General features: G+C 45.8%; 4 protein-coding genes across 4 annotated transcripts; 3 read left to right on the forward strand and 1 right to left on the reverse strand.

The window, feature by feature from the left end:
- Positions 1-10,667: 10,667 nt before the first annotated feature.
- On the forward strand, positions 10,668-14,948 carry LOC124661087 (protein PIN-LIKES 6-like). The gene is made up of 12 exons (XM_047198944.1): positions 10,668-10,778; positions 11,427-11,656; positions 11,863-11,942; positions 12,570-12,694; positions 12,783-12,904; positions 13,046-13,273; positions 13,376-13,450; positions 13,545-13,645; positions 13,776-13,828; positions 13,954-14,148; positions 14,317-14,438; positions 14,551-14,948. Exons 2-11 carry the CDS (start codon positions 11,459-11,461, stop codon positions 14,436-14,438), a joined length of 1,299 nt encoding a protein of 432 aa, XP_047054900.1. The 5' UTR covers positions 10,668-10,778; positions 11,427-11,458; the 3' UTR covers positions 14,551-14,948.
- Positions 14,949-19,213: 4,265 nt separating this feature from the next.
- Positions 19,214-21,109, forward strand: LOC124667192 (forkhead box protein B2). Its single transcript, XM_047204507.1, has 2 exons — positions 19,214-19,730; positions 20,525-21,109. Exons 1-2 carry the CDS (start codon positions 19,277-19,279, stop codon positions 21,007-21,009), a joined length of 939 nt encoding a protein of 312 aa, XP_047060463.1. The 5' UTR covers positions 19,214-19,276; the 3' UTR covers positions 21,010-21,109.
- Positions 21,110-47,099: 25,990 nt separating this feature from the next.
- Positions 47,100-51,197, forward strand: LOC124661830 (WUSCHEL-related homeobox 8-like). Its single transcript, XM_047199717.1, has 3 exons — positions 47,100-48,075; positions 50,079-50,597; positions 50,771-51,197. Exons 1-3 carry the CDS (start codon positions 47,871-47,873, stop codon positions 50,854-50,856), a joined length of 810 nt encoding a protein of 269 aa, XP_047055673.1. The 5' UTR covers positions 47,100-47,870; the 3' UTR covers positions 50,857-51,197.
- A 6,839-nt stretch (positions 51,198-58,036) lies between these two features.
- Positions 58,037-99,744, reverse strand: LOC124666237 (probable LRR receptor-like serine/threonine-protein kinase At1g06840). Its single transcript, XM_047203584.1, has 19 exons — positions 99,645-99,744; positions 86,996-87,019; positions 86,233-86,308; positions 85,788-85,859; positions 84,889-85,032; positions 84,734-84,805; positions 84,550-84,621; positions 84,121-84,195; positions 63,057-63,125; positions 62,768-62,836; positions 62,630-62,701; positions 61,703-61,771; positions 60,931-61,412; positions 60,185-60,337; positions 59,660-59,946; positions 59,409-59,460; positions 58,928-59,178; positions 58,676-58,810; positions 58,037-58,494 (listed from the first exon to the last, which is right to left on the reverse strand). The coding sequence occupies exons 1-19, from the start codon at positions 99,742-99,744 to the stop codon at positions 58,135-58,137; spliced, it is 2,634 nt and encodes an 877-aa protein (XP_047059540.1). The 3' UTR covers positions 58,037-58,134.
- Positions 99,745-109,924: the final 10,180 nt, after the last annotated feature.

Raw genomic sequence — 109,924 nt, forward strand, 5'->3', positions numbered from 1 at the left:
AATTTCACTCATGGTCAAACTTCCATGTGAGTCACCCATCCTCACACTACTCCACCCCTAGCACGCTTAACTTCTCGGTTCCATTTAGACTAGATTCCATGAAAGAAATGACACCTTGTTGACAATAATACCATATCAATACTATTAACCCTTATTACTTGATGTTGCACATCATTATTTTTTGAATTCCAAACAATTACCTACATAAACTACAAGAATAAGTATATTAATCTTGAATTCAAATGGACAATAAAATGATTTTTTTCTTTTTTATTTAATATGGAATAATTAATATCTTTAAATCACGTAAATCAAAATTTGACAAATAATATGTCTAAATCTATTAGAAAAATGAGAGGAATCCAAATATGACATCTATATCATATTTTGAATCTAAAAATAATTTTTCCAAAAATTCATGAGCATTAGATCATGTACCAGTAGTTCAAATCTGTCGGCCTCCTACCGATTCGGCAGGAATTTGTCTTTTTCATGAGAGATGGACGGAAAAGTTCCAGATATACCGGTTGGAAAATTTTCCATCTTAGGTGGTCTACTATTTTTTAAAAATGTGTTGGTACCAATGTGAAACTTTAATTTGGTGGTTGCTTCACAAAACATCGCGTTTTCGGCACCTCAAATATGGAAAATGGTTTTTTCGCGCGATGAAAAAGAAAATTTCATCCTGCAACATCGTAAGACATCTCAAGATACACATGTATGCATAATATAGGCACATTATGACAAACTATGCCGCGATTCTATCCATAACATTGATCGTTTGACCTAAATGTCATGAAACCTCCAACATGATAGCTCATTTTGTGAAGGATTTTTTGTGATGTTCGTAATTTTCCAACTTTAATATTTTTCCTTGCAACTATGACGTATAATATGACAACACGCGAAGGTTTCACATTGTTTGGATCATTTTTGAATTTTTTATGCCTGTTTCAAACTATATTCAAAACGGCGGGCATGAAGATCCTTGCCCGGGGCTGAGGCTCGCTAAACTTGCACTGGATCTCTAATGAAATAGCATGTTGTGAATCTAAAAATAATTTTTACAAAAAATCTTGAGCAATATATCATGTACCTGTAGTTCAAATTTGGTCGGCCTCCTACCGATTCGGCGAGAATTTGTCTTTTTCATGAGGGGTGGACGGAAAGATTCCAGATACACCGGTTGAGAAATTTTCCATCTTAGTTGGTCTAGTATTTTTGAAAAATGTGTTGGTACCTATGTGAATCTTTAATTTGGTGGTTGCTTCACAAAATACCCCGTTTTCGACACCTCAAAAATGGAAAATGGTTTTTTCGTGCGATGAAATGGAAAACTTCCTCCTGCAATATCGTAAGACATACCAATATGCATATGTATGCACAATATGGGCACATTATCACAAACTATGCCACGATTTTATCCATAACATTGGTCATTTGACCTAAATGTCATGAAACCTCGAACATGATAGCTCATTTTGTGAAGGATTTTTTGTGATGTTCTCAATTTACCAACTTTAATATTTTTCCTTGCAACGATGACACATAATATGACACCACGCGAAGGTTTCGCATTGTTTGGATCGTTTTCGAAATTTTTATGCCCGTTTCAAACTATATTCAAAACGGCGTGCATGAAAATCCTTTGCCCGGGGCTGAGGCTCGCCAAACTTGCACTGGATCTCTGATGAAATGGTATGTTTTGAATCTAAAAATGATTTTTACAAAAAAATCTTGAGCATTATATCATGTACCTGTAGTTCAAATCTGGTCGGCCTCCTACCGATACGGCAGGAATTTGGCTTTTTCATGAGGGGTGGACGGAAAGGTTCAAGATACACCGGTTAATAAATTGTCCATCTTATGTGGTCTAGTATTTTTGAAAAATGTGTTGCTACCAATGTGAAACTTTAATTTGGTGGTTGCTTCACAAAACACCCCGTTTTCGACACCACAAAAATGGAAAATGGTTTTCCGTGCGATGAAATGGAAAATTTCCTCCTGCAACATCGTAAGACATCCCAAGATGCACATGTGTGCACAATATGAGCATATTATCACAAACTATGCCGCAATTCTATCCATAACATTGGTTGTTCTGTGTGAAAGCCATAAAACATCGGATATGAAGCTCATTTTTTAGAAGGTTCTTTGAGATATTTTAAATATTGCAAGTTTGATATTTTTCCAAGATAGACCTTATTTTTCTGAAAATTTTGATATATTATTTGTATTTTTCTGAATTATAATGATTTAGTTATGATTTTTTGAAGATTAATGTGGTAAAATGGAAAATAGCTATGCTGACGGCTTTGCCGTCGGCACAGGGCTGAAAATATTTGCCGTCGGCACAGGCCTAACGCTGTTAGCTCGCCGTCAGGGCGGAGAGGCTGTGCCGACGGTCAAAACTGTGCCGACGGTTGCCGTCGGCACAGACCTTCATGTGCTCGACGCGGTATACCTGTGCCGACGGCTGACCTGCTGGCCTGGCCGGATCGAGTCCTGTGCCGACGGCCCCGATATTTTGCCGTCGGCACAGGATCTGGCCGTCGGCACCTTGACTGGTTCCCGTAGTGTGTGCAGCTGTGCTGCTGCACTTCTCCCGACCTGTCCAGTTCTACCTCCTATCGTCTTACGCATACTAGAATTGGAGCACTAGTTTAGTTACTGATTAGTGCTAGATTGATCGCATTGGGAAATCTAGCGAATGTTCGACAAGATTGTCATGGAATATAGAACAGGAAAAGGCGGCAAGCAGAGCGCCGCCCCCGGAAGCAACCGCGGTGAATCGTCCCACACCACCGGCCAGAGTCTGTCGTGCGACGACGGCGACGTCGTGTTGGACGTTTGCCATCCATTTCTGAAGAAAAGTCCTAACCGGCTTTTCACTTGCTTAACCGGGATGTTAATTAGCGGCACGCGTCCCGTCTCGTAGCAGCTAGAGTTCCATCGATGTAAGCTTAATTACCCCATCTGTATCTTCACCAGACACTACGCCCGATCTGTGTATAATAGTGTTTACTTGTTCTGGCACTCTCTGTCTGAACTTGACTAAATAAGTGTGGCACTCTTTGTCTGAACTTGGCTAAGTGTGGCACTTACTAGTTGACGGAGGATAAAAAAATTGCCACTTTGCTGGAAGCAGGTATAGGTTACTTTAGTTAGGACAGTTACATGCCCCGGCCTACCCCAGGCGACGTCTCCCCTGTTTATGCTCGAATCTTTTGTTCTACTCGTTCCTACTTGTATTAGCACCAAAGCATATAAAGGTAACTTGTTCACGAAATTCTGTACTGATCGTCAGCACGTAGAAAACGACTCTCTTTGCTTCCCATTGTTCTAAGCGTAAAGTGGGCATAAAGCCCTAGATAAACATTTTAAGCCTAGAAGATGCAGCTTGGATTGCATCATCATGGCGGAAATTAAGCAATTTATCAATTCCCGCATTTTAGGAATGTGATCTCCCGTAGATTCTACGGTATTTTCCCGTTATGGCACTACTCATGTGGTTCCTGAAAACTGGCGTTATGACCGTGAAATGATTTTGGCAACTAGTTGACGTGTTCCACATGCTTTCTCCCCCCTTTTGTTTTTCCTGCGGGTTTAGTGTGAAATAATAATCCGTAAATGTGAATTGTGCCATAATTGTTTTCTCCCCCCTTTTGTTTTTCCGTAAATGTGAATTCGTTCTGAAATTTCGACTTTAACCTAAGCACCTCAGAAAATGAATATAGTAATTGTTCGGAGTTTTGGCCTTTAGTTTTTGTGCAAAACGCTCTACTTTTGAAGAAAAAATGCAGCGGTACTCGGAGAAGAAAAAAGGAAACAACAGATGACTAAATATCTATCATCGTTCTCACTTTTATAGTGCCAAAGATGGAAGAAGGAAAGAGTAATTGCCTCAACAACTATCTCGGTCAGACGTCACCGGGAATCCGGCCAGACCACTCCGATGTTTTCAAATTGTGATGGATCCATCCATGAAAAAAGTATAAAATAATTGAGATGGCTGCTGCAGCCTGCAGAATCCATATATATGGAGACAGAGACGCCTACTATTATGTCACACGTAAGCAAAGGATTAGCAGGAAGAAAAATTGCGCTTTGGCCACTGGTGTACCACGTTTCCTCATGTCATCATGTGCACAGGTTCTGAAATCGTAAACCAGAGGCTCTTTTATTGTCGAAAGGTGTTTCAGTTGGCAGCATCGCAGCTGGCCGGTTGGGAAGCATCATGCGAAACTTCCTCATAATTTTGAGCTTGACCTTCTCGACATGAACCAAAGGGAACTAATTACTACTATTTTTTCATGATACTATATATTTACAGAGGAGTACATAAAAAAGTTTACCAAAAATAGCTTTGAAAATTTAAAGCAAGAAATATTTTGAGAAGAGTTTGAGAGGCTAAATGAATATTAGTGTTCAAAAAGATAGTTAGTTTGTTCGAACAATATAGCTGATCCTAGCCAATCTGGTTTTCTATTATGTGATGGACGTGGAATTACCAAGCAGAATATGGACGGAGTTGAAAGCCCTCGACAAGACCTTGCCCAACAAATTATTTTTAAAATAAGAGCTTTACGGTCTAGAGGTACAAGGGAGGGCACACCTTATTGAGTACCGCAATGCCTTCAACCACATGGTCTCACACGTAGCATGTATTGAGGTTAAGGTGGCGGAAGCTAACATGGCTTTACTTATGCTTACTTCGTCGTCTAAATCCGACAATGGTTTGGTTGTTACTCCGACATATGACAAGACTAGCATTACTTCAAGCGAGGTTCAAACAACACTATTACCTTATGACGGAAGAGAGAAGAAAACTCTTAAGAAAGGTGCTTCTGATGGTGCAAGCGACGGTCCAGGGTAGATAGTTAGAAGTCGTTTGGTATCCATCATTTGGACCTGGAATCCTGGAACTCATTTTGGAATTTCATAGGTGGGCTGTTTGGTTGCCACAGAATTGAGTCATCATTTTATTTAGAAAATCCAGCAAAATGATGCCATGGGTAAACACAATTCCAAGCTGAGACCTGTCATTTGCGTTTCTCTATGGAAGCCATTTACAAATTCAATATTGAATTTTGCTGTCATTTGCAATTCCTGTGGCAACCAAACAAGTGTCCATTTCTGAAATTACAATGTAAATGAAATGAATACATGTATTCATTTTAAAATGCTACAAACGAAATGAAATCCTGGCTACCAAACGACCTCTTAGAAACAATCATGATAGAAAATATGGCAAGTCAAAGAGAAAGGGAAAGAAATAGTCGCATTTTCATTCTTATGAATGTGGTCATATCAGAAAACATGGTCCGACGTGCAAGAAGACTGATGGAGCCGCAAAAATTGTTGTGAACTCTACAACCAATTCTAATGGTAAACTTTGGCTTTAACAAATGAATTGTTCGATAGAGTAATGTGGGTATTGGACTCATGGACTCTTTATCATGTGACCTCAAATAAGAAGCGGTGCTTTACCTACATGCATGATGATTTGGAGCAATCTATCAATGTTGTTGTGCGCCTTAGTGCATTATGGGCATTAGGGATAGTAAGATCAAGACTTAAAATGATGATTTAACTTGTGCTCCATGATGTTATATTTGTGAAAGGGTTCAAAGGAATCCATATTCACTTGGGAACCCTATGGTAAAGGTATGTATGTCTTCCAAGTTACAAGGACAAATTGACCGAGGGAGTCAAGGAGGAGAAGAAGTTGGTGTTGAAAGGCAATCGAGTAGGTGAAGAAGATCATTCATGTACAAGGTGCATGCGAGCATCGTTCCAAGTGCAGCTGAAGAGGAGTAAGACACGGCGACATGTTTAGTTGGGGCACCAAAGTTCGATGGAGACTCGTACACCGGCTCATGCAAGTGAGAAACAGTAAAACCAAGTTCAATAGTCTTGACAAAAAATCAACCTACAAATCTAAACAAATTTCATAGAATTAAGGTCTAATTTAAAAATGGCGTCCCATGCAGTAGCACCTTAACATTCTATTGAGAAGAATGATGATGCAAAGTCATCAAATTTACGAGCAAGGGGACTCGAGTTCAATTAGTAAGAAGAAGTCAACATCTCCTCATCATTGGGTTGTGCCTTAGCCTAAATCCCGTTCTAACTTAATGCTAGAGGTGAATTTCGAAAAGAAACACAAACTTCATCGTTCTAGGCGCACAAAGACGCCCATTCATATCATCTGCATACAATTTTTAATCGGATCACCTCTATCACCAGATGCATGAGGGATCATGATCTCTATCTCTAAGAAAACTTGTATAAACGTATAGTCATTAAACCTTCAGCGAAGATTTTTGGCTCCCAAGCACTAGTGAACCTGTTATTAAAAAATCATTTTTTTGATTTTTTAAAAATATGAATTTACTCTAGATATACCCAATGATGTAGGAGTATCTCACAGATGTATGCAACTTTGATTTCAAAAAAATATTTTAAGCTAAGTAATAATGACAAAAATGTGGATCTAAATATAGTGAACAATGAACATATTCTGCAGGATGGCGCGATCTAAAAATACTTAAAAGGCCCTTTTATCCACTTCGCCCAAGGGCCCCGAAAAACATAGGGTCGACCCCTTCTGCATGTCGGGGTCAACAAGTGGCTCACTTTTCTTGAAGCCAAAGTGCAACCAAGAATTAACCTTCTTTGTGGCAAATAATTCGAGAGCCTTGCCTTGTAATTCGGTCTCCGTCTCCTTTTATTTAACCCAACGTTGCTACAATTTGAGTGGCATTGTATTCCAACGAATATGCATTCCAAAACCAACATTATGTGTTCCCTCCAACTCACCTAAATCACTTGGGTCCATCCAACTTAATCTGTTCTTCATTTTTCACCTAAATCATCACTTGGGTCCGTTGGCTCATAGGGTGTCTTGTCTCTTTTGATTTATTATATATTTATTTGTTCACAAGTCAACAACAACAAATCGCTTTCATCTCTCATTGCTTTGGATCAATAATAACTTGCAGGTACATCTAAGTGAAGATGGCAAGAGTCAATTAAACCTCTTTACCGAATATCTCCACAGTGATTGGATACTCTTACTTTTCAAACTAGCTACAAACCTCTTGTGCATTTATAGACATCAATACACAACTTGATATGTGCCATTAGGTCCCTACTTTCCATGAACTTACACACACAATCCATGGAATACAACCACCTCACATTTAACCGTGCAGTGCTTCTTGGCATTCGAGTGACCGTTGTGTACGGTCCAAAATACTTAACCTCATACTCCTTGATCCATGTATTAAATTCCAACAAGGTCCCGAACTTCATTGAGTCACAAATCACATACTTCTTGTGATTCATATCCTGATAAAAAGTTGTCCTTGGTCCAAGAACTATCCCCTTGCCACAGACCACCATGGCTTCATCCACGATACTAAGATCACTGCACAATGGTATCCTATGATCCCCGCCCACTGCCTTGTCGAAAGCTTCGGGTTCTTTAGCCGTGAACCCTTGTTCATCAACATCTTCGTCGTGACCATCGTCATTTGAGTCCTATACTTAGCATCAGTTATAAATGTTCTTACACATTTGGGCCATGGTGTCATTATTCATTCCTCTTACACATAATATACCTCCACATCACCAACATTATTGTCATGCATATCAACCTCCAACTCATCGCCCTTGTAGTCATCATTGTCCTCTTCCGATGCTTCATGGTGGGTCATCGGAGGTTGTCTCATTTTCATCTTGGGTCATGGGAGGGGGCCCATTGTTGTGTTCTCCACATCGGGGTCAACAAGTGTCTCACTTTGGTTCATGCCAAAGTGCAACCAAGAATCAACCTTGTTTGTGGCAAATAACTCGAGAGCCTTGCCTTGTGATTCGACCGTCGTCTCCTTGTATACAACCCAACGTTGCTTCGACTTGAGTGTCATTAATTGTCTTCCAACGAATATGCATTCCAAAACTAACATTATGTCTTCCCTCCAACTCAATTAAATCACTTGGGTCCATCCAACTTAAATCGTTCCTCATTTCCCCCAAACCTCATCACAACCTCCAACTTAACATAGTTGGGGCTACCTTCAAACACCATCACAACCTCCTTCGTTCAACCTTGGCACTGCCTTTGAAAAAGGCCTCCTTGACCACATGATGAACACTAACAATTCATGCCATCTAGAAATAGAATTACAACAACCAGATGCATCAAGGATAAGTATATTAATCAAGCTATGGATTTGAAATATGCAATACCAAGATCCACCTACATATGCCAAGATTAACACCAAATCATAACGACATACCTTAAGCATAGCTAGGTCGCACATGTACAAGTATAATACCCAACCCCACAGAAATGCTAAAAGACCACACATAATAGCAATTGTCCACACAAATTTGAAATTTGGGATGAACTAGGGTTCCACCTATAACTAGCAAAAATATGGCTAATTAATTTGACAATTTTTCGGATGAAACCAAGGGGATCGGGGGAGAATACCTAAGGTGAAGGATGGAGAGCGAAATCCACCAAATATTTCTTTATTTTTGGCCGACTTTTAAGAAGCATCTGAAAGGGGAGAGAGAGGAGCCACCGGCCCTATACCATCTCTTGTGTGTTTGTGGTCAGGTTTTACTTGTGAGGGAGGTAGTTGGGGGATGTGGCGTTAACTCGATTTAAAGGATAATGCCACTCTGAAGGACCGTTGTGGGCCACACCTTGCCATGCTGGCAGGGTGGTGATGGCGACAAAAGCCTTACTCAAAATGTGCAATTTCGAAAATAGTTTTGGCCGATGCGGTTTAACCTGATCAAAAGGGTAGCGTCCCTCTGAAGGGTAGTTGTGGGCCCCACCTTGCCACGCTAGCGGGCTGTTGCGGCGACGGTGACATACGGTTACTCGAAACGGCCAATTTTGGAAATATTTTTGGGAGAATTCATTCTGAGAAACCATTAACCGACGGCGTCCACCTGGCCATCACCGACAACACCACCGTATCACGCCGTACGTAGTGTCAGTCCTTGTGTCGTAGACCCTCCGTTACGGAATCCAAAAGAGGATATAAACAAGCCTGTGCGTGCATACGACACCGTGTCATCCGAAGAGGAGAGACCAACATCGCCCCTACGCCCCCACGCGACCCCGTTCTGTCTCGTCCTTTTCCTCAGCCGTCAGCTAGATTCATCCTTCACTCCATCCCTCGCACCTTCCCCTCAAACCAAACCTCCTTCCTCCCCGCTGAAACCCCGCTCGCCATAACCACACTCCTAATCAGCTCCACTTCAGCGACCAGCGCGATTTAGCCTTGAGAGCCTTTATCGAAAAATAATAACTTGAGAACCTTTATCGAAGAAAAAAATAACTTGAGAGCCTTGCCTTGTGATTTAGCCTCCGTCTCCTGGTATGCAACCCAACCTTGCTCCAAATTGAGTGGCGTTGTATTCCAACGAACATGCCTTCCAAAACCAACATTAAGTCTTCCCTCCAATTCACCTAAATCACTTGGGTCCATCCAACTTAATTCGTTCCTCGTTTTTCCCGCAAACCTCGACATAGTTAGGACTACCGTCAAACACCATCACAACCTCCTCCGGTTCAACCTTGACACTGCTGCCTTTGAAAAAAAAGCCTCCTTGACCACATGATGAACACTAACAATCCTTGCCATCTAGAAATAAAATTACAACAACCAGATGCATCAAGGTTAAGTATAGTAGTCAAGCTATGGATCGAAAATATGCAATACCAAGATCTACCTACACATGCCAAGATTAACACCAAATCATAACGACATACCTTAAGCATAACTAGGCCTGACATGTATGATACTAAACCCAGAGGCCAACAAAATTCTCAACCCCACACAAATGCTAAAACACCAGACATAATAGCAATTATCCATACAATTTTCAGAATTTGGGATGAACTAGGGTTCCACATATACTAGCAAAGGTAGGGCCAACATGACAATTTTTAGGGATGAAATCAAGGGGATCGGGGGAGAATACGTAAGGAGATGGGATGGAGAGCGAAATCCACCACCGATTTCTTGAGATCTGGGTGATTTTGGAGAAGGATTTGAAGGTGGGGGAGGGGGGAAGAGAGAGAGAGAGAGAGAGCGGAGCCGCAGACACCCTAGGTCACCCCTTCCGTGTTTGTTGTCGGGTTTGATTTGTGAGGGAGGTAGGTGGGGTGCTCGTGCGGCCGGCGCAGTTTAACCCGATCTAAAGGGTAGCGTCAGTATGAAGGGAAGTTGTCGGCCCCACCTTGCCGCACGGTCGGGGTGTTGCGGCGGCGGCGACATACCGTTACTCGAAACGGCCAATTTTGGAAATAGTTTTGAGAGGGTTCTTTTTAAGAAACCATTAATCGACGGGCGGGCGTCCACCTGGCCGCCGTATCACGCCGTACGGAGCGTCACTCCTCGCGGTGCTCGCCTTGTGCCGTAGACCCTCCGTTACGGAATCCAAAAGAGGATATAAACAAGCACCGTGTCATCTGAACAGGAGAGACCATCACTCCTACGCGACCCCGTTCTCGTCCTTTTCCCTCAGCCGTCACCCAGATTCATCCCTCTTTCCCTCGCACCTTCCTCTCAAACCAAACCTCCTTCCTCCCCGTTGAAACCACGCTCGCCAAGTCGCCATAACCACACTCCTAATCACCTCCGCTCCAGCCAGCGCTACCTGCTTCATCAAGCGGAGCTCCAACCCTCAAGAACAGGAGGGCTTCTGCCCCACCCCCCGCAGCAGGACCGGATCCCATCCTAGATTCCGCGGTTGGTTCTCTCGCTCTCCTTCGGATCATTACCTCCCGTTTCTTTGTTTTAGTTTTTGGCATTGGAAGGCGCAAGCTTTTGGGGCGGTCGGCCGGCCGCCGGCGTGGACCGTCGTCTCGCGCATTGGACTACCTGCGCAGCGGCTGATTCGGGATTCTCAGTTGCGTCCGACCTCCGAGCTCCCCGCGGAGCGGTTTCCGTGAGCAGCAGCAGTTTGTTGGGCGAGGCGTGACGAATCGGCCTGGACGCCGACGTCTCTCTCTCGCCCTCGCGGAACCGGATCCCCCACCGGCCCGAATCCGGTGGCGGCAGCCGCCGACGCGCTCGGAATCCGGTGCCGTCATTTGCGGCCGTCGGCCTCGTTTGGAATCTAGTTCAGCATACTTTTCCTTCTGCCCCCCTCCAGCTGTTTTTCCCCAATTCGATTCGAGGCTCTTCCCCGCACGCATCGGCCGCCGTGTCGTACTGCACGGACCGGAAGACAGTTAGCTAGTACCGACACTTGGTTAATCCGGCACGCTGGCCTGTGCGTGCGTGTTCCTTCCGGTTGGGCTAATCCTGGCGCAACCGAACGTCAAAAGCAGTCCTCGGATTTGCCTTCTGCTGCCCCTATATCTGGCACCCCTAAAGCAGCGTTCTTGATTGCAGAATTCTTCTTCTGTGGGTCCTGCTTCTGAGCCATGATGGAGAGGAGGTCGCTCATGGAGGCGCTGGCCACGGCGGCGCAGGGAGGCTCCACCAACACCTCCGTGCTCTCCATGCTCAAGTACGCCGTGCTGCCCATCGCCAAGGTATTCACCGTCTGCTTCATGGGATTCCTCATGGCCACCAAGTACGTCAACATACTCCAGCCCAACGGACGCAAGCTTCTCAACGGGGTGAGCAGCTTCAGCTCTTTCCTTCATTCATTCTCCTTTGTCAGTAAATGCTTAGTACTACCTAGCTAATTGATGTGTAGTCACGCTCGGAGCCAAAGAATAGTGGTTGGGTGCTCTCTGCCGTAGGACGATAGCCAGCTGACAGTGCTCGCTTGAATTATTGATCTTTCGTCGTCGTCGGCTTACGTTCTGACTTTTTCGTGCAGCTTGTGTTCTCGCTTCTGCTTCCTTGCCTTATATTTTCCCAACTGGGTAGCGCCATCACGCTCGAGAAGTTGCTGCTGTGGTAAGTGTTGCTCCCCATGTACATGTTACTTTCTTTGTCCAATTATTTAGTAACTCCCTTTTGTGCTAGTATGCCTTGTTGATTGTGATGTATGTATTTCTTTGATTTCGTCATGCAAGCTACTGGGTGATACTATTATTACTCAAATTATCATTGTGGGATTTACTCTTGCTGAATACCTTGAGAATGTAAGTCAGGAACCCCTGGATAAAAACAAGTTGCTCCCACACTTCCAAGTTTCTACAAAAGAAGACAAAAACGGGTACCATCCAAGAGGGAAAGGAATGATTTTTTGGGGGGTTAATTGGGTCCGGTTGAATTTTAAGGGTCGGAATTGAATTCAACTAATTCAATAGAAGTTCTTCGCTAACAATATACTGAAGTAACGCAATCACTTGAGGAACTATTCCAATCCATTTAACTAGTCTATCTGAATTACCATATTGTTTGTTACCGTCAATGTCCATCTCCTTAGAATTGGTCAAGCTACATCTTTGAAACTAGCCGATCCTGTCTTACATGTTTGTCCATGATGGCATACTACCTTTTTGCCTCGGGCAGTAACTTTTGCTTTTATTGTGTTCTTCTTTTCCTACTTTTAACATTCTCCCTTCTTGCACTTTGTAGGTGGTATATTCCAGTAAATATTGTTGTAGGCGCCGTTTCCGGTTCTTTGATTGGCTTTGTGGTGGCGTCCATCATCCGACCTCCTTATCCGTACTTCAAGTTTACTGTTATCCACATCGGGATAGGTGCTTCTTTTTTTCTTGAGCAAATTTGCATTTTCATTTTTTTGTTCTTCTATCAGTTACTGATATGACCCCTTATCTTTTGACACAGGAAATATCGGAAATATACCTCTTGTTCTTATTGCAGCACTATGCGGGGATCCATCAAATCCCTTTGGTGACTCTGATAAATGCAGCCAAGATGGAAATGCGTATATCTCTTTTGGTCAATGGGTATGTGTTTTTCTTTTCTCATGTGTTTTTTGATTTTCTCTAAGACAGATGACTAGCACACAACACAAAGATAACAGCTTGACATTTGGATTAGGAATATGAGTAACCATTGTGATCATTTGCTGAATGAATTTTTGACAGGTTGGTGCAATTATTGTTTACACATATGTGTTCAAGATGCTTTCTCCGCCACCAGGAGAGACCTTTGATGGTGATGAGGTGAAACTCCCAGTTATAGCATCTGGAGAGAATGTGACTCCTGAAGTAGGCAAATATCCAATAAGCACTCGTACTGGTACTCTACCTGAGGATGAGCCTTTGCTATCTGTCGAGGGGAATCAAAAGGGTGATACTTCTCTAGGATCAAAGGTAAGGAAGGGTAGCAGCGATTCATGCACTTAACATTTTCTTATTCAATTTGAAGCAATTACATTCTAATGGGAAATAAATAACTGTGCTCTACTGATGCAGATAATGAGCTATGTTGGATGTGTGGTGAAATTCCTAAAGGACAAGCAGCTTCTTCAGCCACCAATTATAGCCTCCGTATGTGTTGATGCAAATGTTTCTACTACAACTATTCAGAAAAAATATCTCTGCATTATGTGCCTTGAAAACTCTATCTTATGCTATGGAACAGGTTTTTGCAATTGGCATTGGTGTTGTTCCTGTCTTGAAGAATTTGATATTCACGGATGATGCGCCTCTTTTCTTCTTCACAGACAGCTGCCTGATTCTTGGGTAATTACCTTTATTCCGCCCAAATTCCCTTTCCAAAAAACATAGACCTTGTACCAATAAAGTGATAGAAGTAACAGAACTGAAATTTAGGCATGATGACTGCTACTGTCTAATTCTATCACATTTCCAGGGAAGCCATGATCCCTTGCATTTTGCTTGCTGTGGGGGGTAATCTTGTTGATGGTAAGCATCTATTTCCTTTCAAACGGTTGCAAAAATGTAGCGTATCAGTATAATAATCCCTCCATTGTTTGTGGTGTTGAGATGATTTCTCCAGATTTGAACACTATCTCCTGTTTATTCATCAGGTCCTGGCGAAGGAAGTCAAAGACTCGGTATGCGAACCACCGTTGCTATTATCTTTGCACGGTTGATCTTGGTTCCAATGGCTGGGGTTGGCATCGTCATGCTAGTTGATAAACTCGGTTTCATTCCCAAAGATGACAAAATGTTCAAGTTTGTCCTACTACTGCAGCATTCGATGCCCACATCAGTGTTGTCAGGTATGAGAAAATAAGCTTATCACTTACCACCATGTGCTCATGTTTAAAGATTCATCTGATAACATTTGTTTGTTGAGATCTGTAAACAGTGGTCGTGGGGCACCATGTGCTGCATGTTAGCAAGCCACATTATGGAATCTGATAATAAGTGTGTTTTTTTTCTTGCAGGTGCTGTTGCAAACCTTAGAGGGTGTGGAAAAGAATCAGCCGCGATCTTGTTCTGGGTGCACATTTTTGCTATATTCTCCATGGCAGGCTGGATTATTTTCTATTTGACATTGCTCTTCTAAGTACGCCGCTCCCTTGTGTGCCAATTATTTTCCTTTTTGTGCTCACTGTCTGCAGCATTAGTAGATTAACAGCGATTTGTTGACGCTAATATTACTCTCATTTGATTTACAGATACTGTACTGAACGACAGTAATCTGCTAATACTAGCTACCATCAAAACATCTTGAAGAATTGTCATGACTTGTACAAAAGCTACTAAGTCGTGGTGGCAGCTCCGAAGGTACGAGTTGTATCGGTACAGATGGTTTCTCGTGCCTGCTTGCGTACATGCTACTGCTATGTTAGTTTTGGCCCCGTCTCGCTGCTGCTAGCAGTGGTCGATGAGAACAGCACCAGCTTGTGCCCTGCTTATATCATCAGGTTACCCTGAACCTTTTAGACCGGTTCGGTGCCTTTGTCATCACCTCATATATTTCCTCTGCATTTCAAATATTATGTAGCACCCCATGATCTTCATTCAGTGGTGTTCTCGTTAAAGGGTATTTTGTATGGTACACGTACCTTTCTGATGCTTGCTGCTTGAGTTCAAAAATGAAAGATAGCAGTCAAAAGAACATCGGATGCAACCTATGACGCAGGATGTGTATCATTGAAATGTCGTGAAAATATTTTGTATGTTACCCTGAATATTTCATTTCTTCTCCATGAAAAAACCCGTGGCGCAGGACGTATCTATCGATACATGGATCTGATTATCAAGGCAATAATGTTACATCCTCATGCCAGCGATGGCAAGGCTGACATGTTGCCGGTGTCGCCAAACTGACAGCAACACATCGTAGAGAAGTTATGAGGTGCATTGCCGTGTGTGATCTCTCCATGTGCTTATACATAGATCTGCGGTCCTAGAGATCTGAGCCAATAATTTCGATTTCGATGATAGGAGTACTTTTGGATCTCTGGTCAGCATCTCACCTCGGGTCGGGATGTGTCGATTTCGATAGAACTGGTCCTAGCAAACTGTTGCACAAAATGAATTTTGCTGAAACTATGGATCTGTCTAGGGCTCAGTTAACTCAGAGTACGTAGACCTCTTCTCCACATCTGGCCTTCCAGCAGCCACCGCCGGCCAGACCGCCTGTAGAATTATAATGAAACTAAACTTGTGAAGTCTGAACTAATGGAACTCTATCTATACATATCAACACCATTTCTCACGTGTGATCGGGAGAATAGAAGATCAACACGTGAAAATAAAAATAGCACACGTATGAATGATCGTATACGCGGTGGATATAGAGGTGAGCAAATATTGCGAAAGCCAAAATTCGAACTCGAGACCCTAGACTCTGGTACCATGTAAAATTATAATGAAACTCAACTTGCATTACTTTGGAGATTACAAGAAGTATATATAGGCTTAATCCCAACCAACTTAGCCTAAAAACTCTAGCCGATATGCAACCTGTATTACAACTGTAAATATAATCTAACACCGTCCACCCCGCCCGCAACCAGCGTGCTGCCTTGCACCTCACCTCCCCACCATGACCTGCCCCAAGCTCCCCACTCCACTGGTCCACCACCGCCCCGGCCATCCCTCTAAGCCAGGCCACCTTCTTCTCCGACGCCGGCACCCCGCACCCTAAACCCTAAGGTCCATCCTCGCCATCGTCGGCTCCGGCTCGGCAGACATTCCCCCGCCCCTCCCTCTCGATGTGCTCAAGGTAGAATACGACGCACGAATCTTGGCGCGATTCAACGGCTGCAGATTCTATTGAGCTCTAACCTAAATCTCACTGAGAATTAGCAAAACCGAAAACTATTTCACAAAACTTAGCGTCTTTCTCTGGGATGCCACCATCCTCAGCATAGCGCCGTGCACAATAACGCTACATGCTTGTCAGACTGGCACACCTGGGCTCAACGCTCCATATAGCGCCGTAGACAAGGGAGCTACCCCATGTAGCGTAGCGCTGTAGACAAGGGAGCCACCCTCTCGATTTTTACTAAGCCTGAGCCAACCCAGCCCGCACGTATCCTTCGCCGTTTCCTGGAGAAAAATGACGGTAGTGCAAGTGTGGGGGCGTTGCCCACTAAATTCAGAAGAAAGGCTTAGGTTTTGAAATAGTAATTCGTCTGATGCTCAAACTGATGGTGGAGAAACCGTGTGGCTGCATATCAGATCGGATGTGGAGAAGCAGGACGACTTCATCCGGTACCTGATCAGGTATATGGAGGCTACGTCATTCTCCGGCATCCAGGACATGGTCACCTTCGTTAAGTGGCTCGACGACATGCAATCCCACTTGGTACACCTTAATTAACCCTGGGGCGCTTGTTCGATTCGATTGATCGGCCAACGATAATAAGGTACCAATCGATTTGGGTTGCACGTGGGCAAGCAAGCGGTTCTAAAGCACTTTGAACGACCGGAGCATAAGGCAGACGCGTTCCGGGAGGCAGCGTTCGGGTACCGCGACCTAAAGAAGTAGTAGGATGGGGAGGTGTCCTCATTCCTCGACGATGCCCGTTGGCGCTGCACCACCGTGCTCAAGAAGATGCAGCAGGCTCTCTTCGAGAAGTAATCAGCCCTGCGATTTTGCCGACGTCGATCAATTTGGCGCCCCCCCTACGCATTTTTTCATGTGGCAAACCACAACGGTGCCGTGCAGGTTGGAGCACGACTGTACAGCCTCGCTCGCGTCCACGACGACATCGCTGGCAGGCACGCGGTCCGAGATCCCCTCGGAGTGGATGCAGCTTGCAGGACGCCGGAATCGTCAGCTATGTACCACTGTTAATTCCACTTCGGTGGTCGACCTGAGCTTTCTGGTGCACCGGACGCGCACTATTTGCAAATTTGCAACTTGCAAGTATTCTAGCTTGAAGATTCACCTAACATGACACGACGCGACTTTCTTGTGCACGTGCAGAACATGTACGTAGGCACACAGCGTGGTACTAATAGTCTAGTACGCGAGTAGGCAACAAAAAAATTAGTATGAGCAAGGAGGTTGTGTGTCACACCGATGTATAATGAATTTAGAAGATCGCGCCCTCACCCCCTGGCTACCCTCTTCATGAAATATAACAAAGGGTACGTGAGCTCTCCCTTGTTGCTCACTTGTCTACAACGCTAAGCTACATGGGTAGCTCTCTTATTTACGGGGCTATCCTATCGAGCGTTGGATCCGGACGTACCACACTAGCAAGTATGTAACGTCTGTTGTGCACATCGCTATGTCGCATATGCTACTCAAAATGGTTAGTTTTATGAAATAGTTTCGGCCAAAGTTTATTTTGTGCAATACTTTGCCATAGGATCAGTTTTATCGTTTTCATCTCGCGATGTCCGGTATTCTCCCTAGTTCATTGTATGACATTATCTTCAAGAATCAATTTTGCCTCAGCAATAAAAATTACATTGATAAAAGATGAAATGGAGCACTCGCCAAGTTGAACCGAATATAATAAGAAGATTACTGTATTAGTACAAACTAATGTCAAGTGATCACGCAAGAGGCGGCTACATGCCTATATCACGACGGCACGAACACACGGTGCTGATGAGTGATGAGCACAAGCAAGTCAAAACAAAGGTAAGGGTGCCCGTGCCCTGACACAGATTCAGTTGGTCAACTCTGATCTCCAAGGCCCAATGCAGCAATGCGTGTAATGACCGACACCATCCAGTTCACGCGTATAAAAAAAGCCTGCGCAGATACGGCGTGAAACACACTGAAAAGATACGCTGTTCGTTATTACCATGCCGCTACTTTCTCAAAATTACTGCCAGGCCAAAGAAATCAGCCGTGGAACCCAAAATAGAAACGATTTGCTGATAAATATAACCCTCAGGATTGGTCCAAACAATGCTCATCTTTCGGCTGAGAATTCGGCAATCTTGATGACCTCTACCACCGAAGGCATATAAGATTGCTGTAGCGCCTTTTTCACTGAGGATCCCTACATGTACCAACGATTACTGGGTAACAGTACAAGTCGTCAAGAAGGAGGGAAAATAAATACTGCCTGCCCATAAAATATGTCGCAAATTGTCTAAATTTAAATATATCTAGATACTCTTAGTGTATAGATATATCTAAATTTAGACAAACATCCAACATCCTTTCATGGACATAGAGAATACTATCAAAAGTCAGTTTGCCCGGAAAGTGTCTTTCGCACATGAGCAGTAGTGCTCCTGAGTTTTGAAATCATATTTATCAAATTCCAAAAATAATTGAAATTAAATACGCACATACATATAAACATTCCAAAGGTATGGTAAAAAATTTGGAGAAAAATATGTTGTATTTTGAGCTATACGAAAAAGAGAAATTTCTGACAAATATATGTCCCTATACAGCCACAAATTTGTTCTTTTCCCTGTGCTCAAAATACAAGGTAATTTGTACCGAAAATTTGCATGGGTATTCAGGACCAAATTACTTTTGTGTATGTATTCACAGAATAAATTTTATAATTTTTTGAAACACAAAAGTATAATTTTTAAATATTTTGAAAAGCGCGAGCACTGATGCTCATGTGCACCAAATTTGCTTCCCAGATTGCTCCGCTAATTACAGCCCCATAATAGCTCGTTCGAATAAACCACTAACACAGACAACACCTGTCCAGATGACAAATGATTCCCTTCCATTGCCACCACATTTCAACTTTGCTTTTCCATGTCCTAATGCCACATCTTTAGAATTGATTCCATTGCCACAGGGAAGCAACAAAGTAAACACGAAACATGTCCTTGTTATCGTCTTGGAATAACTTTGCAGCAGGGTGAAGGATGCCTACGAGATGAGAAACGTTCACATCATATGTCCTCCCCTGGTCTGCATCACATCCTGCTAGCTCCTCACCGTCCCTTTTCATACAAATGGGAAAAGTATCAGTGGAGTTCTGCATAATCTCCGCACGCGGTCTAGGCCGCAAATCATCGCTCCTGAAGCCACAGTGGTTCTCAGTCGGATGGGTTGATCCCAGCAGCAAGTACTGCACCAAGATTGATGCGTCTGGAAACTCAAATGCAAGTTGGGGCACCAAGTTCTCGGTGTCCGCCGATGAACATGATCTGGCCACGAAGCGGATGGAACTGACAGTTGAAGTATACAGAAGAGACCCCATCTTCCTGAGGGAGCATCTCCATGGAGCTGCAGTTCTCCAAATGAAGGAGTACCTTGACAAATTTGCACACAGTCAGGAGAATTCTGGGGTCATTGAGGAGACTGGGAGTTTTCAGCTTAGGAGGAAGAAGTCAGACAAATCTCACGGCTTTGTGGATATATCCATCCAGATCTGCAAGGAAGAAGATCATCATGGTCAAGTTTCAGGTAAACAGAAATTTCTGGTTTGCAAGAGTGAAATAATCTGATTTTGGCATCTGCATCTGAGATGCCAATCAAAACACTTGAGGGCAGGGGTTTTCTTAAAACAGATCATTTTCCAAAACTTTTGCACGGAACACTAGAATGATTCTCAGAACTAAAATGACAATAATAGTTGGAAATCAATACTATTTTTGGTTACTTATCTACATATGCTGCAAAAATATTCTGTATGATCCATTTTCCCGTAGAAACACTCAACAGAAGTATATGGTGTACCCCTACATTGGCACATTTGTCCTCAGTTGTAAGGAAATGACCAACACCTACTCTTGGATGAATAAGCACGACATGCTTGATCCATCCATAGGTTTTGAATGTATACAGAATGACCAACACTTTTGCTGCTTTTAGATAACAGCATTAGAAGAACAAATAAATCGGAAGACTGCAGGAATAGCAGAGTATGGTAGCACCCTATAGTTAAAGGATCTACAATCTCGTTCTTACTATCAAAAGTGTAATACTTAGGAATGGTAGAGCATGGTAGCAAGCTATAAAAAAAGGAGCTACGATCTAGTTCTTACTACATATCAAAAGTTAAATAAGACAAGCTTCAGAAGTATATAGTCCCTCCGTCTGAAAATAGATGTCTCAATTTTATCTAGATACGGATGTATCTCTAACTAAAATGAATCTAGATACATCCACCTATTTTTAGACGGAGGAAGTATCATATTTCTTTTATTACGGTCCACATACAGTATTATTTACCTATATCCTCTTCTGTTGATTTGCAGGATCACCTGACGGATTGAAGCACCCAGGTCAGGTTGGCATCACATTAGCTATAGAAGATGGCCCGGTCTATAATTATCCACCACCTCCTTACAACCATTATAGGGGCTACAGCGAAGATACTGATCACTACAGTCATTCCATGCCGCCAATCCCTGGAACTCGTCCATATCCACCACCATCAGGAAGTAGCTACAGCTACCATCCCCCAATGGTTCCACCAACTCTGCCACCACCAGCAACTTCAAACCCCAGCTTCTTTCCACCACAGTATCCCAGTAGAGGGCAAGTGCCGCAGAACTACATAAATCTGCCACCAAGAAAATCCGCAGGCCAGAACAGCGCACCAAACTTTGGAATGGGGATTGGAGCTGGAGCACTGGCAGCTGGAACTGCGATATTTGGCGAAACCCTCTTGCCAGGTCCAAGTTTCAGTGCTGGTCTTAGTGGTGCAAGCCTATCTGTATCCAGTAATGCACCATTCTAATATCTGAGCAATAGTCTGTCGATGAAACTCAATAGCATGTCAATGCTAACTTGTAACAACATATGAAAGTTACGAGCATTCAACTGAATAAAATGGGGTTCTGACACTCAAATCGCTGCAATCCCTCATCCAACTTATCAAGGTATGCAGCATTTCGTAGATCATGTCAGCCTCAGGATGTGCCTTATCCCCGCTAACAAAAGCATGCACCACTGTTCCACTCCTGCCGTTACCTCCACCCACTTCAACCCAGCTGCAGCCCGGTGCAGCCTTCTGCACACCTCGCTGTCTCATCTCCCGCCTTACCTCCTGCAGCTCCACAAAGTTTCCATCCCAACCATGTGTGTTTGCTAGCAGCACCCATCCACCGCTCCCAGACTCCTCTGTCGTCATCAGCATCCTAGCTGCCTCTTGGGCCCTCTCTTTATCACCATGCATCCGGCATGCTGCAAGGTATGTTCTCCATACACCAGCCCCTACATCCCCTGCTTCTTCTACAACCTTTCTCGCCTCGTCCAGCCTCCCAGCACGCCCAAGCATGTCAGCCACACATGCGTAGTGCTCCAGCTGCGGTTCCAAACCGAACTCCTCTTTCATCCCCTTAAGAAAACGCCTCCCTTCGTCAACAAGCCCAGAGTGGCTGCAAGCCGACAATGCCGCTAGGAGCGTTACCTCATCCGGTACAAGCCCTTCGACCTCTGTTATCTGGCGGAACAGCTCCAGCGCTTCCTGCCCACGCCCATGGGAAGCATACCCATCGATCATAATATTCCACGATGCCACGTCATGCTGGCGCATCCAAGCAAACACATGGCACGCCTCGTCCAGCGCCCCGCTCTTGGCATACATGTCAAGAAGCGCGTTACAGGCAAACACACTCAGCACACCGTCACAAGCCAGCCCGCTCGACACGATGTACCCATGCACCTCCCTCCCAACCTTCAGCGCCGCAGTCTGCGCACACGCGGGGAGAACAGCCGCAACGGTCACCGCGTCGGGCCATACCGTGGCACGCCTCATCCTCGCAAACAGCCTCATTGCCCCCACATGGTCAGCCGAGTAGTGCAGTGCCGAGAGCATCGAGTTCCAGCTGAACAGGTCCCTGTCCTGCTCTGCCATCCCCTCGAACACCATCGCTGCATCGGCCACCTTGTGGGACTTCCCGTAAAGATCTACTAAGGAGTTACCCACCGAGACATCGTGGTCAAATCCAGACTTGATCACCATCCCGTGAACTGCGGTACCGCGCTGGAAATCCGCCGTCGCGGTGCAGACCGACAGGATCCCGGTGACGGTGAAGCTGCTGATCTCCGCCGTGCCGTCCGCTCTCATTCGCAGGAAGCACTCCAGGGCGCGGTGGAAGCAGCCGAGCTTTGCGAAGCCGTTGACCATGGCGTTCCAGACCACGACGTCCCGGTGCGGCAATTCGTCGAACAGGCGGTGCGCGTGGTCGGCGAGGCCGAAGCTGAGGTAGGAGCGGAGCAGGGCGCTGGCGCAGAAGAGGCCGTGGGCGAGGCCGCAGCGGAGCGCGAGCGCGTGGATCGCGAGGAGGTGGGGCGGGGACGGGGCGGAGGCGGCGAGCGGGGGGAAGGAGAACGGGTCCGGGGAGTGGGCGAGGCGGAGGCGGCGGAAGACGGTGAGCGCGAGCGGGTGGGGCAGGGAGAGCGCGGCGTTGAAGCAGGGCAGCGGGGAGGCCGGGGTGAGGAGGAGCGGGAGGACGGGGTGGAGGGCCGGGACGCGCGCGTAGAGGGAGACGAGCGACGTGAGGGCGGCGGCGGCGAGGCGGCCGGAGACGAGGAGGTGGGCGTGCAGCGGCAGCAGCAGGCGCCGGGTGGGAGGATGCGGGTTGGAGACGATGGCGCGGAGCGGGAGGTGCAGGGCCGCCATTTGTCTGGCCGGCGGCGGTGGCGGTGGCGTGGCCGTGAACTCGCGGCGGCGGTGGCACGGGGAGAATTTAAGCGTATTGAAGCTTCAGAGATCCGCGCCGTCCTGCTGGTTCGCGCCATTGGAGTAACCAACGCCGTTCGTCTGACGCGAATGAAATCCATGAGCGCGTGAAGCCCACTGGCACTGGCCTACCAAGGAAGCGCGAATGCCGGCCGGTCGGCCACCGGACCTAAAGAAACCTGTTTTCAAAATGGACGCAAGAAATTATTGGGCCAACGAGGATGTACTGGACCAAGAAGAAAGCAATCACTGGAAAAACATGAACCTCTATAAAAAAAACATGCGGCTGAGAGGCCACTGTGCAAAAAAAAAAAATCCATCCGAAAATTATGTAAAAAAACTTATAAATATGGACTCTAGCATCAAATATATCGAGAAATGTAGTTTTAAGAACATTTCGTAATTTAGACCCTCACCGTGTAAGTTATTGCATATTTCTTTCATTTTTTGAAGACAAAAAAACCCGTGCTTTGTTCACTCTCTTTACATACAAAGAATTATATGAATTTAGTAGATAGTATAATTGATACAACCACCAGCATCAAATTCCCTAGACAGGAATCAAGGTCTTCTGAAGCAGGTCGAGTAGCCTTCTATATTAGCTTTCCTCTATACACGGGGCATAAATATTTCATAAGATAAAACCCGCAAAAGCAAGATCTTCATGAGCTGTACGTGACAAGATAATAAGACCCAAAACCATTAGCACATTGTTATCTAAGAAACATCCCTAATTAACTAACAACCAAAGGAGAAAATGAGGAGAACAAAGTGTAAGTTGGAGAACCTGAAACTCAATGGTGGCAAGACATGCCAAGGTACCTAACAACCACAACAACCATGGAGTTCAAGTGCACAAACACCACCGGTCCATAGAGTCGATCGTGATGAATATGAGGATGGCGCGGTAAGCTTCTATTCCACATGAAGTCGCTTCCACATCTAAACTGTCGATAGTAAGGTGATGACCCACAAGTATAGGGGGTGTATCGTAGTACTTTCGATAAATAAGAGTGTCGAACCCAACGAGGAGTAGAAGGTGTTGACAAGCAGTTTCGATGAAGGATTCACTGCTCACAGACAAGTTTTCAGGAGGTTTTGATATAGCAGATAAATAAATTACAAGTAAGTAAAATGCGAGAATAATAATTGCAGCGAGTGGCCCAATCCTTTTTAGCACAAAGGACAAGCCGGTTTGTTTACTTATGATGACCAAACGTTCTTGAGGACACACGAGAATTTAGTCTAGTGCTTTCGCTTCATATAGTTGATTAATCTTCATTGTTTTGATAAGTGTTGTGTGGGTGAACCTATGCTAATGCACCGCCCTTCCTAGGACTAATACATACTTGTGATTAAACCCCATGCAAGCATCCGCAAATACAAGAAAGTAATTAAGATAAATCTAACCACGGCCTTAAACTACGAGATCCTCGCTATCCCTCATGCATCGATATACCAACGGGGGTTCAGAGTTCTTGTCACTCCGGCAACCCCACAATTAGCAAACGAATACAAGATGCATTCCCCTAGGCCCATAAAGGTGAAGTATCATGTAGTCGACGTTCACATAACACCACTAGAAGAATAACACCAAAACTTAAATATCAAACCATTAAATATTACTCAACATAGTTCACTACTAACATTTAGACTTCACCCATGTCCTCAAGAACTAAACGAACTACTCACAAGACATCATATGGAACATGATCAAAGGTGATATGATGATGGATAACAATCTGAACATAAATCTTAATTCAACGGTTTCACTCAATTGCATCAATAACAAGGAGTAATCAACACCGGGAGAGTTTCCCCTATGAAATAATCAAGATTCAACCCTAGATGTTACAGCGGAGACGAGGTGCAGCGGTGGAGATACCGGTGTCGGTGGTGGAGATGACGATGATGATGATGATCCCAATGAAGTCCAGCTCGATGACGGTGACGATGGCGACGATTTCCCCCTCCGGGAGGGAATTTCCCCGGCAGATTTCTGCCTGCCGGAGAGCTCTTTTCTTTCTCTGGTGTTTTCCGCCCCGAGGAGGCGGCTATGAGTATCCTCGATGTTCTGTCGCACCTTAGGGTTTCTGGGAGACGAAGTACGCAAAAGGGCGATGGACGAGGGGGTCATAGGCCCCCTCCCCACATGGCGGCGCGCCAGCCCTGGTGGCCGCGCCGGCCTATGGGGAGGGCCCATGGCGGCCCTCCTCGGCCTCCCCTTTTGGCGCTCCGTCTTCTGGAAAAAATAGGAGCTTCGGTATATTTTCCGTCAATTGTTGATCTTCGGAAATATTGTATCGTGACGGTGCTTTTTCCAGCAGAATCCTGACTCCGGTGAGTAATTCTCCAATAATCATGAAACATGCAAAATAGGTGAAATAACATAAGTATCATCTCTAAATATGAAATATATCAATGAATAACAGTAAATTATGATATAAAATAGTGATGCAAAATGGACGTATCATAAGGACACACAAACTTGACATAAAAATATCCTAGACTGCATGCCAAATGTCAACCCAAGACCCATGTTCGGCCTTCCGACCATTGTATCCACAATGCGAGGGGGCCAACGAGGAAAACATGAAGATGCAAGGGAAAATTATTCTCTCTCTCTCTCTCTCATAGGTATCTTGCTTACGGCTCTAGTAGGCCTAACCTTTCCAAAGAACATCAAAAAAATTATACTAATTTTCGAAAAAAGATTTCTTCTTAAAAGACTAGAATTTTCCCTTGCCTCATGGCAGCATAAGCAACAACTAGAATTTTGAGCGCACCGAGACAAGGATGGATTCAAGAGGATTTTATTCCACAAGACGCCGACTCCACCTCTAGAATGTCGGTGGTAGTGACATGTAAACTTGACATCCTCTCAACCCTCTCCAGTATTTGTGAGACGAGGGGAACTAGCAAGGGCAACATGACGGGAAAAGGGAAAAAAAATGCTCTCTCTCTCTCTCCCTCTGCCTCGCCCCACTTGAGTCATGTCGAGTTCATAATGACTCGATGAGATTGAGTCATATCATTTTGAAGATACCTGCTATCCAATGTAGACTAACCTCGGGAGAGGGTAATCTTTTCCCAATGATTTGCAAAAGGAAAATCGCCCTTTTGAAAGATTTGGGGAGAACGTCTCCCCGCTCGTTCTGTGGCAATGTAAGCATCGATCGAGCCGAAGCTGGAGCGGACCAAGTAGATTTTTCACAGAGATCTCGCATCAGATTTTATTTTGTAGAAGAAAAGTTTAGTCTGAAATATCATTTGAAGTGGATATCTCAATCACTGCTTTCGTACCTATGTTTTTCACGGGTATCTTTAAAATGATATTCATTTGTTATGTTCTTTTCAACTTTTATCCATTTATAATGTTTTGATTGAGGTATGTAGTAGTACCTCCGTTCTAAAATAAGTATATCGCTTTTGTCTAGATACAGATATATGCTAATGTATTTTAGTTGTAGATCATCTAGAAAAAAGTTAGGACACTTATTTTAGCACGGATTAAGTATGCTTTTTCTGGAAAAAAAGAATGGTGTCGGCAATCGGCGTAGCCGGTAAGGAGCGCCAGCCGACGTCGGTGAGCGCCACCGCGCATCAGCCCGCGCGGCGCGGGGTTCTCGTCCACGGCAGCACACCGGCCGCCGCCAGCCAGCCAGCCAGGGGACAGGACAGGAACCTGCCGACGTCGTCGTCCTCCTGGCACCTTCCGGAGCGTGCGGGGAGTATGTTCAAATCAATTTCCCTCTCTGGCCAAACTCAGGGAGAAAGTTGAGGCCGGTGCATGAGCTGATTCCACGTAGCCTTTGTTTAGGAGAAACTGCGCGCAAAGGACAAAATCAGGTACGACGAGCCGAAGAACTGAAGAAGAGAAGAGAAGAGAGAGAGAGGCGGGACTCTCTTTAATTTGGAGCTAGTAGTGAAGTGGGTTAGGGGTCGTGCTCCAGGCGCGCGCGCGGCGCGGGTGATGACAAAATTTGGTGTTAATGCTTTTAGACGAGAGGCGGTATTAGAGAATGGAGGTTACCATATGTCCATGTGCATGCACGCGCCCAGACCGGACGGCTCCCAACGGGCTAGTTGTCCGGAGCTTAAACAAGTCGCTATCTAATAGTATAATAATATCACCTTATTTTCAGACAACAGCCGATTTAAACTTGAAAGCTTTTGGATGATGTGATAACTTTAAAATATTACTCCTTCTAAATAGATGTCCAAGATTTATCTAAATCTAGATGTATCTAGATAGACAAAGGTAGTAATTGTTTACAAAGCGTTAAAAGCAAGGTTTAAAATAGCGCGCTATTTCTCCGCTAATACCATGCAATAGCATATTTAGAGGGTCAATGCTAAATTTTAGTATTTTTGCTCGCTATGACGCTATTTGTGAAATAGTATGATATATCGTGCTAAAACTTCATAGCGTTAGCGCGCTATTTTTTCAAGCTAAGTTGCTTTCACTTTTTGGTGGTAATGAAGTACAATATGTTGATTTCTCTTCTAGATTAGAACTTAATATCGCTAATGCTGATGATTCTTAATAAAGAATTTATACTATGTTATTGTCTTGTGGAATACTGATGTTAGCCTTCTGAAAAATTGGAGATCTATTTGTTGTATGTGGTTATATATATGTATGGTTCAGTTATTTTTGGACTAAATATCCAACCTTTTTAGGGAAATCCTTTATTTTTAGACTATATTTGATATTTTTTTCAAAACGCTATTTGAAATATAGCACGCAATTAACACGATATAGCGTCCATAGCGTTTGAAGGAGACCGACGCTATTTCATTTAGCACGCTATTTTAAACCTTGGTTAAAAGTGACTAAGTGAGGGCAACTCCGACAGTCCTGTTGGCCCGCTTAGACAAGACAAGCGACAAGGCCCAATGAGGCGACATAAACAGACATGAGGCCATAGAAGGCCATCTTCGTGTCATCTTGTGTCCATCATTGCCCACGGTTAACCGAGCCACCATCCCCTGGTCTTTTATTGTGGACTGCCATGTCCCTATTTCCATCCCGGTCACCAAACCCTAGCCACTTCCCTTTCCCCGTTCGTAAACCCCAGAGCCGACCATGAGGTCGATGACGAAGAGGTGGTGGAAGCCGGTGAACCACGACCACGAGGCCGGCTCGTCGTCGGCCTACCGACGCCGCTGTGTAGCCCAGCCACCCACATTCCACCTATCTCCATAGGCGGGGTTGCGTCAACATATCGGTGAAGGTGGCATGATCACACTAAGAGGCCGCCGCTTTAACCCCGAGGCCCGACATGCTAGCACCTAAACCACAACAGGGTTCCAGTGCCGACCATTTGAACTTCTGGGCAACGTGTCATATCAATATTTGCCTTCGTTGGACATTTCTCTTGCCCGATATTTTGCGATTACCCCGCCCATGCCGTCAATTTCGAGCTATGAAATATATGGTTCGAGACCGAACAAGACCTCCATTGGTAGTTGTACTTCGCAGCCGAGCCACTAGAGCCGAAGGACAACAACACCGACGAGTCCTCCGACCGAAGTTGGGCGGAGCAGCATGACGCCGGGCAAAGGGGGATAACATGCACCACTAGAGGTGCCCACACTGGTGGTGGTCGCGTCGGTGGTAGTAAGGAGGAGGAGGACGACGAGGTCGACCTCAAGGCCTTTGAGATGGAGGAGCTCGGGCAATGACCAGATCTGGCTGCGGTGTGCCCGCATGGCAGCATCAATGCCACCTTTCCCAGGTTCTCATCAAGATCGGGGATGACAACGACGTATAGGCCAATGGTAGTGAACCTCAGCAATCCAGGGTTTTATCTATGTTTTATATGTTATTTTTTCTAGTCAATATTTTTTCTTAATGTCTATGTATAATTATTCTAGTTCACTAATTTTTTAAAGATACTTTTTTATTCAAAATGGGTCAGCCCATTGCAACAATGCTACACCTACGGAAGAATATTACGGGATAGGTCTATGGACTGGTCGTGGCATCACTCAATTTGCCCAGGCTGAAACAGTTGCTTCGCAGATTCAGGACACGATTAAGCAGAATCAGCCACGTCTGCCCGTAAGCAAGTTTCCGTAACAAGTTGTCCGTAAACATAGCATTATTGTGCCCATTGGGTGCATGACCAACACTAAACAGACAAGGGGAGTACCAGAAACTTAAAATTGATCTCGAGTGCATATGCACCCGGTATGTAAAAAACATATTTTAAGAAAGTTAAGAATTTAGGAAAAAAATCGCATGTCGAGAAACATGTTGTATGTACGCACGCAAAGTTTCAAATAAAACCAATATTTCTTATGCCCTGTGTAAACATAAAACATGTCGTTTTTGGCTAAAACAACTTTGTAACTTGTAAGCATGTAGATAAGGCACTTTCTTTTGTATTTATTTGATATTTTAAAATATGTTTAAAATGCATTTTAAATAAAGGGTGCATAGTGTAGAAACACCCTGTCCGGGGAGCACCACCTATTCATTCATGTACTCACGCGTCTCAAACGGATAAAATCGGACAATTTCACCAGCTGAAGTTGCTGCGATTAGAATGTCTGAACCATTGCTATGTACCCGCCGCAAATGAAGCAAGCAAGGTCGGCGCGCCGCAAGTGAGATACACTCGACCTCCATCCATGATTATATCTTGAGCCTTCAGACGCGCGCAGGGAGCGGCACCGAGAGCTACCCGCGGGCGCGCGGCCGAATTCCCGGCGAATGGAGATGGTGCCGGATCAGTGCATGCATGCGATTTGGTCCAAAAGCAGCACCGCATCACATCGCATCCATCCATCCATCGCACGTCTCTCTTTCGGCTCATGCGTTGCCGGACGGCCGGGGGTTAAAATGGCACGCGTCGCGTGTCTTTTTCCACACGCCTTTCACTTTTCTCCGGACGTGCTAGTGCGGCTCGGTTTCGTAGCCATCGATTGCCTATCGATTCAACCGCGCACGCACTTTAGTTCTTTCGGAATCTAGCTCCCCTCTCGCCACGGCCACGCACTTCACTGGTTGGTGCTGGTGCAGGTGGGTATGTTGGTGTTGCGGGTACGTAGGGCTGGTCGAGTGCTACTCCATGTCCATGTACATGCATGATGTTCCGTTCGTGTGGATGCTGGTGGTACAGCTTCTTTCGCACCTGCAGAGTGAGGGATCGATGGAAGATGCCACGATGGTGGCAATGTACCATATCCCACCACGCATCCCATACCACCATATACATCCTCCTTCATGGGTGTAAGCTGTCAGCAATAGCTGAATCAACCCACACAACCAAGAACACCACCCAGCTAGAGATCTAGGTCCCCACATTATGTCGTCGTGGTGAACGGACAGATGCCATATGATGGCTTAAGTTGGGGCCGAATGGACGCAAGAGGATTCGGGGGAGGGTTTGTGACTAGATGGGATGAACTTCCGGATGGTTTCCTCAAGAACTTAGCCAAGGCTAGAGGTTGAAGAAGAAAGACATAAGGAAGAACTCGCTCTAGATCATTATCTTTATTGATCTCAACAGGCTACAAGTTTCTCAGTACAAGTTCTTCTGCGTTCATGCGCGCCTCTGTAAGAAGGGCTGCCCCCTCTCCTTATATAGGGGAGAGGTGGCTTACAGGGCAAGAAACCCTAATGGCATCTTTGACTAGACAAACTACTTTACAAAGCTACTTTAATCATAGAAGACACCGGAGTCCTCTTTAATCAGGGATGCTGACGTCCTCCGGCTTCTTTGACCGTCATCCTTCTCTTTATCGTCAGCCCTTCGTCTAAAGTTACTTTGCTTAGCTCATCTTTGTCTTATAGCTCTGGAGAGAATCTTTGACCAGTCCTGCCGACCTGCTCGTTCTTCCGGTAGCCCGGTATCTTCTTTCCCGGTTCCGGCATACCCCTCTTGGGGATACCGGCTTAGCTCCACTTAGCTAAGTTCTTATCTTTAAGTTCCGGTACGAACATTAAACCGGTATCTTGATGGCTCAAACCATCCGGTTTGGCATGCCTTTGGCATATCGGGGGTCATCCCCCCAACATTAGTCCCCGAAGTTGGTATAGTCTGGCGGATCCTACCCAACAGACCATGCCAGGTTCTTTCTTTTTAAGATACCGGTTTAATCTATCCGGCCTTAGGCTTGGATCCGGCATCTTTGCCCAGATTATTGCTATCTCTTCTCCTTAAGGCACTATCCGGTGTCTTACCCTCCGGCATCTTAGTCATTAAACGCCTCCTCGGTGACGTCGAGAATATCTCGGGCCCCGCGTCTGTCAGTGACATGCGCATCGTAGACTGACATGCCAGTGTCAGGGGTCACTTCGCTTCGACTCCCGCGCGTCCATTTAATGCACCGCTGCGGATCCCACTAGCCGTTTTGGATCCCGTGTGCGCCTCCGTGTGGCCTCCCTTTTTTCGCGTGTACCTCTTGGCCACGTGGCGGCCCGTGGCGCAAACCGTCGCGGGCCGCGAGGCGAACCGCTGCGGCCCAGCGGTTTTCAGGCCCACCTTCTCTCTCCTTTATAAGCACAACTGCCCGTTCTTCTTCCTCTTCTCCGCATTCCCCTACCTTCGCGCATAGTGCTCCTCGCCTCTGCGCCTTCGCCGCTGCGTTTCGCCGCCTGAGCTCCGCCGCCCAGCGAACCTTCGATACTGCTTCGCCGGACGCCGCCAGACTTCATTGCGCAAAGGACTTCTGCAGCGCCTCTGCCCCTGCCGCGACATTGGTGCTTCCTCGAGCTTCTTCTCGCCTCGCCGCCGACGGACTACCTCGCCGGCCTTTGGCTCGTCGCTCCTCCGGCGAACGTCTTCCTCATCTACTCCGCCGCCTCAGGTTAGGCCTAATTTGGATTCACTCCTCTTTTGCTTGCTTTCTAGATCTCAACTCGGTAGTGTATTTACTTCTTCTTTTTCTTGCTTTTTCTCTCCTTCGTAGATCTTCACGCGGGGGTATATTGTGGGATTCTTGTTTCTCCTTGCCGAACTCCATGTCTAGTACGGAGTCCTCTACTTCTTCTTCTGCTTCTTCCTCTGCCAGCCGGTGTAGCAGATCTTCCGACGGGCTCACCGCTGATCTTGCTCAGATGGATGCTGAGTCCGGTAGCAATCGCGCCTCCGGTAGCAACCCTGCCTCCGGTAGCTACCCTGCCTCCGGTAGCAATCGCGCAACCGGTAGCTCTAGCGAAGGTTCCGGTATGGATTCTTCCGGTATCACCCGTGGGGCCTGGATGGGCTCCAACGTCACTAAGTTCGAGATTGACTGGTTATACCGGTCCAGGAGGATTCCGGAAGGAGTGTCCTCGCCGGCTTCCTCGCGACGAAATCAAACCGGTGCCCGAACCCGGTGAACGAGTTGTCTTCCTCGCTCACTTTGAGCGCGGCTTCGGCCTTCCTGCCTCCGATTTCTTTCGACGTTTCCTTGATTTCTACGAACTTCAACCTCATCACCTTCCTGGCAATGCCATTTTCTACCTGTCTTGCTATGCCACCTTCATGGAGGCTTACATCGGCATTCGTCCCACTCGTGAGACGTTCGCCCGCTTCTTTGCTCTTCGGATCAATTCCGTTCAGGACAAGGATATTCCCAAACCCAAACCCCCCGTTCAATGCGGGTCTTGCATTATTGGCTCCCGTCAAGGGAGCCCCTTTTTTAAGTTCTCCGGTCTCGAGTCGTGCCGGCTATGGCAAGGGACCTTTTTCTATGTGAAGAACAAGGGCGCCCCGGACCTCATCAACTTGCCGCCCTTCAATCCGGCGCCGCCTTCGAGGGCCAACTGGAGCTACAATCCGAAGGACTCTCATATCGAGACCAACCGGATTATACGCTTTATGAAACAACTGATGAAGGATACCAACATCTGCTCTGATGATATCATCCGCGCCTTTATCTCGCGCCGGGTGCTTCCGCTCAAGCGCCGTATGCACAAGATGAGCGAGATGTATGGTCCCGGTGATCCTACAAAGATCACCGGAATTTCTCTTAGCAAGAAGGACGTTGTCCTCAAGGCCGGCCAGATCTGTCAGACCGCCATGCCGGAGGATTGGGAGTGGGGACTTCGGCCTCTTAGTTCCACTAACCCCCCGACCCAAGAAGTAAGAAATTACACAACTCGGGTCGGCGTTCCGGTAACCTTTTCATTGTGATTAACCTTTTTCTATCTTTCATGTTCTTTCAGGCCAAGGACCGTTTCCCCGGCATCTTATCTGACCGACGAGGCCCTGCCCAGAAGCGAGGTTTGGACAAGTTCGACCCCGACCCCGTCATCTCCTGGAAAGATCTGAAGATGGGCAAGACCGCCGCCTCGCGCCTTGGCAGGTCCCCGCCGGAGCCCGCTGGTTCGTCCGACGACCTGACTATGTTTGAGGTAGCTTCTTTGTTTGATCTCTCATATTTTACCGTTCTTGATCCTCTGTAGATCCCTCCTCAACCGGTACCAATCCGCAGATTCACGAGCACGTGGCCCCGCTGGATGCCGAGGCCGGCAATGAGTTTGTGGACAAACTCATGGCCCACGGCCAGAAGAACAAAGCTCCGGCTTCAGACGCCGGCTCCAGCCATGCTCCTCACCGCCAAACGCCTCCGGACGGAAGTCGTTGGGGGAAAGCAAGTAGGCACGAGGCGTTACAAGGGCAAACAGATGCCTACTTCCTCCGGGTAAGACCTGTTTCTTTGCTTTTCTCGTTTCGTTGTGCCTAGTTCTTTTCCGGTTACTTTTTCCAATTCTCTCTTTTTTCTCTTTTTCAGCCCTGCGCTCAAGCTTGGGCCCAGGTCTGATGATTCTGCCGGCTCCGCTGGGGCCTCAACTCCTCCTCCTCGCTCAAGCCCGACACCACCTGGTGCCGGCAACATCTCTGCCTCCCCTCCGGGGGGCACTACAAGTTCGGGGCGCGCGGCCCCCAAGTCTCCTGACCACCGCGCGGAGGAGGACCTTACCTCCCCTCCAGAGACCCAAGATACCGGCGCCAGCAACATCGGCGCCGATGAAGAAGCTGCCGGGCGGTCGGAACCTTTGGTTCCTTCCGTCCAAAAAGAAAAGAAGAAGAAGAAGAAGAGTTCGCGCTCTTCCCCCTCCAAGGCCGTGCCGGAAACTTCCGCGCCGGCATCCTCCACCTACCACCGGAAGCTGCGGCGCCGACGCCACGCCAAATCCTCCGCCGGAAACTCCTCGTCCCCGAGGCGACGCCAACACCTCCGCCGAGCCGGGGACCCCTCGCAACCACGCCGATGCCGCCGCCGGCAGCCCCAAGACCATCAAGCGCCTCAAGCCGGGGGAGTCGCGCGGGAAGGCCGTGGAGGCGCTCGGCGGCTCGCGGTCCTTGGTGCTGCATGTCGGGCTGCCGCCGCCGCGGTCTCGGAGAAACCTACCGGCCTGCTTGGCCGGATTACTTCGTTCAAGCGCAACGGCCGAGAGCCGGGGCACCTGCTGCCTTATGCGGAGCGATGGAACGCCGCGGACATGTCCAAGGCGACCCGCGGCTTGGGCAAGGACCGGCTGCCAATGCCAGACCCTGCCGGTGAGCGAAGCTCGGAGGAGCATTTCATGCGGCTACGCCGGGCCGTCAAGGAGCTGGACAGTGCGTGGTTTGACGCCACGAACAACTTGATGGTAAGTTCTTCAAGGACTGTTTCATGTCTTTGACTTACGTTGATTTCTCTTCTTCTGGTTTTCTCATATCTTTTCTTGAAGTTTCAATGTTATGCCGGTTTCTCCCTTGCTTGAATCATATCCATTCTCCCGGTCCCCGAGTTTGGGGTTAAGAACTCGTTCTTAGCGCTAAACTTTACTTAGAAACGCGCAAACCGGCATTGCCGATCCCGAGTTTCGGGTTAAGAACTTTGTTCTTAGCGCTAAACTTTACTTAGAAACGCGCGAACCGGCATTGCCAGTTCCCGAGTTTCGGGTTAAGAACTTTGTTCTTAGCGCTAAACTTTACTTAGAAACGCGCGAAACCGGCATTGCCGGTCCCGAGTTTCGGGTTAAGAACTTTGTTCTTAGCGCTAAACTTTACTTAGAAACACGCGAACCGGCATTGCCGATCCCGAGTTTCGGGTTAAGAACTTTGTTCTTAGCGCTAAACTTTACTTAGAAACGCGCGAAACCGGCATTGCCAGTCCCCGAGTTTCGGGTTAAGAACTTTGTTCTTAGCGCTAAACTTTACTTAGAAACGCGCGAAACCGGCATTGCCAGTCCCCGAGTTTCGGGTTAAGAACTTTGTTCTTAGCGCTAAACTTTACTTAGAAACGCGCGAAACCGGCATTGCCGGTCCGCGAGTTTCGGGTTAAGAACTTTGTTCTTAGCGCTAAACTTTACTTCTCACACTTGTCTCCTTTGAACGAGCACCGCGGACGCCCGGAAGAAGCTCTTTGAGGAGCTCCTGTGGGAGCATCGGGACCTTGCGGAGGCTCACCGCCAATGCCAAGGTTAGTTTTCCTTTTTTCGCATCCGGCATCTTTTGTACCGGAAAGTCTTATTTCTTACCAGCATCTTTTGGTTACTAGCTGTCCCGGAAGCTACCATCGAGACGCTCCAGGCCCAGATCACCACTCTTCAGGGTATCGTTCTTTCTTTTCTGGTTAATCTGTTGTTTTCTTATCCATCAACTACTGCTTTACTGACACTCTTCCTTCCATTGTGTAGGCGAAAAAGAGCAGCTCATCCGGCAACAGCAGGAGGCCCTTGACGCCCAGAAAACTAGCTTCCAAGAGCTTAAGGAGCAGGCTATGCAGGCCCGAATCCAACATGAGCAAGAGCTGAAGGACGCCAAGGCCGCAGCCGAGGCTAGGGCGGCAGAGGTCGTGGAGGATTCCTCGAACTCCAACGCCGTGCTGATGACGGAGCTGGAGGAAGAGAGGAAGGCGCGGAAAGCTGCGGAGCACCTTATTGAGGTCATGACCACTGATCATAAGGAATATGATCGGCTGATTATGCAGATTGACGCACTGTGCCTCCGTAAGTCTTTGCTTTGTCCCTTCTTTCGCTTATAAGCTTTACTTTCCGAAAATGCATCCGAGTTTCTTTTCCTTTCGGCAGACCGTTTTCCGGTATCTTAAGCTTCCCTTCTGCCCTTCTTCTCGCAGAACACTTCCCGGACTCCCAGGCACACGCTGTGAAGAAGGTGATGGAGGATCGCGTGGCGCGGGAATTTCCCAACATGGACGCGCATTGGGATGGGTACGACTATCTAGTCGCCCTCTCTGCTCGTGTTCAACATATGCGTTCCGTGGACCGGCTTCTTGTCGACCTTCCGGACGTCGCCATCCACCTCTTCAAAATGCTGTGGCACGGGGAAGCCATGCCGGCTAACATGACCCTCACCGCCAACCGGCTTAAGGAGGCCGGACCGCGGATCCGCGAGTGGCAGTGCTCTGCGGCTCGCGCTGGTGCTGATGTTGCGCTGCGCTCCGCGTGCTCCTGGTATCCGGAGCTTGATCTGGGCGCGCTCCTAGGCGTACGCGAAGGTGCTTCCACGGACTTAGACCCCGCTCTTACCGTGAAGCGGCAAGATCGGGCCTACCGGCTTGCCGAGTACGCCGATGTCCGCACCTTCATCCCTCCCCCTCCTGGTGTCACGGATTACCTCCTTGACGAGGAAGAAGAAGAGGGAGATGAGGATGAGGACGCGCCACCGGAAGCTCCTGAAGCCAGCCGTGCTCCCCATGAAGCCCCTGAGACCGGCGCTGCTCCGCCTGACGCCCCTGCTGCCTGAACTATCGCAAGTGTTACCTGCCCCTGCTTGCCTCACCAGAAAACTTGTTAAATTCCACCCCGGGATGCCGGGGTTTATGATGTAAAACTTTAAACCTGCTTTTGGTTGTGGCACAACAGTTTATGCCGGTATGTTATACCGGTGCTAATTATCTTATGTTTGCTTTAGCACATTTGCTCATGGTTTTGCTTTTATCCTGTACTGCAAAGATTTCTAGATCGTTTCCGCATCCAATTCGATGCATACTTGGTTCTTTTGCCTTGGCTCTGCCTGCCTTCTCTGGGCGTTCTTTGGCGTGTGAGCACAAGGTTCTTTTACCAAAACAAGCATCTTCTTGAACTTAGAAATAACTCGAAATTTTTGCAAAAAACCGGTATAACCGGGGTTAGTTAAACTTTTCCGGATTGTTCTTCCCGCTCGTCCTCTTCGCAGTTCATGTGCTTATCCCCTACCGGTTTATCTTGCTTGCCATGAAGCCGGTTTGCGGACAGCAGCAGAGTCGAAGACTCCGGTAGGGTTTAGCACACTACTAAACCGGAAAGAAAAAACGTTCAATAAGCAACCGGTAAACTGAAAAAATAGACAGGTTACATGCAACTTTTGTGGGGTAGTCCCCGAGATTCATTCGAGGTTCCGACATCTTTTATTCATAGCATATAAGGTACAAAAAGGAACTTCTTACTCCACAACTTCAAGAGTAGAAAGGACGCAACAAAGCTACATTCCATGGACGCTTGGTCTCCTCTCCGGATCTGTCCGCCTTTCCTTTCTTCCATTCCTGTGCATCAATTAGGTAGTAGGCATCATTGTGGAGAGCCTTGCTCACAATGAAAGGCCCCTCCCACGGCGGGGAAAGCTTGTGCCTGCCTTCAGTGCGCTGCACCAGGCGTAGCACCAGGTCCCCTTCCCGGAACACTCTTGGGTTAACCTTCCGGCTGTGATAGCGTCTGAGGTTCTGCTGGTAAATGGCTGTTCTTGCCAAGGCCAGCTCTCTTGCTTCTTCTAGCAAGTCCACATCGTTCTCTCGAGCTTCCTTTACCTCTTCTTCGTTATAGAGTTGCACCCTTGGTGAATCATGGAGAATGTCGGTTGGTATGACCGCTTCTGCTCCATAAACCATGAAGAATGGAGTGTACCCGGTAGACCGGTTTGGGGTAGTTCTTATGCTCCACGACGATCAATGGCAGCTCATCGAGCCAACACCCCGGCGATTTTTCCACTGCATCGATGAGTCTCGGTTTGATACCGGAAAGCACCAAAGCGTTTGTTCTTTCCACCTGGCCATTGCCTTGTGGGTGTGCGACTGAGCACAAATCCAACCGGATATTCTTGTCCTCAAAAAATCTTTTGAACTCACCTTGAGCAAAATTTGTGCCATTGTCAGTGATGATGCTATGTGGGTATCCGTACCGCAAAATTACATCTTTCAAGAATTTAACCGCTGTGCGCCCATCACACTTTGCGATGGGTTTGACTTCTAGCCACTTGGTGAATTTGTCCACCATAACCAAGATATGGGTCATGTTTCCCCTTGCTGTTTTGAATGGGCCAACCATGTCTAGGCACCAAACTGCAAACGGCCAAGTCAATGGTATTGTTTTCAAACCGGAGGCTGGAGTATGATTTTGCTTGGCGTACCTCTGGCACCCATTGCATTTTCTTACCATATCCTCCGCATTTTCCAAAGTTGTTGGCCAATAGAACCCATGCCGGAACACCTTTGCTACCAGCGCCCTTGAGGAAGCGTGATGTCCGCACTCCCCTCGGTGAATCTCCTCGAGCATCTCCTTTCCTTCTTCCGGTTCCACACATCTTTGGAGGACACCGGTAACACTTCTCTTGTACATCTCGCCATTGATGATGGTGTAAGCCTTGGACCTCCTTTGGATCCTCCTTGATTCATCTTCGTCAACCGGCAAGGTGCCGTTGACCAGGAATTCCTTAATAGGTTTAACCCAGGACGGAGTCTCCCGAACTAGGAATACCGGTACGTCTATGTCCATGCTATCCACCAGCATTGTTTCTTCCGGCACCGGCGCGGCAGCGATCGATCTTACCGGAACATTCCCCGAGCTTATCGGAACAGTCCCCGGGTTTCCTTCGTCGATATCCATTGGCACCATGTGTGACTCCGGTACAAAAATTGATTCCGACTCTGGACTTGGCTTGATTGATGGTACTCTCAAGTGTGCCAAGGCTATTCCGGGAGGAATTTCTTGTCGGGATGAGCCTAGCTTAGACAAAGCATCCGCAGCTTCATTTTCTGCACGCGGTACATGGTGAAATTCACAGCCTTCGAAGAAGCCGGCAATCTTTTGCACGTGAAACCGGTACGAGGCCATGTTGGCATCTTTTGCGTCCCAATCCCCGGAACAACTGCTGCACCACAAGGTCCGAATCTCCATAGCAAATGATCCGGTGTGCCCCGATTTCTTTTGCGACCTTAAGCCCATGGATCAAGGCCTCATATTCAGCGACATTGTTTGATGCCCTGAAATGTACTTGTAAAACATACCGGAGATGATCTCCCTTTGGTGAGGTTAGCACCACACCGGCACCTAGACCCTCTTTGAGCTTGGATCCATCAAAGTGCATCTTCCAGTATTCCAGTCTCTGATCCGGGGGCTTGTATTGCATTTCCGCCCAATCGACCAAAAAATCAGCTAAGGCTTGCGACTTGATGGCGTCTCTTCTTTCGTACACCGGAATGTACGGTGATATCTGTATTGCCCATTTCGCAATCCTGCCGCTAGCATCCTTGTTGCACATGATATCGGAGATGGACGCTTCACTCACCACCTTCATAGGATGTTCTTCAAAATAGTGCTTGAGCTTGGTGGCGGCCATAAACACGCCATAGGTCATTTTCTGGAAGTGCGGGTAGTTTTGCTTTGAGAGGGAGAGCACCTCGCTCAGGTAGTATACCGGCCTCTGGACGGTTTTTCCATCCTCTTCTCTCTCTACTACCACAACAACACTCACGACCCGGTTGGTTGCTGCTATGTATAGCAACATTGGTTCTCTTTCCAACGGCGAAGCCAGTATTGGCGCGGTAGCTAACATCGTTTTTAGTTCCTTAAACGCTGCGTCTGCCTGAGGGGTCCAGACGAACTTATCGGATTTTCTCATTAAAGCATATAGCGGCAAGGCCTTTTCTCCTAACCTGCTTATGAACTGGCTTAGCGACGCTAAGCTTCCGGTAAACTTTTGTATGTCCTTTAGATCCTGTGGTACCGTCATTCTCTCAATTGCCCGGATCTTTACCGGATTGACCTCAATGCCTCGGCTTGAGACGAGGAAACCCAGCAGCTTGCCGGCAGGGACACCGAAAGTACATTTTGCCGGATTGAGTTTCATCCGGAACCTTCTTAGGTTGTCAAACGTTTGCCGGATATCATCGATTAGGGTATCTTTTACCTTAGTTTTTATCACGATGTCATCCACATACACCTGCACATTCTTTCCGATTTGATCAAACAAGCATTTTTGCATACAGACGCTGGTACGTTGCACCGGCGTTGCGCAAACCAAAAGGCATAGTGATATAGCGGTAAGCCCCGTGCGGGGTAATGAACGCAGTTTTTATTTGATCTTCCTTTTTCAAGGGATTTGGTGGAAACCGGAGTACGCATCCGGGAAAGATAACAACTCACACCCAGCAGTGGAATCAATCACTTGATCGATCCGCGGTAAAGGAAAAGGGTCTCTTGGGCAAGCCTTGTTGAGGTTGGTGTAGTCGATGCACATGCGCCACACCTTCGGAGCCTTTTCCTCCAGGTTCTCGTCCTTCTTCTTTTCAACCATCACCGGATTGGCTAGCCACTCAGTATGCGTGACTTCCACAATGAAACCGGCAACCAGCATCTTCGTCACCTCTTCTCCAATGATCTTCCTCCTATCTTCGACGAACCGGCGCAATGGTTGTCGCACCGGCTTGGCATCCTTCCGAACATTTAGAGAGTGCTCAGCCCGGCTCCTCGGAACACCTACCAAGTCATCGATAGACCAGGCAAAGATATTCCGATTCTCACGGAGGAAGCTAACGAGCGCGCTTTCCTATGCCTCACTGAGACCGGCACCGATACGAACGGTACGCTCAGGGAAAGCCGGGTCCAGCACGATGTCCTTTGTTTCTTTTGTTGGTTTGAACGCCGGAGCGCTCAGACTTGCACTCATTGCAGCTAGGCTCAACTGTGAGGACTGAGCCAGCGCAACTGCGGTTTGCATCCTTCTTTTTTCCTCTGCGATCACCAGTGATTCCGCTAGGTTCAATCCGGTAGATGCTGTTTCCAGTGAGATCTTGTAGTTTCCCACCACAGTCAGAGGTCCACGAGGTGCCGGCATCTTCATCTTGAGATACGCTGTGTGGGTCGAGGCCATGAAGGCCGCCAGAGCCGGTCTCCCCAGCAAGGCATGGTACGGACTATCTAAGTCCACCACCTCAAACTCAAGGTTTTCAACCCGGCAATTGTCACGTCCTCCAAACGACACATCCACCCGGACTTTTCCAACCGGTGCGCAGGACAAACCCGGAACGATTCCATGGAACGTTGTGTGCGTTGGCTGAAGCATGTTTTCTGTTATGCCCGAGCGTATGCATGGTGTGCTTGTACATTATGTTTATGCTGCTCCCATTGTCTATCGGCACCTTGCTGAACTTGACGCGAGTCGTGGGCCCCTTCATGATTGGGTCCACCACGAGAGCGTAGCCACCCGGGTTCGGCATGATTTTAGGGTGATCCCGGTATGACCATGAGAGTTCTCGCTCTGACCACGGCATGTATTTTGGCACTGCCGGCATCACTGCGTTCACCTCCATGGAACGACGGCGCAGGCTTTGCTTGTCTGTCGGCTCGGTTACGAACACGACACAACACACATCAGGGTCCTTATAAACATTCCGGCCCAAGGGTGTCGGTGGAGGTGGCTGACCGTAGCCTTCTCCCACCTGATTGACTTGCTGATACTGCTGCCGGTTTTGCTGAGGGTGTACCGGTAAAGTGTTTGCCCCGGTAAGCGGTGGTGGTGGTGGTAGGCTGTCTGCGACGCGGTATGTCCGGTGGTGGCATCATTGCATTGCCTCCTTGCCCTTGGGTGTCTTTTACCGCCCCTTTTGCATCAAGTACTTGGTCCAGGTACAATCTTTTGTCAAGTGGTTCGACGGGTGAGCCGGATTCGGCGTGTGCCACCGGCAAGGTTGATCCATGGCCGCTTCCATGGTGTATTTTGCGGGTTCTTGCCAGTTCTTTTTCGGCCCCGGGGTTTCTTTTCGACCCACTTGCTTCTTAGGACCAGCCCATGGCTGCGATCCGGTTCTTTGCCTCTGGCTGCCGCTGGCATCAGAGTTTTCCTGCACATCAGCAACTTGCTGCGAACCATACCTTCGATCCGGGAAATCTTCCCTCCTTTTGTTGTTCCGGTTGTCCCGATGCTGTCTGTTGAGGCGGGTTTGATTGTTCCGGCTCAGCTTGTATCGCCGGTTGCATTGGGTCTCCCAACGCGTAGTTTTCCGCCACACGCATCATCTCTGCCAACGTTGTTGGCATGTTCCTCTGTAGCCTTTTCCACAAAGGTGAACCTCGCCGGCATCCTTGGCTAAACCAAGCAATGGCCTGCGCTTCTATCACTCCTTCACAAGAGTTTCTGGTGGAATTCCACCGGGTCAGGTAATCCCGATCTGTTTCTTGCGGGCGCTGCACGCATAAAGCGAGCTGCTGAGGCCTGTTTGGCCTTCTGTAGGTGCTGCTGAAGTTACTCACGAAAGCTTCCTCAAAGTCCAACCAGCCATTTATGCTTCCTTCCGGCAAGTTGTTCAGCCAGATTCTTGCCGGTCCTACTAGGAACGTCGGCACAATTCTCACGGCCCAACGCCGGTTTCCTCCTCCAGCTATGACTCCTCCGCCACCAGCAACGTATACCGCGGTCACGTAATCCGCGAGCCAGTCCTCCGGCTTAGTGGTGCCATCGTATGTTTTGGTGTCACGGGGTAACTGAAAGTTGCGAACTGGTGGTGGCTCTTTCATGATCCTTGGGCCAAAACACTTTGGACCCGGAGGACCCTCTGCCTCAATCATTTCCGACAGGTATACTCTGTCCAGACGGTGCCTCGCATCCCGTTCCGGCAAGTTTCTTTCTCCCAACCGCTCTCCCAAAGGTTTCCGGTAAGCGGTGAGTCTTGTTGAATCAGCTTCATCGTAACGTTCTGGTGCCGCGGCCCTTGCCTGCCGGTACCTTGGTGGAGGCATCTCCTCATCATCATATGCTGCCCTTGCAGCCGGATAATTTTTCCCGGTTTCGTGTCTACCGGCATAATTGTTTCCGGCATAGCCTTCCTTGGCGTAGCCTCGTTCTGCCCCTTGGCTTTTTCTACCGGCATCGTGTTGCCCGGCTTGTTGCTTACCGGCAAGGACCGGATCGTACACAGTCATCTGCCGTGCGTTCACTTCTTTTTCTCTTCTTCTGTCCGGATGGGGGACGAGGCCTGCCCATGGGACTTGCTTCCGGCATTCTTTGTTGAACGCGCGGATTTCGAGGCTATAGCCTTGTTCGGCTTAGCCAGTTGCTCGGCGTTCTGCTGCTCTACGGTATCTAGCGGCTCTCGACACGCTCTTGTTGCTTTGCCGAGCCTCTCCGGTAAGCGAGTCACACGGATCTACGGACAGCCTTAGCAGCTTTTATGGTTTTATCCAGGACTACTTGTACTTAGGTTTCTCTACAATGCTAAAAGATGCAGAGGTACTCTTGCCGGTAAGAACTTCCTTACGCAAATCCTGATCTAGATTGCGAGCTTTAAGCCGGTTTTCCGGTATCCTAGCAGCATGAGCGCTAACAGAAGCAAAGCCGTGGGCAGCGTTATACTCACGTACGGTTAGGTTCAGCTCGCGCTGCGCCCGACGACGTCCTTGCCGCTCTCGAGTATCTTCGGCGGCTGCGCCTCCGGCTCCGCTCCGAGCCGTTGCCGGGTCGATGTTACGCGCGATGGGCGTCGCCGGCACGTTCATCGCCGCTTGGAGAGGTGTTGCCGGTGGTGCGGAAGACGCTCCGGCGCGCCGGTGTCGCGCTCCGGCGGTGGCTTGGCCGCACGGGTCGCAGCCGCACGACCGGCAACTTCGTCCGCGGCCTCCTTGCCCGCGCCGGCTACGCCGGCCATCATCACCTCGACGCCGCCGGCGGCACGGCCTGCACGAGCCACCTTGGCGGGTCCGGTGCCACCAACACCGGCGAGAGGCGCGGCGCACGGGGACGGTGCCGAAGTAGACGCGGTGGCTGCCGAACTCGATGATGCGGCCGTTCTTGGGGAAGATGCCGCCGTTGGCGAAGCAGCCCGCGTTGTCGTTGATGAAGTCGATGGAGTAGAAACTCTGGACGAGCGCAGACACTGTCCGCTCGCCGGCGAACTCGAGGAGGCCCGCCCGAATATGTATTCCAGCATGCGCCACTTCATGCCCCACGGTGGGCGCCAACTGTCGTCGTGGTGAACGGACAGATGCCATAGGATGGCTTAAGTTGGGGCCGAATGGACGCAAGAGGATTCGGGGGAGGGTTTGTGACTAGATGGGATGAACTTCCGGATGGTTTCCTCAAGAACTTAGCCAAGGCTAGAGGTTGAAGAAGAAAGACATAAGGAAGAACTCGCTCTAGATCATTATCTTTATTGATCTCAACAGGCTACAAGTTTCTCGGTACAAGTTCTTCCGTGTTCATGCGCGCCTGCCGTAAGAAGGGCTGCCCCCTCTCCTTATATAGGGGAGAGGTGGCTTACAGGGCAAGAAACCCTAATGGCATCTTTGACTAGACAAACTACTTTACAAAGCTACTTTAATCATAGAAGACACCGGAGTCCTCTTTAATCTGGGATGCTGACGTCCTCCGGCTTCTTTGACCGTCATCCTTCTCTTTATCGTCAGCCCTTCGTCTAAAGTTACTTTGCTTAGCTCATCTTTGTCTTCTAGCTCTGGAGAGAATCTTTGACCAGTCCTGCCGACTTGCTCGTTCTTCCGGTAGCCCGGTATCTTCTTTCCCGGTTCCGGCATACCCCTCTTGGGGATACCGGCTTAGCTCCACTTAGCTAAGTTCTTATCTTTAAGTTCCGGTACGAACATTAAACCGGTATCTTGATGGCTCAAACCATCCGGTTTGGCATGCCTTTGGCATACCGGGGGTCATCCCCCCAACACATTAAGATTGGAAAAAAATGCTACTCTCTTTGACAGGTTCATCAACTTTGTTTAGATACGAACGTATGGATACATCCATATCTAGATAAAATTGTGTCACTTATTTTAAAACAGAGTGAATATAAATGATCAGAAAAGGCACAAATCCGTACAACAGACAGCGCCTTCGTGATGTGTTTATACAATGCGATAGATACTGCTATATAATCCCTCCATCCCACAAAGGTTGGTTTGAGATTTTTCGGAATTTAGTTATATCTAGATAGTAAATAACATCTAGATACATTTAAATTTTAAAAAAATTCAGACAACCTTCATGAGACGAAGGGAGTACTACACTCTATTGCATTACTCTTGGGACATGGATGTTTTTTCTCTCAGGCGCATATGATTTCTTTATTTAAAATGCATTTTAAGTATATTTAAAAAGGTTAAAAATGTCAAAACTATATCATAGTTTAACTTATGGTTGCCAAATTTAAGTATGCTTTCTTTATTTGGCCTTTTCACCTATGATTGCCAAATTTATCACCTTTACTTACCATATTATATGACACTTAACTCCCATATTGATACGGTTGACATGCTCCTAAATGTCATTCACCAATGCAAGACTTGCACCCATAGTAATTTCATGGCATGTTACCATATCATATTTGTTGTAAACGTTTGAGTACCCACTCTTTAGCTTCACATAACATTTAAATGTCAAAAATATGCTCATTATTAATTTTATAACAATTATATGTTGTCATTCAAAAATTGGAACGACAAAAAGAACGTTCGTAGCAACTTGAGTCTAGTTTCAAAACCCAAATTAACGGTATACACGGATCAAAATGATGATATGAAAATTAATGGAATGCTATTATAGACATATCCCATCGAGGTGAGCAATGTTGGGGGCGGGTTTACATCGTTCCGGCTTACCGGCAAAATGCAGTGTTTCTCGTCTTCTAGCATGTCTTGCAATCTCTATGTGAGTAGAGAGCCTGCTACCTTTTGACAATCGCCGTCATGCTAGATGGAGACGATGATGATGAAGGTCCTACACGAGAAGTCATGGTGGAGTTGAAAGCGACTTTGGCCATCTAGCTTCGTGCCACCCCGACGCAATAGTGTAGGTGTTTTAGACGACTGAGGAGTTGTGCGATGTGGCTCATGGTGTGCCCTGCATTGGTGTAGCACCCGTCGCATAGTGTCTATGATGGTGGATTTGGTGATTTAATAGCTACCTAATGTGAAGGATTTAGCTCTTGACGTTTGTGTTGTTTACCTCGGGTTCGGTAGTGCACGATGGTCGATGGGGGCATATGTACATGTGGCTTGGTAGCAAGTGTTGCGCAAACACGTATTTTGCTTATGTGGCGATGTTCATGTTAAATCGTCTGCATAACTGCTATGAGCACAACGATCGGAGATTGTGGTTTTTTTTCCTTCGTGAGTCACTGGTCAATTCATCGGAATTTCCGTATTTTCTATTTAATAATTTGGTTGTGTGCAAAACTGAATGTCTTAACTTGCTCTTGACATCGTGTTGTTGCAGAGGTCGCATGTAAGTTGATACTATCACCTTAATATTGGAACTGGCTCCTCTAATGTTCAGAAGGCAAGTCAGGAAAAACAACGAAGCAAAGTCAGGGAATTGAAGTATTAGTACCCTATTATATACACTAATTAATTACTATAGGTAATTACTGTAGTCATAAAAAATTAAACTAAGTTTTATTATACCATAAGTTGTGTACGTATGTAATTAATCTAAATACATGGCCAAAAAAATTATTATGAAATGTTTTTCAGTTATTTTAGCCTTAATCAAATGGTTTTGAAGAAGCAAAGTTAGGGACCTGTAGCTTGTCTAACTTTCCTTCTACAAGTCAGAGGATCCAGTTCCCTTAATATTGGCATATGTTGAAAATCCCCACCAAATAGACTCTGGAAAAGCGATTTACCTTTTTTCTGAAGACATGAGAAATATCTACACCGCGTTCCACGTACGTACGAGCGTGGTCATGCGCTCTATGACGGTGCCGGTGCACACGACTATATTCCTCCCCAGAGCGTTGACGAATACAGTGCGGTGGGCTCTGCATTTTAACTCGACACGTAGAGTTCTGCAGGCAATTCGGCCTAACCTACGCCCCTGCAGGCCGGCGCTATCAAATCAATAAATACCACTCGTATAATAATACCAGTATACATCTACGCATTGTATACTCGGTACCCTGGCGAAGTCGAGGCGAGCGAGACAAGCAACAGTACTCACATCAGTGGAGTCGTCTTCACCTTTCGCCCCTCCCTCACATGCCCACGCCATCATCATTCTTCCCCTCCCTTTACGCACTCCACACTTCCCTTCTACTCCTCCTCTAGCTCCCTCCTTGTCGCAGATCAACACGCTCGATTCCGTCCATCATAGTTCGTTTGAAATCAGTCGTCCTTCCCTCCTCCTGCATATTGCCTCGAGCCCTTGACCAAGAAACTATCCAGAAGAAATTTCAGCCGCGCATGGCATTCTCCCAGTCAGAAGCAGCACGGCGAGCTCTCCGGGAGCTCAGTGAGTGAGCAGTGAGCACTTCCCAGACAGGCAACTAGCCAGGGAGAGAGCCAGGCGTTCCGAGCTTTCCGACCCAAAGCTGCTGCGTTCTTGGGCAGTGGCACGAGCTGTCAGCTTTTTGTTTTGTTCTGTTTCTTCTTTCACTTCCAAGTCCCAGAGAAAAAGCATCTCTTCTTTCTGCTCCTGCAGTCTCGCTTCTCTTCCACTCGCAGTTCTCGCGCGGCAATCACGATCCTACTTACGCGCGCGCCGAAACGAGGGGAAAGAAATGAAATTTGGGAGCTGCCGTGATTTTCTCCTACTACTTCCCATCCGGGCCGCGTCCAGCCGATAATCCCCACTACCCCGCCTCCGCCGGGAATCACGATCCGCTCAACGGATTCCCTTCCGTCTTCGCAGCGGCCCATCCAAATTCCATAAAGTTGGGGGCGCCTCCTTTCCAAGATTTCTGTGCGCTCCTGCAGTGGTGGTCAGCGGGGAGCCATGGAGTGGGACAAGGCAAGCTCCGCCGCCGCCGCTGCGCCGGCGGACGAGACGGGCGGCGCGGGGGAGGCGCTGGGGTACGTCAAGGTGATGACGGACGAGCAGATGGAGGTCCTCCGCAAGCAGATCTCCATCTACGCCACCATCTGCGAGCAGCTCGTCGAGATGCACCGCGCACTCACCGCGCACCAGGACTCCATTGCAGGTATCTCTAGGCACATGCTTCACATTGAGGGTTCGGTTTGCTCTTTCTTTCTGCGTAAAGGGTGGAAAAGTCTCTCTTTCTTTAATCACAAGGACGCGGCCTTGTTTCTTTGTGAACAATAAATTCAGATGTTACGGGTTACTGTCGGATCTGTAAAAGCACTAGCGCTATCTGTAGAGTTAGAGTTAATATAATTTAACTACTTTACGATTTAGTTTTTGTCACTTAATGCATGACCAAACCCCACACATTTCATTGCTGTTCTTGTCCACATTTCTATTGCTGTTCTTGTCCATGCTAATACAACGTTCAGTCTTTTGTTTTTGACTGGTGATGAACTGGTGAAAATACCATTTGACTAATTTACTCTGTTCATGGCAGCAGATGGTAGTATGCATCATCCTTTGGGATTAGCTTTTAAAGGTTGATGATTGCAATGATAATGCAGGGGACGGGCAGTAAGATTTTGCTTTATGGCATGTCATTTTCTGTCATTAATTATGCAGGGTCCTGTTAATGTTTCTTCTTTGTTTAGCATGCTCATAACTCTTCGTAATAGTAACTGACAACCTCCTGATTAGTGTAATGGGACATTTCAGAGATTGTGTTGTTAGGCCAGTGAAAGCACTGCATCACTAACCTGAGTTATAACTTGCAAGCAAACACTCAATTGGTTGGAGTTTGTGGCTACAACCCTTTTTTTCTCCCTCTCGAACAAGCGTCAAAACAAGCATTGTTGAATTGGAAGAAAAAACTGAAATGGCATTAACAAGAGCAAAAGCCTAACCACAAAACCCTGCAAACAAACAAAAAACTACCAATAAAGAAGACTAAAAACGGCTAAGAACAAAACTTCCAAATTTAGACTAGCAGTGGAAACTGGAGAGGGTGGGCATGGATATCAGGTTTCCCTCGCTCCTCTTGCTGCTATCACACAGTATTCCAGAAAAAATAGAATTAAATTCTCTTACTGTAATCACTGCAGGATTTACCACACAGATCGCCGCAAAACCTTACTACCTGCAACCATGTATTTGTTATTACCATGTTCCTTGTGAGGTGAACTGAATACTACCATAGAAAATACGAGAAAGGGCCAGATCATCAATTTGATGACTTGTTAGGAAGTTGCCAATAGGTTGGGCCCACACTACGCTTTGGAAGTATCTCACTTAATGTAGTCCATATTTTGGAATCTTCTAATTTGTTTGGTCCAGGTCATATTCATGGGTATGACCTTGTTATTTATCTTACGCTGTACAAACACTGTATGATCAATCACCATGGGGCGTGGGCAGTCTATGTGTTAAGTTTTAATAGTGGGGGCATTATCTTATGATCTAGATTGGAGCTCGAACGTTGCAAATAAATGAAATAGAGCCAATGATGCATATGTAGTGACACAAGATTGCCACGTGGGACCGATTGCTATGCTGTTGCCATGTTCCCATGTGCTCCCCTATTGCTCCACAATTTTCTGCTATTCTGTGGAATATAAGCTTGACATGCAGGAACCTCATAGCATGTTATTTGTCTGATTATATTTCTACTGGGTCAAAACTCTATTTCTTATTCTCCCATTCTAATAATTTTTTTATCAATCACGTATAATTTGCACCCTTGTCCATTTCGTAGTGGAACATTAGTTAATACTACTTCATATCAACTAACTTTCCTCTTCAAAACTTGAGCATGTTCTTTCAATTAGCAATTTGTGTGAACTTATTGATATAGAATTACGTTGATTTCTCCTGATAACCTAATGGCCTTACCGGTTTTTTTCATCTTCCTAGGATTTTCTTAAAAAATTATTCATCTAATACCGCTAAAAAAATTGTGCTTTTATGGTATGCTCCCAAAACACAGACCTGCTAGTCTGGATAGGTTCTTAAAACATAGTTTGCCGAGCCTTCTCAAATTTTCTCTTGGTCTATTCTACTGTATCTTTTGTTGACAGAACAGTCAGCTCCTTTTGTAGTCAGCTGATATTTCATTTTTGACAGGTATGAGGCTTGGTAATTTGTATTGTGATCCTCTAATGGTTCATGGAGGCCACAAGATCACAGCGAGGCAGCGATGGACACCAACCCAGATGCAGCTGCAGATCCTTGAGAGCATTTTTGACCAAGGAAATGGAACACCAAGCAAGCAAAAGATCAAAGATATTACAGCGGAGCTCTCACAGCACGGCCAGATCTCAGAGACTAATGTCTACAACTGGTTCCAGAACAGACGTGCAAGGTCGAAGCGGAAGCAGGCAGCTTCTCTACCAAATAACGGTGAATCTGAAGCTGAGGCAGACGAGGATTCCCCAACTGAGAAGAAGCCTAAATCAGATGAGCCACCGCAGCAGACCATGGCTGCGAGGTCTCACAATCCTGAAAGATTCTCAGAGATGCATCATCACTTCGACACAGGGCATGAGCATGGCACCATGTATGGATCTACCAATGACAATAGCTCGAGGTCGTCAGGCAGTTTGGGCCAGATGTCCTTCTACCAGACCATCATGTCGAACCCAAGTATGTTCAACAAATACCATCTCTTCACTGTATAGTACTACCTCCGTCCCAAAATATAAAATGTTTTGGTAAGCTATTTTACCCTACCAAAACGTCTTATATTTTAGAACAGAAGAAATACAACATAAATTTTCATAGAAGCCAGTGAATCTGATATTGGTTGATATGTGTAGGAATGGACCAGCTCTTGGGGAAGGCGGAGACCTCCGGGAGCTTCTCCCAGCTCCGGCAGGGTGGAAGCTTTGACATGTACGGATGACATGGTGAATCTGAATGACACGGTGTCCCTGTAAAAAAAAGTGAAAGTTTTCAACATGCGCTTGTTTTGCTCACATGAAGTGAGAAATTTGCGTCGGTAGTAGCATCTATGTGTTGGTTATCACGGTCTTGTTGACCTCCTCAGTTGAGTAACTAGCTTGAGTGAAATGTGTTTTCTCATGGAAATAGTTTTGAGAAGCTAATATATAGTGTTTGTCCTTAGGCTACATATTCTTCAAGCGATGGTGATCAGTCTCACGGTTTGAATTTGTACCCTAAAATGGTAGGCTGGTTTTATATTCGTTTCCGTGTCACTTTAACCGTCAGAACTAACGCTGTTTTATTTACCCACAAGTGACACTCACTTGAGTTGAAACCAGAGATGAATCCACAAGGTTTCCAGCCAATCGTGCTTATAAAGATTTAGTTAGCGTTCATCAATTTCACTTGTCAACAGTGTCTATCAAATTATTTTGATGGGGCCATGGCATTACAACTTTGCTGCTTTTTCGTTGCCAATCAGCTTCACAGGAGCCCAGCCATGTGTTCTTCCAAACATTTCTTTTGCCACACACTTCAACCTTTTAGACAGTTGAAGAAGCTTTTGCACCACACCGTTCTGAAGAATTGCCAAATTTCTTCGTTTTTGAAGAAAGAATCAACACATTGAGAAAGCAACATTAGTAGTATCACTAGTATAAATGCCCGTACGTTATCACGGGTCCTTAAATTTTATTTCTCAATGCATATATATAATTCATAACTCACTCTGAAAATTCAAAACAAGTCAAGGATATGATAATATACTACAGCACCAATAACAAGGCAACATTGGTATACATCTGTGTGGTTCAAGTTCTACCTCTTCTTATTACTCTTTCGCAGTAAGTCGCTAACATTGAGTCATAACTCAATAATCTTTCATTTTGAATGTATTATTGTCTCACAAAACATAGGTACTGCAAGTATAGGTATAACTGAAGGAATACTCCTTTTATGATTAGTCCAAACAACACTTTCATATTCATAAATATCCAAAGACAACCCTGAATCATAGCTTTTTGTGTCAAACATACAAAAGGGGCTTAGCAAATCTTCAATGATGTTGATGCTTTCTTGTCACTATATATGTCAATCAATTCAGTTTTTCTACCGTCCCATGTACTTCGTCATTCTTATGTCGTTCTTCTCTTCTTAATGCATATATGCATTTCTCCTACATGGTTTGAAGAAGAAAAGTATATGTCAATCAACATTGTATCAGCCTCTAATAAGAAAACATTATACTAAATTCAAACAAGAAACCGATGTACATGTATGCCCTCTTAGCAATCAGTTAATATGCATTATTACTTCTAGATTGTTCATCCATCTGTTGGACTAAGTCTTTTCATAATGTCTTCATACGGAATTTACTTACGTACTGTTGGTTTGCTTATTCATGTTAGTGGTTGCATCTGTCAAACTCTTGCATTCATCAGTAAATAATATATAGCAGGTATGATGTATCAAACATTGCTGGAGTCAACTCTTGGAGAAAACAGCTTACACTCGATGGGTATGCATATTATTATGCCTTGTGTTAGTTGTCCGGAACACGAGGAAAATGGTACTAACTGGTACTGAAATATCTGCGCAGCCTGCCGGTTCCTCAAAGCCAGCTATTCACCACCTGAATGCTAAAACATGGGAGATAGTAAAGGATGCACAAGAGTCATGACATGATCGAGAGAAAAGATGATGCACCTTCTTGACTTATTATTGTAATAATAATGGCTTCTAAATTTCCTACTGAGAAGGATGTTGTTCCTGTCGCGGATGTGGAACACGATCTTTCTGAATGGCTTAAGGTAACCACGACTCAACTATTGTTTTTCTTTTATAAACATATCTAGAAAAAAAATGCCAGTTCACAAAATCTGTTATTACAGCTTACTCGATTTTCTGTCAATCATGTAGAATTTATTATCATGCTGGTTTACTTGATTTACAGATCTATTAGCATTTAGCCACCACCACACGTGCAGGGTTGTGACATATTATTATGTGTGAGCTTTACTTATGGCACTCGGCCCTTGATTCTTATATACAGACACTTGCTGAAACTCAAAGAAGGCTAGCTGTGAAATATGTAAAGGCCACCGACGTGTTGTTCATATTGAGAAATGAGTATGGAAGATAAGTCCTATATACTTTAAATGGTTGTTAAAATTAGGGGGACTGATAACTTTAAGCGAGTCTACGTCAAGGAAAATTATAAGCCAGCGTACCTCAAGACAAATTAGAATCTATACTTTGGTATTATTATCTTTATCTGTATAATTAATAGTCTCGTTTTATTTCAATGTTTACTATCCCTTAGGCCTTAGTTGTTGTCAACGCCATGTAACATTAGCACTAAATCTGTCTATGTAATGTCTGCCAGGAAATTTGTGTTTCCCCTATTACATTGCTCCGACAGAATTATGATACGGTCCTGCTTTTTTGCTTCAGTTTATTATCTTCGTCTATATGTTTGTATTACTGTATTGATGTTTTTTTTCCTCATCTAGACATATTACCTTTGAATCCATGAAAATTAAAAGCAATCTTATTTTTAGTACTCCGTACCTTAGATGTCTGAAGAGCTGGAAGAAAATTAATATAGACTGTCAGGGCCTTCGAATAAAATATCAATTACTGCTCTCTCACAGGTTAGCATACCCTAGATAAAATAGCACATTGATTCAGAATTCTGTTTCTTTATAGTTGTTAATGTGAGTTTAGTATCATATAACATCTAAAAAAAGTTAGTACCATAACTGATCCTTTTTTTAGTGTGACCGGTTTCGAAGTCAAGTTATTTCAGTTTTAAATGAAGAGGAAGTTGCCACAGATTCCTGTAAAGGCAACATACCTACCGTTGAGGCCTATGTTGGAATCTATGATATGGGCAGATAACGGGGGCTATCATGAACCTAACTGTTTAAAACCAAAAATATCAATCGTATATAAGACAATGAATAAAATTTGTAGTTACACTACATCTCGCTTTTGACTTTGCGCCGGGGCGCAAGCGGATCATCTAGTAAGTTTATTTCTATGCTAATGGAAAGCGGTACTATTGATAATTCCGTTGGAAATAAAATGGCTCCTTACCTCTATGAATTTGAGTAACGAGAAGTAGCATTGAAACATTAGTGTGATCCACACATAAACCTCATACACACATAAACCTCGTATACCTCAACCTCAATAAAGTTTATGAGACAAGAAGATGACATTATTATTTGGTCAGTTTCTAGCTAGCACTCGTGGCACAATGCTACATCAAGTAAAGGGCCAAGGAATTCAATGATACCTGGTACTCCATTAGCTTCTCGGTGTGCTCCCTTTCCTCTTCGCTTGATTACTTAGATAACCTGGCGAAAAGAAACAAACACATTTCAGAAAATATTGACTTCACAATACGGCTATCTTTGGTAATTTTGGACAGACATAACAATGTATTTACTTGGAAAATGTCTTGAGGCCAACATTATCGCACTCAACAATGTACTTACTTGGAAAATGTCTTGAGGCCAACATTGTCGCACTCAAATTAGGCGTAGAGGGAGTGGTACTCGTATGATGCATTCTACTACACACTACAAAGAAGCCGTATTGAGCTTTTTTCTCGCTACTATATCGAAATTGCACCCACAGCTAGCATCTCTGACTAACTGTGGGTGTGGTTCCTCCTTCCATACTTGAAATAAATACCCCCTGTTAGATTATGTAACAGCGAAGGTATCAATGTCCTAGCAGGTTTAGAATGTGACAAGATATAGTAATATTTCTGGCTAACCATATGGATGAAATTAAGTCGACAAATGATGTAGGGTTGCCAAACTTCAGACATAACAAATTTTTCTTTCAAGCTAGGTAAATTCATAGACGCTGTCACGCACAAGAAAACAATAAAGGAACATAACCGAAATTAGTAACATATCTTACCTTCTTCTCCCTATGTCAATTTCATCCACTTCGATGTTTCCTCCACTTCGATGTTTCCTTCATCCAGAAGCTTTGGAATTTATGGGCAGAAGCCCAACCCAGCCCCTTACCCCGGTAACCCAACGTCCCAACCTCATATCGTTATTCTCCTGATTTCTCAATCGATCATTCGGCTGCTGCCACGCATGGTTGGCTGTGCTGTCGTGGTGCGTGTCCTACGCCTCCTCTTTCACCGCCGTGCCAGGCATAATTCACTCCCCCCCCCGTGCATGGTTAGGCAAGAGAGTCGTATACAAAGAGGGACTATAGGTGTTAACGAGTCCTGGATTTGACATAATAATCACGGATTGCCAACCATGATTTTGAGGAGAAAGCACCTTTGATCGGCACGTGACATATACGTTGTGGGTGACATGGTTTTATTTTGCAAATAGATCATTTTAAAAGCATTATTGCGTTGAATAAGAGAGTTTCTTGGTGGTACAACATAATTTTATTTCAGCTGATTTTTTTTTCAAGTTAACAATATTGAGTGCATAAAGTGATGCATTTTAAGAAATGAGAACACAAAAATAAATCAACCGTTTCTTCCAAGTTTACCTATTCCAAATGGTTCTGGCATCTTACCAAGGATGTCAGAAGCACAAAAGTATGAAGCTATGTATAATCCCTCAATAGATGGATGTACAACCAGTAAAACAGCTGAAAACACAAAGAGTAAAATTAGCAATATGTTAGTTGGGTCAAAAACAGGTAATTAGGCAAGAAATCACGGACCTAGGCATTTTAATCAAAGGGACAGAGAACCGACGCTTGCATAGTACCATATCGTGCGGTAGCCGTTCTCTTTCTTTTTTTGTTCTCCAGGGAGACAGTGCTCACGATGCCCCATTCCCAGACGCTGCTCTATCTAGCATGAGCATCCAAACTGAAGTAGAAATAAAAAATAGTATGCAGTTGTCATGGATCTAGAAACAAGTAAACCTGGACGGATCACCAGAATGAAGCAATGGGCAAGCACGGAAAAAACACCATATTTTCAGTTGTTCTGACTATAGCATAATTTTCAGCTACCCAATTCTTGGCTCGGTTGCAATTCCATTAAATAAAATTCACCAAACCCATCTCACACTTAATTCAGATTAGAATCAAAGAGGGAGACAATATTCACATCAAATAAAAAATTCCAATATCAAAACTTAAATCTCTGTACATCTCATCTATATAAGTTATGGTAATATTTCAGAAATATTAATCTAGCTCAATTTGGCAACATTCCAATTTACTAATACAACAGCTCGAAGCTTCACCTAGTAAACACGTTAGAAGAATAACCATATCAATTAATATGGTGAATTGGAGTAGTGACCGGTCGTTGGAGACGAGACAATATTGAACATTGCCACCAAGAGGTAGGGGGATTATTACCAGCGAAGCTAGGGGCGGACATCACATGAGAAAGGACCAGCTTGAGTTTGACAGCGCAGATGGTTACAAGCTCATTGTCTGTAGCATCAGACTTGATGTATGCCACCACCACCTTCAATCGCCCCCGCGTTGTCGTCCCTAGTGCGGCAGCCGTGAGAACGAAGGACCGCATCAGAGAGGGGAAGGAGAACCTCAAGGCAACCTGGAGCAAAACCAGAAAACAAAGGATGAGATAAGAAACAGATCCACATCTAGCTGGAGGAGAAAGTCATGCTCGGGCTGGACCTCGAGATGGACTGAATCCTTCGCCGTCTCTCCTTCCTGCCTAGTCTAGGACTCCCGATGAAGAGGTGATCCGGCATGGGAAGCGGATCCCTGGTTCCCGGCTTGGATGAGTACGGCGGTGTTGAAGTGCGGACGAGATGAAGGGCTAGCGGGCGCACGCGTGGTCCGGCGCGGGCGAGGGTTGAGGCCACCCTGGTCGTATGTGCAGGCTGAATCGACAGTTCAGCGTGGCGCCGCGCCGCAACGGAGCTCGAGATGGCCCGGGCCATGGAGGGCGCGGCGGAGATACCATGGCGGGGACTGCCGTAGACGGCACGGAGAGTGATGGTGTATGCGGCGCGATGGATGAGGTAGCCGGAGCCGGCGGCGGCATGCAAATGGGAGGGGCGGCGTTTGTGTTGTCGTGGGTGGGGAAGGCGAGCGACGTAGGGATTGATTCTGGAGCGAGATTGACTGCGATGTTTCTGGGGCAGCCCATTTTGGTGCGGCCCATGTTGCCGATAGGTGGAACGAGGTGACGTTGCAAAGGTGGGCAGAATAAGGAACACCTTCGTTCTTTTTAAGTAGTGTAGATTAGGAATATAGATGCAAGTGGTCGTCCTTCGTTAGACCTCTACCCTCTTTAGTCCAAAAAATGAACTAACTTGATGATGTTATGGACAAAAGTTAATTCATTTTTAGACAAAAGGGTAAAGGGTATCCTAATGATGAACCACTTGCATCACTAATTAGGAACAACTCCTTGAAAACATGCATTGGTCCTTGTTTTCCAACCAGACCACAGTTAGCCAGCTAAACCTAACATTATAACCACCTTATCTCTGCCAGAGTATTTGGGTTTCCAGTTTTTGCATAAATTAAGCATCGATCCAGGCATTTCTTTCACCCCCAGAACACATCCAGCTACATTCCACATATATTTGGCAAAAGAGCAGGAAAATAATAAATGATATAGATTGTCTTTGTCACCAGAAACTCACAAAGCTCAGAACACTTACACCCTTTCTTAATCAGGTTCTCAAGTGTAAGAACTCTGATTCTTCACTAGTAACCAAATAAAATCCTGGATTTTAAGAGGTAGGCACCACTCTCCAAATCATTTTATACGGGAGAGAAATCACCAGACTTAATCAGAATCCATCTAACCTTGTCAGCCTCTTCAGTCAAGATAATCTGACTACACATATCTACGAGCTTATCCCACATTAATGAAGCTTCAGTTCTAAGACATCTACTACTGCAATTAAAATCTTGAGCAAAAACTCTAACCACCATAACATTTTGGCAGAATATCAAATCCTACAGAAGTGGGAATCTTTGACACATGGTCTTGTTTTTGTTACTGTCCCCAACTATACATTGGCAGAAGCATTTCCAAAACAGCAAACCTCACTTTTCGAGAAATTAATTTTCAGCCCAGGTAGATGTTCAAAGATATAAAACAGTGTCTATCAATGGTCTACTACATCCACCAGTAGTAGTTAACACCCGGATCTGCAACATAAAACATCAACACCCATTCCATGTTAAGAACTGCTGGCATGCCTACTATCTACACCCATTTACAACTCAAAAAACACTAGCCGTGATGCTAACGAGGAGACAATGTCCCAGAAAGGATGCCGCTATAGGCCTGCCCGCTACTGGAGGCCTGTAATGAGTTGAAGAGTTCCCTGGTGGTCGCTGCCTGGGAGTCCGGTGCAGAATTAGCCAATGTGACCGAGGAGCCTGTAATTATGGAGTTCACGGAGAAGAGATCCTCTTCCGGCAACACACTCCGGATGCCATCGAGCTCCCTAACGATCTCGGCCATATAAGGCCTTGCATGGGTCTCGTCCTGGCAGCACTTCAAGGCCAGCAAGAGGAACCTCGTGGCGCATTCTGGAGGGCACGAGGACATTCGGCTGTCGAGGATTCCAGCAATGTCTCCGGAACGGTAAGCTGACTTTACCTACAGCAAGAAACACATTATGTAGGTCACTGGTAAAATCCTACTGAATTACTGATACTCTTACTGAATGGTCAAAGAAGTTTCAAAAGTTCAAAAATAATACTGCGTACGCTACTTGTTATCTGAAAACACTTAATTAAACCGTACATTAGGTACAGTACAGGGATGGTAATCTCTGTACCTCTCTAACGATGTTTTTTCCGAACTGGATTGGTTTCATCCCGGTCAACAGTTCAAGAAGCACAACACCAAGGCTATAAACATCACTTTTTTCGGTTAATTTATGAGTTAGGATGTACTCTGGATCGAGATACCCCTGCCAAAAGGAAACAGGATAGATATTGTCAACAAAGCTTCCATGCAAGTTAAATATAAGTAAGGCTCAACTATTTTCTGCAAAAAGTGTTCGATTACTAGGTGTGATGAGACATACTGGAGTGCCCCTAACAATGGTAGAGATATGGGCTGGCAATGTTCCTTCAACATCTGGGACCGGAGCAAGCTTTGAAAGACCAAAGTCAGCCACCTTCGCGACAAACTTGGAGTCCAGTAGAATGTTGGTGGCCTTAACATCACGGTGGAATATAGGAGGATCTGCCTCGGTGTGTAGATAGAGGATTCCCTTCGCAGCGCCCAGTGCAATATGTAGCCTCTGACCAAAGTTTAGAGGTCTTTTAGAAATTACTGAAAAAAGTGTTACATTAGATTAGGTGCTTGACATCCAACACAAGTTTAAGAATTGTCCATTTAGAATTTTCAGTTATCAAATAAAAGCACATAATATGCCAACATGCAATACTTCTAAACACACTAAATAGTTCTAGAAAAAAAAATACTAATGTGAAAGACATGGCTATATCAGGTGATAAGAAACTAGAAAAACTTAAACGTGTGAGAACTTGCCGCTTACTCACCAGAAAGATGATCACGTAGGGTGCCATTTGGCATGAATTCATACACCAACATCTGCAAAACACAATTCTCTATGAGCAGCAAATCCTGCAGTCTGCACATATTTTTCTGAGGTGACAGGAGAACTAACATAATTAAGCATATTTAGTACGAAATTCCCAATATATTTTTCTGATTCTTACATAATGTGTAAAGGGTTGTGGAGTAATTTCAGCAATATATATGTATTTGATTCGAAAACTGAGATACACACCTGTTCACACTGTTCATCACAATAGCCAATCAAGGATACCAAATTACGATGATGCAATCTTGACAGCAGTTCTATTTCTGTGCAAAATTCCTTTGAACCTTGCAGAGAATCTTCATGTGCTCGTTTGATTGCAACGACTGTTCCATCAGCTAGTTTTCCTTTATATACTTTTCCATAACCTCCCTGACCAACTTCAGCTGAATCATCGAAAGCATTGCTTGCTCTAGCCATTTCTTCAAATGTGAAGCATCTCACACCATCAACCTTGACAGAAAACCTCGATAGTACTGCAAATAATCTACTTGTTCAGACATTGTGGTTTGAATGTAATGTCTACTGCAATACTTTAAGTTTCTTCGCTATATTGTTGAAATATATTAGATGTTGTAGCTTCTATTAAAAGAAAGATGTTCCTAAATAACACTAGTTGCCAGATAACACAGCAAGCGATTTTTAATTAGTCAGACAGCAAGTTTTTGGTAGCACATGAAAAGCTATGTTAGTTTAACAAATATAATGACTTACATGACCGCCTCGAAACTGTTCGATGTATCGGGCGTTTTCTCATTATAAAAACTGTAGAAGCTACAGACACTGCAATAGCAGCAGTAACTGTTCCTACCAAAATCCCTGCTAGTGCACCCTTACTTAAACCTGATGATATCACAGTTGGAAATTCTGCAAAAGGAAAAGAGGCAAACCAGTAAGCCAGTGAATTATAAAATTATATGGAGTATTTTGTACAGCGGCATTTTCTATGGAGCACGTTGTGGTAAATTTTAAACAAAGATTTTTTCTTCTAAATTACTTGTTAAATTGGTATGCCTTTTGAAAAATTCTCGGTGTTTTTTTCATTCTGTGGATCCACATGAACCCTAAGAAATGGATCCCGAATTTAACGATCTCCCTTTCTTGCCATCCTGAGCCCATCATGAGGGAGCCCTCTTTGAGGTATTTTAGGGTTTGAATAAGAGAATACTACCTCATAAAAAATAACCAAAGAAATTATGGGACATAGGCTCGAAGGAGGCAAAGAAATATCGAGCTTTAATATGTTACGTGCAATTATTTTCATTTTGAACTCTATAGAGCGTATTACTTCATATAGTAGGAGAATCAAATTAAAAAAATTCAGGGATGTCTAATTCTGATAGCACATGAAACCATTAAAAAATCTCTGTTAATATCTTATCGCTTACTTTGGCAAAATAAATTTCATAATAGGTGCATTTGTGAATAGTATCCTTTGCTGCAAAGTAAATTTAACATACCGTCTGCATAGGTGAATTTGAGAAGCTCGTACGGACCAAAAACATCTGGTAGAGTTATCTCCCATCCAGCAAGTAATTGCCTGAGCCGCATAACCTCTGACATAGTGAATAAATTAGTATTATTTGGGAATAACTTCAGATTCATATTCAGCCTTGGACCAGCCTCCCATATGTAATCCTCAATGTATAGCTGGTAAATACTCAGGCCTAATTGAGAGGTTGAGTTGAACTCAAAAAATTCTTTGTGGGGGCGGAATTCTGAGATCCCCGGACTCTTCAGTCGAAATCCAACTCCGACAGGCACAGCACAGATGCAAGGTATTGGGGACGATGGATTGTATTCATAATTTTTATCCGTCGAGCAAGCAACACAGTCTATAATAACTTGTGGCCCAGACGGTACTTTGTTTACAGATGTGGGTTGACAAAGTCTGGCTGCTCGAGCTGCATTGGAAGCATCACATACAGGGTTTCCAAAAAGCCTGCAAAGTAATGATGACAATGATTATCTGTCGCAGCAGAAAGAGAAATAATCTGGTTTACAAGCTCCTGTGGTCATAATTATATTTGTCCGTATTATGGGATCTGTATTGACCTTAACATTTCTTATATAGGTCTACCCAAGCTTGTAACTTGACAGCGCATGCTACTAATCACCAAAATTTTCAGCTCCTGCAATTATATTTCCATATTCCAAGCAAACTATGCAGCTGAACCAGGGCTATGTATATGTGTGTGTGCAGGAAGTACAAACTGATAATGAAGTACATACAGAAGAACAACAGCTTTTGGAGGCTCAAATTCATCTGGAATAGTGTCAAGGGAGTTGTTTTGAAAGTCCCTGCATTATCAAAAAAAACATTACACATGCATATCTCAAATAGATTAGCAAAAAGTTCATTTGCAAAGAGAATCATACAGAACAAGGCTTCCATTTCCCTTAAAAGTGACGTCACTCCAGATTGCCGATGGAACAGCGCCATCGATATTGTTTGCTTCAATCGACCTGTAAAACCACATCTTCATATACAGCAACAGCAACAAGGGTAGAGATGAAACCCACAAAAAAACCTATGGCAAGAAGAAAAACAAATTAAGGTTCGGGTACATGGATTGCTGACTTTGATGCAGTCCGATCAAGTGCCAAATCTATGCTGTGAAACAACATTTTCATATCTAGTTCGAACAAAATAAATAGTGACGTACTGCTGGCCGACATACTTGTATTTGTAAAATAAGATCAGTTTTTGTAGAGAATGCTCAAAAGCTTTGCTCATCTTTTCAGTTTTCATTAAGTGGCAAGGAGTTAAATTACACTAAAATCACGAACGGTTTTGTTCACAAGAAAACTGAAAAAGACCCACAAACCTAGACAACAAGCACACGCTACGACGAATTTTCATGGACCTTTATCTTCACCCACTACTTGTTTTGAAAAATAAATGTAGTAAGTTATAGTTCAACAGATAAATCATTGATTTGAGAATTTTCCATACTTTACTTTTCAATTTTATCATTTGCCACACCATGTGTCACTGACATGTGGTGGTCAATGTGGCAAATGATCAAAATTAAAAGTAAAGTGTGGCAAATGATCAAAAATCCTGAATCTTGAATGTCATGAAAGGTTAGCTAGCACTACAGAAAAGTACAGTTATCAAGGATTGGAACATTGCTTTGTAAGTTAAAATTTACTTACAAGAACTGAAGATTAGGCAGCCCGGAGAAGTTTCTCGGAATAGTTCCATTAAGAAAGTTATGCGATAAGTCACTGCATGAAATTAGAGGTTAGTTTTCTTATTTAAAGAAGTATATAAGGTTATCTAGAGAAACATACATTGTAGTGATATTTGAAGCCAGCCTATTAGTTGGTATAGATCCTGTCAGTTGGTTCCAGCCAAGATCCCTGAAATTGCATGCCAGAATTAGCAAAGAGATGCAGAATAATTTCCTGGGTATCATAAACTGAATGGGCGATTTTATTGAATGATGATTATCCACAAAATATATCCTGGGCAAGGAAATCGTTCCGCTATGAACTAACAAAAAAAGGGTAAAATCTGATAGTAGGATATAAAAAATGTAAGAATGAAAAAGAAATTGCAGATATTTTGATCTGGACTTACAAATAGCTAAGTCCAGGTATGCCGCTTAGATCAGGAATAACTCCTTGCAAACTGCAATTCCTAAGACTCCTGGCAACATTGAAAAGGATTATGGACTTGAACACATATCTTGATTTGAGTTTGTGTATGATAGATAATGGACATTGGTCTTATCAAATGAACTGTCTCCACTGAGGGCCTGATTAATTAATCGGATAGGGGAATTTTTTATCTAAATACTTAAGATTTACCCCTTGAGAGAAACAAAAAACTAACTAGAGACATTTTAGTGGTCTTATTAAATGAATTGTCTCCACTGAGGGCCTGATTAATTAATTGGGTAGGGGAATTTTTCTACATACTTAAGATTTACCTCTTGAGAGAAACAAAAAACTAACTAGAGAGATTTTTAGAGATATGGACTGAGTGCATCGTGATCTAGCTGCTATGTGGCATTCTAAACAAGAGAAATAATTAATTATCATCTACCAACTACTATCTCAAGCTTAAGCTTTTCTATTTGTGTGAGGGTGTTTGTGTTCACTTGATACTTATTGTGTATAAATGTACTGGAGGTTCAATTAGCATGCCAAGTTGGGCATAAAAACAGGTTCCGTTCGTGATAAGGGACAATACAGAAAAGAGAAGAAAAAACACAAGTCAAATAAATTTTGACTGCTGCATATTTCTACCTCATTCCAGAAAATGAGGTCCTTAAGTCACCGCCCCTAGCTTAAACCCCTCCTAATTTCTACTGGTTTTTGGTCTAGCTGGCCCTGCTCCTGTCTTGTTGGCCTTGGAAGTCTTGATTATATGTCTTAAACTCTTAATTTCTGCTGGTTTTTGACCCCGCCGTTAACTAAAGTCAATAACGTTTAAGCACACATAAACCGTGTAAGCCCTAAGAAGAAGGCCACCACACGATCAGACACGAACCTTAGTTGTCCATATTGTTACAAAGTTAAGTTGTTTGCCCACAACCTTGTGCTGCTTCACTTCGGCTCAGGACATGCTTTTCGCGAAAACGCAAAAGACTTGCGTTTCGATGCATAGATAGAAATAAAGGTTATATGTACATGTCCATGAGAGGACGAACACCCCGCACTACAACTCGACCCAAGAAAGGAGACCTAGTCTAGGGGAGGATCTGGCGGACACCCCGGGCTCCCGCGTTCGCCCACTGTTGAGCTTCGGTCTTGATGTCGCTGAGCAGGGAAGACACCGAAGGTTGTGCGTTGTCAAAGATCGCAGCATTCCGGTGCTTTCAGATCCACCATGCCGTGAGCATGATTATCGACGATGTACCTTTACGCAACTGGCGAGGAGCGGTACGCACCACCTGCGACCACCACTCCGCGAAGTCCCCCTCCGAAGAAGGAGACCCAGAGGTGGATCGGATCCACGAGAGGACCTCGAACCAGACCATCCTGGAGAATGAGCATCCAGTGAGTAGGTGCGTCATAGTCTCCTCGGATTGGTCACACAGCGGGCATTTGGGCGCATGTGGCAGGCCACGACGCGCCAGCCTCGCACCCGTCCAACACCTGTCAAGGCAGGCCAGCCAGATAAAGAATTTCACCCTAGGGAGCGCCCAGGATCTCCAGTTCAGCTCCCATGATGGTGAGGTGATCTCCCCCTGAAAGAGGGCCTCATAGCAAGAATGGGTGGTGTGCTGGCCATCCGTCGTCCAAACCCAAGTCATCGTAACCTGTTCCTCCGAAAGCTGGACCTCCCTAAGCCTGCTCCATACTTGCACATATTGCCATAGTGCAAGGGCGCTAGGTGCTCCAGCTATGTCGGGGATCCATGTGCGGTCTACCAGTGCCTGACGCACCGTACGCACCTTCCTGCGCCGTTTAGGAACCAGCGCGAACACCTCCGGCGCCATCTCCTTGATGGATCTGTCGTCCAACCATCGGTCCTCCCAGAAGAGAGCGGCTCCGCCTTCGAGAACTGCATGTCTAGCCCGCGCCACGGACGTAGTGGGTCAGTGCGCATCCTCCACAGCCAACACACCCTAAGGCTTATGGCCATACGTGCCAGGTCGGGGATCCCCAGCCCGCCTAGATACAGCGGCCGACACACCCTTGCCCAGTTCACTTGGCAGTGACCTCCATTGGCCTCTGCCCGGCCCACCCAGAGGAACCCTCGCAGGATCTTGTTGATCTGCTTGAGAGTCTTTTTGTTCAGGGCCAGAACCGCCAGCTGGTGCAATGGGATTGCCGCCAGCACGGCTCGGATCAGCGCCAAACGTCCGGCTTGCGGCATCATGGAAGCCCGCCACGTTGGCAGCTTGTCAGCTAGCCTATCCACAAGCGGCTGGAAAGTCTCGGCCGACAGACGCCTTGTAGACAGGGGAATACCCAGGTACTTCACCGGAAAAGGCGTTAGCTGGCACTCCATGTGCTCCGCAGCAGCCCCAGCCTCCTCCTCCAAACACGCAATCGGGGACACCGAGCATTTAGCGTAGTTGGCGTAAGTCGGAGGCCTGTCCGAACAGCTCCAGGATGCCGCAGACCGCACTCAACTCTGTCTCGTCTGGGTGACAGAAGATCACCACATCATCCGCATAAAGCGACACAGAGGTCGCCAGGTCCCGCCGCGCCAACTGTCGCAGCACACCCAGCTCAGATGCCTTGGGAAGCACCTTGTTGAGCGAGTTCATCACTGGGACAAAAAACGATGGCGACAGGGGGGTCCCCCTGTCTCAGTCCCCTCCGATGCCAGATCGGGGGGCCTGGCTCACTGCTGAGCAGCACCCGAGTACTAGCCGTGGCCAGCAGCAGAGAGACAAGCTCTCGGAACCTGCCAAGCCCTATCTTCTGGAGAACCTCCATGAGGAAACCCCAGGATACCGAGTCAAAGGCCTGAGCGATATCCAGCTTCGCATCACCATCGGCTCCTTCCCTCTGTGCAGGAAACGGGCTGTCTGTTGGACCAACATGAAGTTGTCGTGGATGCACCTTTTGCGGATGAAGGCGCATTGGTTGCGGTCCACCAGCGACTCCATCCGAGGTGCCAGCCTAGTAGCCAAGATCTTCGCCACCAGCTTGGCAAAGATGTGGATAAGACTTATCGGCCTGTAATCACTTAGCGCCATAGCGTCCGGGCGCTTGGGCAGCAGAACCAGCAGAGCCTGGTTAAGGCCTTGGAATCCGCGCCCGCACATCGTGTAAATCTTGTCAAAAGCCGCCATGAAGTCAGCCTTGACCACCCCCCAGCATTTCTGCAGGAACTCAGCCGTGAACCCATCGGGGCCGGGAGCCTTGCCTGGCGGCAAGTGCTTGATCACCTCCCAAACCTCCTCTTCCGTGAACGCCACCTCGAGCTCGGAGAGATCCTCTGGAGTGATACCCAGAAAATCTACGTCCAGCGAGTGTGCCCTTGCCACCGAGGTGCCCAGTAGGCCCTCAAAGTGTGCGAAGGTAGCTTCAGCCATGGCCGCATGGTCGGAAATGTTAGGCCACCGAATATCTCTAGGATATCGGTGTCATTAACCACCATATCTTGAGCCTTCTGTTCATAGGAGATTGAGGCCATTATGGTAGTTATTGTAAATCTTGTATTTGCCTATATATATGAGATTACACGGAAGGCACCATTGTGACCTATCCCATCCAATTCTACCTTTCTACATGGTATCAGCCAAACAAACCTCAGCTTCCGCCACCATCCTCTACTACCGTCGCCGCGCTAGGGTTCCTCCCCTGCGCCGCCGCCCCTCCTCCCCCACCATGTCCGACGCCGGCGCCTCTCCCTTTGCCGCTCTTTGGGCCCAGGCCACCAACATCCAGAGCGTCAAGGCGCTCATCCCCGTCACCCTCGACCTCAAGGCGTCGAACTTCACCCGCTGGAACACCATGGTGCAGATCGCCGTCACCACCTACGCCCTCGCCGATCACCTCACCACGGCCACGCCGCCCGCCGATGACGACGAGTGGCTGCGCATGGACGCCACCGTTCTGCGCTGGCTCTACGGCTCCGTCACGCCCGAGATCACCGACATGGTGATGGAGAGCCCCACCACGGCCTACTCCATCTGGCAGCGCATCGTCGCCCTCTTCCGCGACAACCAGCAGGCCCGGGCTGGCTATCTCGGCCAGAAATTCCGCAACATCGAGCAGGAGGGTAAGTCTATCACGGCCTACTGCCTCGAGCAGAAAACCGTGGCCGACGCCCTCGGTGATGTCGGCGCCCCCGTCGCCGATGATGCCCTCGTCTGGAACCTCCTCAAGGGTCTCGACTCCGACTACGACCACATCGCCGCGCTCGTCCCGCTGCTGACCCCGTTCCCCTCCTTCCTCCAGCTGCGCAACATGCTCCTCCTCCAGGAGCTTAAGCCGCACCACGGCAACCGCGCCTCGGCCCCTGCTGCCCTCTACACCAACACTGGCGGTGGCGGCGCCCCTGGGTATCGTGGCCCTGCACCTCCCCGTCCTCCGCCACCGGGCTACGGCCCCCCTCCGGCCTACGGCCCCCCGGCCCCTGCACCACCGCCGTTCAACCCGAATGGCGGCCGCCCCAAGGGCAAGAAGAGGAAGGTCAACGGCGCCCCTGCAGCACCTGGCGGTGCAGCAGCCGCTCCCACGCCGTACAACCCGTGGACGGGGTCCATCTGCATGTACCCCATGGGCACGGGCATCCTCGGACCGCGTCCCAGCGCGGCATCTCCTCGTCCCGCGGCGCACGGCTTCATGGCGTCCCCGCAGGCAGCGGCGCCCACCCCGTACGGCTACTACAACACCGCTGCCCCGTACGGCTACGCCCCTGCACCACCCGCACCGTACGGCTACGCCCCTGCCCCAACCGCTCCATCATGGGACGCCACCGCCCTCATCAACCAGCTCAACGCCATGAGCCTTCAGCCCCCTCCTACCGAGTGGGTCATGGACACAGGCGCCTCTGCTCACATGTCATCGGATGCCGGTATCCTCAAAAATCTTAACTCTCGTGCTCCTTTTTCTAGCATAGTCGTTGGTGATGGTTCCTCTCTTCCTGTCACCTCCTCCGGCTATGCATCTCTCCGTTCATCCTTTTTTAACCGTCCACTTCATCTACAAAATGTTCTAGTTACTCCTAGTATCATCAAAAATCTAATATCTGTTAGACAATTCACTTGTGATAATTGTGTCTCCGTTGAATTTGACCCTGCTGGTTTCTCTGTGAAGGACCTCTATACCAAGGCGGTAATTCTCAGGTGCAATAGTTCGGGTGACCTCTACCCGTACTCCGCCCCCGGTGTCGCTCTCCACGCCTTGATCGCCTCCACCGACGCCCCCACCCTTTGGCACCGCCGCCTCGGTCACCCAGGACACGACTCGCTCCGCCGCCTCGCGTCATCGCTACCTTGTCACAAAGAAATAAAAGGGTCCAGTCTATGTCATGCGTGTCAACTTGGTTGACACGTTCGTTTACCATTTTCAGATTCTACTAGTCGTACTTTGCGTCCTTTTGAACTTGTACACTGTGATCTCTGGACCTCTCCGGTTGAAAGCATGTCTGGTTATAAATATTTCTTAGTCATATTGGATGATTTTACTCATTTTTTATGGACTTTTCCACTACGACGCAAATCTGAAACCTTTGGTGTTCTCTCTAACTTTCGTACGTATGTACAAACTCAGTTTGCACTAACTCTGCAACAGATACAGTGTGATAATGGCAAGGAATTCGACAACAGATCTCTTCATGATCTTGCGTCCACTCACGGCATCCACGTGCGTTTTTCCTGCCCCTACACGTCCCAACAAAACGGCAAGGCTGAACGAGTTATTCGCACGGTAAATGACATCGTTCGCACACTTCTATTCCAAGCCTCCATGCCGCCTAAGTTTTGGGTCGAGTCTTTACATGCTGCCACATACCTTCTAAACCGTCTCCCTACCACCACGATCTCTGCTTCCTGCCCCTTCGCGGCTCTCTACTCTACCCCTCCCTCCTACTCCAACCTTCGTGTCTTTGGATGTCTATGTTATCCCAATATTGCATCCACCATGCCGCATAAGTTATCTCCTCGCTCTACTCCCTGCATCTTTCTTGGCTATGCGCCTAATCACAAGGGCTACCGATGCATGGAAATAGCGACTCGCCGTATCATCATATCTCGGCATGTCGTCTTTGATGAGACTAACTTTAAACGAACGTTACACACTCTTATGATTTCCTCCAGGAACATATCGCGGCCCCTGCGGATGATGACAGCGACACATTCATCCCCGTCCCGCCACCTGCGAGCTCTCGGCAGCGTGTGGTGCCGACCCCTGCCGTGGCTCCCCGGCAGCCTGCCGCGGTCCCTCGGCAACCTGCCGCGCCCCGCTACTCTGCCGCGGCAGCCTCACCCGCGGCGTCGCCCGCGGCCTCGCCCGCAGCATCGTCCTCGCCCCCGACTGCGACTCCTGCGCGCTCTCCGACCATCTCGGCCACGCCCTCCACGGCGTCCTCTCCACCGAGCTCTCCATCGGCCACACCGCCCCGCTCTCCCTCGCCACCACCCGTCGTTCCTCAGATGGTGACACGGTGCCAGGCCGGCAAGGTCATCAGACCACGGGAGCGCCTCAACCTCAACACCACGGCCACCGGCGTCCTGTCTCCGATCCCTAAAACGGTTCGGACAGCTCTCAAGGACCCCAACTGGCTCGATGCTATGCAGGCCGAATACGGTGCACTCATGTCCAACAACACGTGGGATCTCGTGCATCCTCCCTCCAAGGCCAACATCGTCACCGGCAAATGGGTTTTTCGCCACAAGCTCAACCCCGACGGCTCCCTTGATCGGTACAAGGCACGTTGGGTTCTTCGTGGCTTCTCCCGAGCTCCCGGCATCGACTTCGACGAGACCTTCAGTCCGGTTGTCAAACCGGCTACGATCCGCGTCATCCTCTCCATCGCGCTCTCCCTCAACTGGGGCATCCGCCAGCTCGACGTCAAGAACGCCTTCCTTCATGGAACGTTGTCCGAGACCGTCTACTGTCGACAGCCTACGGGCTTCATCGACGCCACCCGCCCGAACCATGTCTGCCGTCTCAACCGCTCCCTCTACGGTTTGAAGCAGGCTCCGCGCGCGTGGTACCAGCGCTTCGCCTCCTTCGTCGGGACCATCGGCTTCACTTGCTCCAAGTCCGACACCTCCCTCTTCGTGCTCCACAGCACACTCGGCACGGCCTACCTGCTCCTATACATCGACGACATCATTCTCACGGGCTCCTCGACGCCCCTTCTCCAGTGCATCATCACGGCTCTCAACTCCGAGTTCGCCATGACGGACATGGGGGATCTCCACTACTTCCTCGGCATCGCGGTCACCCGTACTTCCTCTGGGATGTTCCTCTCCCAACAGAAGTACGCTGCTGAGATTCTGGATCGCGCTGGCATGACAGCGTGCACGTCCTCATCGACCCCCATCGACACCGCACCCAAGCTCGCCTCTACCGCTGGATCTCCCGTCGCTGATCCTACGGAGTATCGCAGCCTTGCCGATGCTTTACAGTACTTGACGTTCACATGTCCCGACATCGCATACGCCGTGCAGCAAATATGTCTTCACATGCACGATCCGCGAGACCAGCATCTCGTGTTGATCAAGCGTGTTCTTCGCTACGTCAAGGGCACCCTCGGCCACGGCCTCCAGCTCATACCATCCGTCGCTGATTCGATGATCACGTACACGGATGCGGATTGGGCCGGCTGAAAGTGCATGGAGCCCCCATGTGTGGTTTTGGTAATTAATGACAATCCCTATGGACTAATGTTTGCATTGAGTTATATTTGTAGGAGTTGTCCATAGGCAATTCTTGAACCATATGTTGGCTTCAAGGTTGCAATAAGAAGAAATTGATGAAGGATATCAAGTGTCAAGTATGTCTTGAAGATGAAGATGAAGTGAGCCCTCAAGTTACTTCAAGACATCAACATGATGAAGAATGAAGAAATGTAGTGCAAGTTCAAGATGAGCCAACTCGAAGAGTTCATAAGCTTGAAGCTTGCCATGGAGAAATGAAGTGCAAGTTCAAGATGAGCCATCTCGAAGAGATCCTTTGCTTGAGTCTTGCCATCCATATGGTGATCATGGATATGTGAAGATGCGCCGAAGAAGAAGCTCTCCCATGGTGGATTATGGGGGAGCAATCCACATGGTGGTCATGGTTATGTGAAGATGCGCTGAAGAAGAAGCTCTCCCATGGTGGATTATGGGGGAGCAATTCACAAGACTTCGTCAAGCAAGCACAAGCAAGAAAGGCGTTCCATCTTGTTGAGGTCAAGATCGTCATCATCAAGCTCAAGTGGAATGCGCAAGTATAAGGTTTGCTCTTGATAGGGTTTCTTTCTCACCGGTCTCATAGTGTAGTTGGAGACCGGTTTATAGTTTAGTTGCCGTACTATCAAGAGGGCTCTCGAGTGAGTAACTCGATCGTATCGTTCGGAGAGAGCTCAAACCTTTGCATCCTTGCATCATCTTTCTTGGTTGTTATTTGGACCTTATCCATGTGATGTTTTAGAGCTTGTGCCTATTCTCATGACAAGCTCTAGTTCATCGAAAACGGATTTTGCATAGATCACTTGTTGCGTTTTCGAGTTTGGTTCATCATCTTTCTTGGTTATTATTTGGATCTTATCCATGTGATGATTTAGATCTTGTGCTTATTCTCATGACAAGCTCTAGTTCATCAAGAATGGTTTTTGCACGGGCAACTTGTTGCATTTTCGAGATTGGAGGTTTTACCGGTATGTCTTTTTTAGATAGGTCAAACCTTTCATCATTTGTTTCTATCCTCCCTTGTTGGACTATGATGTTTTCCTGCATGATCTTGTAGAGCTTGTTCCTAGCTTTAAAACAAGCCCAAGATCATCAAAATCGGAGTCCGGATGCTAAAGTTATGCCCGTTTTAGTTTTGGTGTTTCGCAGTTTTACGGGGGTGGATAATCCGGCCCGAATGGCCAATTCCGGGCAAATATCCGGCCAAATATCCGGCCCGAGTCCAGGGGCGATTTCGGGGCGGATAATCCGGCCCGGGGGCGGATTTTCCGGCTTGGGAGGCCCCAAACGGTCATATTTCGTTGGGAGGGGGTATATAAGACCCCCTTCTTCCTCCTTGGGCTGGTTGGTTCACTTTCTCTCTCTCCCCTCCATTGTTGTACTTCAAAGCTTGCCCTAGTTCTTGATTCCTCCCATGATTCTTGCATATTCTTGAGGGAAAAGAGAGAGGAGATCTAGATCTACATTTCTACCAATCAAATCCATCTCTTTGTGAGTGGAACTCTCTAGATCTTGATCTTGGTGTTCTTTGTGAATTCCTTTGTTCTTCCTCTCTTATTCCACCAATAGCTTTTGTAGCTTTGTTGGAATTTGAGAGAGAAGGACTTGAGCATCTTTGTGGTGTTCTTGCCATTGCATTTGGTGCATCGGTTTGAGTTCTCCACGGTGATTCGTGGAGGTGAAAGCAAGAAAGTTGTTACTCTTGGGTTCTTGGAACCCTAGACGGATTCTAGGCCTTTGTGGCATCTTTGTGGTGTTCTTGGGGACTCCAATTAAGTTGTGGAGAATCTTCAAGGGCAAGGCCTTTGTGGCATCTTAGTGGTGTTCTTGGGGACTCCAATTAAGTTGTGGAGAATCTTCAAGGGCAAGGCCTTTGTGGCAATTTGTTGGGAGCCTCCAATTAAGTTGTGGAGATAGCCCCAAGCTTTGTGCGGGTTCGGTAACCTCCCTAAGGTTACATAGTGGTTCGAGGACATCCCTCTTGGTGGGAATTCTCGAGGAGAATACGGTGGCCCTCGTGCTTTTGGAGTGACTTGTCCTCCACACCGCTCCAACGAAGAGTAGCACTCGCAAGAGTGTGAACTTCGGGCTACATCGTCGTCTCACGCGTGCCTCGGTTATTTCTATACCCGAGCTCCTTACTTATGCACTTTACTTTGTGATATCCATCGTGCTTGAAGTTATACATCTTGCTATCACATAAGTTGCTTGTATTGCTTAGCATAAGTTGTTGGTGCACATAGGTGAACCATAGTATATAGGCATTGGGCTTGACAAAGTAAACGCTAGTTTTATTCCGCATTTGTTAAGCCCATCTCGTAAAAGTTTTAAACCGCCTATTCACCCCCTCTAGGCGACATCCGTGTCCTTTCAATTGGTATCGAGCAAGGTCTCTCATTCTTAGGCTTCACCGCCTTGAGAGTAAAGATGTCGGCTAGAGGATTAGTGCACAATAACACTCTTATATTAGATGGCACAAATTATGATGTTTGGAAAATTTGCATGCTTAGTCATTTTCGGGACATTGACCCTCATATGGAGAAAATTGTAGATATAGGTTTTTCTCCTCCTATGGATTCACAAAATCTATCTTTAGAGGATGAGAAAAATTTATATCTCAATTCTCAAGCTTCTAATGTTCTTATGAATGCTTTGCGAGATGTAGGTCTTTTTCCATACTTGCCTTTTTGGAGCGCTCATGAGTTATGGACAAAAATTCAAGATAAATATGATGTGTCCAATATTCTTAAGGATGATTGCATTGCTTCCACTTCCGGCCGTGATGAGTTCTCATCTTCATCCACTGCACCAAAGTGTGTCAAGACACAAGGTAATGATATGGTGAGTGGTGATGAAAATTGCAATGTTGATATTGAGCTTTCTATTAATGATTATTCATCTCTATCTCATTGCAATGTTTCATCTACGGACTCAAACACATCTAGCACTAGAAATGATTTACATGCTTGTGTTGATAGTCCTTGCATATCATGTGTAAGTTGCTTGAAAAAATCTAATGAAGATATGCTTGCATTGTCTTGTGGCCATGATAAAAATGATTCTATTTCCTCTAGTTGTTGTGTGTCTAACAATGTAGAGGAGACCAAAGATTCTATTGGTCAAGACAAGATCTTGAAAGGAGCCTCAAGTAACTCCTCGTCTTTATCTCACGGTCCTCATATATGCCTTATGGCCAAGGGTTCCACGGTACCTCCTACCATGGAACCTAATATGTCTCGTGGTGATAAGGATGAGGATGAATATGAAGAAGAGGATTGGGTTGTCTCTCTACGCGATAAGGGTAAGAGCGTATTCAAGGTTATTTGCAAAGATAAAATTGCTAGCACTCACTTCTTTGAAATCTTGACTATCGCTATTGAGAGCCAAAAACTTATTTGGATGCATGAGAACACCATTGATAAAAAGGGTGCTCTTGAACGAGAGTATGCCAATGATGTAGCATCCCTAAAGAATGATCTTGAAGAAGAACAAGAGACCATAGCCTCTCTTGAAGAGCAACTTGAAACCCTTGAAGTGTCTCAAAATGAAATAGTTTCTAAACTCACTAAGGAAAGAGACCATGCTAAAGCTCAAGTAAAAATGCTTAAAAAGGAAAATCCCAAAGTTGGTGTTGGTCATGATAAACTTGTTAAGGATCTAGATGATCTAGACAAGGCCCACAAGGTCTTGGAGAGCGAACACTCTATCCTCACCAAGTCCCATGAGCAACTTCAAGCTTCCTATTTAAAAGAGCATGCTATGTTACCCTCTCTTCTTAATATGTCTTGTGATGATGCTTGTGCTACTAACTCTACTTCTTGTGAAGCATCTATCTTAAAGGAGAATGTTGAGCTAAGGGCTCAACTTGAGTTGCTAACTAGAAATTATGGGAAATTGGAAGAAAATCATGGAAAGCTTTCTAGCTCCCATGAGGATCTTCTAGCTTCTCATGATAGGCTAAAGTTAGCTCACGAGTCTATCATATCAAAGGCAACACCTTGTGAGCCTCATGTGGATACTAGCACTACTACCCAAAATGCTATATTGCCATGTGCTAGTCCTAGTAATTCATCCACTCATAGTATTGCTAAATCTTGTGATGAATTATCTTCCTTGCCTTGTTGCTCTAACAATGAAGGTTCTACTTCCTCTAGTACTTGTGTTGTTACTAACCATGTAGAGGAAATCAAAGAGCTCAAGGCCCAAGTCACTTCTTTGAAGACCGACTTGGTAAAGAGTCATGAAGGGAAATGCAAACTTGACACGATGTTAAGTGTGCAACAATCCCCCAATGACAAGAGTGGACTTGGATTCAAATCCAACAACAATAACAAGTCCAAGAACAACAACAACAACAACAACAACAACAACAACAACAACAACAAGGGCCAAGTACAAGTCAAAGACCCGGCCAAGATTGTTTGCTTAAAGTGCAAAATTGAAGGGCACCATGTTAGATCTTGCCCTTTGAAGAAGAAGCAAAAAGTGAAGCGGCGTCAAGCTCAAACTCATATTCAACCTCAAGTTGAAGAAATGCCACTTCCCAAGAAGAATCAAGCCAATGCTCCCATTGTGGAGAAATCTAGTGAGAAGAAGGAGAAGAAAAGAACTTGCTACATATGCCGCGAGAAGGGCCACATCTCCTCCTTTTGCACTATTGGTACCTCATCCAACTCTATCACCGTTGATGATGTTTATTCTCTTCGTAAGGATGAGGGTGGCAATGTGTTTGCGAAATTTGTTGGTGCTCAATGTGGTGTCAAGAAAAGAACCATTTGGGTTGCTAAGCCTATTGTGACTAACCTCTTAGGACCCAACTTAGTTGGGGACCAACAATCCAAAACTTGATCAATAAGGTGCTTGTTGGAGGGCATTGGAGACTTGGATACATCATGAAGAATTAAGGGATCTTCATCATTTATATTATCTCAAGCCAAGTCTTTTGGTTATCTTGCTTCTATCATATATTCAATGTTCCTCCTTGCGGTAACATGTGCTCAACTCGTTTATATTGAAAGTTACTCACCCCTTTGCATGTGTTAGTTTTGTTCCTAACATGTGTTTGTATATGTTGTGCTTCCTACTTGCTTTTCTTGAGAAATCAAGTCTATGTATGTTGGGTTGCACACCATGTATTTGTATTTGTGTTGGAGCCTCCTTGCATCTTGTTGTATCTTATATGGCTCTTATGAGCGATTAATGGACTATCCCATTTTGGGGAGTGATATTCCTTTGGGAATTTCATGATCCTAACAATGTGTGTACATGAGGAATATCACTTAGAATTGATATTGCAAGATTATCTAGTCTCTATGTGGTATGTCATCTTCATGAGAAATTCAAATTCTAATGTCCATTAATATCTCTAGTTGGATCTTATTTGCCTCTTGTGAAAATAAATTCCTTATCACATTATGGGGGAGTAATAAGCTTTGTGCATATTACAATCCTAGAAAATGTGAACATTTGAGGTTGTGTCACATAGAATTGATATCGTAAATTATCTCTCTCCTATGTGCCAAGTTTGCTCAAACAAGTTCCAATTTGCTTAAATGGCTTCATTGCTAATATCTTTGTGGATCTTATTTGTGAAAGTTTTTCTTGGCATGGTTTTTCACAATGTGTCCCTCAATACATTTTTGGAAAACCATGTGCTTCAAGTCATACTATTAATTTCTTTGCATGTTGGTATGAATGCTATTAATTGCTTTGCATGTTGGTATGAATACTATTAATTGCTTTGCATGTTGGTATGAATACTATTAATTGCTTTGCATGTTGGTATGACTAATTGAAGCTATCAAGAAACTCTCTTTGCATGATGGTTAACTCTTATCTTTTACCATATGCTTTATTTGGTGTAAAAATGATCTTACATATACTTACAAACTACGGCCGGGAAATATTTCCTAATACCTCTTGTCCTAGGACAATTGGCAATCTATTTTTGGGTAGAAATTTATTGATCATATTTACATTGGCTCTTGTGTTTAAATTGTCTTATTTATTGCCATGAATGTGTTGTGCTTTGACTCCCATGTGTCTTCCTTGCATCTTATGGATCTAATTTGTCTATTCAAACTTTCTTAGCATTTTAGTAGATATAGGTAGCGTGATGATCCTAGTTTTGTGCATTTAGTATTCATATGCAAAATCCTAGATAATGCACTAATCTTGGGGGAGCTCTCCTATATTTGTTAGAATGCTTAACATCTCTTGATCATTATCAAAAATTTGGTTTTGGGAGACATAAACTTTCTTTTTGGTACTTTGTGCCATCATAAAAAGTTTCGAGGGTTTGGTTTATTCGTTGGAACCTTGCTCTCTTGGGAGTTGGTTATCTCATTCCTTTGTGTTTAGGTTTAATTAGCTTCTTATAATGAGATAAGTCTTTGGAGTCAATCTTGTGTTGATTTGATTCTTTGATATAATTTGGACAATCATTGTCTCTTGATTTATTTGGTGTTTTGTCCAAATTGTATCTTCCTTTGGTTCTTGAAAGTTTTGTGCATGCATATTTAATATATGTATATCTTATGGCATGTGTTACTTTCTTTGATCCAATATATAGGGTAAACTCCATCAAATCCTAATTTGGCTAAGATGTGCATGAAATTCAATTTCATATCTATATGCACATAGTATTGTGGAGTTTGTCCTATATGTTGTAGTGTGTCTAACTACTTCGGACCCAATTAGTTTGGGGACCATTTTGCACTTACCTTTGTGTAAGGTACAATGGATATGCATTGGATGCTTGTCTCACTCTTGGAAAGAAGTGGTGACTCAATGGTAACTTGAGGCAAGCTAGGATGGTCAACGAACACATATCTACTACATCCACACCAATGCTATCTTGGTAACAAGTATCTTCTCATGCATACTTTTCTTGTATCCAACCTTATGGTTGCATCTTGGCATGAATCTCTTGATTTGCAAATGTTGTGCTTCTTGCAAAAGTCTTAATGAAACCTCTTTATTGTGAATGTGAGTAATTTGAGATGAGTGCATTTGTTGGGAAGTATTTTAAATCATGCTCATGATTCATCCATCCCAACTATGCCTATCTAGCAATTTTATTGCATATCAATTCCTCAAGGCTCTCACATGTGCAATATAGATGAAAGTGCAAATTTAGTTACTTCTTTTGGTATCCTCGTTTGTGATACTTGTTGCCTTTCTCAAATGCATCCCCACTATCTTCTATCCCTTGTTGATATTTGTGATGTATTTTATTTGTTTGTGGTTGAAGTTCATGAATGTACAATAAGATAAAATTGAGCCTTTGGCCATGCTATTAAGAAAAAATTCTTATTGGTATATTGCATGACTTCTTCTTGGATATCATACTATTTTTCTTGCGTATCTATTTTGTGTGTGCATGTTTCTTTGTGGATAAATATCTTTGTGATATTTCCCACTTAGAGAAACTTATACACATAAGAGATGATACATCTCCTTTTGATATCTTATTTATTTATTGCCTATTGATTGGTCATGCTAAGCAATATAATTCATTGAAGACTATGATGATGCTTTTTGCTCATCCTTGTAATAGTCTTATAATATGCTTTATCATGCATTTCACATATCATCTTGGTTGAGCCTTTTTATTATGGTGCCTCTTACTTGTTGCTCAACTATTTGTTTGTTGCAAGTGTTTAGCTTACTTTTCTATCTATGATCTATTACAAATGTTTGTGTTTTAAATGAGGGAGTGAGGATTCCATGTTATGCATATTGTATTCAAATGCAACATTTTATTTTATGCATGTACATTGGGGAGCTTCCTCATTTGATTTAGAACACTATCTTGTGGTGATCATTAGAGTTTGATTCACTTGGTATCTTTTGTTTTTGAATGATATTATGGGAGTGATGATTCCATGTTTGTGCACTTTATACTCCAATGCAAATTGTCTAGTTTTGTGCACAAACCTTGGGGAGCTTCCTCATATTATTTAGAGCAATCTTCTTGATCTTATCATAATATCTATCTTTCTTTTTGGTATCCTCTTTGTGGTTCATTTGGTTGCTTGCTTCATTTGTTGAAGCTTCTAGACTTTGTTATCTTTTTGCAATCTTTGATCCTATCTATAGTGTGATTCCTTCCGAATATTCGTCATTGGATATGTGCATTTGATTCCACTCAAATTATGAGAAATGCACACGCTATGGAGGAACTCTCACTATATTGGCCTTCTAAATTTTTCACCCATTTCGGCAATTGGTGCCAATGGGGGAGAAGTTTGGAGGGTTTAAGGGAATTTGGTTATGTCTTTGCTTTGTGCTTAAGCATGTGCCTTTATTGCATTGCATCTTGTTGCTTTGCATAGTTGAATATTTAGAGGAAACTCCACTAGGCTTTGAATGCCAATATATGCAATGAAAGTCAAGATCATTCACACATGCATATATTATGGGGGAGTTTGCTCTATATATTCAACTTATTTGTTACTTAAATTCCTTATATAAACCCTCTCAAAGAGATTGTCATCAATTACCAAAATGGGGGAGATTGAAAGTGCATGGAGCCCCCATGTGTGGTTTTGGTAATTAATGACAATCTCTATGGACTAATGTTTGCATTGAGTTATATTTGTAGGAGTTGTCCATATGCAATTCTTGAACCATATGTTGGCTTCAAGGTTGCAATAAGAAGAAATTGATGAAGGATATCAAGTGTCAAGTATGTCTTGAAGATGAAGATGAAGTGAGCCCTCAAGTTACTTCAAGACATCAACATGATGAAGAATGAAGAAATGTAGTGCAAGTTCAAGATGAGCCAACTCGAAGAGTTCATAAGCTTGAAGCTTGCCATGGAGAAATGAAGTGCAAGTTCAAGATGAGCCATCTCGAAGAGATCCTTTGCTTGAGTCTTGCCATCCATATGGTGATCATGGATATGTGAAGATGCGCCGAAGAAGAAGCTCTCCCATGGTGGATTATGGGGGAGCAATCCACATGGTGGTCATGGTTATGTGAAGATGCGTCGAAGAAGAAGCTCTCCCATGGTGGATTATGGGGGAGCAATTCACAAGACTTCGTCAAGCAAGCACAAGCAAGAAAGGCGTTCCATCTTGTTGAGGTCAAGATCGTCATCATCAAGCTCAAGTGGAATGCGCAAGTATAAGGTTTGCTCTTGATAGGGTTTCTTTCTCACCGGTCTCATAGTGTAGTTGGAGACCGGTTTATAGTTTAGTTGCCGTACTATCAAGAGGGCTCTCGAGTGAGTAACTCGATCGTATCGTTCGGAGAGAGCTCAAACCTTTGCATCCTTGCATCATCTTTCTTGGTTGTTATTTGGACCTTATCCATGTGATGTTTTAGAGCTTGTGCCTATTCTCATGACAAGCTCTAGTTCATCGAAAACGGATTTTGCATAGATCACTTGTTGCGTTTTCGAGTTTGGTTCATCATCTTTCTTGGTTATTATTTGGATCTTATCCATGTGATGATTTAGATCTTGTGCTTATTCTCATGACAAGCTCTAGTTCATCAAGAATGGTTTTTGCACGGGCAACTTGTTGCATTTTCGAGATTGGAGGTTTTACAGGTATGTCTTTTTTAGATAGGTCAAACCTTTCATCATTTGTTTCTATCCTCCCTTGTTGGACTATGATGTTTTCCTGCATGATCTTGTAGAGCTTGTTCCTAGCTTTAAAACAAGCCCAAGATCATCAAAATCGGAGTCCGGATGCTAAAGTTATGCCCGTTTTAGTTTTGGTGTTTCTGCAGTTTTCTGGGGGGGCGGATAATCCGGCCCGAATGGCCAATTCCGGGCAAATATCCGGCCAAATATCCGGCCCGAGTCCAGGGGCGATTTCGGGGGGCGGATAATCCGGCCCGGGGGCGGATTTTCCGGCCTGGGAGGCCCCAAACGGTCATATTTGTTGGGAGGGGGTATATAAGACCCCCTTCTTCCTCCTTGGGCTGGTTGGTTCACTTTCTCTCTCTCCCCTCCATTGTTGTACTTCAAAGCTTGCCCTAGTTCTTGATTCCTCCCATGATTCTTGCATATTCTTGAGGGAAAAGAGAGAGGAGATCTAGATCTACATTTCTACCAATCAAATCCATCTCTTTGTGAGTGGAACTCTCTAGATCTTGATCTTGGTGTTCTTTGTGAATTCCTTTGTTCTTCCTCTCTTATTCCACCAATAGCTTTTGTAGCTTTGTTGGAATTTGAGAGAGAAGGACTTGAGCATCTTTGTGGTGTTCTTGCCATTGCATTTGGTACATCGGTTTGAGTTCTCCACGGTGATTCGTGGAGGTGGAAGCAAGAAAGTTGTTACTCTTGGGTTCTTGGAACCCTAGACGGATTCTAGGCCTTTGTGGCATCTTTGTGGTGTTCTTGGGGACTCCAATTAAGTTGTGGAGAATCTTCAAGGGCAAGGCCTTTGTGGCATCTTAGTGGTGTTCTTGGGGACTCCAATTAAGTTGTGGAGAATCTTCAAGGGCAAGGCCTTTGTGGCAATTTGTTGGGAGCCTCCAATTAAGTTGTGGAGATAGCCCCAAGCTTTGTGCGGGTTCGGTAACCTCCCTAAGGTTACATAGTGGTTCGAGGACATCCCTCTTGGTGGGAATTCTCGAGGAGAATACGGTGGCCCTCGTGCTTTTGGAGTGACTTGTCCTCCACACCGCTCCAACGGAGAGTAGCACTCGCAAGAGTGTGAACTTCGGGCTACATCGTCGTCTCACGCGTGCCTCGGTTATCTCTATACCCGAGCTCCTTACTTATGCACTTTACTTTGTGATAGCCATCGTGCTTGAAGTTATACATCTTGCTATCACATAAGTTGCTTGTATTGCTTAGCATAAGTTGTTGGTGCACATAGGTGAACCATAGTATATAGGCATTGGGTTTGACAAAGTAAACGCTAGTTTTATTCCGCATTTGTTAAGCCCATCTCGTAAAAGTTTTAAACCGCCTATTCACCCCCCCCTCTAGGCGACATCCGTGTCCTTTCACCGGCTGCCCCGACACACGGCGTTCTACTTCGGGCTACTGCGTCTTCCTCGGCGACAACTTGGTGTCTTGGTCCTCCAAGCGCCAACATACCGTCTCTCGCTCCAGCGCTGAAGCGGAGTATCGTGCCGTCCAACACCGTCGCCGAGTCTACTTGGCTCCGCCAACTCTTGACGGAACTTCATCGACCTCTCCCTCGGGCCACCGTCGTATTTTGTGACAATGTTAGCGCCGTCTACATGTCTACAAATCCGGTTCAGCATCAGCGCACCAAGCACATCGAGATTGATCTACATTTCGTTCGAGATCGAGTGGCACTTGGTCAAGTGCGTGTTCTCCACGTACCATCATCGCCAATTTGATGATATCTTCACCAAGGGACTTGCGTCGCCATTGTTTCTGGATTTTCGGTCCAGTCTCAACGTCCGTCAGTCTCCCGCTGCGACTGCGGGGGAGTGTTAGGCCACCGAATATCTCTAGGATATCGGTGTCATTAACCACCATATCTTGAGCCTTCCGTTCATAGGAGATTGAGGCCATTATGGTAGTTATTGTAAATCTTGTATTTGCCTATATATATGAGATTACACGGAAGGCACCATTGTGACCTATCCCATCCAATTCTACCTTTCTACAGGAAACAACCGCGTTATCCACCCTTAAGTTATGGATCACGTTCTTCTGGCGCCTGTAGGCCGCATGCTGGTGGAAAAAGGCCGTGTTGGCGTCCCACTCTCGCAGCCATGCGATCTTTGCCCGTTGGCGAGCCATCGTCCGCTCGAGCGAGGCCAACCCTACATAGGTCTGCTTGAGGTGTGCCCAGAGTCGACGCTCATCGGGTGTGAGCTGTCGGGATTCCATGGCAATGTCCAACCTCAGCACTACCTCCCGCGCTATCATTAGCTGCAGTTTGATAGATCCAACCTGTTTGTCGCTCCAGCTCATGAGCCGGCGCGCTGTGAGTTTCAATTTAGCAGTGAGCCGCCTGAAGGGGTCAGTGTCCCCCTGGACCACCTCCCAGGCGCTCTGAACTACCTCATCGAACCCGTCAAGACGCAGCCAGAAACGCTCGAACTGGAACCTTTTCCGCCCTCCCGACTGTGTGGTGCATTCATGGAGGAGGGGCAGTGATCCGCCACAACCGCCGCCAAGCAGCGCAAACTGCAGCTACTATGGAGCTCCTCCCAAGCCGCCTGAAGGGCTCAAGACATGCTAGCTGGTTGGTTGATGGATATGTATAAGGCATCTCCAAAGAAGCAACTCAAGGGTCTGGATTCCAATCATATGTTAAGTGTGACATAAAACAAATGAGAGGGTCATCCAGGGGAGAACCACGATATGCAGGCAATGGATTCAAACATCATGGTGGAGAGCGAGCATTCCACCACCGGTTGCGTGAACCACTATCAGTGTAGCCTTTTTGTATGTGTGCTGCCTGTGTTATATCCCTATTATCAAGCCTTAGCATCTGTTCACCGTAGCTTTGCACAACTCTTGTAACTCGCCTCCCACGCCCGCCTTGGGAAGGCGCCCTCCCCCTAGGTTCTCCCATTATATTATGTAGTACACCAGTTTTATCCACTCACCCATGTGATTGCCTATGTAAGTCTTCCTTCAAAATATTACTATGTACGACACTATGATATGCAGTCTGTTACAATATCCTCTTCCAGGGACGATTTTTTCAGATTCGTGGAAGGTGAACTGCGATCCTGGGCGCCACTTAGGGTGAAATTCTTCATCTGGCTAGCTTGCCTAGACAGATATTGGACGGTAAGCGGCTAGCGCGACATGGGCTACCACATGCGGCGAGATTGCTGTGTGACCAGACAGAGGAGACTATGGTGCACATTCTTACCGGATGCCTATTCTCCAGGACGATCTGGCACGAGGTCCTGTCGTGGATACAACCCACCTCATCGCCCCCTACGGTTGAGGGTGACTTCGCAGATTGGTGGTCGTTGGTGGTGCGGACCTCCCCTCGCCAGCTGTGCAAGGGTACCTCGTGATTGATCATGCTCACGGCATGATGGATCTGGAAGCATCGGAACGCTCCAGTCTTTAATGCGTGCCCCTCGGTGACCTCCCTGCTCGACACGATCAAAGCCGAGGCGCGAGAGTGGACGGACGCGGGAGCCCGGGGTCTTCGCCAACTTCTCCCCTAGACTAGGTTTCGGGTCAATTTGTATGGTGCGGTGTTGGTCCTTCTTAGAACTTGTACATATAACCTTCTTTTTCTATAAATGCATCGAAACGCAGGGCTTTTGTGTTTTCACGAAGAAAAAAAACCGATATGCAGTCCCCTGCATCTTACTAAAATCTGAAATGAAGGAAAGGACAATAAGGAGGAAATGGGTTGTACTCACATCTTTGTAAGTGTTCGTATGTTGTTGTATGAAGCAGGGATGGAACTTCCACTGAAGTTATTATTATCAGCCTGACTAGAGGTACAAAGAAACAGATATAAGAAATGAATGTTGTTAGCTAACAACCATATCGAATTTATCTCAAAGAAGAGAGAAACATTCTGAGAGAGAAAAATATTTGCTATTTATTAACACAAGAAAGATGAAACCAATTAGATTAAACTGACATTTAATACATCAGTAAGGTTATATCATAAAGTATATTTCTGAAATCTGCAGGCTGCAGCATTACTTAATCATCTTAATCAAAATTAAAGTAATCATCACGCAACAAGCATCAGATCTACATACTCTGAAATAAACCAGATTCTGATATAAAGTAGCTCTCTATGTCAAAGAAATCTCATTGGGTGGACAAAATGTACATACAATATTTTCAAACTATGCGTCTCCGCTAATTTTGGAGGAAGAGGCCCAGATAAATTATTATTATCCACAAGACTGCAAATTTCACAGTATGAGAAGAGTTTAAACACAATCAATTCTGCAGAATGCATAATAGTGGGGAAAAAGAAAATCTCGAAACTCAGAATAAAAACACAGGTCCACTTACAGATGAAGGAGACTAGGCATTTTGGACAGCTCAGATGGGATTTGACCACTTAATGAATTGTTGTTCATGTGACTGAGATAGTCAAGATCATGATGAAGCTTAAATAAGAAGCAACATAAGAATGAAAGCGAGATGATGATGATCTTGAAACTTACAGATGTTGCATGCTCATTAAATTAGCAAACGATTTAGGTATTCGTCCAGATATTTGGTTTTGGTCGATTTGCAATCTCTTCAAGTTTCCGAGATAGCCAATCGCATCTGGTATGGAACCAGATAGTTGATTGCCATTCAAATTTCTGCAAAATATAAGGTAGTAACAGTGAAGATTGTTATGAATGTTCACTGGTATTTAGAGAAATAGCTAGTACTCATCATTTATGCAGAATTGAAGAAAAGCATTACACAGTAACACGTATTAATGTTTGGACAAAAGTGAATGTAGCGGGTAAGAAAAGTAACCCTGGACAACAAATAATGCTACAAGAGGAGGAAAAATTCATAGATGTGCTACACTAACGAAGATTAGGTAAAAATCAGATCAATATATACAAAACTTCCTAGGAACCTAAGGTGTCTTGTGGCTAATGTACATATAGTTTTGAGAGAAACTATGCATAATAAATTTATGTACGTCCAAATCAACATTGTTTTAGCCCATTTACTGCATCTTTTTAGATAAAGATAGAATAGTGGACAACTGTGCCCGTCTAAAATTCAAAAGATGGGACCAAAACACAAGCGCTAACCCCAAATTCTGAATGAGATACATGGACCGTTACTTTGTTTTGGTGAACATAGTGGAGAAAAGGATGAATATAAAAATTGTGCCATTTTCGACACACACAGTTATGTGCTTAAAGTTCTGTGGCTTAGAAAGAAAAGAATTATAGAAATGTTGTGCCATTTTCGACACACAAGGTTAGGTGCTTAAAGTTCTGCGCCTTAGCAAGATAAACAGTACGATCAGTTCATGTCCACTCTCAGCTAGAATTAGATCATGCCCACACTGAAAAAAAGATTACACAAGTTAGTTCAGATATCAGGAACTTACAAAAGTTTGAGCGTTGTGATATTGGCTATATCTTTCGGGATGTGACCAGTCAAATTGTTCCACATAAAGTTCCTTCCAAAACAATAAAATATAGCAGTTAGCTCACATATGTAATATGTTGGGTACCTAATGGTACAGGCCGAAAAGCATACGTACAGTATAAAGAACCAGCCATGCGAGAAACAGTTCAAATGGGACAAGATCTACTATTTTTCTGTCTGGTTACGTCATTTTTGTAAGTTTGTTTTGCTAGAAGATCTGGGCTTTGCTCAAAAGTCACTTAGCTTCTAAAACATGAAGTGGCTCCCTTCCAACAAAGAGAAAGAAACTAAGTGGAACCCATGAGGCCCAGTATTGAAGGAACACTTTTTTGCAGGTAATGTTTAAACACTTGAAAATTCTAAATTCAGCTAACAACTTTAAATTTTCATAAAATTATACTTACAAATTTATCAGCTCAGACAGAAGACCAACCTCTGGTGCCAAAGTTCCAGAAAGATTCATCTGAAACACCTCCCTACGTGGGGCGAAACAAATGCATGATTAAGAAGAACAGGACATGATGCATTATACAAAAATGAAGATAATGGATAAAAAGTAGATTCTAAGACACAAAGTAGAGTAAAGCAACAAAAGCATCAGCGAATGACTCTTATTTATACCATGAATTGCAAACTTAGTCTGAAACAGTAAATAAGAGGACCTACAATAGTGATAATGCTGAAAACAATACTAAATATGGGGGAAAATTAGCGGCTTTATAAGGCTTCGCTATAAAGTTTGACTTTAATGGTATTTGGTCTATAGAATGTGGGAGAAATTTATGATAAAGCCATGGATATGAATATATCCTTCAAACGAAAAATGGAGATACAAAGTGAACTACTATTTCAGTCATAATTTAGCCTGGGAGCTTATTTTTGGCTGTTGCTATTATCTGTGAGTAGTCTGTTGCAACTTGCAAGATTAAAAGCTTCAGTAGAGGGCCTGATGTACACGTACATATAAAAGAACGCATTGAAGGTAACCGTTCACATGACTGAAAAAATATGAAAGTAAAATAAGGATGGCTTGTTAATCATACAATTTTGTTACATGAAGATACGTATCACTGGGTATCTTGTTGCAGATGACTCCAGCCCAATTTGATGTGCATGGATCTCCTCTATTCCAATTCTTAAGGTTATTCATAGGATCAATTAAACTGCCTTTGATAGCGTTGAGAGCAGTTGCTGCATGTAAGAGGGACAATGTCAATCTACAATAGGATAACATTGATATATTACCATGATGAAAACCACCATCTAGTTATACTTATATCCAATAGGCTACTAATTAACAGAACATCCTGTGTATTACCGAAGGATTATGTTAGAAAATCCATGGTACATCTGGATCCTACGAGGAAAAACAATCACATCATGACTCCGAGATCTATTTCTTAGAGATATATAGACCTTTTTCTTGTATATCCGCAGTGTATAGGGATTCCCTGCATATTGTCACACATGTACATGTATTGGTCTTTGGCTCCCTGTGAATGATGGTTGCTCATTCCCAACATGGTATCAGAGCCCACGGTAAGGTCTCCCTGCAAATAGCAACTCCGTGCTTGCTTCGTGCCGCCGCCGACGATCCTTCCAGCCGTCGATGCCTTTCCCTCTTCTCCCTCTCTGTTTCTTGTTCGGGATTAAGTTGTGTGGTTGAAATCATGGATTTTTGTCCACGAATCGGGCCGTCACCGGTGGGAATCGGTTCCCCCATGCTCGATCCGGTCGCTGCAACCCGTCCTTGGCCGCCCCTACCTGGAAACCGTCCGCCTCTGCAGCCTCAGGGCCGACCGCTGACGCCCACTCCCAGCAGCCCCCGTTCCCGGCCACCGCCATCTGCCCCGTTCCCGGCCATCGCTGCTTGTTTCCAGGCGGGGCCTGCTACTGCTCACCCTTTCCCTCACCTGGTGCCCTCGCAAGGTCGCGGGAGCCTAAGCGCTCTTCCATTCGATCGAGTCTAAGCGGGCCTGCACGTTGACTTGCCAACAAAAGGCAATCATGGCATCATCTTCGTCGGGCGATGTTAGCATTCCTCGCTGCCCGGTGAGTTTTGATGTCACCAACGATGGTGAGTTCGTTGCCTTCATGCGCATCCATATGAGCGGTCTTCGACTTTGAGGTATTCTCACTGGCAAGGTCTCCTGTCCGCCGTGCCCTATCGCTCCTGTGGCTCCTACTCCGCCCATGCCACCGGTCCTTGCTGTTGATGCTTCACAGGCTGCTAAGCAAGCAGACAAGGTTGCCGAGGATTTTGCAGATGTTGCTGTCTCTTGGTACCTATCGTGATGCTCTGTCTGTTTACACTCTGGTGTGATGAGGATGCTAAGGCTGCGGTAGTTCTCTCTTTGAGTGTTCAGCCTCAGTTTGCTTCTGAGTTTATGGGCCTCTGAATCTGAGATGTGGTTTCACCTTCGTTAGCCGTATCAGCCTTCGGGTGACTCTCTCTACTTATTTGTGGTCCTTTAGGAGCATGCTTTTCAGCAGGGTGACCCCACGTACTGCTGATGAGTTCCACACACAAAGATCTACTATCTGGCGCCTGCTTGAATCACTCCACATCGCTGTTTGTGGTACTTGCTCGTGTTGCTGAACTGTGAGGCCGGACTTAAGAGTTTCAGCGCATCTACAAGTTCTTGTCCCAACTTTGCCCGGAGTTTGAGCCCCGACGCACTCAGTTGTTTGCTCAGGACCTTGTTCCGCCTTGTTCCTATCGAGTGTTTTTTGAGCTTCGTGTTGAGGAGAATCGCCTACGTGGTGCTGGTTTGCTTGCGGTAGCCTATGTGCTCGCTGCTCGGGCTCCTGCTGCACCAGTGCTCCCTCCTTACAATGCTCCACCACTCTTGCCCACACCAGCTGGTCGTGGAGGACGTTCTTCTAGAGGTGGATGCCTCCCTCATACTCGTGTGTTGTGCGGCTATTGTCAGAAGCCAGGCCACATAGAGTCTGACTGTTTCAAGAAGCTGTTGGACTTGCGCTATGGTGCGCCCACCTCCTCTACTGCGACTCGTGTTTTTTCCTCACCTATCGACTTTACTGAGATGGATATTGTGAGGCTCAAGCGCATGCTTTTCTTCCTCTGGCTCCTCTTCTTCGACGGTACTGTAGGCTCTATGAAGGTTGCTTCTAGCATTGAGCGTTCACCGCCTACACAGTCAGGTACATCTACATGGGTTCTATATTCTGGAGCTTCCTTTCACATGTCTTCTGATTCTTATACTCTCTCCTCTCTTCATACTCTCCAGGGTACTCTACTCCCGATGGCTTGGTATGCCGTCTCTGGCGCTCCCTCTATGGCATTAAGCAAGTCTCTCGCGCCTAGTTTGAGCGCTTTACCTCTGTGGTGACTGCTGTTGGCTTCTCACCTAGCGCACATGATCCAACGTTGTTTGTCCACACCTCTTCTCAACTCTATGCTGATGGCATGATCATCACTGGTGATGACTTTGAGTAAATGGCCTTTGTCAAGGCCCATCTTCGTGAGTAATTTCTCATGACTGGTCTTGGTCCTCTTTGCTACTTCCTAGGGATTGAGGTTTCTTCTACCTCTCACGGCTTCTATATCTCCCAAGAGAAGTATATTCATGACCTCCTTGCTCGTGCCGCTCTTGGTGATGAGCTCACTATCGAGACTCCTATGGAGATCAATGTTCACTTTCGTGCCACTGATTATGATCTCTGTCGGATCTGACACGCTATCATCAATTGGTTGGGAGCCTTGTTTATCTAAATGTCACTAGCCCAGATATATCCTATCTTGTCCACATTTTGAGTCAGTTTGTCTCTTCTCCCACCTATGTCTCCATTCCAGTCACCTCCTCCGTGTCCTACGATATTTTTGTCACACGATCCCTCGTCGTCTTTTCTTTCCTGGCTCCAGCTCCTTGCAGCTCCAGGCCTACTCCGATACTACATGGTCATTTCTTGGTGGTTCCCTCATTGCTTGGAAGACAAAGAAAAATACCGCAGTTTCCCGATCGAGTGCAGAGGCCGAGTTGCGGGCTATGGCTGTATTGATGGTAGAGGTGACTTGGTTACGCTGGTTGTTGGAGGACTTTGGTGTTTCAGCCGCCACACCGATTCCTCTCTTGTTAGAGAGTACAGGTGCTATCAGCATTGCTCGTTGTTAGAAAGATATTTGTATATTGTATTTTCCCTAGTAGTTAGGGGGTTTCCTACATATTTCACACCTATACATGTACTATATATTGTGGTCTTTGGCCCCCGTGGAATACAGGTTGCTATTCCTCTAACAAGGTATCAGAGCCTAGATTAGGGCTAATTTTTGGGACGCGCAACTCATCCCTGTGAAATCCAAACTGTGCCCCGACCTTGTCTGGCCCGACCGCCGCCGTCCTTCTCTGTCCCGACCGTCGCTGGACTCCTGTTCCCCGTCTCCGGCCTGTCGTCCCCGCCGCCGGCCTCTTCTGACCTGGCCGTTGTCCTATCTTCGGCTTCCGTCCCGCCACCGGCCGCCTCTGCTACGTCCGTCCCCGGCTCGCCAGCGGCCGCCTCTACTCCGCCCATCCTCGGCTCGCCGCTGGTCGCTGCTCCGGCCGCGGTCCCTCTCGTCCCGACTGGTTACGCGTGCGTCGTCGTTGAGCAGTTCTCCAACTCGTTTCTGCTAGGTCTGTTGACTCGATCCGGATCGAGATATGTTCCAAAAAAAGCAAAAAAAGGATGTATGTCTCATCTAGTATGTTGCGATTCCTCACTGCCCCGTGATCTTTGATGGCTCGAATTACCCCAATTTCTGCCTTTATGCGCATTCGTATGCGTGGTCTTCGTCTCTGGGGTGTGCTCTCCAGCGAGGTCGCTTGTCCGCCGTGCCCCGTTTCTCCTAGGGCTCCTACTCCACCGACGCCACCTGTTCTTTCTACTGATGCTACTCAGGATGACAAGGATGCCGCCAAGTGTGTGATGATGCGGCCATTGTTGTGTGTGATAAGAAGGCCAACGAGTATTCTGCTGACCTTGAGACATATCGGCTGGATTTGACTGCATACACCCAGTGGATGGACGATGATGCTCGTTCTACGGTTGTTCTCACCTGCAGTGTTCTACCGCAGTTTGCTTCAAAGTTTATGGGCCTCAGTACTGCCGCCGACATGTGGGCTCACCTTCGTCACCGTTATCAGTCGTCTGGGGATGTTCTGTATCTATATGTGGTTCGTCAGGAGCATGATCTCCGGTAGGGTGACTCTACTATTGACCAGTTCTAGACGCAGAGTCCTGCTATCTGGCGCCAGCTCGACTCTCTTCGCACAACTATTTGTGGTACCTGCACGTGTTGTCACACTGTGCGTTATGTCTTGGAGTTTTAGTGTGTCTACGTGTTCTTGTCTCGTCTCCGCAAGGAGTTTGAGCCCCGTCGTGCTCAATTGCTTGCTTGTGGTCGTGTTCCCATTTAGGAGGTGTTGTCTGAGCTTCGTGCTGAGTTGCTGGATGTTCGTTCTGTGCTTGCTACTCGTGGCCCTCCATCGTCGCCTGCTTCACCGACTCCTTCGCGGTCCGCTGCTCCGCCAGTTTTACTCACTCCTCAGGGTCAGGGTCAGGGCCAGAGTCGTAGCCAGGGTGGCCGAGGTCGTGGCTCTCGCCCCCGTCCTCGCCGCACCTACTGTGACCTGGATGGTCATACTGAGTCTCGTTGCTACAAGAGGGACCGTGATCTACGTCAGGAGAGGTCGTCTGCTCTTCCTGGGGTGCATGCTCCTCAGGGTCTTCTCCAGCTGGCTTCACCGAGCAGGACATTGTGCAGCTCAGGAGGCTGCTCGCTGCTTCAGATTCTCCCTCTACATGTGCTGCTAGTTCTATGACTGATACTTTTGGATCTGCGCGTCCTTACTGAGCAGGTCACTCTCGCTCAGTTCTCTTGTCCTGGTGCGCATGCTCATAATGGTCTTGCTGAGCGTAAGCATCGACATCTTCTTGAGACTACTCGTGTGATGATGATCGCTTTCATTTATGTGCGAGGCTGTCTCTACCTCGGCCTATCTCATTAATATCCAGCCGTCCGCCACCTTCAAGGTGGCATTCCTCTCGAGAGACTGATCGTTCTCCTGTCTATTCTATGCTTCATCTATTTGGTTGCGTTTGCTATGTTCTTCTTGCCCATTCTTTTGAGTGTGTATTTGTTGGATATAGTGATGAGCATAAGGGCTATCGCTGTTAGGATCCGGTGGCTCGTCGGATGCGCATTTCTCGGGATGTGACTTTTGACGAGTCTCGTCCTTTCTATCCGCGTTCGATCTCCTCGACCTCCAATGTGGAGGATCTCTCCTTTCTTGTTTTTCCCGACTCTCCTCCTCCGGTCCCACCTGTCTCTTCTCCTTCTTCTATGTCATCACCTTCGACATCTCCGACGGCTTCTTCTCCTCTGTCTCCTCCAACGCCGCCGCTGTCTCCCCCGACTTCTTCGCTGCCTCCTTCTGCACCCTCTTCACCATTATCTCCTCCTGTTACTTCTTCTCATCCTACTTTTCCTTTCCACTATACTTGTCGTCCACGTGTTGTGCCCGAGTTGAATGATGCATCCTCTATTTCTGGTGCACCTTCTACTTCTCATGCACCCTCTAGTTCTGGTGCACCGTCTCATCCGTCTTATTCTCTACGTACTCGGCCCCGTCCTTCTCCTGATTTCTATAACCGTGCTAGCTATAGTGTTTTGTCTATCCCGAAGCCGACTACTTATCGTGAGGCTGTTGTTCATCCTGAATGGCAGCTCGCTATGGATGAGGAGATTGCTGTGCTTGAGCGCACTAGCACATGGGAGCTCGTTCCTTTTCCTCCCCGTGTTCGGCCTATGACATGTAAGTGTGTCTATAAGGTTAAGACCCACTCTGATGGTACTCTTGAGCGATACAAAGCTCGACTCGTTGCTATAGGTTTTCAGCAGGAGCATGGTCGTAACTATGATGAGACTTTTGCTCCTGTCACTCACATGACCACTGTTCGGACTCTTCTTGTCGTGGCTTCTGCTCGCCGTTGGTCTGTGTCTCAGCTTGATGTTAAGAATGCATTTCTTAATGGTGAGTTGCATGAGGAGGTTTATATGCACCCACCACCTAGGTATTCCGTCACAGATGGCCTGGTTTGCCGTCTTCGTCGCTCTCTCTATGGCCTTAAGCAAGCCCCTCGTGCATGGTTTGAACACTTTGCTTCTGTGGTCACTGCTGCTGGTTTCTCCCCCAATGCACATGATCCGGCGGTGTTTGTGATATCACTGGTGACGACCCTGATTATATTGCCTTTGTCAAGGCACGTCTTAGTGAGCAGTTCCTTATGTCGGATCTTGGTCCACTTCTCTATTTTCTTGGAATTGAGGTTTTGTCCACCTCTGATGGTTTCTTTATATCCCAAGAACGTTATTTTCAGGACCTTCTTGATTGTGCCGCTCTTACTGGTGACCGCTCTTACTAAGGACCATAGTGTTGAGACTCCTATGGAGCTCAATATTTCTCTTCGTGCCTCTGATGGTGATTCTCTCTCTGATCCGACTCGTTATTGACATCTTGTCGGGAGTCTCATCTATCTGGCAGTTACTCGTCCATATATTTCTTATCATGTCCATTTTCTGAGTCAGTTTGTTTCTGCTCCGACTTCGGTGTTGATGCAGCCCGACCTTCGGTCTCCACCGCATCATGTACATCAACAACAAGAACCACACTCAAGGCCGAGGTCATGGAGGCATGGAAGAGAAGAAGGAAGAAGAGCGCCCGAGGTCGCCAAGAAGAGACGGCGCATGAAGCACGACTGCTAGGCCGGATTATCCGCCCTCCTATGCGTCCAAGCCAATTCGGGCCAAGTCCCATGTATCCCTATGTATGCCTAAACTACCCCTCCTTTAGTGGCACCCTATATATAGGCTCCCACCCCCCTTCATTAGGTTAGACATAATTTGATTGAGAACTTGGCTTATGCATTCACCATCCCTTTGGGATTAGGGAAACCCCGTCCTTAGATTACCTAATCTGTTGTATCAAGGCACTCCTTATATGATTAGTCTCTCACACTTGTGATTCTACCACCGGTCTCTCACTTGTGTGATTCTACCGATCTTTCCCTCGGGGATTCTACCTCGTGTCTTTCTCTTCAGAGATTCTGTCGGGATAGTGGTTCGGGCTATCTGGAGTAAACCGGAATTGTATCGGGTTGGTGTGTATTTGCGTGTGTTCATCGTGTTCTTCGCCGTGTTCTTCGTGTTCTTCCGCTCCCCCGTCTTTCCCTCGGTCAATTCGTGAGATCGGGCAACCCACGTGGCCTTAGGCCCCATCATATGATATCAGAGCAAAGGTTGCCACGAATTTGACCCCAAATCTCTCCAAATTTCGCCAAAAAATAGTTCGAAATTTAATCTCCAGATTTATTGCGTTTTTTGTGGTTTTGATCCACAGATCTGTTGTCTTTGATGTTGATCTACTAATCCCATCTTTCTCCCCATCGATTTCGTTTAATTTCGCTCAAATTTGAGGATTTTTGAGCCGCCCGTATCAAGTTTCGAAGAACAGAGTTCATCCACGAGTGGGTCAACGCCTAGACCAACCCAGCTGTTTCAGCTCGCCCGCAAGCCCTCCGGCCACCCGCTCGACTCCCTAGCCAGTGGCCTCCATCCACGCGCGCGTGCCCGTCGCGCGGCCGCTCGCCTCCACCGGCCGCCGCCAGTCGCACTCCACAGCCAAGCCACCACCAGCGCACGCGCCCGCCCGCTCAGGTCCATCAGCGCTGCTAGGCCACGCACCCATCGCCACTTCCTCTGCTGCTGCTAGCCACGCGCGTGCCCAGCGAATCCTCACTAGGCGCAGCCAGCAGCTCCGCTCAATCGCGCCTCCAGCTCGCCCCGCCCAAGAGCCACCGGCCGCGCACCCGACCAGCTGCCCCAGCGTGGCTTCACATTCCCCCCTGGTCCACGCAGCGCCCCGCCTGCCGGCTATCCACGCAGCACGCGCAGCATCCGCCCGCCCCCACGCGCGCACGCACGACCGGCTCGAGCTCCACCCGCCGCGCGCCTTTCCTGCTCCGCTACGCATCAGCCCAGCTTCACGTTGATTCCGTTGAGATTTCCTCGCCTCCGGTACTACCGGCTCGACCCAACCGGTACGACCGAACAATACTCCTGATTTGACTAGTTTGAGTCCAGTTTTAACTTTACTTTTTGCTCTAAATCTTGACAACTTTCCGGAGCCCGTTTGACTTCAAGTTTTAACAACACTCTTGAAATAATCCACATAGTCCGACTCCAATTTTTGACAATTTTTGAGACCCAACTTTTGACCGCTCGTTTTGACCCAACTTTTCGGGCATTGACTTAGTTTGCCCGGTTTTCGTTTTGGAGTGCATTGGTTGTCTATTTCGCTTCCGCGCCTATATCAACACCGCGGCGACACCTTTGGCACCCTGGATTCCGGCGTAACTTTGACACCATCGTCATCAACATCATCGCAAGTTCGTGTGCTTGATACCGCCTAACGTCAATAGGTATAACTTGCCTTCCCTACCCCTTGTAGCCCCGTTTCTTCCTTTGTGTACCTATTCTATTGAGAGTGGCTTTTCGAGTGTTGCGAAGCACTGCACAAGTGTCACGACCGTGAGAGGGTTTGTGTGTGTGCGTTGAGTTGAGCAAATCTCCGAAGCAAGCTCGGTGAGAAAGATACACAAAAGAAGAAAAAGTGTGACATATACATAGGGAAAAATAAAGCTTCTAAGCATAGAAAAGAAAAAAAAAGAAATAGAAAAAGTGTGTGTGCGCCACCGATACAAAAGAGTCGAAAGCTTCTAAGCACAAAGAGAGAAAAGAGAAGAGTGGCATTTGTGCAAATCTTGTTGCTTCTCTCATAGGCAACCGAGCTACCGTCTCTCTCGTGTTAGCATGACATCGAGCATATAGTCTTCATTAGGACCATCTTTATCGCTTGCTCACTTCCTTGGTCGCACTAACCCCATTGTTCTCCGTTGTGTGTGTTTCCGTGTTTCCTTGACATAGATCACCACTCTTGACATTTGATTTTTGGATTTTATCCACATTTGACAATAGAATTTTCCGTTGATCTTTTTCGTTTGCTATCCACTCCTTACTCACCACATGTAGAGTTCTTAGCCTTTTGCGTGTGCTTTGAGTGTGTGTGTGAGTAACCCCGATACATTTTGACTTTGCTCTTGACTTGAACCATTTTTCCGATACTTTCTCAAAAGGTGGGATACTTGTGTAGTTTTTCTTCCACCATACATAAACACCTATCCTAGTGAGATATACATGATGACCCCACAAGAACAAGCCGAGATGAGAGCATACTTCGCCGAGCTAGATGCTCGAGAAACCAAAATGACACCCAAAGAGAAAGCCGAGTGCAACGCATACTTCAAACACCTTGAGAGCAAGAGTGACACACCCCATGAGTTGAGTGAGGACACTTTAATTTCTAACAACTTAACCTCTACTCCTCTTGTGTTGTCTTCCTTTTTGCTAGGTTGCTCGGACATCGACGACGTCATTGCCATGGAGATGAGGGACTCTACTATATGTGAGAAGAGCGACTCCACTATATGTGAGATGAGTGACTCCACTATATGTGAGCTTGATGAGTGCCTCCACTTTGAGAGCATGAGTGATACACCAAGTGAGATGAGAGTGGTAGTTGATAGGTCATGTGAGGCCATTTTCAATTCTAACATCGTACCCTCTACCTCTAGCGTGTTTCCTTATGTCTCATTAGGTTCCATGGATGACGAGACGCCGATCATGGAGAAAATGTACATGGTGCATGAAGATGATGATATCACACCATGCTTGCTTGAAGATGAACATGGAGGCCACCTCGAGCCTACCTCTTCCACAACACCTACGTCATATGAGCGGGGCTACAAAGGTACGTATATGGGTGTTGATGATGCCATGATCCCACTAGTGGACATGATGAATTGTGAGTGCATGCATGATGATGATGATGATACAATTGCTATGTCACATGCTCCGTTCTTATTCCCATGTGATGCTTTGCTTGATAACAATGTTGACCATGTGGAATTACTTGCTTGTGACAATATGGCCATGTCATGCTATGAGAGTTTCACTTTCTCTCCTATTGCTTGCAATATGTCGTACAATTGCTCTTTCCCATGTATTGCTTGCAATGTTGATAATGATGCTTGTGTTGTAACAACCTTGCCGAACAATTGCTCTTTCCCTAGGTTTGTCGACACCAATGATAAAATGTTGAACATGTTTTGTGCCAAATGCTTGCAATATTCTCACATTGATGCAACCAAAATGTTGAATTCTTTCTCTTTCCAATGCTTGGTTTGCAATGATGTTAATATGCTTGTGAATGAGATTGCCCCCATAGCTCTCTCAAATTTTGGAGACTTCGCATATATCCATGTTGAGCATGTTCCCATGTTTACTCCGCATATTCACCACATCTACTATGATAAATTGCTTAATACTAATGGTGATGTGCAAAAGAAATGGACCATCATGATGGATGATGTGTTCATATACCATGCACACACGTTCTTTGCTTTGCCTATTGTGTGTGTAGGTACACGGAAGACAAGGTCAACCTCGATTGAGCACGACTTGACGAAAAGAGCTCTTGAGAGCATAATACAAGTACAAGCGACTTGTGGATGAGCGTCAATGAATGGGTTCAACCCCACACATCTACTACACAAGATCTCTCGACGAGAGCACACCGGTATCTTGCTAAGGTGGCCTTCTACTTGCGCCCTCTTGCTAAACCCGTTGAACTTTGGCTACGCTTTGATTGCTCCTTTGCTTTTCTTGTGCTATTGATAGGGCTCTTGACAAGTGAAGGGACATTCAAGCGTTGGTGTCATCTACCTCCTCTACATGTTCACGAAGATTCATTGTCGAGGACGACTCTTTTTCAAGTGGGGGAGATGATGCAGCCCGACCTTCGGTCTCCACCGCATCATGTACATCAACTACAAGAACCACACTCAAGGCCGAGGTCACGGAGGCATGGAAGAGAAGAAGGAAGAAGAGCGCCCGAGGTCGCCAAGAAGAGACGGTGCATGAAGCACGACTGCTAGGCCGGATTATCCGCCTCACTAAGGCCGGACAATCCGCCCCCCTATGCGTCCAAGCCAATTCGGGCCAAGTCCCATGTATCCATATGTATGCCTAAACTACCCCTCCTTTATTGGCTCCCTATATATAGGCTCCCACCTCCCCCTTCATTAGGTTAGACATAATTTGAGTGAGAACTTGGCTTATGCCTCCACCATCCCTTTGGGATTAGGGAAACCCCCTCCTTAGATTACCTAATCTATTGTATCAAGGCACTCCTTATATGATTAATCTCTCACACTTGTGATTCTACCACCGGTCTCTCACTCGTGTGATTCTACCGATCGTATACCGATCTTTCCATCGGGGATTCTACCTCGTGTCTTTCTCTTGAGAGATTCTATCGGGATAGTGGTTCGGGCTATCGGGAGTAAACCGGAATTGTATCGGGTTGGTGTGTGTTTGCGTGTGTTCATCGTGTTCTTCGCCGTGTTCTTCGTGTTCTTCCTCTCCCCCGTCTTTCCCTCGGTCAATTAGTGAGATCGGGCAACCCACGTGGCCTTAGGCCCCATCACGTGTTTTTCTTGGTTATTCTCTCATTGCATGGAAGACGAAGAAACAGACCGCAGTTTCCCATTCGAGTGTAGAAGTCGAGTTGCGAGCTATGGCTCTTTTGACTGCTGAGGTGACTTGGTTATGGTGGTGGAGATTTTGGTGCCTCTGTTACGACATCCATGACTCTCTTGTCTGACAATACATGTGCTATCAGTATTGCACGTGACCCTCTGAAGCATGAGCTTACCAAACATATTGGTGTTGATGCTTCTTTTGTCCGTGCCAGTGTGCAGGATCAGATTATTGTGTTTCAGTATGTGCCTTCAGAGTTGCAATTGGCAGACTTCTTTACGAAGGCCCAGACTAGAGCGCAGCATAGATTTCTACTCTCCAAACTCAGTGTTGCTGATCCACCATGAGTTTGAGGAGGGGGGTGTTAGAGTTTATATATTGTATTTTCTCCAGTAGTTAGGGGGTTTCCTGCATATTTCACACCTGTATGTACATGTACTATATATTATGGCCTTTGGCCCCCGTGGAATACAAGTTGCTATTCCTCTAACACTCGTGACCCGGTGAAGCATTAGCTCACCAAGCACATTGGTGTTGATGCCTCCTCTCTGCGCACCGTTGTGCAGGATTGGGTACTATATATGCCTTCCGAGTTACAGTCAGTCGGCTGATTTCTTCACGAAGGACCAGACGAGAGCGCAACATGTGCTCCTTCTCTCCAAACTCAGTGTTATTGACCCATATTGAGTTTGAGGGGGGGGGGGGGTTACGGATATATAGGCCCGTTTCCTATATATCCCTAGTGTAGAAGGGGTTCCCTGCATATTGTCACACATGCACATGCTCTGTAAATGATAGTTGCTCATTCCCAACACTATTTACGAGGTTTGGCTATCTAACATCGCTGTAGATGCTCCATCTCATGACATAGTACACCGACGAAGCAATCACAGTGTTGACATAGTACACTGACAAGGCCCATCGAGGCCATCAGACAACATCTCAACCATGATGCCAGGCCGGTTCGGCGACCCCTGCCACGGGAGCCAGGGCGTGCCCTCATGATATCATGTCTAAGTTACAAGCCTTTGTGTAGTCTATTTTAGCTAATCGGGTGTCTTTATATATTAGGTATGGGTCACACATGTTCGACTCAAACAGGTAACCCTCTGCTAATTACACATATTTGACACACATATAATAGGGACTAGATGTTACCTTCAGTAGGGTGAGTGCTTTGTCCCCTTACGACATCCACATGGAAAATGCACAAAAGAAGCAGCATTGCTGCATACAGGAACCCTCCAAAGCTGGCCATGTCTGTACAGGAGAATTAGCGGCAACTTGGCTCCCTGACAAATCTGAGATCATAAACAAGCAAAGAAACAAGTGTTTAGGACCATTCCAACGATTGATGCATCCATAACGGAGGTGCTTATTTCTGGCATCTAAGATGTGAAAGCATTTCAATTGATTCAGATTCTTAACAGCGTGCTTGGCAGTAAGACCATCCTAATTAACAAAGATCAAAATCAACTCTCTTTTGTCATTGACTAGAGATATAAAAAAAATCAAAATCAACTCTTTTTTGTCATTGACTAGAGATAAAAGAGAAACAGCTTGCATAGTAGTAGTGCTTAAACACCACAGGAGATAATAATACATTAAAACTGACAGTAAGACCATCCTAATCAACAATCGGGGACTTGGCAGCTGAATTACCACATGCTACACTAGACGTGCTAACTTGTAAGGTATACGCGTAATGTGCACAAGGTAAATGGGAGTAGTTAGCAAGACAGCTTTTTTACACGGCAACAGCATACACGTTTCAGCAAAGTATTGGTACTAGCACAAGCATCTCTCCCGGTTACTTTTTCAGTTATCAGTTTTCACACAAAAATGGTTTCGAAATTGGAAGGAGCAAATGGAAAGGTACTGGAATCCAAAAAGGATCACGAGACCAAGAAAGCCACAGTATATGATGAACGGAAGAAGGGGGAACTGTAACGTGGAGCAGCAGCGGCAGATTTTTTCTTCTTTTGCTAAATAATCAGAAGAAGCAGCAGGAGGAGATGAATCGAACACCTGGGTGGCCGGAGGCGAGTGAAGAACCCGGGCGCCGGCGGCGGGAAAATGCGGAAGCGGAGCGGGCACTCCCTTCCAGACAGCGATTACTACCCGCCATGGAAAGAGAGGCCTCCGCCTTTTGTATCCGCCCCCATTGGGGTTGCGGCACGCACGGGAAGTGGGGAGTGGGGAGGAGGAAGAGTAGCAGCACTAGATTATTGGCGTGGCTTATTCTATTGTTGCGTCGGGGTTTGGCGATGCTGGGAGAAGAAGTGGTCCGCCCCGTCGCGGTTCATCTCCAATCGTGTCCCCTGAAGTTTTTTTGAGGACGTGCCACATTTAACTAGCTTCAGCCTTTTTCGTTTCGGTGCGGTTCAATACACTGTCTAACGCTCCGAGGCCGTTCTCCGTACACATGGGACGCTTCGGCGCGTCACACAGAGTAAGAAGCGAGACGGAGAGTGGCGGACCCGACGCGTCATTGACACACGAACGAAACGTAACCGTTACCTACCTCGCGATGAAAGTTTTATTGGCGCGCATCAACAGTGCAGTTTTCACAGAGACGCAGCGACACGTCTCGTCGCGTCTAGCTCTCCGTGTCAGCATTATTGCACACCACCGCTCACTCGCATCCCTCCAGCGTATAAAAATGGGTGCTCGCGCATCGTCTCTCATATAAACCCTAGCGCCTCTCATTCCCCAACCCTAGTCGTCACCATCTCAGGAGTCGAGAGCCATTCCATGGTTGGTAGAGGTTGAGGTCGAGGTCGTGGCTGTGCTGGAGCAGCAACGCCATCGCCAAGGTCACTGTCACCTGCGACGTCGTCGTCTTCCGACGAGGAGTGGGAGTTCGAGTTCATCGTCGTCCTCCATGGCGACCCACTCGGCATCCAGAGGATGCCGGGCAAATTCGTCGATTTCGTCGTCGGCAATGAGCCAGCCGCACTATCGCTGTGGGAGGTTAGCTGCGGCTTTTTGCCGGTGGCCGGTGGACGTGCTCTTCGACGGGCGTGGCAAGATGTACCTTCACATCGGCTGGGACAAGTTCACGCGCCCCCACGACCTCCAAGCCGGTTGCGTGCTCACATTCTGCTACCAAGGCGGTGAGGAGATGAGCGTGAGGGTGTTCGACGACACGTCCTGCCGCCGACACTACCATAGCGACGACGAAGAGGACGACGATTGAACATAGCGAGTGTTTTTCTTTGCAGCGAAGATGGCCGCCAGCCAATTTAAGCCACTAGTGTAGGTTTCTGGATGTTTTTCCTACACATCGAAGAACAACAACCGGGCACTCTTGGAGCCAGGTAGATTTTCAGTTTGGGTGATTGATAGTGCCTGAGAGTGTTTTTTCTTGCCAGCGTGTTTTTTCTTGCCAGCGAACACACGAAATCCGCGAGGCCAGCACTAGTTGGGTTTTCTCATTTTGCAATGTTTTAACCATGTTCCAAGCTACGTATTAATTTGTGTAATGTTCCTTCTCTCTATTGAAATGAAAATGCAAAAAAAGAAGAGTTATTTTAATGTAAAAACAAGTTTGGGGCCGCGTTTGGAGAGCGACGTACCCCAAACGCGGAACGAAGCGGAGGCGTCCCCCAAACGCTCGATCCGGCGCCGTTTGGGGGACGTTTTGGGGGACGCGACTGGAGATGCTCTTACCGCGCCACCCCATCTTCACTGGCGCGCCCCATAACGACTTCAATAACGATTTAGGGGTCTAGCGTTTCTTTTACCATATCAGCGCGTCCCAAAAGAAGCTGGCTAGTTTTGAAGCCCAATCGTCGGTAACCGCATATCGGCCCCTTCGCGTCAGGTGCCAAACGGGCGCGCCGGCACTCCCGTCCATGTAGGATTTCACCCTGTGAGACCCTCTTGGCAGCCAAACCCGCACGCTCTTCATCCGCTTTGCCCCCTCCCGGTCCACCTCCCACCACTCCAAATCACCATCGCTGTTGTCGCCGTGCCCCCCCCCCCACCCTAAAACCGCCGCCGTATCCAACGTCGACACCTCCGCCATCCCATACTGTCGGGTTGCCGAACTTACCGTCTCCCTCGGCTCCTACCCCGACGATCACTGCCCACAAGGTGTTCGGGGAATTGTCGCGATGGACATCAATGACGAGATGATGGCACATCTATTAATGGAGGAGGAAGCCAATGATACGTTGCAAACGTATCTATAATTTCTGATGCTCCATGCTTGTTTTACACCAATTTCTATATGTTTTGTCTACACTTCGTGGCATTTTTATGCATTTTTCGGAACTAACCTATTGACAAGATGCCACAGTGCCAGTTCCTGTTTGTTGTTGTTTTTGTATTTCAGAAAAATTATACAGACAATATTCTCAGAATTGGACGAAACAAAAGCCGAAGTTAATATTTTACCGTAACGAAGACGAAGTCCGGAGGAGAGACAGAGGGGCGCCACAGGGCAGCCACACCATCCCATGGCGCGGCCAAGGGTGGGCCCGCGCCATGGCATGGTGTGGGCCACCTAGGCCGCCACCGACCTCGCCCTTCCGCCTGTAAATTCCCTTCGACGCAAAAAACCTAAAACAGCCAGCCTCCATCCACGAAAAGTTTGGGGGGTCAGAAGTTCCTGTTCCGCACCCTGCCGGGGCGGGGATTGACCCCCGGAGCCATCTCCATCGACTCCCACCGCCTCCACTTCGACTTCATGATGGTTCGTGAGTAGTTCCCCCTTGGACTACGGGTTCTTGGCTACAGTTAGTTGGTACTCTCTCCCATGTACTTCAATACAATGATCTCATGAGCTGCCTTACATGATTGAGATTCATATGATGTAATTGGTGTTGTGTTTGTTGGGATCTGATAAATTGTGGAATTGTGATCAGATTGTTCATCGTATTATCATACTACTGTTATTTAAGATCTTGCATGCTCTTCGGTACTTGTAGTTATCCTGATCAAGTAGTTGCATGTATCTCCAAGAGGGAGTATTTATGCTCAATAGTGGGTTCATGCCTCTAGTTTTCTGGAAGAGTGACAATAACTTCTAAGATTATAGATGTGTTGTTGCTACTAGGGAGAAAACAACAATGTTTTGTCTAAGGATGATTCTATTGTTTACTTTATACACATTGCTTTATGCGATAATGTGTTGTTTGCAATTTAATACTGGAAGGGGTTCGAATGATAACTTGAAGGTGGATTATTAGTCATAGATGCAGTTAGATTACTGTTTATGTATTATGTTGTAATGCCCAATTAAATACTACAGTAAACTTTATCTTATCATAGCATGCATTGTCATGCCCTCACAATTATTAATTGCATAACTGTAATTTGCTCACCCAACACATGTTATTTGGAGAGTTACCACTAGTGATAGCTGAAACCCCGGTCCTTAGCTTCTGTCATCATCATTACTTTACAGTAAACTACACACTGAAATATTTTCCGGTGTCATCTCCTCTGTGCTATTGCTGCTGTGTTACTATTACCATTGCTCTCATATTACTGATGTTTTCACATCACCTCTATTACTAGTGTTTTTCCAGGTGCAGATGAATTGACAACTCCGCCGTTAAGGCATATAACTATTACTTAGCTCCCCTTGTGTCGAATCAATAAATTTGGGTTTTACTTCCCTCGAAGACTGTTGCGATCCCCTATACTTGTGGGTCATCAAGACTATTTTCTGGCATTGTTGTCGGGGAGGCATAGCTCTACTTGTAAGTTCACCTTGGGCGTATACTTTAACTATCTCTCTGTTTTTATTTTATTTTATTTTGTCTTGTCTAGTTTATTTGTGCTTAGTTTATTTCTGTTTAGTTGTGTTTTGTTTTGTTTACTTTTGTCTAGTTTATTTTTGTCTTGTTTTATTTTTTTTATACCCGAAAATTCATAAAAATTTGAAAAACCGAAAATCTAAAAACTGTTGTTATGGAAGAACATGCTAGAACCTCTATGGAGATATTTATAAAATATAGGAATCATATAAGGGTAAAGTCATAAGAGGCGTGTTACAAAAGTTGAATCTAGTTGCTAACATTTTGCTTAAACGCCATGATATAAATTGTTGCTCTGAACATGATACTAAACATCTTAAATTCCAATGTGGGTTTAGTAAAAAAGTTTTAATTGTGAAATATCATTGGAATAATTTAGGATTCCCGGCGCCAATTTAGGATGCACAAGGATCTGTTTATGAAGATTGTGTTCACCGTAAGGGAGTATGAAACATATTTCATGTGCAAGCAAGACTGCACCAGATTATGAGGATTCTCATTAATTCAGAAGTACACGGCTGATATGCGTTGTCTTGCATACGGAGCTCCCGCAGCTGCAACAGAGCATCTTGTAGCTTGCGCCGCCCCAGAGAACCGGGCCATCATCACGCTCCCATCACGCGTATGCCTATGGATAAGCAGTATCCTGTAACAGGCGGGATGGGACGTGCCCAACGACTTTTACACCCGAGCGTGAGTCCAGATGGCTTCTCCTGCAAGGCTCCGCCAACTTCTAGAGCCAGGTCGGGGAATGATGAAGCCGTCCAAGAGACATGCACAACCGTCCAGGCGATGCCGACGCCGGCCAAGCCCATCCAAAGCCGACCAAGGCCATGGTGCAGCCGGCCATGCATGGCCAAGCCAGCCAAGACGAGGATCTAGCCGGACACGGTCAAGCAAGCTGCTCCTCAGCCGGCTCTACCGCGGCGTAGCCGGCTCCAAGACAACTGGTTCACAGACCTTTGGCATACCCGGGGTCATCCCGCCGATAGTTGCAGTGTTTGGGCCTCTTTATTTGAAGTAACCAACTGAAGAAGATACATCTCGCATCCTGGCACAAAATGCAGCGAGAGGTTTTCCGAGGATGCTGGGGGTTGGAAGAATTTCCCATTTGCTTGGCAAGGGCTATACAAGGGGCACACCGGAGAGTTCAGTGTCATACTTATGGCAGTGACTGACTATGACCTCTGGATTTGGCACATTTTTTTTGGCATGGCAAGAACTCAAAACTACATCAATGTGTTGCAACACTCTCCGGTGTTTGTTGCAAGGCTAGCTGAGGGACATGCTCTGCCGGTCAACTTCGAGATCAAGGGCTATGCATACAACAAGGGGTACTATCTAGCCGACAGTATCTATCTAGAGTATGCTACATTTGTGAAGAAAATTTCAGATCATATTCGGATAATGAGGCTTATTTGCAGCATGCCAAGAAACATGTCGCAAGGATGTAGAGAGGGCATTTGACGTGCTTAAACAATGTTTTGCCATTGTTCGTTACCCTTCTCTCACCTGGTCGGAGTTTCAGATGTGGGAGCTGATGAATGCTTATGTGATCATGCATAATATGCTCATTGAGAGTGAGCGCAACGCACCTACGGATGGTGATCAATCATTTGATTTTCAGGGACCTCTTACTCATGTTGAGCACGTACCGACAGAGTTTGCCGCTTTCCTCCGGAATTATGAAGAAATTCGAGATGGTGTTCATTCTCAACTACAGAATAACCTAGTTAAGTATTTGTGGTGCGAAGAAGAAACACTCTATGATTCATGAACTTGTTGGATTGCAAATTTATTTGACGCTTCTATGAATAATTTAATTTGTATTTCTAAACTAGGTGTGTGAAATAATTTGTATGTTTAAACACTGTAAATAACTGTTTAAAGTGGTTGCAAAATGTTAAAATTTGGTGAGAGGAAAAAAATTAAATTTGGAAAATGGCAGTATAGGACGCGCCGGTGTGCAATGATCTTCCCAAACTAAGGAGCTCATGCCAACGCGTCCCATACTTTGGGCGTGCATGCTCTGATATCTCCTAGATTGAGGAGTGAAGTTATAGAAAATTGTGTTGCTTTTGCAACGCGTGTCAGCATTTTCAGTATTTTCAATGGAATTTTGTTCCGATTGTATTGATAAAAACTGCATTATAATGGATTTCTCATTTCGTGCCGTGAACAGTTTCATTAGTTAGATTTAAGCGCAGTGATTCAATTGTTTCTTTTGTACGCTCTTGAGGTAACCTTCTGAACTAAAGAATTATAATATATATTATGAGCTTTCAAAAAAATACAATATATATTACGAAACACAAATTTTGGATTATATTTGATGGAATTTGTACCATACTTACTCCGTTGCATTAATTGGATTCATTCGAAAATAGTTTGCATTAAATGAAGCACACAATGGTATGTCTATGGATCAAGTATCAAGAGGCAAAGATGAGCCTAGGGGTATGTCTCGGCCAGCGTCGTGCCATGGGAGATGAGAGTGCTTTCAACCCAAAGCCTTTAGCTGATGTATGTTTGGTCGAATGGCGACACCTCGAGGTCTAGGGATGGTGTTACGGGCCTGGGCGAAAGTATAGCATGGCCTCTGCCGGTGCCTCCACGACGTCCTTCAATGATGTTTCCTTCCTCGAAGGTGTCGAGTGAAGACCCCTCCTTTAGACTTTTATGACTTATTAAGTACATGTTCTTGCTTTTAGACCACGGTGGCTTCAGTTGCGGTGCGAGTGAGGGTTGTTGGTTGTGGATAGTCTCGGTGCTGCTCACGGGCAACATATGATTTGGCTTTCTCGACGAATGCAAGTGAATTTCGTAATGTATTTTTGCTTGTTTCTCTTCCTTTGGTGGCATTGTGTTGCTATATGTGCGATCATACGTAGCTGGTAACCCAACAAGTAGTTATATTGTACTTCTTCTAGCTAGTCGTGGCTTCATTAATTCAATGCCGGGCTTATTTCGAATCTTCCATCTAAAAATTAGGCAAAAATGATTAAGTTATATAGGCATAGTACTCATTGGCCACTACATAATTTGAGAAAACCTTTAACCACTAATTTGATCAACAAAATATAAAATATATGCTATAACATTAATATCATCAAAAACTAGTTTTAAATATGAATTCAGTAGTTTGTGAAATATATCTCATATTTTATACACTAAATGAGTGGTCAAAGTATTATTAAGTACCTACTAATCTAATAAACTAACGGGGCCTAGGCGGAAGTCTAGCACAGCCTCTGCCCGTGCCTCCACGACGTCCTTCGGTGTCGGTTTCGCTGCTTGAAGGCGTCGAGTGAAGGGCCCTCCTTTCATCTTTTGCGACTTATTAAGTACATGTTCTTGCTTTGAGACCACAGTGTGGATTCAGCTGCGGTGTGAGTGAGGGTTGTTGGTTTTGGATAGTCTTGGTGCCGCTCCCGGGCACATAAGACGTGGCTTTCTCGACCGATGCAAGTGAACTTCGTAGTGTAGTTTTGCATGTTTCTCCTCCTTTTGTGGTATTTTGTTGCTACTTATGCGATCATATGTAGCTGGTAACCCAACAAGTGGTTGTATTGTAGTTCTTCTAGCCGGTTGTTAGCTTCATTAATTCAAAGCTGGGCTTATTTCGAGTTTTTCATCTAAAAATGAGGCAAAGATGATTAAGTTACATATACGTCCTTGGCCACTGCATACTTCGAGAAAAACTTTAACCATTAATTTGATCAATAAAAATATAAGATATATGCTACAAAATTTGTCTCATCGAAAACTAGTTTTAAATATGAATTCAATAGTTTGTGAAATATATCTCATATTTTATCCACTAAATGAGTGGTCAAAGTATTTTGAAATACCTACTAAACTAATAAACTGGTGTATTTAAGTTCCTTAATTGGTCCTGTGGAGAGCGTGTGGTTTCATTCTTTTAGACTAGCCACAATGGGAGTATCATAAATAGTATCATGCATGCCATGTTGTCAAAAATCTGATGTGGCACAATAATTAATGAGGTGAGAGATGAGAGTGGTATCATAATATGATACCGTATCATAATATGATACCGTATCATAATATGATACCGTATCATAGCACGTAAAACTAGAAAACTTAATGACAAACACATCATGTACACACATTTGCATTGAGATTGTACAAAACATTAAATACGATGATACTATAATACTATCTTATGATACTATGCATTGCGGGGTTAGTATCATAAACTAGTATCATATGCATGATACTAGTGTATGATACTTCCCATTGTGACTAGTCTTAGCACACAGTGGGAGTATTTAAGACTTACATTTTGACCTAAACAACATATTTGACCATTCCTAAGCCATTTTTTTAAACAATTCCTAAGCCAGTTGTTTATAGTCTAAAATGGTTGAATAGGATAATCAGAAGGATTAGGTGGTACGGACCTCCAAAATAACTGGCTAATAAAGTCAGCGAGACAGGCTGTTTTTTTTTTTTTTGAATTTAGCGAGACATCTGTTGTTTTCACCATAAGTTCGAGCATCTCCAAGGGGAGATCCTCATTTCTGTCCCGTTTTATCAACCGCGCATAGGATCTGGGATCCAATTTTAAACATTATACATATTTGATAGACATATTTTCATGCAAATTTACATATTTAAAATCCGATACACACCCAAAGACAAAGTTCACACAATCAAATGGACATATTGGTTTCCACATGTGCTTAACTAAATCAACTTGGAATTGTTCATCATTAGCTTGGTGACGAATATCTCGGTGCATCTGGAGGTATGCTTCAAACTCTTGTGGTGCATGCTCTGACAAAATCAAAGACACTTGAAAGTCCCACCCTCCTAGTTGTTGTGCCTCCTCATGCTCATCATCTATAATCATGGTGTACATGATCACATAAGTAATTATCATTTTTTCATGTTCTTGCAGGTGCCGAACAATAGCCTAACAGGCTTGCATGACACCAAATGCCCGCTCCACATCCTCCCTGCAAGTATCTTGTTCTCTTGCATAACAAGCTTCTTTCTTATTCTAGGGTTCAGAGATTATATTCACTTTCCAAACGCAGAAGGGTCTTCGACAAGGTGATCCCCTATCTCCTCTGTTATTTAATATTGTAGCCGACATGCTTGCCATCCTAATTTCTAGAGCCAAAGAAGATGGTCAGGTACAAGGGTTAATTCCGCACTTAGTTGATGGGGGAGTATCTATCTTGCAATACACCGATGATACTATTATTTTATGGAACATAATTTAGAAAAGGCTTTAAATATGAAGCTAATTCTTTGTATATTCGAATAGCTTTCGGGGTTGAAGATTAATTTTCACAAGAGCGAGCTCTTCAGTTTTGGTCAAGCAAAAGAAATAGAAGATCAGTATAGGGATTTGTTTGGTTGCGAGGTTGGTAAGCTGCCTTTCAGATACCTTGGCATTCATATACACTTTAGGAAGCTAAAAAATGGAGAATGGAAAGTTGTAGAGGACCGCTTCAAAAAAAGCTTAGTTGCTGGATTGGTAAGCTGCTATCCTATACCATGGGGACCGGTTAGTTCTTATTAACTCGGTTCTTACGTGAGTTTGCCCATATTTATGTTATATTTTCTTGAAATACCTATAAGGGTACGTAAAAGATTGGATTTTTTAGATCGAGATTTTTTTTTGGCAAAGTGATGGTT

Source organism: Lolium rigidum, chromosome 6 (assembly GCF_022539505.1).
Source record: "Lolium rigidum isolate FL_2022 chromosome 6, APGP_CSIRO_Lrig_0.1, whole genome shotgun sequence".
Lineage (NCBI taxonomy): Eukaryota > Viridiplantae > Streptophyta > Magnoliopsida > Poales > Poaceae > Lolium > Lolium rigidum.

Coding starts and splice junctions, on each gene's coding strand:
- LOC124667192 (XM_047204507.1), top strand. CDS start 19,277: ATGGGAAAAGTATCAGTGGAGTTCTGCATAATCTCCGCACGCGGTCTA. Junction 19,731..20,524: donor TCATCATGGTCAAGTTTCAG/GTAAACAGAAAT, acceptor GTTGATTTGCAG/GATCACCTGACGGATTGAAG.
- LOC124661830 (XM_047199717.1), top strand. CDS start 47,871: ATGGAGTGGGACAAGGCAAGCTCCGCCGCCGCCGCTGCGCCGGCGGAC. Junction 48,076..50,078: donor GCACCAGGACTCCATTGCAG/GTATCTCTAGGC, acceptor CATTTTTGACAG/GTATGAGGCTTGGTAATTTG. Junction 50,598..50,770: donor GACCATCATGTCGAACCCAA/GTATGTTCAACA, acceptor TGATATGTGTAG/GAATGGACCAGCTCTTGGGG.
- LOC124666237 (XM_047203584.1), bottom strand. CDS start 99,744: ATGGCCAGCTTTGGAGGGTTCCTGTATGCAGCAATGCTGCTTCTTTTG. Junction 84,806..84,888: donor TTAATGAGCATGCAACATCT/GTAAGTTTCAAG, acceptor TGACTATCTCAG/TCACATGAACAACAATTCAT. Junction 60,338..60,930: donor CAAATTCACCTATGCAGACG/GTATGTTAAATT, acceptor TTCCTTTTGCAG/AATTTCCAACTGTGATATCA.
- LOC124661087 (XM_047198944.1), top strand. CDS start 11,459: ATGATGGAGAGGAGGTCGCTCATGGAGGCGCTGGCCACGGCGGCGCAG. Junction 12,905..13,045: donor ATATCTCTTTTGGTCAATGG/GTATGTGTTTTT, acceptor AATTTTTGACAG/GTTGGTGCAATTATTGTTTA. Junction 14,149..14,316: donor GCCCACATCAGTGTTGTCAG/GTATGAGAAAAT, acceptor TTTTTCTTGCAG/GTGCTGTTGCAAACCTTAGA.